The sequence below is a fragment of the Nelusetta ayraudi genome, unplaced genomic scaffold (genome assembly GCF_046127955.1).
Source record: "Nelusetta ayraudi isolate G7.1 ecotype Tasmania unplaced genomic scaffold, CSIRO-AGI_Nayr_v1 ptg000070l, whole genome shotgun sequence".
Lineage (NCBI taxonomy): Eukaryota > Metazoa > Chordata > Actinopteri > Tetraodontiformes > Monacanthidae > Nelusetta > Nelusetta ayraudi.
Window position 1 is genome coordinate 8,373,776 of NW_027466120.1, and position 141,587 is coordinate 8,515,362.

A 141,587-nucleotide genomic window follows, 5' to 3' on the forward strand; every position below is an offset into this window, starting at 1 on the left:
TGATGTGTAATTAGCTTCGGCCAAATATCAAGTGCCATTAAATTAGATGTATGTGTCCTTCAGGTCTGCAGTAATCCAGCCGAGGGGTGAGTGGCTGATTGTTTTTACTCTTCTTCACTCTGTTTTCTTTAATTTGACTTCACATTCTTTGTGAGACGATCCCCACCTTCACCGATATACTACGCCATCTGTTTGCTCACCATCGACACCTTGGCTTCTGTGGCCGTGTAATTGCCACTGTTGTGCAAACATGTATTGAGTGCAAATATCAATTTGTCGCTCAAAGATACCGTTTAGACAAATTCACTCAAATCAATCCATTTAATTTCCAAGTGTAATATTTGGTTTGATTTATGATTTTTATTTTGTTAAAAGCTTAACATACTATCCATTAATACATTAATAACAGTGAATAATCACGGTAATATGAAAGTAATTAGGTTTTTCTATATACACACATAGCCAGTGTGGACAATCCAGCGTGCCTGACGTGTGAAAGTGCATTTCGTAATTAGGGTGAACGCTCACATTCTCAAATAAACCACTGAAGAAGAAGGTGGACGAGGTATCCAGATTTGGGTGCGCAGGCCACCGTAGTTCACTGGCAAGCTCCGGAGAGGGAGGGAGAGTGAAAGACGCTGCTGTCTAAAAATGTAACCACGTGATGACACTGTTTCTTCTCAATATCTCTAAATATTACACACGTAACCTTTAAGTCAATCAAATCTGACATGAAAAGCTATCTGGCTTAGTCTTGACACTGAGTGCAGATTTATTAGGATCACCAATGTCTTGGAGTTTTTCCTCGATCCTAACAGATCACATGGAACCAAGAAAAACACGATTATTATTTTCATTGATTAAGTCATAAGTGACACACCTCCCACTGTCTTGGAGAGAACTGTACAGTGTGGAATGATGTGATGAAGATCTACCCCATGTGCTCACTCGGTCTCTCTCTGCAGCCAACTGGAATCCACCTCACGTTCTTGAATTTTTCTAGTCTCTGCGTCTCACGTCAAGTAAATGACGATACAACCTCCCCCGCCTGATCTCAGTAGTCGTCGTGAACGATGCCCGTCTGTAAAAAGATTGAACAGAAACGGCAAAGCACGATTATGGGAACAACAATGCTCAATGCAAAAATTAAAATAATACAAGAATCAGCCATTCAAGTCAATCCACAAACAGCTTTGAGGCGACACAGTGACAATGGACCTTACCACAACCAAAAAAGAAAAAAAGGAAGAGAAAAACCCCACACTGGGCCTCAAGGATGAATTGAAGCTGCAAATAATTAGTGTGGAGCAAAACCTAGAAAATAAAAAATTAAATGAGAAAACAACATTTTTGAACACTAGCTGCGTTTCCATGACAGTTTTTTGCAAAATAAAAAGCGATATTTCCAAAATTTTACAATTGCGATTTGCAGGAGTTTCCATTGAATGGTGTGAAGCACATAAACCACAATTCCTGTCTAATCCCGTACCGCGAGATCCCACTTTAAAGAGGATGGAGGTACAAAATATTTGACAAAACATTTTAGAGAAGCTATTTGAAGTGAACTGGTCACGTGACCCTGCACGTCACATCCGATGCTGAGCCACCGTAGTTCACTGGCGAGCTGGGGAGAGGGAGGGTGAAAGGGTGAGCGCTGCAATCTAAAATGCAATCATGATATCTTCTCTTTGCACTTGCATCTTTGCAGTTAAAGTCCCTCAGAACTTAATGTGACATTTGAAAGGATGTAAAATTTGTCCTCCACAGTTGACACATCCCCTGAGGTCCTAATGAGCAGCTGTGATGCCGGAATAGCCGATGGTCTTCATGTGGTGCACTGCATGTACACTGTGTGACTCCACCTACTAACTCTCCATCTGCCTTTTTTCCCCCTTTAGAACCAAGTTTGTTCGATCAAAGTGAAAAATCCAGAAGCCAGGTCCATGATGAGTCTGGGAGCTTGATATCTTTCCTCCATGTGTCCCAGTGACAAGGAGTTACCGGACCAGTTTACTGGCCCTCTGTTCCCACCAGCGCTCTCACACCCGCCCCGATCTCTCACTATCCCAGTGTGTTTTTCTCTGTTGAGCGCATATTTCAGGCATAAGATGCTTTTCATGGGTTACTAAGCAACAACAACAACAGCAGCAGCAGCAGTGCAGGAACCACAAGCGGGAAAGAAAGTCACTGTCATTGTTAATTATGGATGCAATGCGGACAAAGTCGTCTGGTAACACTGAAGATTGTGTGTTTTGCCAACTTCCTCTTCCTCCTCTGTGATTGAGAACTATGTGGACCTCAGGTTAGAGCAGAAAGAGGCTGATGAAAGGCTGTTCAAATGTACGTTTCACGGTTGGTGTCCACTGTCCAATGGCTGCGAGCTCATCACATCGGTCATTATCATCATCTCATCTCATTAGAGGGAGTGACGAGAAAACACACATTCATCACCCCAGAGCCTGCAGGGGGATGCTGGGGTGGGGGCGGGGCTGAAGTAACAGGTGCTGCGAGGACGCAGGGCGACGCACAGTGACAGGCAGAGAGAGAGCGAGAGAGAGAGAGAGAGAGAGGGAGAGAGAGAGAGAGAGAGAGATGAGTACTTGGGTTTAAATAGAGCAGCTAATTAAGAGGCTGCGTCTGATTGGTGGTGCTGCAGAGCTGAGCGTGTCATGCGGATCTCAGCCCAGCTCCAGCCTGCAGACTCATTTGTGATCAGGTGATGGCGCTGAGTGACAACACACCCTCCCCATCCCCCAAACACGAGGTGAGTCATTTTAACAGCTTTTTTTTTTGTGAGCCATCAAATAAGTAATTAGACTCCACCGTTTAGCAACACAGACCCTGAAAATGTAGAATTTCTTTAATTCCAAGTGTGAGAAAAATCAAGTGAATTCTCTCAGAAAGAAGCCGAGGAGTTTGACAAGGAGAGCACGAGGAACAGAAGGGGGGGGGGGGGATTCTGCGGAGCGTACCAGTCGGTGAAACGTGAACTGTGATGTGTGTGTGAGAAGGGGAGGATCCTCTCACTCTTAAAGCCGGTCCGAAGCCGAGCTGCGGGTGAGAGGCACTGAGGAGGGGACACACACACTTGGGCTCTCACACCCATACACTCACACAGACAAACTCACTGACAATCTGTAACAATTGGCCTTTGTGCACACACTCACACGCACAGACAAACACACAACAACAGTCGCTGAACCTCGTTGTGACAGCTCAAGTGCAACAATTCCTCTCGTGCACTGAGAACATTGAGGATCATCTGCCAGGATTGTGCCAGGACTCAGCTTCCCAACATGCATCAGTGGAGCATCTCCAAGCCTCAGGGGGTCTGCGCTCAGCAGGGGGGCTCACCCCAAAGGACTACCCAGGATCAGAGCCCCAGGTGGGGGAGAGGGCTGCGACTCCCCTGCCTCTCCCTGCCAGCAGGAGCTCGTCTGTGGGCTTGGCTCCTACTGGGGTTGCTGACACTGGTTCCTGGAGCCTGGAGCTTCCTGAGCGAGGAGCAGGAGGAGCTCCTGGTGGAGCTCCACAACCACTACAGAGGACAGGTTTCACCCAGCGCCTCAGCCATGCTTCCTTTGGTAAGACGCCACCTTTTCAATCCCTGCGTGTCGACTAGACTCGACCACTTACTGTGAACTGCTGAATCCAGAAACACTGCATTGCATTTAGTAATAATTCATGTGAAAAGTTGACATTTTTTTTTCCTTGGTGGACAAAACCCAAGCCTCCATTCTTAAGATTCCTCATAACTAATGTAACTTATGTGACACCAAAACAATGTAGAAAACACATATTTGAGGGAACAACTCAACCAAAGTCACATCCCATATTAACTTTAGACAACATTGCAGGTTGTTTGAGTGCTTGTCCAAATGTGGGCTTGAATGCCTGCGTCCCATTGAGGCTGTCACAAGTAGTTACTGTGGCATGTTGTTTCAACAGAAATTGTTCATAATACACAAATACACAGTTGCCCATTCTTTATACCGATCTACATTTTTTTTTATTTGACATATAATTATTATACTCTAAATATAAGGGGGAAGTTATGACCTGTAGTGCAGGCAGCCAACAGTAATCACTGCATTACGAGAGAAAAGCACTGTAATTATTCCTGTTTATTACTCGTCAGTGTGTAGTCAACAGCCAATGGAGAGATAAAAAAAAAAGAAAAGACGAGTATACGCAGATTAAAAGAAAGCTTCTCGTTTACCAAACATATAACATCCACCACACAATTGGGATGTAGAGTCCAATACTGCTGCATTACACAACAAGTCTGTTCTTTTAGCAACGGGATACCTTGTAAACTATCATATCGGGAATGTTATTTTGTTCGGCAAGACAATAAACAGCTTTGGTGGATGTTGTAACAATGATTTTGGACAATATCTTTTCAAAACGGCCAAAGAAGCTAAAATGTTCTGGTTTTAAGTATCATTCTTTCACAATGCACAGACCTTCCCGACAGCGAATCAGTCGTGATTGTGAGGACAGAATAAGTTCATCCACAGGAACGCTCATTGTACTCAGACACTGTAGGAATCAGCTGATCCAATTTCCTACAATTTGGAGCGCCTGTGAATCAGTCATTGAGTTGCATGGCAGGAGGATGGTGTGTTCACTCGAAATCCTTGCAACACACAGTGGGACTACCATGGGATTTGGAAATGAGAAATATGTGGGCAGCATTTTACAATCCAGTACTCATATAGATTTAAAAAAAAAAAAAAAAAAAAAGTTGTAGCTAACATATTTGAAAGGTTGAGATGGTTATGAAACACGAATGTTGTCACAGACTCTAGTTGAAGGTCAAGAAATGTAATCACTGCTGGTTCTGTTGTCTTAGTCTGGGTCTTGTTTTGTCAGAATGCCTTTCAGCACAATAGCACAACAGATACTGCTCTTTTCTTCCAACACGCCCAAGCTTAGAGCTGCAGTGCTCCCTGTCCTGCGATCTGCCACCTATGAACACTGTAATTACCTTTGGATCGAATTGTTCACCAAAATCAAATCTGTTGCAGAAGAGAACACAGCGATGAGATGTCAAAAGGGTTTCACAAAATTTAAAAGCCAAGCCACTGACGTGCTGTGAGGGCATTTTGCCTTTATTTTGAAGATGTTTTGTCAATGTGCAGTCAATAGGAAGAACAAGAAGGAATAGAAAGAATAAAACACTGCATAAAAAACACAATTGTGTGGTTTGTACTGAATTCAATCATAACATAATTAAAACCTTTCACAGACAGGGGTTCTCGTCGGTCCAATCAAAATATTTCTGAAAATAAATCTCAGTGTGTTTTTGAAGCTGTTCTTAGAGACTTCCCAAATCAATTCTGTCTCCAGCTGTGGGTTGTGTTTATATCTCTCACTGTTTATTCTGAGATGAGATTTCATCCTTATAGGTTGTTGAATGTATCAGGGGGAAGTGGGATGGCAGGTTGGGGTTTGTTAACTCTTTCTCTATATCACTTCTTTCTGTTCTTGACCAATTTTAGGAAAAGCCGTGGTGCTCTGAGCCATCTGCCTTTTAGTTCTTTGGTCTTTATTTAATCATCCTGGTCAGTAAAGACTTTCAGTTGGTGTTCTCCCATTTGCTGAGTTAAAATTCCTGGGTTGAAGTTCACTCAACCTGAACTTAACATGGCAACTGATGTCATTCCAGTCCAAATCAGGGTATTTTCATCCCTACTTTTGGTTGATTCCATAGCCAATCAGCTTTATGTACATATTTAAAAAAAAAAAAAAAAAAAGGGAAAGGCTGAAGAAGATGTCATGGGAGCTGCTAAGGAGGTTGACACTGCAGTTGCGTTTGCAACCAACAGGAAATCTCAAGCTCTAATGAACAGACCCTGGCTAAACTTGCAGTAACAAATCAGGATGGTCTGCTTGCATGTGAAAGACTTCACTTCCACTCAGTTCCCTTCAGATTTTGCCTCCCTTTTTAAAACATGAATCTCTCCACCAGATGGATGCGTCAGATAAATCTGAAGGATTTAGGAAATGTCCAAGTACGACTGAGTGCCAAGTTACTGCTGACTCTGTTTACACTGAAGTCATTTCAAGCACTTCACGACCTCCCGGCTGTGAAATATCACAATGGTGAAGAAATTTGACTCAAGTGATACTAAACAGAATTGTAAATTGTGGGTGAATGAATGAAGGTAGTTCCTCTGGGGATTACAAAGCTATAGAAATTGTGTCATGTTGTCAGTGTTGCTAGAATAACAGAGAGAGGAGACACGCAATGTAACTCTCTGGGCGTAAAATGCCAAGAGTGTTCTGTTAATCGCAAGGCCGAATACAGCCTGAGAACAGTTTGTGAGTCTGATTAAGGTGAGCTGAAGGTCAGATTCAATCTCTGTCGGAGCTGCGGGCAGGTTCAGACTGCCTGCTTGTTTTGGTTTGGTCACTAGAGCAGAGAGAAGCTCTGGCTGCTTTAACTCTTTAGAGAGATGATGAGATAATAATGAAACCTTCTACATTGTCGAGCATTTTTTTTTCCCCCCACACATTCATTATGACAAATTTGCCTATTGCCAAAATCCCCATAGTGATATGAGTAGCTACATTCCCTTGAATCATCGGCGCTTGTTGTTTTGAGATCAGGGGGGTAGAAACAGTGCAGGTCTCCCTTCCTTGAAACTCACCAGATACACAACCCAACAACTCCCCCCGAAACGCTCTTATGGACAAGTTGTGACCTGCACATCCACCGTGCTGGGAAAACTCCGTTCCTGAGTAAATCACTTGGCAGAGTGATACAGTCAGACTGTGCCATAGTTACTTTGCTCAAATAAATCAGGTTTTAATGAAGAAATGATCGCCGCCACAAAGTCCATCAGGATCAAACGTTGGTTTCTTCTCAACAAACGTATTGTTTCGATGACGATGATGGTAGAAGAGCTGGTTTGTCTGGGATAAAGCTCCAGCAATGCATTTGGCCTTGGAAACAACTGTGTAGTACTGTTACAGTATTATTATTTCAAAGCAGGGTGAATGTGCAGGTCAGGTTTGATCAGTTTGCGTATAAGATGTAAAAATGCACATCAGTTACATTTTTGATTTCTAATCATTTTTAATTGGATATCAATATAACATGGATTACGGCAAATGATACAATACCCTGTTTTTGGTCATTATTTAACATATTTTTTACATTAATGTTTGCTTTGGTGACAGTGAATCTCCAGGGTTCTGCATGATATAACATTTTGTTAATAACATATCCATTAAAGTAACATTCAGGGATCGCCACAGTGTAGATAGTTGTATGCGTACACACAGTTAAAGGCTGCAGAAATGAAGAACAAATTCCAAGCTGGCTTCCAGTAACAAATGGGTGCCCCCACCCCCACCTCCACCCCACACCCCGTGACGGAATAGTGCAGTGGGGAAATCTCCCACAGACAGAAAAGGGAGTTGACCGTCAGTGTTGAGCAACAGGGAGGATAGCTATTTGGAAAGAAGTGAGAGATGAAGAACAGAGTGTTTGAGGGGAAGAAAATGAAAATAAAAAAAGTTAATGAACGTGCACCCCAGGAATGTGACTGTAGACGATATGGAAAAGAAAGAATGTGGAACACGCTGGATGTAAAAACTGCCACTTTACACATCTCAACTTTCAGTCTTAACATCTAAACGCTTTCACGAACGTCAAATAACTACGTATTGTACTCGCTAGTTCGTTATGATTTTTGCGTATGCTTGGCCAGACTCATGCTCCAGCTCACGGCTAGCAGTACTTCTAGCCTCGCAAATACAAACAATTTGCGTGATGATAAGTCATGCAAAGCTAAACATGCGTACATCCATGTATGTGCTGCAAAGAGTTCTTAAAATAAAACTAGAGTATCCGGGACGCAATCTGATCTCTTTAACCGTCTAACGATGTGCAGTGACAAACGGAGCGGAGCAGCAGTCTCCTCACCAGCAGGAGGCTCTGCACTGTTGGGGTACCCAGTGTTGTTGGGCTCTCTTCCGCCTGACTTCCTGTTCACTTGTGGCCAGGCTCTCAAAGCAAATGCCTGGCTTTTGCCAAATAATTATTAAAATGCGTCCCATCCACTGGCCGCACACAGAGATTGAAAGTGTCAGAAACTGCGATGAGGCACAGGTACATTTTGATATATTTTAATTGATCATTTCGCGTAAATTGACACTGTCTTCTATGCAAATATGCGGGGATTAGAAACAGCTGCTGAAGCATTAAGACCTTCCAGTGACTTCCACTCGTAGTTTGACAGACATAAATTAAGCCTGTAAAAACCAGGTGGTGTTTCTGGCTCGGTCGGGGCTGCCTCTCCCCTCGCCGCAGAGCTTATGAGGTGTGAATGGTATTGAAATATATTGGATCATCTGATGAGCCAGCACACACACACACACACACACACACAGGAACAAATTGCACTCTGACGGTGGCACTTCTGTCCAACATAAGACTGACACACCTTGAGTGCCTTCCAATTCTGAAGGCAGTCATAGTAACACGGAGGCATCATAATGCCAGGCGCGCACAGGAGCATGTATATTGGAGCAGAGTTTCCCTTGAAGAAATCAGAGACGTGTGAATTATTTCAAGGTTAAAGAGTTAAACCCAAACCGCCTTCTTCCACTAGGGGCATCCTAAGACATTCCCAGGTCGTTCCCAGGACCCGCCCACATGGAGAGTCATTTAATAATGATTTCTTTGCTACTTAATTCTCTCTATATATCGCTCATATAGTTTTTGTGCATATTCACGATGTAGGGGAAAGTAGAGAATAAAAAGAAACAACAATCTTTTGACTAGTAGTGTACACAATGGATTTGAGTTACATAAAAAATACAGTGTTCACAGTTATTTGCTTGATGAGAAACAAGCAATAGTCAAGGAAAAAAATTGTCATTATACAATGCTGACAGTAAAACAGCCTAAGCAATCATCACATATTCAGTTTTTGATCATTTCAGCCAACAATGAATCTCCTGTATGCGTTTGATCAGTGTGTGTCAGCGGTGGCAATGAGAATGTGAATGCAACTCTGTGAGATAACAAGACATTTTTATCAGAACAAGAGTATCGCTGTGTAAAGCGTGCCTTTATTTGTCCCAGGCGACACACAGCACAAACAATAGTCAGTGGCCTCCTTCACATTCCTCTTTGTCTCCCGGCTCTCTCAACATCTGGTCTATGTTAGGGGGTATGTTCTCTCACACACACACACACACACACACACACACACACACACACACACACACAGTGAGTGAGAGAGAGAGAGAGAAGGAGGGGTTGGGTGGGGGGGGGTTATTAAACCTTGAGGCAGGTGGAAAATTGTATCCCCACTTTGTGCATTCGTACTTTATGACACAAATTCTTCACAGCTGAACTTACTCACTTAGTTTTTGATAACTTGTGTGTATTGTTGATCACATTCTCACTGTAACTACAGCAGCTCATTCTGCTGCCCACATTTGCCAAAATGCTGTTGTGCTGAGTCATTTTCTTTGGTCAGCAATGATTTCTCTCTTCTTACTCAAGCTGTTGACCCGACACCAAATCCAAACTCTTCTCGGCTTCCAGCGAAACCAAAGATGAACCGACTGAAAGCGCAAGAGCCGAGTCAGCAAAGCCAAGAGCAACCAGGCAGCAAACTGTACACATCAAAAATTAAAGCAGATAAAATTAAAAAAAAAACAAAAAACATGTGCATAAAACAATATGTTGAATAAGAGCAAAAGATAAATTTTCCACTGAGGTTTTTTATGAGAGTTTTTTTCTAGACACTGTTGTCGTTCTGCTTGCTGAACTGGACCTCTAGACCTGCTCAGCATGTGAAGTGTCCTGATAACTTGTCATGATATAGTGCTGAACTGAACCCAACTGAACTGACCATCCCACCAACACTGGCACTATAACGGAGGAATTGGTCAAGTCCTCCATCCCTGTTTTAGTCTCTACATTGAAAACCGCTGGGCGAGCTAGAAGACACCCACACCAGCGTCGCACAGCGGCTCGGCTCAGAGACGCCACGCTGTCGCTTTTTGCTTTCTCCTTCCCCAAAATAAAGAAAGAAAGAAAGAAAGAACCTCCCTTGCATGCGGCTTGCAGACGATGATTTCCTGCCGTTGAGCAGAAGTCTCGGCCCGACATGTGTTGTTCATAAATTCAAATCTTTATTTTCCCGTTTCTGTTGCTTAATACAATCAATCCATCACCACGCATTGCAAATATAATCTTCAAAAAGTAATATAGAGTGAATGTAACACTTCACTGGCAGAGCAGAATTCTGCTCTAAAGTCATATTCATTGTTAGCTGTGCAACCATACTAATGTATGAATGGATGGATGGATGGATGGATGGATGGATGGATGGATGGATGGATTTATTATCATTTCTGCTTTTGAGCTCCTTTGATGACAGTTTCAGTTATTTCTACATATATTAAAACACGTAAACATACATAATTGTTTGAAGTGACCCACGGGGAAACATATCTGGTCATTTCCAAAAGGCACATTACACATTATTACCAACAATGATATATGACGTTTTGTTTGATTGTTTCTCTTGCTGCTGGTTACATGCGGTTCAAGTTGCTTTGCGTCTTGTTGTTTCTATTTTGTATAATTTATTGTTTGTCTAATGAGAAGCTCCTCATCATTAATGTCTCAATGTCCAAAAGAAAATGCTAAGCTTATTCCCTTGTAATTGTTTACATCCATATGAAAAAGACTTAAATTTCCAAGGCACTGTGTGTGGAAACGTCTTTGACCATGATTTAGACTAAAAATAAATCATGTTTAAAGTCATTCATGAAATCTATCATCTTATATCCACTAATTGCCGAAATGAAGATACATCTTTATGATCTAATTGTTTCACTTAAAGTGTTCATCCTGTCTACTGAGCTGAATCTGATTGAAACTTTTTTTTTTGTAGCACCTTTGTCTACGGGTTTATTTTAATCAGAACTTTGCCACTGTCTTTGAACCTTTCCTGCAGAAATGGGACTCTAGTCTGAAAGTGGTAGCCGAGGGCTATGCTGCCAAGTGCGTGTGGAACCACAACCCAGACCTGGAGGACACTGGAGAGAATCTGTTTGTTAGCACAGGCACCATGGACCTCCGTGAGGGCATGGAGAAGTGGTTCCTGGGTGAGTGCAGAGTCGGAATGGACGGTCAGAATCTAAACGAGTTGCTTTAGTCGTCAAGGTGTTTGTTGAGTGAACAAGTCAACTGTGACAAGGATGCATTAAAGTCATACTTTCCTGCTTGGAGCCAAACACCACTGGCACCAATCATCACAGACGCTGGGTTTACGTGAAGCCAAACATTTCAATTGCAATTGGTTTGTATATCAGAACTCAATTAAAAGGCTCCATATAGACAACTGACTTTGAAAAAGCAGGCCCATTCTAAATGCATTTTCATTGAGACCTTTTCCCCAAAGCGTCTTCAAAGCAAATTGCCACATGTACAGCAGGGAGCGTTTTGCGCCCAATTCATTTTTGATCTGCAGAACCTTTACCAAGGTGTTTAAAAGGCTTCAAGCCAACGAATAGAAATGAAAAACAAAGTTTAAAAAAAATGATATCCTTATTTTTCTTGCTGATATCGTTTGTGCTCTCATATGAGTTCCTTGGCTGTTATCTCTCGTAAATCTTAACTTTGTGACACAAATCTGGCCACCTTAATAACCACCTACATCTGTCGGGAGGGTCGGTGGGGTCGAGGGGGTGGGGGGGTGCTCTAATAGCAACTGGAATCGATCTGGGAAATGTAAAGCTTTTTCAGTATGAAATTTAAATAAATATTGGGTTTCGACTTCAGGTTTGTGAATTGTTTAAAATTTTTGTAAATGTACTTTTAAGGTTTCACTACCGCTCGTATGATAGGGAGAGTAAAACCATGTAACATGCTGGTCCCACTGGTTCCCACAGAACACCTGGACTATGACTTCCAGAACAACAGCTGTGATGAGGAGAAGATGTGTGGCCACTACACACAGGTTGGACACACAGACACATTGTCTGCACGTACATCTTCCTCTTGCTTGTCATTCAACTGTGTGTGTTTGTGCGCTGCAGATGGTGTGGGCTGACACACACAGAGTGGGCTGTGCCGTCCATCTGTGTAACAACATGGAGGGCCTGAGCTGGGAGAAGGCCTCCTTCCTGGTCTGCAACTATTACCCAGCGTCAGTATTACAGCAGCACCACTGCTGCATTCCCACCGTAACCACTTCATCTGCTGCCTTCATCCTAAACAGCAGAGTAGCTGACACTGCAAGCTTATGCACTGCCCCCTAATGGACAGTCTGCTTACTGTTAAGTTGAGGGTTTCTGAGTTAGTGCTGTATTCTGAGATTGATGTCACACAGTCGGGTTGCAAATGTCCCATTTCTCGCTGTGTCCTCAGAGGGAACTACGAAGGGGAGAGGCCGTATGTTGAAGGTGACTGGTGCTCCAGGTGTCCGGAAAAAATGCAGAAATGTGAAAACAATCTCTGTGGTACGATTCACTCACAGCACTCTGCTCTTCTCAGCCAGTAAGCAGCGAGCAAGTCTTTCAAGGTTTTCTGTCTGTCTGTTCTTTCTAGTTGATGAAACTGAGGATGAGGACAACGACGCAGGCGATTCCTCAGAAGATTGGACAGACATTTATCCTTCAGCACCTTATGAAGAAATGTCCCAGCCTGCGGACGTCACTAATGAGGAAAGAGGAGATGTTCCTCCTCCAGCCACGACTGACTCACTTGTCCAACCAGTCGCCACCACTGACCCAGCCACCACGACCAGCAGCGCGGCCAGTACGACCACCACGACCACCGCTGCCTCCGCAGCCTCCACGGTGCGGGTGCCTAAAGTCAACGTACCACCGGCCACATCTAAACCAGCCGCGTGGACCCCACACGTCCACTCGACCGTGAAACAGGAGGAGGCAACGAAAATCATGGAAGAGCAAGAGGAGAAAGTGAAGAGAACCACTCGGCCAGTGGGGCAGGAAGTGAAAACAGAACAAGGGCCGGGCAAACACCCCAGTGTTCCGCAGAGTTGTGGCTCAACGTTGGTACCGTCTCTGCTGTTTGCCTGCGTGAGCGGAATCTTCTCGCTGAGGCTGTAAGGAAGCAGGACCACAGGAAGAAAAGACTGACTGCACTTTTTCTGTTGCTGCAACAACCACCCCCCCCCCCCCACCCTCGCACAGTCTTCTTAATATCGGCGTTACCATTACCTGCTTTAACTTTGTCCAAAGAAATTCTGTGTCTACGTATTTATAATTGTGAGAGCAAAACCTTTGGATCTCCTGCATCTCCAAACCTGGGATGATTTAATAGTTTGCTGAGTCCGTCGAGTCAAGTTCATCAAATCACACAAATTGATTACAGACCAAATGAACGGCAATGAGTGACACGACAGGTTTGGTGGGGGTTTGCACAGAGCTGTGAAAACCTGATCATTAGCCTGTATCATTTCATCTGAAGCAGTTGATTAAGTCTGAGTCAGTCTTTTTGCATCAGGTGCTCTACACACCAAAAGGGTTTTATCTTAAAAGGTTTTCATCTCTCCTGCTGAGCTCCTGCTTCCCTACAATAGTGGCAAAGCATTTTAACCGGATGTTGCTTTATAGAAAATGATTTTTGCACTCTACGAAGAAGAGAGAATTCTCCCAGAGTGTAAATCATGATGATGAAACATCCTGGTCACACTATGTGTCGTCCTCCAGAGCAGATATGGCCCGTTTCCACATATGAGACCGTGAATGACTTAGTGGTGGCTCCCTGTGGTGCTGAAATGACTGCAGACTGAGAGAGAGCACTTTAAATTCTGGCAGGTGACAGGTTAATGGGGAAAGTGGCCATTTGTAATTCAGTCAACGTGCTAATATGTAGCCATAGAGAGCTTTAAGAGAAAAAAAATGAAGCCACTAATAGATGTCACTAGCCCTGCTATGAAAGCCAAGACCACGCAGCTCCCGGGTCGCAAGAAGGTTAAATATCTGTCGTGTTTTAAACAGCTCTTGGAGAATATCAAGAGTTCCTTCTGGATGAACCGAGCTCAAACTAAGATCATACTTGTCCACCTGCAGGTCTCGGTATGTAACCCCGTTGGTTTCCATCTGGCTTTGCTGTTTTGTGCATTCATGTCTGGCCAGCTCTTCTGCCAACGCTGTTCTGCACAGCTGAGTTTTGTGCCGTACCTGGAGTGATTTCTCAAAGTGGGAGTCGCTCATCTTCTCTGCATTCAGATCCACTGTGTCACTCTCAACCTCCAACCCCAAAGATTTTTTTTTCCCCAAGCTGTTAGTAAACACCTTTATCCTCATTGATTCACTTTACAAAGTGTCCCATGTTCCCTTCAAACTGTATTTGCATAATGTTCACCTCAGAGCGACAAGGTTCTGTTATAACAGAGAGTCCCATAATAAACCAATAGTATTAATTCTGATGTTTTATTTATTTTCAAAATGCCATTACAATGCCTTATTTGCTGCCCCCCAGAAAAGTTTCTTGTGATCTGAGAATCATCTCAAACACACAGTCAACTAACCTCAACCAAACTCACGCAGGAGTTTCGTGACTTGAAGAGCTCAAGGTGCTGGCAAACAAACAGAAGTGTCGCACGGAAAACCACCGATCAGGAGACAAAATCAAAGGACCTTTTATCTGAGTGAGTCCTTTTGGTCTTTAGTAAATGCAGGAGAAATTATACATGACTAAGATGACGACCCTGCTATTTTCTGGTGATGCGGTGATTATGGACATATTTAGAGTATTTTATGTAATCTCAACTTGAAATTGGAAGGAGCTTATTGGTCTGTTTTTCCTGAAATAAAAAACCCAAGAAATTTCCACTAGTTTCTAAAAATAAAATAAAATAATGGAATCCATTTCTTTGAATGTTTGTATATATGACAAAGCACAATACGGTAGTACAGTTGGTCCGCAACGTCACCCCCCTGCATAATGTTTGCATGTTGGCCCCTCCAGCATCCTCTCAAATATCCACAGACATGGACACGAGGCCAACTGGGAACTCTAAACAGGAGTGGGTGTGAGTGCAAACGGTGGTTTGTCTTTTATGTGGTCCTTTGATAAACTGCTGACTTGTCCAGGACGAAGCAGCACCTTCACCCAGTGACAGCTGGGACTGGCTGCAACACCCTCCGCGAGTCAGAGTGCCGGAGAAGCAGTGATGGAAAACACTGCTTTTCCTCTGCAAAGTTCACTTTCATTGTCTCCTTTCACTCTTTCGTCAACATTTCTGTAGTGTTTTAATGTCAATAGAAAAGATAGATGCAAATGTACAAAAATGTACATAAATAACGTGAATATACATGAATAAAATGACATTTCCACCATGTAACTTTTTTTTCCTGCACATCTTCTTTGCCGTCTGTGATTTCTTTTTTAGGTCACCTTGCACCATTGTTCTGCTTTTGTCTCAACTAAAGGAAGCCGATCTCTCTCTTTAAATTTATGTCAGGCAAGAAGTGCAAGATTCCAGACTTGGTATTGATATAAATCCATTTGCATTACAAGTTAGTGTCGGTCTGCTAACAGGACACAGGAAGTGGGGAATCAAGGAAGTGACATCACACAAGAAGGAAGAGGAGAGTTTGGAAATCAGAGACACTTGAGCTGGGAGGGACCTTCAAACAAAGAAGAACCAAGGCGCTGAAGCAAGAGTGACAGAAAGTGAGACAAGGAGAGGAAGGACAAGGTTAGGATTTAAAGATAAGGAGGAAGAGGACTGAGCTCCATGGACCAACCAGACCTGTTTGGAAAACCCTTCTCGGACCAAACGCCACTCTGCCTCAGCTAAGTCCCTTCACCTCCTCACCCCCCCCCCCCTCCACACACACACACACACACACACACACACACACACACACTCTTCCACCAAAGCATCGGTTTCTGGAACTATCAGAGGAATGAAAGCAAAGAATGGGAGACAAACACTTTCAGTTGCATCCGTTTGTTTTTAATGCAGAGGGGTTTTTTTTCTGACAAAAAATGTGCTTAACTTTACAGTGATACATTTTGATTAATGACTGCCCTCTCCCTTGGAAAGGTCAACAACTGAGAGTTTCCAACCTGCCTTTGATTAACTGAGCTTCTCAGGGGGCGTAACCCACCTGGCAAATCTGACCAATCGGCTGCGTTGGTTACATCTCCTACTATTAAGCTCCTTGCATTCCACTAAACTGCCATAACCATGATGGCTTAAAAAAAAAAAAAAATTCTGGTTATTGGCAGCAGTCAGGGAGAGAAATGAGGGATGGATGAGTGAGATTCACAGAGGACAGAATGAACCTGAATGGATGCTGGAAGTGATGTTGCACTCAGCCACTCAGAGGCTCCTCCCTGCCCTCCTCAGAGCATCCCAGCTTTGTGATTGGCTCTCAGAGGAGGAGCTACAGAGAGAGAGAGAGAGAGAGAGAGAGCGAGAGAGAGAGAGAGGGGATGAGAAGCCAAAATAAGACAGAGGAGAACAGCTCCACTCATCACTCCTTCGCCGCCCTCTCTCTCTCTCTCTCTCTCTCTCTCTCTCTCTCTCGTCTCTCTCTCGTCTCTCTCTCCCTCTCCCATCTCTCTCTCTGCCTCACTCTGCCACTGTGGCTGCACGAGGACGACCAGCGGTTTGACACAATGGACCTGCTGGCCACCGACTGCCGTGTGCAGCGCGGCATCATGGGAGCTGGAGTCTGCGCCACAGCGCAGGAGTGCAGCTGATCAGCAAGCAGGGGATTGTGGGTCATCAGAGTTGAGAGATGTGAGCTGGTGGGCGGACGAGCCTCATCAAACTGTTCCGCTCTCCTCCTCCTTCTCTCTCTCTCTCTCTCTCTCGCTTTCTCTCGGCCTCGATCTTCCTCTCCTCCGGTCTGGGAAGTTGTTTTTTTTCTGATCCCTGCGTCTTCGTTTCCCCTCATCGTCCTCCCGGTTCTGTTTTTCCTGAGATCCATTCACCTCCGTCTCCCTGCCGGAGGAAGAGGCGGAGGAGGGGGGGGAGGAGGAGGAGGAGGAGGAGGAGGAGGAGTAGTCAGGATGGGTTGTCGTCTGACTCGGACGAAGGTGAGTGACCTGCAGGTGTGTTTTAGGGCAGCTGAATGAGGGGGGAGGGGTGGGTAGGGGTGTTGAGGGGGGGGGGCAGAGGAAGAGGGGTGATGTTGTCTACAGGAAATGACCTCATCTTTAGATAAACAGACGCGCTCACACCAACAAACGCATGAGATTCCGTAACGCACATCACTGGTTAACAGGCAGAGTCGGAGACGCTCTGTAGGACACAGGCTTTTAGGCTGGGTGTGTGTCTGTGTGTGTGTGTGTGTGTGTGTGTGTGTGTGTTGGGGAGGAGGGGGGGGGGGGTTGCAATACAAAAGCACAAACAGTCCACAGGTCGTATTTCTGGCCTCTGTACGTCTCGTAGTTTGTCATTTTGCTTGTCTCCTGATTCTAAGTCGTACGATGTTTGACTGGGCTCAGTTCACTCCAATACAAGAAGTGATCAGCCTGCACAAGCTGTGCCGATTTTTTTTTTTGGGGGGGGTCTTTATGACCTTCAGCTTCCACAGTGAGACCAGTTGAATAGTCACGTCCCCGTCTTTGCGATGTTTATGAGATGGTGTCTGTGAAATAGCACGAGTGAAAATGAAGCCGTTGGGTTTTTAGTTGTCACATAATTCAGCAATGTTAACCTGAAGCGCTGGAACACCACAGCAGATTTGAAACACACTTTGACAATGCGTGGCTCAGAGTGCTGCTGTTTGAATCGGTTGTCATTGAGCAAAGGCACAGTCCACCTCAGGATGACACGGTTAAACATGACGGCCTTTTCTGACCAGAGCAGCGAAGCAAACTGGATGGGTTCTTGTTGTCAGGCCACTGTGCGATTCTGAAGACAAAAAGAAAACATTCACTTGTTTGTCACCAAAGAGACCAAATCGGCGAATTGTCGTAGTGAATTGTCTCATTTGACTGCAATCACTTGCTGCGGATACCAGGAAACAAATTAGGACACTCAGTTCCACCACTTGTGACTCTACTTTGGACTTTTCACATCTAATTTAACACCAAGCTAATTTAAATTTTGTATTAAGACCTCGGTCAGACGGGCTTCCTTTAAAAATGGCGGCTCAGGATGGCAGCTGACTAGCAGCAAGACCCTTGTTGTATGTGTATATATATATATATATATATATATATATATATATATATATATATATATATATATATATATATATATATATATATATATATATATATACATATATAGGTACTACCCAGAAAATTAGAATATCCTGAAAAGGTTGTTATATTGCTGCAATTCAACTTAAAAGGTGAATTTGGCATCTTATATAAAGGAATATGCAGGTGTTTTGGATTACTTGCCTGATTAGAATTTGACTCTTTGAAGCTACAAAACTGAAGCTTTTCACAGTATTCTAATTCTCTGAGTTTGTGGGTTTGTGGTTTTAATAAGCTGAAAATCTTCAGCAGCAAAGTTACAACAGGGAACTGCTTGAGATGTCAATTTGCGTGGAATGGCTCAATAAAATGTGTTGGTTTCATCTTTTATGTTAAATTGCCAAAATAAAACAACTTTTACTTGATATTCTAATTTTTCGGGTGGTACCTGTATATAGGTAGGAAAATGAAATTACTTTTAATTCACTGTGTATGCACTTTTATGAATGCACTTATGGGCAGTGTGTTAAGCTTTCACCAATATAAAAATCAGAAATCAAGCTAAATTTTACACACTGCGCCTTAAAGTAATGTAAAGCAAATATCTGCTGAGTCTGAAAGGTTGACAAGGTGAGGTTGGCAAATTAACTTCATTCTGTGTATTTGAACTTAATTTGTATAGCATCACATCATAAGAAAGTTATTATTGATTTATTTGTTTTAATAGCGCAGGTCTGGACTGAGCTCTTACAAACCTCATTTATTTCCACTGACAACGAGCACTGAGGTGACTGTAACAAGTAAAGAAAATAAGAGTTCCTTTTAAAGGACGAAAACGTCGTGCAGATCCAGGCCCCCCGAATTTGCTCGGTGTAAAGAAAACCAAAATGTTCACGACGAGACCTCAGTGCTTGCTTCCGTCAACAGCTCTGGCACTCTGAGATTTTCTTGGAAAATTTGTTTGACTCCTCTTTTCATTTGCGCCTGCTCGCCGCAGCGTAAAAGGCAAAGCTCAGAAAGCGCTGCTTCGCTTCGTTGGTGTCAAACGCTGTCGCTGCGCCTCTTTCTTCTCTCTTGTTATTTTTCTCAGCAGCGTCTCATCGCCCTCACCCCCCCCACCCCTCACCCCCCCGACTGAACTCGCCGACTATCACGAGGCCGCGGCACAACGGCCCGATGCATGCACGCTCTTACAGATACAGAGCCGAGGCAGCCCCTGCAATGACCACAGGAGCAGGACAAATGTTTTCTGGTGCGTGCACATCGCTGAACGCACGATTCTTTCCAGTGGGCCCGTCCGAGGTTTTATCGTCAAACACGCGAACGGCGTGGCGCACGTAGGCAGAACATTCTGCGTGGCAGAGTCGAGCGCAGCAGCAGACACTCTGACAGGCCCGAGACGGAGATCATAACTGGAGCTGACTGCCGCTCGTGCCTGGACGCAAACATACAGGACATCCAATACTCTGTACGTAACAATCTCCATTCACCACATTACCCCAAGACAGACGGCTGGATCGGCCTGGACAGACACAAATCCGCCAAATCAGCTCCTCAAACAGTCCGCCCCACTGCTGCAGCGGCCTGGATGGAATCTGCCCACTGACCCAAAGGGGAGTTAGTCTTGCAATCAACAAATCAGACCCTGTTCTATCTTTCCTTCATATCGTAGTGGTATCTTTTTGACTCATCAGTCTGATGTTCAGCCAAACTGTAGTATCGTCTAAAAAAGAAGAAGGGAAAACAACCCCGTGCTGTTGCAACATCTGAGGTTTTCACAAGGATTTCCCATTGTGTCAACTCGCGGTGTGTTTAAATATTTGACTCCTTTCTTTTTTTATACTTTTAATCCCAGCACTGAGACATAGAGGCTTCTTGGAAATTCTAATTGTGGAGTTAGATTCTATCTCACAGTATCCTGTCACTTCTTGACAATGATGGTTTGCATCCTTCTGAAAAGACGTTTCAAGCGCAAAATCAATACTTCCATTGTAGTGAGTTGAAATGAAGAGCACAATGAAAAAATGAAAAATCTAAATTGTTCCTCGTTTTCTCATGACTCCTAGAATAAAACAGCCACTGGGTTTATTTATTTATTAACAAAAGCCAGAATTATGCCCTGCAATGTTTCATTTTGTAAAACACAAAAGAGATTGTGACTCATCCTGCACTTCACCCACATCACCCATCACTTTTCTCCCTACTTTGCTGCAGAATACTGCTGAATGTGCCCACCTCAACAGTGACAGGAAGAAGTTCCACTTTTAAACAAGAGCTCCAGCAACATGAATTCAACTCAACCGTCAGTTATTTTTAAAGAAGGAAAATGAGTACTTACTAAATACTGTATTGTATTGTATGTAACTGCCCCGTAAACGTGCCAGATTTAGCTTTACGGGTGGATTTTAGTACAGACAATGTCTGGAAGGTTGATAAATGATGGAAAACATGCAAGCACATGAAATACATATAACACTGCAAAAAAAAACAAATACATTACATTAGACACAAAGCAAAGACCAAAGGCACACATTGTTCTATGTTCTATATAAATTGTGAGCTATAGGCAGGTTTTGGCAGTATAACTATATTAATATATACCTGTATATTATATTGCTGTTGGAAATTCATCCCATGAAGTTGTTAAACAGTGATACGATGTCACAATGTTCTTCGGGGTTCTTTGCTTCAACTCAAGGAGTTGAAATCAAGTGGACACTCTCAGCTGATGCAGTGAACACAAAAACACTCTGTTTATTCTGCGAAATGAAAACTGCAAATTTGGTTTGGAATTGAGCTCCGTTTTATTATTAAGTATCCGTCTGACTTCTTCACTCCGAGATATTCCCGTCAGCTGACCCCGCTCAAAACTTCTGCCGAGTTTGCCGCTGTAAATTAATTTTGCACTGTCTGATACTGTCCAATTTGTGCTGAGAGAGAGAGCAGTGTCACAATTTGTTGTTGTGCACTTCAGCGAGACGCTGCTTCATAAGAAAATGTGAGAGAAAGGGAGAGGGAGAGGGGGAGAATGAGATGGAGAGATCAGTCTGCATTACTGTCAAAGTGCAGTGAAGCGCAACACACTTCTCCAGGGTACAGCACATCACTCTGATTTCTCTGTCTCACTCAGTCAGCCTGTGTGTGTGTGTGTGTGGGGGGGTGGTGGCCTTGGGCACTGGTAGTGTACAGTCTCCAGTACTGGTCGGGGGCTCTGAGAGCCCTGCTGCCGCTGAACACTGACCTACATGTGAGGAGCAAGTGTCTTTAACCTGAACAGAGCCACGCTATTCTAATTCAGTCATTGCTCAGCAGCAAAGAGAAATGACAGGATGTTCCTTCGTGCCGTCTATTCTCTGCACACCTCCGTGCCTCTATGACACACTGCCACACGTGATCTTGACATATTTTGAGGCTCACTGACGCAAACGTGCAGTCAATGGCATTCCGGTCGTCGGTGTATTTGACAGGGTTCTTGTTGCGTGTTTGAATCTAAATATAAAATGTATTGACGTTTAAGAAAAAAAAAGTCATTTCTATTGACTTCCTTATCTCAGCAGCAACACACAGCACTCTGGGGTAACCACATCTCAGTCTGTCTTCAGCTTCAGTGGTGCTTGAAGTTTGTTGATCTGACGTGACTTGACTTAAATTAACAAGCCCAGGATGATGATGATGATGATTATTATTATCGTTGATAATAACAATAATAATAATAATAATAACAATAATAATAATAATAATAACAACAACAATTTTAAGATAAAACAAAATAAAGGTTTTGCTGATAAATGTTTTTTTTTTATTCCTACCATATCAAACAGTGTACAGACAGTAGGTTTTAAAAAGTGCAAAAATGAAGCTTAACTTCTTCTATAACTTCAATAACAGTCCTTGTTAAGTCTGTTATGTTTAGGTACCATGCAGTTCTCCGTCTTACTCGGTCCAGACTATTTGAGAGACTGCAAGATGCAACCATGCCTCTGTGATTCTGATTTTCTCCCCAGAGTTTTAGATTAGACAGGTACTTAGACTGATACAGTAACACCATTGAATTTGGCACTCTATTGTGTACTTCCAAGTACTGCTCTTGTTGTCACGTCTTGAAGGCAGTCGACGTGAATTAAGAAATCTCAGTGAGAAACGGTGTTGGTACCTCTGGTACCTCCTCTTTATTCACTGTATCCATAACAGCTCGATCAATCGTTGTTTTTATTTAAAGAATGTGACTCACACGTTCCATTATGCAACACACCTAAACTTTGAAACAAAAGCAGTATCTGACCTTGTGTTGGAGGCTCAACACCCACTTTACCACAGTTTATTTATTCTCCCTCCTGTCAAGACTGCAGAGAACATCAGCAAGTTTTTTCTTTTCATTCTAAAACCAATAAACGGTCATTTTATGCCGTCCTTCTGTTCAACATATGGCCTCCCTCTGATTTGTCTCGTGTCCCCACTAATAAGGCCAAACCCCGAGAGCATTCTCATCACCATCACCGGGAGGAGGTGCACTTTGTGGATGAGTATGGTCAGCCAATCACCATGCAGGCGGAGGGGAAGAAGGGCCGGGGCCACAGGAGACGGCGGTCCCGCTGCGCCGCCGAGTGCAGCGGCCCGATGGAGCGGCAATGGGAGGCACTGAGGGCCATGATGGAGGGAGATGGAGGCCAAGCAGACGGCTACAGCGCCGGGTGAGTCAAATGGAAAACATTGTGACAGAAGACAAGACCTGGTTGAGGGGACGAGAGGCGGAGAGAGAGCGATGTGACTCTCGTACAGGAAACTCTTCTCATAAAACATGACCTGCCTCCCCTACACAGGCCCTACTATGGTCACATGACTCCAGAGCTGTACGCGCCTGGCAGACACATGTTGATGTCTCCAGATGTCTACCCACCTAACGGCTACTTGCCCAGAGCGTCCAATGACCAGCACCCCAATAATAACTACCTGCCCAGCGTCTCCTACAGCCTGGACCATCTGGACAGACTGGACTACCAGGTGACTTCCAGCAATGCATTCTGCAAAGAACGAATCACAACTAATGTTCTTCTTCTTATTGCTGTTTATGTTTGTTTTATTATTTATTTGATTTGACAGATTTTCATGTTTATTTTTCATGTGTATCTTCTCCAGGGTCCAGAAATGTTGTCCTACCAACCCAATTCTGAGAGCTGTCTGATTGGCTGCTACAATATGGAGGAAACAAAGAATTTTCACAGACAGCAGGTCTTTGTTTTGACGTTTTTTGTTGGGCTTTATTTTGTGTGACCATACAAAGATTTAGTCCAGGGTGTAACCCTGCCGTCCCCCCATGACAGTTGGGAGAGGCTCCAACAGATCCCTGCAACCCTGAGTGCAGGAGGAAGCGGGTATAGAGGACGGATCGGTGGATCGGTGGATTGGTGGATGGATGTACAAAGAGTCTGGATTTGTTTAACAATGGTCTTCATTTCTTTCTCCAGTCCACCTGTCATCCCCCTTGGCAGTCCGACCGGGTGCTGGGGTACTTCCCCCTCAGCGAGCTGGACAGCGGGTTGGGCTGCGGCCCCGACAGCCCCCACCACCAGGTGCCCTTCTCCGAGGCCGAGACGGACGCCATGTCGTCGCTGCCAGGCTACACCCCGTCCTCCCAGGGCTCGTCCTCGTCCTCAGAGTCCCTGATCTCTTCAGAGCCCAGTGACTCGGGCTTCCACAGCGTCAGCACCGGAGAGCACAGGCGACTGCACAAGATTCACGCAAACGGTTCCCACCGACCGACTCACCACCTGCGGCCGGGCCACTCTCCTCGAGAGCAGAGAGGCCGCTGGGATCTGGAGTCCATTCCGGAGACCACGCCAATGACACACTGCAGAGCTCCGCAGCCGTCCCACTGCACTGTGGGTAACAGCACAACCACCACAGTTCACTTTCACAGAGCAGAGAGGAGTCCCACCCTGTCGCGCCACTGCTCACCACCGTCTCCTTCTGCTGGTGAGTACAAGCCTCTATGAAGGATTGTCTTTTGATCCAGGAATGCGGTCGTCCGGTATTTTTAAGATCAATAATTCTGATAGTCCTGTACATTGAATAATTGTATTTTCTACTTCGCAATTTTCAGCTTTATTTTAGTTAAACGTGTTGAAAATTTACGGTCAAATCCAGCCTCATGAATGGCTTGCTGCCGTGTTCTGTCTACTTAATGACACACAGTTCACAGTCTGTCTCTGATATTCCCAGCTTGTTACAAACACAGTGCGTTCTAAGATGACACGATCATTTTCTGAAAATCTAATTTGAAAGCTTAAAACCTTCCACAAGTGTGATGCTATTTGTGAAAAACAAACCGCACAAAAATGTGCCTAGAAAAAGGCAAGGGGGAGATGAAGGTTGAGCAATGAAGCACAAACCGGATTCATCCAAGATTATTGTATTTCTGAGAGATCAGTCGGTTTCCTCCTGATTGTGCACAGCTTTAGCGATTTAGCACTGCAAAAATAACGAATGATTCATTCATTTTTTTATGATTTTTTTTTTATTTTTACAATAGTGAGTACAACTCTCATCCAAAACCGGTGGTTCTTTTTAGGAACGGTCCTGGCGTGTTGGAAGATGCTGCGTTGCATTTTGAACCTGACACACTGCTTTCCATTAACAGGGTGTCGTACTGAACCCTGCCAGCGGAGAGCCCTGTGGTTGGAGCAGCAACACGGGAGAGGCGGGACCAGCGAGGCTCCTGGGCGGAGCCAAACCATAACAGATCTGAGCGAAGGGCAGCGGCGCCGCAGGGCCAGTCACCCCAACATGACGGAGCCCAACAGCCTGGGACACCGAGTCCAAGACGCCCAGACAGGCGCATCAAACAACTCACTGGGGCCAAGGAGTCGCGCCAGCTATCCCAGTAACTACCACCCCAGTAGTCACCTCAGCATAGACAGACCCGGTGCGGGCAACAATCAGAGGCCACTCAGAAACTACCCGGTTCCAAACCGCAGCAGAGACGAAGACTTTCTGCCCAAAAGTCCCGGATCAGGTTCCAGCGGAGCGTCGGACTGGCGCGGCATTCAAACCCTGGGGAGTCGCACCAGCAGCACCAAAAGTTCGTTCGGGCCCCTGTACAACACGCTGGGGGCACCGCAGCGAAGCCCCCACTCTCCACCCTCCCCCCGTTCCAAGCTATCCAACCAGAAGTCGGTGAGGAACCAGCTGCTGCGAGCTCGAGCGTACCGGCTGGCCAGGGAGCGCAGCGAGGTCACCACCGACGAGGAGGTGCGGGGGGACGGCGAGCGAGGCGGCGAGGTGGACGGCGACGACGGCAGGCTGGCGGGCCGCTACTGGAGCAGGACGGAGAGGCGGCGCCACCTGGCCCTGTCGCGGCAGCACCGGGAGAGGAGGGGCGGCGGTGGCGAGGAGCAGGCCGGCGGAATGCACGGCTCGCTGTCGTCCCAGACGGTGCTGGAGCTCAGCCACATGAAGCAGAACCGGCTGAGGAACAGCAAGCTGCTGGACGACTGGACCACCGTGGAGGAGCTGCTCACTCACGGGACGCGCGTGGAGAGCGACAGTCAGCTGTGTCCCAGCCCTCTTCTCTCCGTCACCACTGTTTGAGGGGGACGGGCGGCCGTCTTGAACTGTTGGCTGATTGGACTCCTCAGTCCAGATGCACTCAAGGTTTGAGCAGAATTCACACACGTCAGTGGGAAACGGAGAAATCTGATGTCTATGGATTCCATACGGATTGTGACATTGATCACAGAGGTACACCATCATCCCCAGTGTATTCAGTCCACTTGCACTTCACGAGGAGAGGCTTCATCTGGACACCTTGATGTCGTTTTGTTTGTCGCCAGGTGTCCAAACTATCTGTCCTCTGATATTTATTTCTTGCTCAGATCAGTATTTTATCAGCCAAATTACCAATACCGTTCAGTTTCTAATGTATTTGTCTACTGTTTTGTACTGTTTTGGCAGAGTTTTGGCTTGATGTCTCTTAAAACGGGCCAACATAGCAGCTTAGAATTAGACAAGAAAGCAAAAATTCAATTTGATATTTCAGTAAATATTCAGTGAGACGTTGACTTGAATTTGGTTTGCTGTGTTAGTGTCACCGTAAGACAATACAGAGGAAATGCAATACGTGACAACCTGAGGGTTCGCTAAATAATAAACATACAAAAAAAGGTTATGATGTTGATAATATATGTGATATATGACAATAAAATATGTGCAATAAAGGAGGGACAATAACCTCAGCTTAGAGAGCGTTTGGAAATGGACTTTTGGACAAAAAATAAATACAGTGGAAGAGAGGGATTCTGGAACCAACCGTAAATTGATAATTCCATCAATATTGCCTATTTTGATTCTCGCTGCCTTTCTTTCAAACAGGATCTTGTCTTCAGATGAGCAGTTTCTGTACAAGATTATAATACAGAAGCTAAAAATATACTCAATCACAGTTCTGGATCTGGTTTGACATCACTAAATACGTTACCCTCAGTTGAAAACTGAACACAAGTTATGAAAATACTGTATATATCAAAATATATCAAAAAGAAATCCAAACCAACTACAAAAAATATTTTTTATATAGATTTTAACCATAAGAAGCCCATTCAAGCTGTGCTTAGCTCTACACTCTGTACCACTAACAGTGCTGCAGTATGAACCACTTCACACACCAGACTGTCTGTGACTAGTCTGGAATATCACACCGTTGGTGTGGTGCCTTGAGGTTTCTCCATCTCCTTTTTCAGTCTTATTTGTTTCTATCGCTATCGCTGTGCCATTAAACTACCAGCTCGACCGTCTGTCCAGGCAGAGTTTTGATGCTCTGCTCGACAGCGGTTCCTTTTCAAGGAGTTCTGCACCTTTAAGACTGTTGAGAGAATATCCAGCAACACCCTCCCGTCCTTTTGCTGGTTTCTCACAGTTGAACTTTTAATCTTCTTGCACTCACACAATCACTCAAGACACAGGAACACACGTGTGTGTGTCACACAGTGATGCATTGCATGCATTGCAGGCCCCGCATTGACTGATGGATCTGCTGACTAGATCAAAGTGTCACATCAGAAATCAAGGTACTCTGGGTTTTTGCTGTTGTTTTCTTTGAAGGAACACTTTGCCTTGTTCGCCTCCTTGCTGACAGATTGATTACATGGTCACATTCTTGCTAGGAAAAATAATTTATTTCCTTCCATCTTTTGCAATTGAATTCAGTGAAGATTTGGAAGCTGCAGCTTAGACAACTAAAACAATTCTGGTTTTTTTTTGTTTTGTTTTTTTTAGCAGAATCCTATGGATAAATAAAGCTGACTGGCCATAAAACTACTACTTAGTATGATTTGGTAACCACACCACAAAGTGAACTAACATAAGTTACAACCTGGTAAGCATTGAGCAACCGTGCAAGGCTGCTTGGCCAATGTGGCGAAAGCTGCATGAGCTTTTCCCTTGACACCTCCAATCATTCCAACATTACAGTACAGTAACAAGTCACACTAAAGACTGCATGCTCCTCATGCAGCACATCCATGACTCATTGCTTTGGACGGCCTAATTATAACCAGTGAAAATGAATCCCTGCTCGCATCCCCCAAAAAAGTTCAAAAATCAGTTCATACCAATTGTGAGTTGTGTAGCTCAATGTGTTGCTTGCTGAAAGATGTGACTGAGAACTGCCACACTACGCGAGGTGTTGGAACAAAATGTCAAGTGGCTCTGAAATTCTTTCTGCTATAGAACGCTGGTATATGACGCTGGCTGGAGTACAAACGGCAACATTGCAAAACTGGGTGGGCTCATTGGAAATTAATGTCATCATCCGTGTTTCTTCCAATGTGCCAGGCCATCCTGAAGTTCTTCTCCCCTCCAAACTCATTTAAGCCCATAACACACACTGTACTAATTTATGGAATGCATCGCCCACAGTGTTTTGCAGTTAAAGGTGTATTTTTGCGCTTGTTAGTGGATTATATTTTTCCTTTGGCCAAGGGCAGGAACGCCATTTTTATGTTTAATTTCAGATTAAATGCTTACGGGACCCAACCATGGCTGTACCGTTAAAAATAAAAGTGTTACAGATCCTGTAATCAAACTCTCAGCAAGGACATACCTCGTATCTCAAAATGTTCAGCTATTCTTTGTGCAGAGGAATTTTGCTTAGATTTAAAGTAAATATGCGTCAGTATCTGGATGACTCGACTTATCTGCAAAATTCCCATCAGGTTGATACATCATGCATATGTGAAATGTCTGTACTGTAAAACTGTGTTGTAACCTGAACATGTTCAAAGCAAATTTCACCTTGTGCACAACTGATATTAATCATGTGGTCTGTCTCCAGAGAAGTTATCCAGTTAAGAAACGACCTCATCTTGCCAGTGTGTTTACACCTTTCCCCATTGTGATCGGATCTCCATCCTGCAGTTGCCTGTGATCGTTTGTAGCTCAGCTGGTTGCTGTTCACGTGCAGCAGCAGGTGTAACATTGGAGACGTGCATTCTATTCAATGGGAGTGGCACATCTGTCACTCGTCGGGAGCTGCAGGAAAAGAAGTTGTAACATGCAACATCTAACGTTGGGTGCATGGCTTGAATGATGACGCATGGATGAAGCCATTCTGACTTATTGTGCTTGTTAAACTTGAAGCCGGGATGTAAGTTAACAGCATGCCACCTCATGTTTCATGCACAATAGTATGTTACGCAGATTGTGTTAACACCTTCTTTAGGTCCAAGTGGGGTTGACCAGGCCTGATGCATTTTAATCTAAAGGTCTTTCCAACACATTGACAAAATGCCATCACATGCTCGTTTCTTTACCTGCATAACTCGATGGAGATACAGATTTCATTTCAATACCAGGTGTAGTTCAAACAGAACAATGTATTTTAGTCATATTCCTTATTCTACTGAGATGATAATGCAACTGAATCCTAAATGCCAGGGCATAAAGCTGGACTAGTCACTTGAACAAATTATATTTTATCTTTTTTATAACCCGTGTGTGCAAGAAGAGTATATCAAGTATCGCGTCTTAGTAGTGTATAGCCAAAGAAGATGTGTACCTTTTGTGGTCTGTGGACAATCTATTTCACTGTATCATTTAAAAGTATATTTTATTATCACAATTGTTTCTTTCGCTGGTTTGTTTTTAACAAAATGACACCTGGATTCTGCCCAATCAACCGTCTGCTTGATTTGCTTCATCATTGCTCAAACCAAGCATGCAAACTCCTGATAGCAGATAACATTGTGTCGTGTAAGTGTGAAAAGTTTTCATATTTAGCCTTTATTTTTGCTAACTATTTAAAAAAAAAAAAGACAAAAAAAATCGTCAGTAGCCGAATTTGAGTGATGTGAAAATTGACATAATTTCCTTTGTTTCTTCTGTGTCTCTCAAGCCAAAGGTCTATGTGTTCTTGCACACCGTCACACACACACACACACACACACACACACACACACACACACACACACACACAAGCACACATCATTTATTTTGTTGTCAATGGGTTCTTTTCCTTTAGTACTTCAAAATGTGGCATCAAGCCAGCAGCTTCATGCACTGAACCTCCACTCTCTCACTGTCCTGTTTTGGGATGTCATGTCATGGGTAAAACAGGAGTGTGAGGACGGTAGAACCCAAATGAGTTGCAAACACGTAACCATGTATTTCTAAAAAAAAAAAAAAAAAAAATTAAAAAAATCAAAATACCCGAAGCGCTTAATCTGGTATCCAAGCTTTGTGGTCTTTCAGGGCTGTGTGCAATAATTCGAGGTCTATTTGACAAACACTGGCCTGCAGTCTGTTGTTGTTCAACTGCGACGACGTCTTGTGCTCAGGTTTGCATTTGTGTGTTGTCAAGCGTGTGGGATGAACTTCTAATGACATAAGAAAGGGCGTGTGACCAATTTGCTGAAACGTGTGCTCGTGTTTCCTTTTGCGTTGCCATGCAGCCTGTGAACTCATAGTTGCAGAGACGTTTTTTGTATAATGTCCATAAAGCTGTTACCTCTGAGTCACATCCATGCCAGTAAACTGTGAAAATTCAAATATCATTGGTCCAGGGTGTAACTTTTTATTTGCTTTTATTAGCGTTACACTTGCCCAAAGGGGCAATAAACCATTTCTATTATTCCATTCTTATCAGCCCTTTGTATTCCTTTGTTTACAAAGACGGTGCATGTTAGTGCACGTGGAAAAGCTGCTCTACTACCATTGCAAAGAGCAACTTCAGAGAACAGATGCAAGCAACGTGGAATGTGTTCCAAACCCATGTGGATGTTGAGTGAACGAGCTGGACATGCTAAATCTGCAGGGTTACCAGAACTCTGTTACCATGCTGTGTTTCCAAGATGAGCACCATCAGTGAGGACCTGCATCCGACACAGAACTAAAAATTTCCAAGTGGTTTCAGTTGGTTTCCTTTTTGTTTTTTTCCAGCCCTTGTGGGTCCCAGTAATAGTAATCAAGGCAGGAGTATGTTTGTACCATTCTTAATGCTGCCATTGGGTTCCAGTACAAGAAAGAAAATGTATCAAAATACATGAATTCAAACATTTCCTACATTAACGTTCTACTTCTCTGCCATTCAAGACCCGAAACCCAGAATCAATTCTACAGCGTTTGTATTGAGCCTATAGAAGCGCAGTAATGTCTCGTTTATTTAAACATTGTAAACATTTTCACAATGAAAATTCACAAGTGCGTATGTGTATATATGCTACATGTGATACAGTCGATACATTGTTGATAATAATGACATGTACAGCCCAGGTGGCTCCAGTCATGGCGGATACAGTGACTCCTGCTGAGCCATTTCCTCCTCACACTCGGTTTCTACAGCAACTCATCCTATGGCATCTCAGCCTGGTTGCCATGGTGATGTCTTCCAGCAGATGATGTGGCAGCATCAGACACAACTGGACCGGCGCTGACACATGCAGGTATGCTTGCAGCTTATTCTGCAGATTAAATGTGATACGTGATGGTCTGAACGGAACAACACTGCAACCAAATGAACTCATTCAACTAATATGATGGGAGACAAAGGTTAGGCGTGATGTCAGAAGCCAGTGTGTCTTCCAGGGAATGAGTTTTAATGGTCGCTTTGTTATTTATTTGTTTTTTTTTTCACGTCCTTTCTGAAAAATTCCATACATATTTCAAACTGGAATGGGGATCGTGCGAAATTTAGAACAGACCGAAATAATTACTGAATAAAAACATTCAGACGCTGCTTGAACTCCACGCAGCCTCTGCCGACGGTGAACTGCGACATCACCCAAATTCTGCCCTCTGCTGGTCAGAACGTAAAATTACAACTAGTGCGCTAGACTCACCAAGATCACTCCTGTCCGGTTTACTCAGTCTTACAGTATTTTACATAATCATGCATTATTATTTCATAGCATAATGAATGCGCAGGTCACAGCCTGTTCATGACGGGATTTTGGAGACGAGGGAGTTTTGAGGGAGGAAGACCTGCAACATTCACCGCACCTCAGAGGGAATGTACTCTCATGACTACTACTACAGTTTTCCAAAGTGGTTGAACTTTCCATTTAGCAAAATCCCTATTGGAGCGGTGACTTCAAAGACTGACAGAGAATTTCAATTTAAAAGACAAGAGGTCAAATGTGAAAAATGATCTGGGACACACAGTGAAACCCAAGGAAGCAGCAATATTTAATAGATGACATCATGTCAACACACATCAAACTGACCACAGCATTGACCACTCTATTCATCATCCCTGTAAATTCAGCAACAGTAACATGGAGGTTTTCCAGCATTCATCCTTACAAATATATAATGTAAAAAATATCATTCATATCTTATCATATACAAAATATGCATATGCATGTTATTTTATACCAAAAACAAACAAAACAAAAGGATAAAACCAGCTTTATGTATATGAAGATATAGAGTTGCATACATCAGATATAAAGTGAGTGTGATTTAAGTATGTAATTCATAGTAATACCTGTTCCCTTTATAGTGGAGTGCCCTTTCAAAACATGAGCCTGTGTCAATGCGCTGTTTATATCCCCGCTATTGTGAAAATACTGTATTGAAATTCATTGTGCGTGCATACGTGTGCATGTGGTTCTAGCAATTCCCTTCCTGCTCCTCCAGGTTGTATTTCACAAGAAACTCTTTGATCGTTGGCCGATCGTCAAGCTCCGCCCCCCTCTCTTCCAGGAGCTGCATGAGCTCCTCCCACTGCCGCTTGTCTTTTCCGGTTTGCCACGACAACCGAACAATTGCCTGCAACAATGGGAACAGGATGGGGTGTGACTTGGCCAAGTGCTGCTCTAACGCACCCCCTCCCTCGGGACCCGAACTGGGCTTCTGCTCTGGGCTGGCGAGAGACTCGGCAGGGACGAGAACACGCAGCGCGTGGTCACAGTGGTCCCTGGCATCCTCCAGCTGATCCACTTCCTGGAAACAGATCAGCAGTCCCACCAGTGTGAAAAACCAGTGGGAAGAGGCTCCGGGTCGGGCTTGAGCCTCGGCGTCACAGTAACTTGTCCAACCCAGTTTGTTTTGTAGTCTCTTGGCATTGAGGAGTGGACCCAAGGCATCCTGGTAGCGTTCCACCCTGAATGACAAGAAGTACATCATATAAAATCAATTATATAATAGCTACACGCTCCCCTCCCGTCTTTCTGATCCGTCTGATCCTGCGCTCACTCTGTCTGTTCCCTCTACAACAGGTGTGGCTGCACAGTAATCAAAGTACCTGACGAGCAGCTGTCCTGCCTGCAGGTCAGCAAGGTAGAAAAAGTGCCTGACGCACAGCGCCTTCTGCAGGACCGACAGTGAACACAGGTGGTAAAGATACTGTTCAAACGCTCGACTCCTCTTGGCGATTGTCTCCGCCGTGAAGTTCCTGCGGAGCTTCTTCCCTGCACACACGACAACAGGAAGTGGACAGGCTGTTAACCAAGTGACAAATGGCAAGTATCCAAAAATAACACAACAACAACAACAACAACAACAACAAAGAAACAAAAAGGTAAGTTGTGTTTTGTGTCAAATATATATTTGTCTCAGCATATCTACCGTATGTAATATTACATAGCTAATACAAATATCTACGTAATATTAATATTGTCACATGTTCCAGAGAGTCCAAGTTTTCTAGTCTCTAATAAATATAAGTGTCACGTTTCCTCTGGTTGGAAAGAGCATTCTGACATCTGTTGCAATCCAGTCTGCTAAGGAAGCCACTCAGGTATCTGAGAAACTCAAAACATTTACTATTAATATCACTCCCTTATCAATTAGATAAGGGAGGAATTACAGCATCAGGAGGACTGATTAGTTGTTTGCTACGCTATGATCACTGTAAACAGGCAACTGTGATCCAAACACACAAGAGCTTTGCATTAAACTGTATTCAGTCGCAGGATATCTTGCTCCGTGTTGTGCAGCCATAATAAGACCAAAACAACATATTTAAATAACAAATGGATGCTACAGTCGTTTCAATGGCGGCTTTTTCGCAAAATAAAAGCAATGTAAAAGCTTTTAGCCATAGGTTTTTCCAAGTTCAGCTGTTTCCATGAACAGTTTTCTTATTGCCATATTTAGGTTTGGCGCAATTCTAGGAGTAATGGAAACGCAGCTACTGCCCCCCCCCCCCCACCGCCGCCGCACCCCTCATCAGGAAGAGTAGCAGCCATGGAAAAACAACAACTCTGGGGCTTTTCTGTCACTCACGTGGGAAACAGACTCGCTCCATCAGGGCTCCGTGATCGCGGCAAAGAGTGGCGTGGAGCCTCCGGAAGTCTGAGTAGCGGCGAGTGATGATGGCTGGAGTCTTGTCACTGCCACCAGCCTGAATCACGTGGATGGTGTAAAGCTGCAGAGACAGAAGAGGGGGAGGGGGGAGGGGGATTCACGAAATTGAACATTTTCACTTCAAACGGCGCTGCAAATGAAATCTAGCGGAGAAGAACGGCCGCAGTGGCGACCTCGTTGCATTCAGGCTTCCACACAGTCACAGAGGCTGCTTGAACTCACCACATACTTTGAGGAACCGTCCTGCACCACACTGGCATCAGTCACCTCAAACAGCAAGCTGTCGGTCAGCCTCCTGCCAGTGGGTGAGGTGCTCGCCCCACTGACTCCAGACAGGCGCCTCCAACTGTCCTGAAAGTGCCGAGTCAGCAGGGACGAGGGGCCAACTGGAGACACGCCCACTGGACTGGTGTCTGCAGCGGACGGAAACACAAGCTAATTTAGAGGCACAACAGCGGCCTGCGGTGTATTGTGAATGACGAGTGGCTGCATTTTTCAAATGATTTGCACAGCAAATGCTCGGCTCAGTTGAAGCTGGCTGCCGACGGGGGGGGCGACGACACTCGCCTGTGCTGCTCAGTCCCTCCTCCATCGACTCTCCCAGGAAGTCAGAGTCGCTGTCCGGGCCAGACCTGTCGCCCTCCCCTCCATCATCCGTCCCTCCTTCTCTGCTGTCGAAGCACAGCGTGCCTCCGAGCCGGTCCGTCACACATTCCTCTTCCTCCTCCAGCTCTGCCTCACGGCCGCAGTCTTCCTCCTCTCGGCTCTCTACTTCTTCCTGCTGCAGCTCTGCCTCATGGCCGTCTTTAAAGAAGGAGCGTTTGAGGCGATGGAGCAGGCGAGATGCCATGAAGGCGCCTGGCCACGGCGTTGGGTTGGGGGAGGGGGGCGAGGGGATGCTGAATAAATGACATAAACCAGAAGGCACATGAATTTTGAATATATTTGAAGCACAATAGCAGTCACATAGTCACATATGCCTGTTTAAAAGCAAAACCCTGCTATCTTTACACCTCGATGGCTATCGAATGGCCCGAGCCCGAAAGAAAACCAGGAAAAACTACCGGCCAGTGACAAAGAGTCACTGAAGCCGTTTATTGTAGCGTAATGACAGCGAGACAATCTCTGATCCTGATGATCCTTCGCACAAACAAACCAACACATTCTAAGTGGGGAGCTTACAATAGAAAGAGCCAGAATGCATAACCATTAAGAGGATTGAGCAAGCGGTTCGAACTCGGCAAGTTGACCTACTTCATGTTTTGCTGATCTCCAAGTGCAGAGGAGAATCTGTGCAAACTGCAGCGAGTATTTGAGAAATGGGACAACAGCGAGCAAACAGCAGCATCAAGTGAGCGTAAGCGCAGAAGAGTCACATGCAAATCCAATGTTCCTTTGGCAACCTAGTAATAAACTGCTTCACATTGAACTTTCAGCCCAGTTGTGTGAACTATCACCAATCACGTTTCCTCGCTCGAGAGCCGTGTTAATGACCTACTAACTTTCCGGGAAGCGTGTTTCTCCACACGGTCTGACAGAAATTTGCATAGGTTTTAAATAAAAAGGGGGGGGGGGGGAAGAGACTCGCGCTACTGTTGATGGGGGGGTAAGAAAAATCACACGTCAGCAAGCAATTTGTGTTGCATCTCCCAGGCAACAGTGAGGGCAGACACATCAATGTGTTGCATTCTTAAAAAACACACTCCACATGAACCCGCTTTAATGGCCAACGCGTGTTAGTGGACCTTCTAATGTTCACATTCTGACCTCCTGCTGTCAACTCCAGGCGGACGACATCCACCCTGGGGGAAACTACTGAGCCTGGCCGACACCGCTGAATTATCAGCAACAGTAACCGCAAATGTGCGTTGACAATCTCAAGTCTCAACGCAGTATAAATAAAGTTACGGTCAAACTACTTACAGTTCCATTTCCGATTGGTGACGCTAGCGGCTAAACCGCTAGCTCACGTGAAAAGTAAGTTAGCAGACAGGCTAACTAACGGCGGTAGTTTACGGTCAACTGTGTGACCCTCAGGGGGAACTCACAGCGGATGCGGAGTTGACTCGACTCGACTCGCCTCTGTCACTCCATGTCAGCGGGGGAAGAAAAGTCCGAGTCCTGGCAAGAAGACCCCCTCCCCCGCCCGGATGCCTGGTCGGCTATATCCCGATCCCGAAAACTGTTCCCTGCTTCAACTGATGGGGGAGACAGCTCGCGGTTCGCTTCATGTCCCGGTGACCATGTAAGGAAGCGCAGTGCTCCGCAGTGGACACACCGAGGCGCTCGCTCAAAGCGATACAACCGCGATTGATGATCTAGAAGTTTGGACACACCCTATGAACTTAATGTCTTTTCTTTCATTCTCATGACTTTTGACAAGGCAGTTTCTCAGTGAAGGCATCCAAAACCGTTTTATATTTAAATTTAAATGCATGTTTAGAGGTATCTAACGCGTTTTTCTTTGCTGCATAATTACGTGTATGTTGCTCATGTATTTGATGTTTCCAGTATTTATCTGCTTGAATGTGTTCAGTGTGATAAATCGGGTAAATAGAATAAATAGAATCGGTTTTTTTTTTTTTTCACTTTCATAGGTGTGAAAATGATTGCTCACATTCTCAATGGCAAGACAGGCTAAAAGGCAGAGTTCACTTCTATTGAATGCATTGTCACTCCTGTTTACAATTAGGAGGAGTAGAGAGTAAGAGAAATTGATATGGAAAAGACGTCTTATTTGGAACATTTAATGGCGTTTGTATGACAAGAACACTTGAACATGGTTAGAAAGCCATTCTTGTTTGTTTTGTGTGTCAACTGATGGGCTAAAGTTAAAAAATAAAATAAATAAATAAAATAAAATAAAATAAAAAGTGGTGATGTTCTGTGGAACTAACTTCCCCCCTTCAGTCTGAAATGCTGGCCTCAATAGCCAGCAGTCTACTTCTCATGCTCAACCTCCAAGCTATTGACGATGTCCAAACAGACCACCTCCTTCCACACCTTGAATGTAGCTTAACAAAGGGGTGTGTCTAGATGTTTAAGCGAGGTCATGAGAATGTCGGAGTCTCCACCCCGCGTTGCAACAGGAAGCCGGAAGCAGCGCCACCCCGACGCATTCGACCCTGCGCTCACCTGAACAGGTAAGGTGCGAGGCAGCACGGCGGCATTAGAATCCGCTGTCGGTCTGCTTTTTGTGTGTCCTGCTGCCGCTGCTGAGTGTTAAGCGAGTGAATGAAAGTGGAGTAGAGGTTATTGTTTTGTTATTTTGGTGACATTTCAAACTTTTATTGCAGCGCGTTCACAGTCAGATGTTCAATATCTGTGGGTGTGCAGTGGAGATCAAACGTAGCTTTTGAGTGCAGTGCAATTGTGCTGAGACTAGATCGATGTTGGTCGTTTTGATTGAGTTGATTGGTTGTAATGGATGACATAAGGAGGGCACAGTCTGGTCTTCTTGTTATTATTATTCTTCACAGCACAACAGTCCTGTGTGTTAGTCAGACTGTAGAGACTCAACTGGTTTACACGAGCTGCTTGCCTGGGAGGGGCTTAGGAGACTCGTACACACCCCTGGGCAACTGGCTGGCTGTCAGTATCTGTGTTTGTTTTAGAAACTTAACGTGTAACTGATTTGTATTTCGTCAGCGTGGACATTTTATCGTTGCAACTCCCAGCTAAAGCTGTCATTTAATCAAGTTACTCAGCAGGGCGTCTTCAGGAGCTTTCCTTGCCACAGCTGTTTTATTTCACATCGAAAAACAAAGTTGAAGATAAGGCGGGTCAGTGCTTTGCGTAGACTTCCCCATCACTTGGTTAGTCATTGTGGTTTTGCAGCTGTATTTCACTGATTAACATAAGGCCATGGCTGTCAGTCTTCCTGACGAGGAGAAGCTGCGCTGTGTCGAAAAGAGCCGTGACTTTAGTCGGATTTAAACGGCTGGTAATAAGGTTTACAATCTAAACCGATAATTACAGGCACTTCAGAAAATGTAATTCCCACCAACAAATTATGGAGCAGAATAATGGCCCATTTGGCTGCGTGTGCAAGGGTGACACACTTCTGGCTGGAATAATTGGATTAATATATGTTAACACGGGCTCTTTTTTTCTGGGTGGCATCGTTTGATTCAGGTGAAGATGTGAAAGTGTGTGTGAGTTTTCCCACTGGCCAGCTGAGGAAGGTATTGTGTCGGGCTCCTTTTAACTGGATATACTTGTATCCCATGTCAAGGTTTTTTTTATCCTAATATTTTCGAAGCCGAATTTGCATACAAATTTTATTTTATTTTTTTTTAAAGTACAAGGCTCTGTTGTTGAGTAATCAGTGCCGATTCCTGCTGCTGCTGGTCTAAAATGTTTGTGGTTTTGCCGATTTTTGTTTTGGTTACAAATGTGTGACATCCATGTTTCGCTCTGAATTGGTGTGTCAGACCTTTTTTTTTTCTTCTTATGTTGCTGACAGAAAGAGCCAGGCGGCAACAGAAAACAGGTTCAGTCTGTCAGGGCAAGCTCACACATGTCCCTCAGACCAGTCAAACCAGTTGAAGTGTGCGACATCTACTCTTTGAAACCCTCAATCTGAGATCCATATTTAAGTTAAATGATGTCACAACACAACATTGATCGTCTAAAAGGTTCATATTTTAGAAGAAAAGTGACCTATTCCTGCAGGACAATTAAGAGGGCATAAAGCAGCACAGTACACACAGTAAATAAGAACAGGAGACTGGCAAAGCAAAATGACTGTGTGGGAAAATGGGAATTCACATCAACAACCCCGCTCTTATCTAAGGGACAATCGCAGACAACAATGACATCCTGTTGTTTTTTTATTTGTACATTTCAAGGTGTTTACCCTACAACTGGATGAAGTCTTATTGTAATGCCTAAATAAGTAGAGACGGTTCAAACTGGTGCGGAAGTCTCATGTGGCCAGTTATTTTCTGGTCAAACTTAATTTTCCCTGCCAGTTTTCCTTTCATGGTGCATCCCTAAAAGGATTTGAGTACTTAAAGTTACGGAGGGAGCGTTTCGGTTTGCTGTATAACATTGAGAAAAAGCTGTAAAAACAGTTAATTCCAATAAATGGTACACAATTTTTATTTATTTATTTATTTATTTATTTTTTGTTGTATTTTTGTCTTTTTTTTCCCCCAATTTCAATACAACTTGCCAGAGCCCAAAGTGTCACTTATGTTTGTGTTGTTTGTGGCAGGTTCTCTCTACACGCTGTCAAACATCTGGCTGCAAGTGAATGCAGCGTTTGTCAACTTGTTGAATGTTGTTTTGCTGGTTTGTACTGCAAAGTTGCAGGTGGTCCACAGAGCTGACAGGGATCGACGCTGTCGTTCTGGCTGTTTTTGATTTGAAACGGCCATAAATAAATAAATGTTTGGAGGTTTAGTTGCACATGATTGTGTTTGTGGGCAAACTGGATCCATCCGGACGGTTCATACCAACGACTAACTTTCCACGTTGGACTCTGGTGTGGACATTTGGGAACGGCTCAAATATCAAACTAGACCGTACTGACAAGCGCCTGACTTATTCATTTCTGTCTGTGGTTAAAGGTGTGTCCATTCTTTGTTCTTCAGACCGACCATGAGGTGGCACTCCCCTCATCTCCCTCTCCTCCTCCTCATCCTCTCTGCTCTTGAAGCTGTGATGGCTTCAGGGTTCAAGATCTGTGCGTACAATGTGCAAAAACTGGACTCAAAGAAGGCTTCAAATTTCAGAGTGGCACACACTCTGACAAGGGTAAGACTGCACACACTCATTCTTCCTCTGTCTCACACACACACAGACACACACACTGTGAGCTAAATGTATTATTGCACCTTGCAGGTTCGTTTCCTTTTCTTGGATGGTTCTCAGATTCTATCTAATGTTTGGTGTCGCTGCCTCTGCAGGTTGTGTCACGATGTGACATCACGCTGTTGCAGGAGGTGATGGACGATGGAGCAGTCAAAAAACTGTTGACATCTCTCAACAGGTACAGGTACAGCCATAACAATAACTTACAGTAGTGCTCCGTTCTATACCCATCCTGCACCCAGGGTTTGCTGAAGTCTCTCCCAGCTGTCTTACTTTGGAATGATGTTGTACAGAGTTTCTGGGCCTCGGTTGACATTGTAGTCCCAGAGGTGATAGGTGACAGGATTATGTGGGACATGTAAAGAACACAAGTTGACATTAGTCACAATATGCTGACCGAACTCGGTCACAAAATGTGTTTCATTAAAAATAACTCTCTTTCTAGCAGCACATCTGCGTTGGTGGAAACAAATTCAACACCAAATGTTTCAGTTCCACATTTTCACTCTCAGCTGCAGGCTGATTCCAAGAATTCACTTGTAGCAGAAGTTGAGGCCTCCTAGTGGCTTGGCCAACATTTTCAGACTGTTGGATCTGCTTCCAGCTACAAGTTGTTGCACTTCCTGACCGTGCAGCACAACATGTGCATTACTAGAAAAGAATCCGGTGTTTGTTGTGTGTCACTGTGTTGAACTGCTTCTGTCCCCGGCACAACAGCAAGACATGTCTGCTTGAATATATCTGAACGCCCGAACCATTGGTCTCTTAAAAAATAGCCTGTAGTTGTAATTGCAGTGTTGTTGGCCATATCATTTCTTTTCATGCGGTCATCATTACCTGTATGTTTCTGCCTCCTACAGGAAAACTGACAGGTACAGTGGATTTTGTCAGCGCCGTCTAATCATAATCAATGATCCCAATCAATTGCATTTCCCCTCTTTACTAATTCCACTGCCCATGATCATGGGCCAATGAGCGGTAAAGAAGCCAGCTGACTTCTCACCAAGTCTGTTTCAGCAGATCTGCCCAGAAAAAAAACAACAACAACAACAAAAACCCTGCCGTTTAAATCCCACATCCAACATGATCAGTTTCTACTTTCCATGCCAGACTGGAAGGAAGGATGTCAGGTCCTGCCTGGCATAAAGTGTTTGAACGCTTCATCTGCATTTCCAATCTGAACCTCCAGACTGGCTGACGTGATTAATTTAGAGTTCATGGCATGCACAGTAACTCTAGATAAGTTTTCGAGTTGTGGTGTTGGTTGCGTCCCTGGTTCCCAGCGACCACACATCAATGCACAAAGTAGTGCACACAAGTAGTTAACGAAAATGAATAATGACTGTTATGTTTTGTTTTCTTTTATAGATTCTCAGTAGCGCCGCAAGCCAGTTCCTTGCTGAGAGTCGGCACATTTGCATAGATAAATTCATGTACTAAAATGAAACTCCTTCACTTTGGAGAAAGTTGCATCGTGATGGAGCAGCTGTAAAGCCTGACAAAAGAGGAGCACAACTCGACTTTTAAGGATTTACAGTACTGTGTGTGCAGTTCTCCAGTCTTACTGCATATCAGGTCAAATTTCACCAGAGTGAGATGCAGAAATATCATGACAAATTTTCAAAAGGGATCGAAGACCTTAGCACAAAACTAGAAATGTTTGTTGTAATGAAATATTTGATTTGATGTGGGTTTTTTTTTGTTTAAATATAGCACCAAGCCTAGAAATAAATGACGGCATAAAATAAAATTACAGGTGTAAGTAATGAATGTAAATCCATGTTGATGCAAACAGAAGTAAAATTCTAAACTCAGGTTCAGATCAGAAGGCAGCGGCTCTCTTTCTGCCCTCTTTTTGTCTCTCTGGGATTTGATGGGTGTCAATCTGTTGCACATTCTTTGAATCTGTGTCGGGCACATTGCCTTTTAATGCTTTTCTCATTCTTTTCTGCCAACATTACATCTGTCTGACCTGCTTTAATTTGACTACTAAACTTTACATGATTCTGCAAGCATTTGTGTATTGCTTGATCCGGGTGGCTCGCATGTGATGATCTGTGGGAGGCCGTTGATTTGTTGGGAAAAATAATTTTATATCTATAAGCTCTTACAAAATTGAATGTGTGGAGTGATCATCGATCGTGCAGGCTTTGGTTGGATGGATTGAATTGTTTGTGTGGGGAGCTGAAGAGAAGCTGCCCTCTGATGAACTTATCCTTTATCTCAAGACACTGAATGTGTCTCTCTTCACTGTGCGTTCAAGAAGCTGCTGTAATTGCAGCCCAAATGACCTCATGTTTCTGTGCACTTGTTTGTCACCCTTAAATTATCACTATAAATAGAAACAAATCAGAACCAAAAAGATGAAGGCATGATTTATTTTTGAAGAAAAACTCTTTAATTTCTATAAATGAACGAATGAAAATGAATTAAATATCATTTGTTTTGAGCTCCGCCAAAGTCTAAATAAAGTGTGTGCTCTTTTTGTGTTCAGGTATGACGAATACACGTACAAGTCTGTGTCCAGTAAAGCTCTGGGAAACGCTGACAACAAGCAGCACTATGTCTTCATTTACAAGTAAGGCAGCTCACAGTCACTGTTGCAGACTCTGCCATGTCAACAAGAGTTTTCGCCTTTCAGGTGTTTTACACTGTTTTTTTCCCCTCCTGGTATCTCTTTGCTGGAATCGAGTTCACTTCTCAAACAGCGCCCTCTTGTGTTGTTTCTGTTTCCAGGGTGGAGATGGTGAATGTGACTGGTCAGTATCAGTACCAGAAGGCAAATTCTTTTGTCAGGGAGCCATTTGCTGTTCAGTTTGAAAGCCATAAAACAGGTCAGGTCACAGGACAAGACTTCACTCACTCACTCACTCACTCTCTCATCCCATCAGGACGTCAACATCCATTAGAAATGACTTGAGTTTTTGTTGATCTGCCTATTCCTCCTTCTCCCTGCCATGCAGCTATTAAAAAGTTTGTCCTGGTGGCTTTGCACACTGAGCCTCGGCAGGCCGTCCAGGAGCTCGATCGACTCCACGACGTCTTTGACGAAGTCGTTAGAAAGTGGAAGAGCATGGTGAGGTTTTACGGCAACGCAATAAATGACGTGATCAGCTGATTTTCTCATACAAGCTCCGTTGCCTTCGCCTCTATTTGACCTGTGATGTAGACTCTTGCTGCTGAGAGATGGTGACCAGTCTTGTGTCCTCTGCGTAGAATGTGATGTTCCTCGGAGATTTTCATGCCGGCTGTGCCTATTTGACTCGAGCTGACAAGAAAAAGGTCAGACTGTTCACCAGCTCAAAGTTCTTCTGGCTGATCGGAGACAAAGTGGACACCACCGTCTCTGACGAGACCAGCTGTGCTTATGACAGGTGTGTGAAGGGGCTGCAGGGGCAGAGATGTGGTGTAGAGCAGTGGTTCTCCTCTGGTGGGGTCGCACGACCTTTTCCTTTTATCCCATCATGAGGCCGGGACCAGCATTTATTCCACAGCACTCAAACTTACTCCAGATAAATAAAATAAAAAAACACTAGCCCAGTTTCTATCTAATAATGTCTAGTAAATAAATGATTGGAATTCATCCATTCATCCATTTTCAACAACTGCTTCTTCCTGAACTCAGCGTAGTGGGGATTATTGAAATTATTGAATAGAAATGTGTGTGCTGCAAAATAAATTCCCAACATTTTCTCTATAAGTATTACATAATTAAAATACCTTTAAAAAATAATTTGTGGATATTGGGTTACCGAACAGTATTTTTTAAAATTGATTTATTTGTATTCTTTTTTTTCTATGTTTGTCAGGATCGTGGTCCATGGGAAATCCTTCCTGAAGGCCATCGCTCCATACTCTGCCCAAGTCTACAACGTCAACACAGAGCTCAGACTCACCAAGAGCAGGGTCTGTCACATTGTTTGTGTCTGTATCTCAAAGATTGTTCTTACTTGGGTTTGACTACAAATTCTGCTCATTTTGTCCACCAGGTGCTGGAAATCAGTGACCACCTGCCTGTCCAGGTAACATTAAAGAACGCTGCTCAGCTCCTTCAGGCCACGCCCCTCATCACCCTGATCAGCATCTGTGTGATCATCTGCTCCTTCTTGCCTGCTCTCTGATTGTTTGGTTGAGTCTTTAGATGTCAGTGCCAATAATGGAGAATATACATGTTTTGATTAGCACCTCCACCATAATATTTGAACTTACCTTAAAGAAATGTGTTTATAAATGAGTGACATTAATATAATTTGGAGAAAAAAAATGTTTTGTATGTTACACAATGTGCCACTCAAATATTGTTCACTATAAATGTCGACCCAGCATTTTATGTAAAATTGTGTGGAAATAACACATTTTTAGTGGCTGATAGTGAATATTTGGCTGTGCTGTATATTAAAAATTACCCTTTTTAAAATATTCCTTTGTGTTAATAATAACAGAGTATGATATCTCTGGAGATCTTATATTTCGCCAAATCATGAAGGGAATTAAGTTACATTTATTGATCGGAATTCTAAAAATGTTTAGATATGAAAATGCCTCATAGCCCTGTCCCAATGGAACTCTCAGTGTGGGTCATTATCATTATCATCAAGTGTGTGTTTTTTAAAGTGTTTGTTTATTCACCTACTATTTGTGTTGGTTTTTTAAATGAATTTCAATAAATGTTATTTTTTGCTATGACCTTTGAGATTTTTTTTTTTTTTTAACACATAACTCACACACTGTGTCCGTAATGTCAAGCTCTACAAATGTGTATGTAGTGTATCAGCTGGCTTACACTTTTTTTTTTTTTTTTTATAGATAAATCACCTAATTCAATCCACTATTGCGATTTATCCTCCTCGGACTTGAGTTCTTTCCTCCCCTCCACCTGTCGGCGTTACCGTGCAACAAATTTACCCCCTCCTCCCTCCGCCCCCGAAAAAGGAAAAGAATACGAAGATCGTTTAGTTTCAACAAGGGTTTTTACTCGTCAAGAAAAGCGAGAACAGAAAGAACAGCGAGGGTGGCCGTAATCTTCGATATTTCTATGCGTCTGTGCCTAAAGGCAGCATTCGATTTTGGAATAGCGTTGACAGTTATTTGCGACATAGCGAATAGGGATAGTCAAAACATATGAAGCTAACAAAACGTAAAGGTTCAACCCAGAAGCTGGCGACAACTGTACCCACGGACAACCAATTTACGTGGGAGAACTTTACCGTCGTGGGATTCTGAAACGGAGTGAGTGCTCCTGTCTGTGCCTTGCGTTTAACTCACTTCTTTATGAAACGTGGCCTTAGCTGGATTCCGGTTGCGCTGTGCTCTCTGAATGAAAACCACACGGCGGCTTCAGCCACAACCATTATCTATCTCCCTGTCTCCTTCTGTCGTGTTAGCACGGTTCCCGGTCCAGCGCCTCTCTAAAGCATCATGGCAGAGGCAGAGCAAGCCCCGGCCTCGACCCCGGAGACCGGCGCTATCTATGACGCCCTGAACACCTCGGCCTCGAACGGAACGGCAAAGTTCGTGGCCACCCCGGAGGGCACCGCGCTGGCATACGGAAGCCTGGTGCTCATGGCCCTGCTGCCAATCTTCTTCGGAGCCTTGCGGTCCGTCACCTGCTCCAAGTCCAAGGTAAGGTTGACGTTGAGCGGCTCCACCGCTTGCTCTGCTCGGCTAGCTGGTGGCGCTAGCGGCGCTCCACTGAAGCAGGGAACCCGCACAGATTGGGCGATTTATTTTTGGGACAGCCGCTTACTGAATGGGGTTGTTGTGATGAAGTACGTCACCTCACGATTGTCTGAATAGGGAAAGTAAATTAAGTCTCAGTTTATGGCACACATGTACTGGTCAAGGCCTAAATATGGCCTGCAAACGTCGAAAAGTCGGTTGAAAAATTGTACAATGCGGATGCTGGTGGCCCACTGTCACCAAATGGCCCTGCCGTAAACAATCACATGCCCCTCTCCCCACCCCCCTCCCCTTCTGTGCTCATATATGATGTGTACAAGTCGAGGTTGATTGCTCTTTGGGACTTTTTTTTTTTTTTTTTTTTGGACATGCGCAGCTTGTCCCCCCTGCATCAGCGATGACGACTCCCACCTATGTACGTGAAACTCTGGGATTGCATAAGCATCTATACAGCGCAGCTGCTGGGGTGTCGCTGGTTTTCCTTGTGGGCAGTGAACTCTGCGCACCTTGTTCCCCTCTGATGTGTGTGTGTATGTGGTTATCGCAGGTCTATTGGGTTATAGGTTATTCCTCCCTTTTGTCCAGCCTTGGCGGCCTGCTGCTGATTTAAAGTGGCCGGTGCATCTGCAACAGCGGTGACTGTGGGGAAGTCGTGTGTTTTTCATGTGTGACCGTGTCTTCGCTTTGCATGCTGCTCCTGTTTTCTCCCTCAAGCTGAGAGTGTTGGGACTTTCTCACACTCTTTTTTACAAACACACACACACTCTCATCCTATACCCTGAGTAACTCTTATTTCTTGCTTCTTCTTTTTTTTTTTGTTTGTCTCCTCTCGCCAGCCATCTTGAGCTGAGCCAAGTCACACAATGATTCATTTCTGCTCCAGAACCTCTGCTGTCATGATGCGTTTCCTGCCTGGACTGATATGATGATGGCTGCCCTTCTCTCCTGTCTGATCCCTCTCTCCCTGTCTTGTTTGTCTGTGCACACCTTCTTTGTCCCTTCATCCTGTCCGTCTGTCCGTAGGAGCTCGGAGAAAATGATTTCGACTCTGGCTACAGAGTGAGTATGGAGTGTTTGCTTCCTGTTTCAACACCGCTGTAACCCTGTGTTCTCTGTGAGGAATGCCTAACAATGATATAGGAGTCCAGTTGTCAGATGCTGCTGTTTGGACGACAGGTGTGTCTCAGAAGTCAAAATGTTGTAGGAGATTTGCTGTTACAAAGTCAGAAAGCAAAAATGTTCAGTCTGCTATAATAATGGCTTAAATGCTGCGTGTCTTGGAGTCTGCAGCACTCAGCTCGTCTGTATTGTTGGGTTTGGTGTCTGTCATCACCCTCCAAGGTTCAGGTCGGGCACAGTAAAACCAGTTAGTAAGAGTTTGGTCCTGTTGGGAACTGCAGAGTCCCACTGGGGAAAAAACTGAATCAGCTTCTCCACGAGGTTTCTCCTGCAGATTTAAGCTGATTGAAGTTCTCCAAGATCTCCCGAGTTAATGGCCGTCTCGACTCTGGAGTCAATCAAACACAGTTGAGCAACACCTACAGAGGACATTACACCACATACTGTACCAGCAGCGCTGTGGAAACACTGGGCTTGACGCGGCTTGGATTCTGCATCTCTCCGCTCTGCCTCCAGACTCTGGGACGCACATTTCCAAACGTAATGGTGAAAGGTTACTTTGCATCAGAAAGCAAAACTGGGCTGGCGTGTGTGTGCCCAGTCAGTCCAGCCTGTTGAAGCTCCCTCAGGTTCCCCGAGCCCTTTGTCACACTGACCGTCTGTCTGTGCTGCAGCGCCCTGAATGATCTTTGCCTGAAGGCTGTGGACATCCCATCGCTTTTGCACCTTTTCGTTACCCCCCCCGATTGAAATTTCATTCATATATTGTCAAACATCTTCACCAATGAGCTTCTGTGTCTTGCCCTGATCATGTAGTATCTTCTTGAACAGCCGCGAGTCGGCAGCGTTTCCCCGGGTTTACGATGAGAACTGAATTGTCTTTTGCCTTAGAACTTCAGCGGTGCGTTCAAATGGCTGACTGGATACGAGATATTTAAAATTTCTCATTTGGTGCAATCCATAGTCATTCATATCAGCCAGAAGGCTGTTGTTTGGTTGTTGTTTTTTATTTATTTGTTCTTTATTATTTTAAGCTTCGGAACAAAAAGAAACCTGTAAATTCAGAGCCTCACTGTGGAGGCTTCAAAGTTCATGGATTCAACCCGATGCCTTTGTGGGGACCGTGTTGCTTCTTGAGGCTTCAGGGAGCCTTGGTCTTCACATTCAGCCAGACTGGTGGACACTGAGGTAGTAGACGAGCAGACGTCTGTCAGCAGTAGATTGAACAGCGAGAGCCAGTGTGGTTCAGCAGCCCTCCTCTTCCTCTCCTCCTCGTGTCCTGGTTCTCCATGTCCCAGTTTGCTTCTGCTGGGAGTTACACCAAGAGAAGATGTAGATTGAATGTGGCCTTCAGGGACGGTGGTTCGTATGGTGCTGAAGAGACCGAGTGGCCTTCTGTTGGGGGGGGGGGGGGGGGGATCGTCTTGAATGTGTCAATGATTTAGAAATACCGGGCGAGTCGGTCAGATGCTGTCTTTGGACTCTGTGCAGAAAATTCTATCTGATGTGAAATGTTCAGGGTGGTGTGTGTGAGATGGTTTGTGTCCATTTCCCACAGATTGGCAAACAGCTGTCACTGTACAGTTCTGGCTCTTGGCTCACCAAAAAAAAGAACTAAATCATTTGTGCGTTGTTGTTGTTTTCTGTCAACGGTGGTAACAGCCGAGTGTGCGGCCAGGTTTCAACCTTCTTCAAGCAAGGCTGCCAAAAACGAGTTGCATTCACAAACCTTGCAAGTAGCTCTGGCTGCGTCTCCATTACCCATAGAATATGTCAGTAAAAAACTGGTCATGGAAGTCACGTGACCTGTTCACTTCAGGTGAATATGGCGCGTTATGATTGGACGGAGGAGGAGACGGAATATTTTTAAGTCAAGTAGAAAAATCTAACAAGCATTCTCGACAGCAAACAAACGGAAGCAAACAAGAGCAAAAGTGATTCTCGTCAAATCTCGTGGAGCGACTTTTACGAGAATTACGGCCTATGCGCTTCGCACCATTTCAATGGAAAAGTCTGCAAATCACAATTGTACTGTACATTGTCGAAATTTCAGAAATATCGCTTTTATTTTTTGCGAAAAGCTGTCATGGAAACGCAGCTGGAGTGAGTTATCTTCCAGAAGCTGAGAGTGCTCCTGGAGTGATTGTGTCTAAGCTGCTGGATTCTTACCTGCCAGGTGAATCCTCACTTTCATCCGTCACTGTCCTCTCTCTCTCTCTCTCTCTCTCTCTCTCTCTCTCTCTCTCTCTCCCTCCAGAACGGCTCGGACATGCCCGAGACCATCACGGGTCGTGACGCCGCCAGGTTTCCCATCATCGCCAGCTGCACTCTGTTTGGCCTCTACCTCTTCTTCAAGGTCTGTCTTTGCTTTTGCTTTTTTATCCCTGCAACCCTGGTGCAGAAGTCTCCCACGCAGCCTGTTGACTTTGTGTGCGCTTCCACGCAGGTGTTTTCCCAAGAGTACATCAACCTCCTGCTGTCTGTTTACTTTTTCGGCCTGGGAGTGCTGGCCCTGTCCCACACCATGAGGTAAAAAAAACGCAATATTACGCAGACGTAACGTCTTTTAAAAAGGAAGCGCGTGCTGGCAATCACATTGATATATTTTTTTTCTGCCTTCTCAGTCCTCTGATGTCCAGAATTTTTCCAGAGTCTTTCCCGAATAAACAGTTTCAGCTGCTGTTCACTCAAGGCACTGGGGAGTCCAAAGAAGGTGAGCCGTGCCTATAAAGGTCACTGAGCGAAGGGGTGGACGGTAAATCACACAATGTGAAGACATTTACCAACTTTTTCTGGTCTTTTGGTTGAATGTTGGTGCGATGCATTTTAATGACGGCGTGATGTGAACGCCTATTTCAAGTTATTTTGCTCAACGGGCAACTGTTGCTGAAATTATGATTCATGTCAAAAGTGGAGCAAATAGCTTCATAATATCATTGGGGAAAGTATTTTAGGTCAAATGCAGGGATTGTGACTGCCGCAATTCATTTAATAAGGTTCAACCAAATAAAGGAGAAAATTCTCTGAATTCCCGATGTATCACATCACATCTCAGGTGGACGATGTCTGTGGTTTTCAATAGAAACTAAACTGCATCCCCCCTCCCCCCACCACCACCACCACCCCAACGCTCCCCCGCCCTTAGAACGGTTCTCATATATATATATAAGAATGTATATAGAGCAAAAAGGGTCTTGCTGCTAGCTAGCTGTCATCTTGCATTGCTCCCACCTGACAGCGGCCCAAATACAAAATTCGCTGTCAGGCATCTTAAATACCGGGCTTCCTAAAAAATATTTTTACACACTGGACCTTGAAAAGGATCAACTTAAACCAGTGTTAAAATCACCAGTTCTGCGGTCTGTGTTTTGCAGTTTGTCTTGAATCCACTGTCTCTCTTGTCTTCCTGCAGAAATTGTCAACTATGAGTTTGACACCAAGAACCTGGTTTGTCTGGTCATTAGCACTTTTGTGGGAGTCTGGTACCTGCTCAAAAAGGTTAGTCTGACCATCATCTGTCCATCATGACCCCTCACTCCTGCCTATGAGGCGCATTTACCTCATTTTAATGAACTGGGAATGAAGCAGTTGACTGTTAGCAAAGACAGCTGTTGCTGTTACGCAGTAATACACAGTGTATTTTGAAGGCTTGGCTCTGCTGGTCTGTTGAACTCTGTACTGTCCTCTGAAGGCAGTGGAGAACTGAGTTGTTGTTTTGTGGCCCGGCAGCACTGGATAGCAAACAACTTGTTTGGGCTGGCCTTTGCCCTGAACGGAGTGGAACTGCTGCACCTGAACAACGTCAGTACCGGCTGCATCCTGCTGGGGGGGCTCTTCGTCTACGACGTTTTCTGGGTGAGTTGATGTGCATTTTGTAACCATGTTTCAATCACCTCACGTCAGATCACCATGCATGAAGACGTTGTTCTGTTGAACAGTAAATGTTGATAACATACAACAGCTTTTTACTCTCAACTCGTTTTTTCTCTGCCTTTAGAAAAAAAGCTTTTGCCACTCATGTGACACTTTTCCATTCAACAATTTTAGCACTACTCACCAGTTTAGCACTACTCACTAGTTTAGCACTACTCACCACTCCTGTTCTCTACTCTCTGAACTTGAAGAAATTATATTGATATTACTATCAAGCAATAAAATAGCTTTATTCCATCCATTTTTTCCCGCGTTTTAAGAGTAATTTCAATAAAGACTTAAACACCGTGTGGCTACAGAGACCCTGGTTTTGTTGCACCGCTTTTGTTAATTTCAGTTGACATTAAAGCACCATGTTTTCTAAATATCCCATGATAGATTTTTCCCACCTATGGTCACATTTTAGAACCATTGTGCCCGCCCCACAGTCAAAAGGTTTGCCCATCCCTGGTGTTGTACCATCTCAACGGGGTTTGTTTCGTCCTGCGCACTGGGCTGATAGTCATGTTTGTCGTCTACCTGACTGGAACCCCCCCCCCCCCCCCCCCAACTGTGGCTGTTGCCAGGTTTCAAAAATATTTCACATAGTCGCCTTCACGAAACATCCTGTGTCGTCTCTCCCTGTCCAATCAGCGGCCTGCACTCTGTCGACTACACGTTTTTTGTCTCGACTCACCGCAGTTGAGTAGGTACTAAAATAGTACCTGGTACAAGTACTACCACCCTAATGGAGAAACAGAGCAGAGTAGTAGCTGACAGAAAAGTACCGTCCAGTCTGATCGAACTCTTGTGCTCCTAATAACATCACAGCAACACAGACGCTTTGAAATTGAACAACTTTTCAAGAGTTCAGTGCATTGTGTGAGGGAAATAAGTACACAGACTTACAACGTGTGTGTGTGTGTGTGTGTGTGTGTGTGTGTGTGTGTGTGTGTGTGTGTGTGTGTGTGTGTGTGTGTGTGTGTGTGTGTGTGTGTCCAGGTGTTTGGAACCAACGTCATGGTGACCGTTGCCAAGTCTTTTGAAGCGCCAATCAAATGTGAGTCTTTGATGCGCGCGCACACACACACAACATCATCACATGCTAACTCACTCGTTTGAACAAAAGAAAATACGAGTATTCCGGATTAGCCCCTTAGCGGCACGAACCCCTCCAAAATAAAAGCCCAAATTAAACAAAAAATATATGACTAACAATCGCCAGCAGAGGGGGACAAAGTAACCCCTTTCAAAACCCTTTATCCGAACATGACAACGAGTCATCTAAGGCCCTGTTTGCACTTGGTCACTTACAACTATCAGTGACAAAATGAAGGTTTTTGGTAAAGACCGTCACCGCTGCACATGTGCTTTTCTCACTCTGTGGGATGTTGACGGATGTCCACTCTCTGTGTCAGTGGTGTTTCCTCAGGACTTGTTGGAAAAAGGACTGGGAGCCAGTAACTTTGCCATGCTGGGACTGGGTGACATCGTCATCCCAGGAATCTTCATCGCTCTGCTGCTGCGCTTCGACGTCAGGTAACGCACGGCGTCTCTACGCCATCTCTACATTTTTTCCAGGGTCCTATCTGCCTGAATTTTCTCCGACTGGCATGAGAAAGTAAGGCTTGTCTCGTCCTCCTCTCTTCACAGCCTGAAGAAAAACAGCAGGACATATTTCTACTCCAGTTTCCTGGCTTACATCTTCGGACTGGGACTTACGATCTTCGTCATGCACACCTTTAAACATGCACAGGTGAGGCTGCAGGTCGGCCGTGTCTCTGCACCCACAACAAGAAAACAGAAAACCATGAACTGTTTATTCACAAACAAAAGTAGAACAAATAACTCATCCAGAGCCAGATTGCACATATTTGAATTGTGACTAAAGACTCGCTATCACAGTAAATTACAGTACATATTAACACTGAGTGCATTATTGTTCCAAACACTTGTGCTGAAGGTAAAACGTTAGTAAATGATATTGTTAAATACTGTATGTGAAAGCAAAAATCCACCACAGCCAAAAAACCTTTAGCAAGTGTGATAAGCAACACAAGTGAACCAAAGAAACGACAAATTCTGGTTCATGTGAAAGAATAAAGTCAAGATGCACAGAAACTGTCAACTACTGTATGTCAACTAGTTGTCGCTCACTCTCATTGGTCTAAAGTTCCCATTAGGATTTGGAGAACCACCTGCTAAATGACTGCTCTGTCTGTCTGTCTGTCCACAGCCGGCTCTGCTCTACCTGGTGCCCGCCTGCGTTGGCTTCCCTGTCGTCGTAGCGCTGTTCAAGGGAGAGCTCACGGAGATGTTCAGGTGAGTAACCGGGGAAAGCACCCAGCACATCCCAGCGCTCTGGGAATTCATTCAGTCCCTCTCGACTTGAAGCAAATGTGTTTGTGTCCGGCGCACAGCTTTTTGAGGTCAAGAGTTTAAAATGGAATGACTCCCTCCAGTGGCAGAAAGGAGCACTTCTCCCAGGTTCTAACACTGAAACGGTGAAGGAGGAAAGCGGTTGGACAGGTGTGCCTCAGGTGTGATGCCAGCCAGGGTAGCAGTGGAACTGAGACATCAGGCTTGTGTGAAATCACTAACAGCTGATCTGTATGGAAGCATAGAAACTGCATCCTGGGTAGTTGGCTGGAGTCAACAGGTTTGTTTGGTGCTAATGTAAAACCCAGAGGTGGCGCTGACTATGCTGCACTCATGAAAAAAAAATGATGAGTATTTCCATTGCAGCAACATGGTTTCACTGAAAGGAAGTTTTCCTCACCACCGCTGATACGCTGACGATGGGACGACTCGTTACCTCGGAGACGCACGCATTCAATTATTTGCAGAGACAACCCCCCCCCCCCACAGACATTTTCCTTCCCTTCTTCCCTTCCACCGTCATCTCAACTGTTTACATTCACCCACCTTTCCTCAGCGTTGCCAGTTACTAGCCTCAGCGACTGGCAACCCCGTCTAAAGCAGTAAAACCGTCGGATAAATCAAATATATTGTCCCACAAAACGACACACGATAGAAATATTACTTGACAACACTGGTTGCGTGTTTCTCCCAGCACCTACTCGGCTCGGGGCGGGTCACTCCGCTCAGCCTCCCTCCTCGAGAGCTTGCCAGTAAACTACGGTGGCCTGCACACCCAAACCTGCGTACCTCGTCTACCTTCTTCTTCATTGGTTTATTGTCGTTCTTTGTTGGTTTCTTTGACAAGTATTGCTGCAAGTATAACCGCGCTGGCAGGAGGCTGGATTGTCCACACCAGGCTTCCTTAGAAAGATGGCAGATGACAGATGGCAGCTGACTGGGGGCAGGACCGTTGATCTATGAATATTCTTGTAATATGTACACTTCAGAACTGTTCTGTGGGTAGGAAATCCAAATGACTTGAATGAATGTATTGACGGCAGTATATTAAGCTTTCACCAGTTCTGAAAATCATAAATCCTTTACATTTTACCTTGCGAAAAAAAACTGTCATGGAAGCGCAGCTCGTGTTTTTCAAACCGCAGTACAACAAAACTGGACAACTGGGGCGTCTGCACATCGACGTACTGTCAACTCCACCTTTCCCTCTCAGTGCCACTGGCACATTCCATCCACGTCTTCTCGCCTTTCCTCCCTTCTCTTCTCCTCCCTTCCTCTTATGTCACTCCGGCTGCAGCTCGTGACTCACACTTAAACTTACGTCTTTCTCTCCCCCCTCCTCTTCTTCTCCTCCTTCTTCTCCTCTCTGCGTTCCCCGTCATGCCTCTCTGTACTTTCCTTTTCTTCTCCTCTTCTTCCCTTCCCTTTCCTTCCTTCCTTCCGTCCTCCCTCCTTTCCCCTGAGTCCATAGCTATGAGTCGACAGAGGAATTCCTCCCCGGCTCTCCCAGACTCACTTCCTTCCCCACTGTCAGTGGCTCCCCCGCCAGCCTGGCCAGCTCCATGGACGCTGCGTCTAAAGCCACAGGCTCTTCTTCGCCCTGCAGCCGCCAACGCCACCGCCCCGTACACTCCGCCGCCCTCGTGTAGAAGCCCCGTCCCTCTCTCTCTCTCTCTCTCTCTCTCTCTCTCTCGTCCTGTCACGTCCCCCCCGGGCAGGTAATGGGTCACTGTCGCAGCTTCGTCCATCTGTCAAAGCGTAGAATGCTGCCGCCTCCCGACACTTTGTCTTTGAAAATGATCTTCAAGTTGGCGTCGCTTTTTTTCACAAAATGGAAAATCCATCCACACCCATTCCACAGTCAACACACGTTAAAATGGTTAAACTCATAATCAAGCAGCAAGTCAGTTAAAATTATTTGTAACAGTTTTGGATGCAGAGTTGAGTTCTCTACTCCGGTATTTTTCAACCCTTTTCTCCATTGAAAAAATCCCATTGCACACCACCAGCCAGAAATATTATATAATGACTTTTCAGCCTAATCATGACAATGTTGTCTCGCTCAGTGTCAAACCTGTCCAGCCTGTTGAGATGCACACAAGGCTGATATCCTGGGAGGAAAACAGGCTCACGTTCCTTTTAAAGCTCAGTCACTCCACAATGGAATTTCATTGTTATTGTTTTAGATGAATTAAGTGAAGCCTGACATTATCTAGCGGTACACTAGTGGTTGAAAAACACAGCTCTACTCGGCTTCTACTAGACTGGTAAAACATGTGCCGACCAGTTGCACATGTTTTTACACGGCCAGTCAAAAGTTTGGACTCCTGCTTCTGATTGAATGGTTTTTCTGCCATTTTCATGACTATTGATTGTCACTGAAGGCATCGAAACTATGAATGAACACATATGGAATATATGTATTAAACAAAAAAGTGTGAAATAACTCCAACAAGTTTTATATTTTATATGGTCTAGAATCATATAAAATATATACAGGTACTACCCAGAAAATTAGAATATCCTGAAGAGGTTGCTGTATTTCTGCAATTCAACTTAAAAGGTGAATGTGACATATTATATAAAGGAATAAAATGCAAATCAATATATTTCACGTTTTTATTTCTTTGGATTTTGCTGATCAGGTCTTGCAGCTTAAAAAAAAACCCTCAAATTTTATAATAATTTTCTGAGTTTGTGGGTTTGTGGTTTTAATAAGCTGAAAATCTTAATCAGCAAAGTTACAACAAGGAACTGCTTGAGATGTCAATTTGCGTGCAATGGCTCAATAGAATTAGTTGGTTTCATTTTTCATGCTAAATTTCCAAAATAAAACAACTTTTACTTGATATTCTCATTTTTCGGGTAGTACCTGTAGAACATCACATGTTTAGGAATTTAACTTTTATTTTATTTTGCCACATGAATCCACATACGTATCTTGCTCATAGATTTGATGTCTTCAGTTTGCATCTACAGTGGTAGAAAGTAGTAGAAATAGATGTGTCCAAACTGTTGACTGGTGGTGTGTATGACAATGTTGTGTGTATTTCATTATTAAGTACTCGGTGTCGCTATTGGCGAGTCCTGAATTGCAAGTACTCGTTGTGTAAAGAAGTTGGTATCACTGCATCCCTGCTGACCGTCATGCTGACCGTGCAGAACTGCTGGTGTTAATCTTCCATCGCAGGCATGCATTAGTGACCGTCCCTCCACTCTCCTCTCCTCTCCTCTCCTGCTCTCCCAGGTACGAGGAGGTCCAGCCAGAGGAGGAAGCTTCCAAAGACGACTCCACAGAAGCGGAGAAGAAGGACCAGTAGCGTCTGCCGCTTCCCGCCACTGCCTCCCTTCACTCGCCTGCTGTCCCCACATTTCACCCACGCCCCTCCCTCCCCCTCCCTACTCTGCCTCGGCCGTCTGTGCTCGTCATCGGGGGGGTCGGGGTGGGGGGGGGGCTCATGTCGCCAGCGTATTTGTCTCCGATAAGCACGGGAACGGCTGCTGCTGCTGCTGGTGGAGGTGGAGGTGGTGCGGCAGAAGAACCAGTGCCTCCCCGTGTTGCATCCTAAGCATGTGACAGGACCACGTGACCTTGCGTGTTGGTGAGCCTTGGGGCTCGTATCGACCGGGAAGGCCGTGGAAGTGTGTAAGCTGTCCATTAGCCAGGACTGTATCTGCAACTGTGTTTGCTTTCTCTCTCTTTTCACTTCCTGGTTTATTTGCTGCCATTCAGCTGCTCTCTCTCTCTCTCCCTCTCTCGCTCTCGCTCTCGCTCTCGCTCTCGCTCTCTCTCTCTCTCTCTCTCCAGTCCTCTGTTCTGTTTCGGTACGTTTCATTTGTTTGTGTCTGTGGTTTTTTTGGGGTTTTTTGTAGGACTTGTTTAAGGGCCAGAGCTTTAGGATGTATGCGTGCGGCTGTGTATGTATGTACGTATGTGTGTTTTGTGAATCGGGTCAATTAATTAATGAATTAACTCTTGCATGACGGCTGAATGTAATGTTGAGATGTGTAACCAACGGTATCAGTCAAAAAGCGGTTCTATACCAAGGGACCAAGTGCAGCTGGTTGCTGTCTCCTTGAGCAGTCCTAAAGTTCTGGCCTTTGGGATGGAAAAGGAATAAAGGGAGGTGGAGGCGGACTGGTCGCTGTCGTTGGCTGAAGATTTCCAGGCCTCTCTGTTCTCCCTCGTTATTGGTGGAAAAGGCTGTCAGTGGTCAGTTAGTCAGTCTTTTCACGCGGTAAATAGTGAGAATAGGTTGAGGCGTTGCTCTGGAATGACTTTCACCCAAGACTGATTTTGTCTTTTGGTAAACAAGACAAAATCTGACGCATCAACCACATCAAGGCGATGATGATCAACCTTTAACGCCTTGAAAAGACAATTAGACGCCATGAAGCCCAGACGGCAGTGTTACACAACTAATTTTGGAGAGCTTCCGTTTAGTATTTGCACAAAACGTATTAGAACTCGTTATGTTATGTGGACACATCTGAAACACAGATTATGTCTTGGCTCCTATTTAAGTCCTCAGTGGGATCCGTGGTTTTTCCATTTTGCTTTAAATCAGAGCTTCACATAGAGATAAATGAATAAAATCTCATAATTAAATAGTATTTTTGGCTTTCCAGGCAGAACTAGCCATCAGAAAACACAATAGTATAACTGGCAAGTCAGTGTGTTTTAAATTCACTCATGCGAGATTTCAAAATTCAACAGAATTAAAAGTTCACTTTAACCAAACATTTTCTTATTGTTCAGCAAATACAATGTTATTGTAATAAAGTCTAAACATCTCCAGAACAGCTCTCCTGACTGGACATCTTCAGCAGGGCATTATTGTGTTATTTTGATTTCATTGAGGAAGTGATGCAGTGTTTTTATGTAAAAAAACAAAACAAAACAAAAACAAAACAACAACAAAGGTACCACGCTTGTATAAAACTCATTCAAGTTCAGCAGCCCCTCATCAATTTCCATCACTATCTTGTACCTGAACTGTTTCTCTTTTGTTTCTTTCTCTCTTAATGTGCAGGAGGTCGATTCATGGCCTCCACTGTATTTTATTTGCAATAAAGTTTTGGTGTTTTGATCACCGTATAGATAATAAGCACATCCTGGATTCTGTGTCGTTCTTTGAGATTCAAATTTATCTAAATGCACTTACTGTCTTTGAATATCTCGCTCTCACATTTCACACTGTTCATGTCCACAAGTGTGAAATTCAGAATTCACATTTACCTATAAGCATATTTCACAGAATTCAAATTTTGCTTCCTAAAGTCGGCTGTGTATTCTTGGAAATGTCAATAAGGAAGTCATAAGTGATATTAAACATATTATAATATGTTTTTTGACGTATAATGAACACATGCTTTTTAATGTTACACTATAAACCCCACTTTTTGAGCGGGTTGAAAAATTACATTTCATATGTCATATCAAGGTTTCATCTTTACAACTTTCATCAACTGCGACTGCCAATATTATACATTCAATGTCAATTCTCAAATCCATTTGCTCTGTGAAATTATTTGATTCTATTTGATTCTACTTTTTGACCCTGCTCATGTGAGAGAGTAGATATTGGTTGAATTTAATTGAATACATTTTATTGATTCCTAAGGGGGGATTTGTGGTGTCACATCAGCAACAGATACAAATAAGACAGTAACAGTGTCTGTGTCACTGTTATGTGCCCAAAGCAGTAGCAAAAACAAGCTACAATAGATATAAAGATTAAAAAAAACAACAACTTTGTGCAATAAAAGTGATAGGGATTTTGTGTATGTGTGTGGGTTCCGTTTAATTTAATTCACACATTTTATTTTAGTTTTTTTTTAAATCAATGCTCTTATATTTAAGGGTTAAAGCAAAGTACTATCATGAATTCAGGCTTTTTTCCAGGATTCTCTACCGCTAAAGCTTCAAATCCCTGCTATGTCCACTCCAGCCCAGAAGGTGGCAGTAGCAGCAATATCAACCCATTTTACCAACGCAGAAGAAGTGAACAATTCCGCTTCCGGCTTAGTAGTACTACTGTGTGTTACACCGCAAACGCCGGACTTGTGTTCCCCGCTCCTTACCTCGGCTTCTTATGTTCAAGAATGGGTGAAGCCGACGTGTCGCCGAATCAGACCGACGAGAAGCCCCCTGAGTCGGCTTTGGTGAGCGGGGAAGACTCGGTGGTGTGGAGCCACGAGGTGGAGGTCTGTCTCTTTCACGCCATGATCGGACACAAACCCGTCGGTAAGAGACCTGCTCGACCAAAGCCCAGGATGGGTGGGTGGATGGAAAGAAAGAAAGAAAGAAAGAAAGAAAGAAAGAAGCAAGCTTCCCCCTGACAACCAAGCTGTCTCAGGTTCTCTTGGAGAAGACGCTTCGCTGTCTGTCCAGTGTGTGGTAGAGAGGGTGGTCTTGGTGGTACATGATGGAGAACAGTGTGTGGTCGAGATGGTGGTCCATGATGGAGACCAGTTTGGTTTGTTCGGCGTTCTCCTCTACTCCACCCCCTCAAAGGTCTCCACTCTGCAGCCAATGACAGGCAGCCTCCTTACCTGAATTTATCACAACTTAACTGAGCTAAAAGTATCACCCGATGATTTTACATCGTGTGATCCTGTACCCTGTAACACTATTATTCCACTGCAAACATTGTGTGTGTGTGTGTGTGTGTGTGTGTGTGTGTGTGTGTGTGTGTGTGTGTGTGTGTGTGTGTGTGTGCGCTTTTGCTCAGGAGTGAACCGTCACTTTCACATGATCTGCATCAGAGACAAGTTCAGTCAAAACATAGGTCGCCAGGTCTCCTCCTCGGTCATCTGGGACCACCTGGGGACCATGTACGACATGCAGGCCCTGGTAAGGACACCAAACACCAGCGCTATCTCTGATTTGTTCAGTGTGTGCGTTTCTGAGCCGCTTGGCTGTCTGCTTCGCAATGCAGCACGAGTCCGAGATCCTGCCGTTTCCAAACACGGAGAAGAGCTTCTCCCTGCCCGATGACATCATCCAGGAGGTCAAAGAAGGTGAGTTGGAAGACCTCTCTCTGGGAAACCTTCAGCCGGGTTGAACTCCTGAGATTTGGGTTAACAAGGGCGAAGGAAGGAGTTTTCAAAAGTTCTTCGAAAGTTGAAAAGAGCGGGCTGGATAGAGATGAACGTGCAGGGATGAGTCCATTTCTCTTGGAGATCAATAAAAAAGTATTCATCTATCTATCTATCATTAGTTGAGAAAAACAGCGCGTGACAATTGTGCATCCCATCAGTTTTTAGAATTACTGTTTGCCTCTGGTATGACGGAATGACGTCTATAAGTGTAGCTTCCTGTCTAACTCAACTCAACGCTACTTCCTGCCTCCGTCTCTCCCTGTGCTTCATACAAAATCAAATTCCTTCATAAAACGGTGCATGCGTGTAACTCACCATCAGCCTTGCTATCATGCTCAGTATTAAACCTGCATAATAACTTTGTAAAAAAAAAAAGAAAAAAAGAAAACATGCTGCATTATATATATTATATTTAAATTTACTCTGTTTTGACTCAAAAACAATGCCTCGCGTGTGAATGAAAGCAGTAAAGCAGCGTCAGGCCGTGCGCCTAACAATCGATCTCTCGGCACACCCCCGACTGTTGAATGTCAGATATGTCTTTGGTGAATGTACTGTTCACTTTACTGTTAACACTGTGTGTGTTTAGGGAAGCTGGGCTCAGAGGACGACTCAAAAGATGAATTCCGGATTGAGCGAGATCCTCCGGCAACTCACGAAGAAGGTACCGCCAGTCCCGGAGGACATCCTGTTTTCAAAACTCTAGTTTAGCAAAACATTATCTGAAAACATGCAGAGAAGAAGAGATGTATTTTCTTATTAATTGTCAGACCAGAGACGCACATTTGAATTTTTGTAATATTATAGCGACCACAAAGCTGAAAAGGTTGAGGCGTCGGAATGGAAATCCGATGGGGTTTCCACGCACAGGTTCGAATCCTGTTTGTGACAAAGTTTCCCCATTGTGCGATCAATCACGGTCTTCTGAAATACGTGCCGATAGCAAATGTATGTGTGTATATGACAATTTTGTGAAATTTGTGTTTGTACTGCAGTGAAACTAGCGGCCCCTGAGGACTGTTGTTCAAATAACAGAACATCTGTAGAAAAGAAAAATCTTAAGTAATTCTATAACGTGTAAACGACCCTGTCAAGTACTCAGTATTGGTATCAGTGAGTGCTGAAATGCAAGTGCTTGTCCTCCACTCGTTCTGTAAAAAAGTGGCATTGGTGAATCCACGATCACAACCCCTCAAACACTTCTCAGTCACGGTGGTGACGAGATCGTTCCGTCTGATTGTTTCTCTCTCTTTGGCTCCAGGCAGCAACTCTTCTGTGAAGACGTCCGAGAAGACGAGCGGCTCTCGAGACAAGGAGAGGGAGCGCGACAAGGAGAAGGGAGGAGCGGGCGAAGCCGGAGCGACGGGCGGAGGAGGAGGAGGAGGAGGAGGAGGAGGTGGAGGTGGTGGTGGAGCAACAGCAGGAGCAGGAGGAGCAGCAGCCGCGGGGAAGGAGGCAGAGAAAAGGAAAAGGAGTCGCACAGCGGACAAACTTTTGTCATCTTCCAATCCAGCGAGTCCAGGGGGAGCGAAGAGGAGACGCACCTGAGGAGGAGCACGAGGTGGAGGAAGAGAAGAAGAGACGGACGGACAGATGGAGAGGTGGTGTGCGTAGTGGAGGGACTGGGTGGACTGGTACGGACCGGTACCGACGAGTTGGCCCGATTCTTTCAAGAAGAACCTGCGAGTGTTGTGTCACAAGACCACGCAAGCTGCGAGTCCTCAGAAGACAACCTGGTCATGTGATCACAGGGGCAGGAAGTGAGCACAGCAGGAGGCCAGCGATCATCTTCAGTGTAGTTTTAGGAGCAGGATGGCGAAGGCCATTGTGTCTCTCTCTTTTTTTTTTTTAGGAGTACAAACCTTCATCGTGCTGTCACTTTTCTTTGTGTGAAACTTGTAGCCGTGTTGTTCGCCGCAGTGCAGCTGCGACAGTGTCAGTCAGTCAGTCAGTCAGAGGTGGCGCTTTGTTCACACACTGACAAGCGGTGCTGCCATCTGCTGGTCATGGGAGTGTTTTTTTTTTTAATCATTATTATTTATTTATTTTTCAATGAGTAGGTTTGTTCTTTTCGTGTTCTTGCTGTCAAATGTCAGCGTGTTGCAGGTGATTGACGGCGACTGACTGGTGAGACTGATCATTAAAGCGAGCTGACCGCAGCACAACTCAAGTGTCGCGTCTCCTTCCACTCGTGGAAAGTCGTCAGGTACACAAGCGCACTGCTGCCATACTAGAAAAAAAAGAAGAAAACCAACCCCGTAGGGGGGAAAGTTAAACGTTATGTCGTTTAACTTTCACGGTTTTACGTGATCATTTTACGTTACAACGTGAAACTATCACGTTATTCCGCGAAGGTTTTATGTTTGTACGTAATTTTGATCACGAAATAAAAATGACAGTTTGACGATATAGCGTAAAAACACTTTCGCATTTTAACGTGAGTACTATCACGTAAAAACATTTAACTTTCCAATGTTTGTTTGTTTTTGTTTTTTTCCTAGTGTGGCAGCAATGCGCTTCCGCAGCACGCTCGCTCACTGCCATTTGGTTTATGCCATGTAGACGTGTGTGTAGTTTTCCCTCAACGAATTAATTTGTAATTTCTTTTTTTTTTTTTTTTCATACTGATATTTTTTTTTTGTTCATTCATTTTTGGAATTATTATTTTTATGTTAATCATCTAAAACGTTTTGTCTTTTTTAATAATCAGAATGAAAAGAATGAAACAAGTGATTTTGTACAGGTTCACCGAAAAATGTATTGATTCTTGCACACAAGTAAAACAACAACAACAACAACAACAACAGTGGTGTCTGTGATTTGAAATGCAAAGGCAGCGCTTTACTTCTGCATCGACTGTAGTGTATGTTTATGGTCAGGGGGGGGCACTGTCCTGCTTTCCTCTCTCCATCCGTCGAGTGTGAAACGGAAATCATTTTATGGCAGATGGAAATATTACGAAAGGGACTTTTAGTCCCAAAGTTACCCTCAAGATGTTTCAGAAATGTGGCGTGTGTCGCGTAGAAACCTGATAATTCACGCTGTCAGCTTCTCCCATAGCCTTTTAAATGTTGATTTAAAGTTGCTATTGAAGGAAAGTTGATAGTGGTTGGTTGGTTAGTTAGTTAGTTTAGTTAGTTAGTGGGTCCTGATCCTTGAAGACAGAACAGAGGTTCATTCCTAAGAAGAAAAGAAGTCATCGACTTCCATTGTTGTTGTTTAAACTGGTTTGGAAAGGGGAGCTGATGGGAGGAAGAGGAGGAGGAAGAGGAAAGCTTAGCGGAATGAGTGTCAATCGAGGCTCCTAGAGCTTCAGAGAGCTTCAGAGAGCTGTCACTCTGACGGAGGGAAACAGAATGAATGAGTGTGAGAACGGACAACTGGACTTGTGCATGAATATTCATTGAAATACCCACCAAAAGTTCCCAGAGTGTGTGTGTGTGTGTGTGTGTGTGTGTGTGTGTGTGTGTGTGTGTGTGTGTGTGTGTGTGTGTGTGTGTGTGTGTGTGTGTGTGTGTGAGACCTCAGCATAAGCTAACAAGGACATTTGGATCACATGATCAAAACAGAATTCAAATTAAGAATAACAAACATTATTATTATTATTATTATTATTATTATTATTATTATTATTACTAGTAGTAGTAGTAGTAGTAGTAGTATTTCATTCTGAACTTTTAGACTTGCTATGAGAGAGAAATGAAAAATACATTCATGTGTAGCCAGCATGGCAAATTTCTCACTCTCCTCTTCTCACCTTTTTTTCCCTCTCAGATTCTCAGGCCACTTTTCTTGTCTTGTCTTATTGTCGCTGCACTGCGTGTGTGTGAATCTGTCTATGTGAGGGGTGGGCAAGCTTTTTGACTGGTGGGCCACCATGGGCTCCAGAATGTGACAGAGGAACCGGAGCAGCAGCAGCAGATGGATGGGGTGTTTTGGTGAGGAAGCGATCTATGATGGGATGTGTTGTAAACATGTTGCTTTAATGTCAGGTAAAATTGAACACGCTGCTAATCTGGAATGCATAAAGGGTTACGCAATAAAGATCTTTGTTGGCCAGCAGAGGGATTGTAAGCGTGCTGTGACTCTTAACTGTCCTAGGGTCAGTTTATTAACGTTAAAATGTTCATCACATGTTGTTCGGATGGTAGACATGCGTGGAAAAGCAACTCATGGATGAACGTGAGGCATTTCTTTCCGGCATCTTCTGATTCCTCTGAAGAGCAAAACACATTTATCAGTACTTCACCGTCCGCCACTTCATCTCATCCTCCTCACTTCTTCTTCTTCTCGTCCGACTCTTTTGCCCCCTTTCGACGAGTGAGCCAGCCTGCTAGCCTTCATCTGCCGCACGGACGGTCTGTCGCGCTCCTGCTGAATAGCTGACGGCGGCGAGCCTCTGACGCGGATGAACACGCCTGCAAACCAATCAAGGGGAGATCTGACAGAGACGGTGGCAGCTGGGAATTGAACCAAAATAGATGGTGGGAGGAGGAGAGGAGAGGAGTGCAGAGGAGGAGAGGAGAACCTGAGTGTGAGTTAAAGTGATGAATTATTCTCCTGGTCTGTGTGTGTTTCCTCTGGGACGCCCGCTAACTGAAGGCTTCAGTCAGTCAGCGGCCACAACATCAGCAGACACGCGGCTAAAAGGAATAAATGAATAAATAAATAAAAACACAAAAAATAACAATAAAACATCAGCGAAATGTTGATCAATGACTCACATCAGTGCCCTTGTACTCAGAATAACAACTCAAGAAACATGCTGTTCATATACACTATGTATGCACACTACCAGTCAAAAGTTTTGTACACATACTTCTGAGTTAAATGGTTTTTTCTTTCATTCTCAAGGCTATTCAACTTAACTAGTTTCAGAGAGTGACACTGAGCTCTGAAGTGCATTCTGTGTGATTTGCTAAACTGTGTTGGCAAACTGCTCCGTTGAGTTTGGACATTTAAGCTTTAAATAACCTCGACAACGGAGACCCAGGGACGATTTGAAAGGATCTCAATGGTTTTAAATCGTTTTTTTTTTTTTTTTTTTAAGCTTTTAATGGCTTCAAACTATTTATAATCTGTGCTGTTGGGTTGAACAAATTTTTGCGTAACTCAAACAGTGCTTACTCCAAAAGACGGGATCGTGTTAGTGCCACAAAATTCCACTTCAGTAATTCCCATCAGCTCTGATTTTGGCATCAGGAAAGCACGAAGCAGCAGGCTTGAATTACACTGCTACAAGAGTGAATAATACACCAATACAGCGCTGCGTGTTTCAGTTCAACCACATCAACAGTGTAAGGAAGTCGGAGCTGTTGACGTTGTGATGCTCTGCCCTGGAAGTCGCTCAACTTGTTGTTGACACACGACATTACACAACCCGTCACCGCTTCAGCTAATCAGCGGCGCGAAACAACACCAGTCGCCACAGAGATTCAGCCTCGCTGGATGTGACTGTGTCGGACGTCTGAGCGGAGCAGCTTCTCAGCGTCAGGACTGACTTCACCGTTGGCTCCTCGCTGGCTGATGTCATCCTGTCACTGCCTGACGGGATTCCTTCTTCAGGTGCTGTTTGTTTGTGCAACTGTGGGACCAGAAAACAAGAGCTGAGGCAGATATAGACATCTCTCTGTTTATTAACACACACACCCACATACACACATGCACACACACACACACACACACACACACACACACACACACACACACAGGCTCTGACACACAGTGCTCATTAGCCATGTATAGTGTGTGTGCCAGAAGTCATTTGTTTGTCTTTAAGCAGCTAAACTCCTTTTTATCCTGCTGATAATAGAAAGATTAGCATCTGAAAACCACAAAGAGCTTTTTAATCAAACCTCAGGCTCTCTCTCACACACACACACACTCACGCAGGGTCCCAGGCCTCCTGTTGTGTGGCGTACGATGACTACAAAGCAGACCAGGCGCCTTTGTGCATGTGTGTGCGAGTGTGAGAGAGAGAGAGAGGGAGAGAGGGAGAGAGAGAGAGAGAGAGAGAGTGTCCTGACTGCTAGATAATACCCCTGAGTCAAACAGCTGAGTGTGTGTGTGTGTGTGTGTGTGTGTGTGTGTGTGTGTGTGTGTGTGTGTGTGTGCGTGATGGGATGCGAATGAGTGAAGCGGCGTCAGAATCTTGAAGACTCAATCTGCTGCAGTTTTGACGCTGAACTTTGCATGAGTTCATTTCTGAATGTATCTGTTAATCCGCCGCCGCACCGTTGCCATCCTGAGAATTCCCAAACATGAACTTTCAAAACCTCTCAGCTCACTTCAAGCGGCACATGCTTTCACGCAGGTGTGTCCTGGGTGCAGTTGTGCTGTTTTCTTCTTCCTCTTCTTCTTCTTTTAAAACGTTGATCTTTCAGCTTTCAGTTCTGCAAACGGCCTTTGGACAAAGGAAACAAAGTGGTTTTGTAACGTGTGTTAACGTGATGGTGCCAAGTGCCAAAACCAACGTGTACACCTACTCATTCCAGTCTGCACTCACCTGTAGATAGGTATATAATGTAATATGTTTTTAATATAATAATAGATAATAAGAATATAATGCTGAGCAGCAGGAAAATAATGTGCAAAATGTTGCATTTTCTCTCTCTCTCTCTCCATATATATATATATATATATATATATATATATATGTGTGTGTGTGTGTGTGTGTGTGTGTGTGTGTGTGTGTGTGTGTGTGTATTATAGCATAAAGAAAATACATTTTTGTAATAATTCATTGACATTACTGCTGCAACTAAACTTTTTACTGCTATGATTTCAGTGCAATGAACACATTTCTCATCAAATCAACCCTAAATCCCTCTTGGTGGTGGAAAAGAAATCCAATATTGACGAGACAAAAGGAGGAAATATGAAACTTTTCACTTCAGTTGTTCTCTCTCCAAACAACATACAAAAACACAGCAAAAGTTTTATCTTCTGTTTAAAGGAAGCATCAGAAATGGGGCTGGCGTGATGACAGTGGCTGCATTGGAATCTGTAGAGGCAACTCTGAACATCAGAGGACGTTCATGTTTTTCCTCCTCTGTCTCAGAATGTAGCCGTAGCAGCTGCATCAGTCGCATCGTAGGAAAGCAAATGATGGTGGTTTTGAAGTGCAAAACACCATCAAGACATCACAAGGCAGACAAAAAGGAACGACTGCACATAATCAAGCAATATCCAGTTGGATATCATCATGTCTGTCATTTGGTTGAAGGCTGGAGGTTTTCATTGAAACTGCACGGCCTCAAGTATGATGCTGTTTACACTTCTGCAAATGTTCCAAAGCCAGTCGATAGTAATAAAAAAAAAAAAAAAATTTTGTATATTTGAATCTTTTTAGTGGCCTCTGCAAACCCCTGCAGTTTGCTGTTTGTGGCTAGAAAACTGTTTATTTCCATTTATTTCCAAGAGTTTTTGTTCATTCTAATGAAATGAAAACTCCTCCTGCAGAATCCTGTCGAGTTTTGTCACAGCGAGCAACCGATTGAAGCGCCGGGCTGGAGCAGAATCACCACTCGCGGAGCTCTTCTCGTCCAACCAAACTGCTGTTTTGCAATTTGTCTGATTTGAAATCCAACTTTCAGTCTCCTGATGTGGCTTTCGCTTCGCACGACGAGGCCACCAAAAGCGCAGAGTCAGTAAGTGGCCCACAGTGAACTCGCAGCTTTCACAGTGTCTTTGCTCAAGGATCAATCAGTGGTCATCAGTTACGCCTCCACTGCAGCTACGTCACGGCGATCGGCCGCTCCACCTGAACCAACACTCTGGTGAGTCGAGTAGAAAGAAGATTGCGCGCTTCTCAAGACGTTGCTCGATGGTTCCAACAGGAATGACGAGGATGGGGAGGGTTTTATTTTTTATTTTTCTTCCGGAAGAGGAAAAAGACCGAGCGACGCATCCTCGTCCCTGAGCGGTTCTGGTTCCGGCTGCGGAGACCCAGCGTCTCCTCCCTCGCTGCCTCCATCACTGAGGAGGTCAGAGTGCTAAAGCTGTCACAGCCGACTGAACTTTCATTCTTGGAAATATATGTGTGAGTCTGCCAGACAAAGTAGGACAAGACTAATAAAATCTGCACACACACACACACACACGGAGGCCTCTGTCTTTGTCTGTTCAGCTGGTAGACCAGACAAACTCTACAAGCCTTTGTATAATCCTGAACCGCATCAATGACTATTGGTGTCAGAGAAAACACACAGGCTGATGTGTGTGTGTGTGTGTGTGTGTGTGTGTGTGTGTGTGTGTGTGTGTGTTTCCAGACCTTTTAGACGGTAAACAGCTCATTCATTATTCAAAAGGAGCCCCCTCTTCAGCCTCCTCCTCCTCCTCTTCATCAGTCAGTCTCTTCCTGCGGCCGTCACAGCTCTTCAGAGCATCAGAGAAAAGCAGCAGCATCTTCTCGTATTGATCATCTCAGAAAAGGCCACGCAGGAAGTGCGCTGCGTCCTCATGCAACGCTTCCTGCCTGGGCGCCGCAGCTTTGTTCCCTCAGCCTCTCCTCTGGAGTGTTTCCCCCGCTTCACTCCGCCTCTTCTCTCTTTCACTCCGCACTAAATTGGATTTCCTGAGCCCTCCTTGCTGGTTTTGTTGCTGCTGAGTGTTGTTGATGTGTTTCCACCGACGTGGCGGTGGCAGTTTTGTTTCCAACCGGCTCTCCGCAAGGTCAAAAACGTTCAAACTCGAAAAGGTTTGTTTTTAGACAAAGCCATCTTTCATTTTTGTTGGAAGATTGAGATGAGAGGATTTGACCATGTAGAGCATCTTGATATTTATTTTTTGAAAAAATACAATGTATATTCTGAAAAAAAACAAAAAACCTTGTTTCTTCGATTCACAATTCTTACTGTCACAACAATTCACTTCTGTTAAATCTTACATAAAAGTTAATGAGCAAATTAAAATGTTTATCAAAACAGAACTTATTTATGAAAATGTAAATAAAAATGTAACTTTTTATGTTACTTTTTAAACTATTCATTAAAGACGGCTAAACAGATATAATTGGGAAAACTGTGTAGCCAGAGAAAGATAAAAGGGGAAACCCCTTCAGCACAGTGTAGTCACACCTTCATTATATCCAGCTGTCATTTTATTTCTAAAGCACTAAATCACACCCAGAGGCGTCTCAAAGCACTTTGCACAAATGGACATGGAGATATTGATGGGGATACAGAAACATAATAAACATAGATATTTTCAAACAGGAAAAAAAGCAAAAGTGCTGCCTCCTAAATAAGTCTTGGATCAAAGTGTTTGTTCTTTTTGGAATAAGACGAATATCACCGATCATCTGTCTTTCATTTTATGAAAAGAGAAACGTCTTAGTTTCAGTACAAACTGCTGCTTTTGGAAGGAGATTAAAAAGAAATAAAGCAACCAACTGGCTGAGTAGGCTACCTGCAACCCGCTAGAGGTATCAGGACCCTTTGTGACATCACAAAGTGCACACCATTCGTGTTGTCCATTGATTTAAGACTTTCGGTGACATGTAAGCGACCACGCATGCTGTGACTGCAAAGCTCATAAGAAAACCCCATCAACTCGTTTCCCCGCTGCGTCTCTCAAATTTGCTCCAATTAGCCTCATTAGCAGCTGCTGAAATGAGCTGATAATCCTCTTAAAGACAAACTGTGGCTGGTGAAGGCGGTCAAAGCCTGGATGGGGTTCCTTCACACCCGATTGAGTCATCCTGGTTGCCATGGTGACCCCTCCCCCAACCCCCCCACCGCCCTCCACCCCTCGGCTCCTTTTCAGCGCCGCACCAATCACAACGCTGTCGCCGCCAAAGTGATTGACGGGATGCGATGGTAACTTGTGGCAACAGAGCAGGGCTTGATGCATTTTGCAGGAGGGTGGTGGGGCGTGTGGGGGGGCGGGGGGGGGGGGGGGTAGAGGCGCGAGGGAGGTCGGGAGAGGGAGCAGAGGGGGTCGTTGGGGCGCGCTCAGTTCATGATCCTTTTGACTGCGAGCAAGAAGTGTCTAATTGTTCCGGACAGGAACTTTTTGCACGCGATTTGACTCATTCTCACGCCCATCAAGTCGCTGAAAGAAAAGAAATGCTGATGTGGGCGTCAGACACGGAGCAGTCGCTGCCTGAGACACCCAGTGGGCCCAACGAGCAGCTCAGTTTTCACGTCGCGGTGAGTGTCCCAACCACTCCTTCACGCTTGCTGTCAAAGACCAATGTGGCGATTGATTATGAAAGTGAACAACCTGATGGAACTCATTGGAATGCCAGGAAAGCATCCATCAAAATCAAAATGTTTGGGAGCTGTGCTAAACCACGGTTGTGTAGAGCTGCCGCAGACACTCAAAGCACCACCAGGCAAAGTTTGGACTCTCCTGATTCTTCTCTATCTTGACTGTTTCCTACACTGTAGATACACACTGAAGACAGCAAATATACAACCAAAAAGTGTTAAATTCCCAAATATGCTATGTTATGTATATTTCATATGAAGGTTGGCTATTCTAGATCATCTACGATATAAAACTTGCTTGAGTTATTTCGCACTTTTTTGTTTCACACATATTCCATAAGTGTTCATTCATAGTTTTGATGCCTTCAGTGACAATCTGCAATGTCAATAGTCAATAGAAAAACCCTTCAATCAAGCATGAGTCCAAACTTTTGACCGGTAGTGTAGTTTTTAAAGGGTTAGTCCAACATTTCTGTTGTTTGATGAGGAGGTACATTCCCTTTGATTGTCAATGGCTGTTGTTCTGAGTCGTGAGCTGAATGAAACAGAGGTGAACAGTGCAGGCCAACCTCCCCTCAAACTCATCAAATACACAACCCAACAATTCCAAAACACTCCTGTGGAACCCGATGTTACCGGAACATGCAGCACGTCACAAAGGTATGTTTAGTTAACCAAGCAAACAGTCAAAACTACTTTCTGGAGTTAATCAATGGGTGGAGTGACAAAGCTCACTCCTCAGTCAGGAGCTGTAGTTACTCAGTTGTTTTTTTTGTCACAAACTCCTCTTCGGTCTTTATGTCCAGAAATGGTCACGATCACAATCCACCACAAACAAGGTGTGTTTTTGAACTCACTCCGCCCACCATGGTGCGTCTGCAGTGTTGTTCCAGCGATGCATTTGCCTTGAAAACAACTCTGTCTCGTCATGTTTGGTTATTATTTTACAGCGTTGTAAATGTTCAGGTCACAACTCGTCCACCGGAGCGTTCTGGAGTGCGTGGTGCAAAGCCATGATGATTTCTTCACTGACCAAGACGAGTATAGGAAATAGGAAATAGTGCTGAGCATTAAAATGATGCATCCGTGCCAATGCACAGCATTAGTGAGCGCACTCAGACTGATACATTGTCGTTTGAACAGAGCTCCTTGCAAGATCGATGCTAACGAGGTGGAAGTTTGGACTGATTCACTGTCATCTCATGCATAATCCTGGTGCTCCGCTGTCCTGTATGAGCGGTCACTTTTAAAAACACGTGCTCTGCGGTTTGTCTCTGGCACCTTGCTGGGTCATTAACACAGTTTGATGCATTCATAAGCAAATATTGAGTTCCATTCGCCTGGTTGTTTGGAAACAGGGGAAGCAGTTTGAAGCTGCTCGTCGCTGCGTTACTCCTCCGAGCCTGTTGTGTTATCCTAATTGATTTTGTCCATCTGTGGTGTGTCAACAGTGCTGTGCACTCGGGGTCAGACGTTAGCACACGGCCCAAAGCACAACAGATGGAATCTGATGAATATTATTGATTTTCTCCCCAAGAGCTCCCTTTGCATTAGGAAAAATTCAAAAGCTCTTCCCACTCAGAGATGCTGTTTGTCATTTCCGACGTCATTGGAATGCCAGGAAAGCATCCATCAAAATCAAAATGTTTGGGAGCTGTGCTAAACCACGGTTGTGTAGAGCTGCCGCAGACACTCAAAGCACCACCAGGCAAAGTTTGGACTCTCCTGATTCTTCTCTATCTTGACTGCTTCCTACACTGTAGATACACACTGAAGACAGCAAATATACAACCAAAAAGTGTTAAATTCCCAAATATGCTATGTTATGTATATTTCATATGAAGGTTGGCTATTCGAGATCATCTACGATATAAAACTTGCTTGAGTTATTTTGCACTTTTTTGTTTCATACATATTCCATAAGTGTTCATTCATAGTTTTGATGCCTTCAGTGACAATCTGCAATGTCAATAATCAATAGAAAAACCCTTCAATCAAGCATGAGTCCATGTGATTTGTGTGTGTATGTGTGTGTGTGTGTGTGTGTGTGTGTGTGTGTGTGTGTGTGTGTGTGTGTGTGTACGCGTGCTGGCATGTGCGTGTGTGCACGCGTTCGTTTCACAGTAGATTAAGTTGATTGTTTCCTGTGTGTTAATCCCGTTCTGGTGGCTCAAGCAGCGAGTGCAGCTGATCGTTGGCTTCAGTCTGCAGGCAAAGACACAAGCAGGCTTTAGTTTGGACACAAACTTCTGATTGAATGGTTTTTCTTTCATTGTCATGGTAGATTGTCACTGAAGGCGTCGGAACTGTGAATGAACACATATGGAATATGCATTAAACAAACAAGTTTTATGTTTTAGATGATCTAGAATAGCCAACCTTCACATAGAATATATAGAAGATAACATATTTAGGTATTTAACATGTTTTTCTTCAACCACATTAATCCACATATCTTGGCCATATAGTTGAGGTCTTCAGTGTGTATCTACAGTGTAGAAAGTAGTCAAGATGAAGAAGAAACAGGTTGACTGGTGGGGTGTGTAACAACGAAATGAAGATGCCTGAACACTCACCGACTTACCAATGATATTTTCAGTATTTCCTCCTCATTAGACATGAAAAGGGTTTAGTGGGCCTGTTATCACGGTGTAATATGAGCACCAGGTGACTGAACTTCACATTCGATCCATGTTTTCAGCAGTGACTGGATGATTGTGACACTTGGAGCAACTGATGCGCTGCAGTTGAACTTGAAGATAAGCTTATTTTCTTATAAAACAAGATTTTTCTTTTGTTGAGGATTGTTTTAATAGTCTTCATATTCTACACAGTTAGAACATAATGGAAGATACTGGGCAGTAAGAACTTTGGAGGTCTTGGAGGAAGACCCTTCTGTTTCTGTGCAGGGCACCAACTGTTTTTTTTTTCTACACCCTCCTGTATTGTGACGTACAAGTCCTACGTTCCATTTGTAAAATTTAGTAAGGGGACTGAAATCCATTTTCTTTTACTTTGAAAACGTGTGTTTTTTCCCCCTCGTTGCTTTGGATGCATTTTAATACGGATGAAACCCCGATGTGAACTTTGCCCCGCTGCTCTCTCCTGCTCACTTCAGGGAGCGGGAGGAGCCGCATCCTGCTGCCACCAGACAACCTGAATGCGTGAGCACACATTGCTGCCCGCTTTATGCAGATCCAACGCAGGGGCTCATTAACATTCGAGCGAATGCTGCTGGAGCGCTGAACTCACACGAGTTCTCTGTGCAGCCTCTCAGAGGAGCTCTGGCTCAGGGGACCACGCAGTCCTGCCGACACAGCTCAGAACCCACTGCTGCTCCGCCGACGGTGGATCAGGAGAGTCTTTGGTATTTTAACAATACACTTTACAGTGTTTATTCTGTCTGAGTGTCGGAGTCGTGAAAGTGCACAATTCATATTAGTTTGAATGGACTGCAGCTCAGTCGCCCTTGAAGCTGATTTAGACACCAAAGGAAAACTAAGAGATGAGCGGCGTTGCTGAGAAGTGTAGTGGACTGATCAGTGGGTGGATTTCCTTTGGAAAGCTTCCACTGCAGCTTTATGTTAATCATTCGGAAGCAGAGAGGAAGCACCTGTGAATATCAGATCCAGTTGTGGGTGAGCCAGACATTGTCCCCGGCTGTCAATCACATGTGAGAAGGACAGAAACTGAGACTCTCGTCAACAGGAAAGCAGCTGGTGAGCAACTGTTTCTCCTTTGGTGGTAACCGGAGACGAACGCCAAGGCCGGTAAGAAGTGATGGAAGTGTGATCAGTGACGGAAGTGTGATCAGTGACACTAATCAGTATTGAAAGGGGGAAGAGAAGAAGAGGCAGCTCCTATAGTCAGCACCTGTGTAGGTTTTCTACTTATAGAATAAAGAAAGTGGCTGCTTTGACAAGCACCATTGAGACTATGCTGGAGTGGATGATCAAGTGTGATACTATGCATGTCCTCACACCCATTGAGTATACTCCAGGGAAACCTCTTTGGTCATTGTCCTCAGATACAAAAAAAAAAAATCTGAAGAGCAGAACTTAAGAGATCCAACAGGATGACGGCTGATAAAATCCCATTAGCTTGCAGTGAAGACGTCTCAGGGCAGCTCCAGACCACCATCATGCAGGACAGTTCTTCCCACTGAGAGCAGGCACTCAGCTGGTGAGACGTTAGAAGGTCAGGAGTCTGCAGCTCCAGCAGCAGGAGGGCCTACAGACAGACTTCACTGCACTTCAGCAAAGACAGAAGAATGAATTAGGAATGGCCGACAAAGAACAACAAGGGCTTTGATACAGAGGAGGAGATGATTGATCATGCATTTCAACTTTTTAATAATAAATAATGATAAATTATTTCTCCCGCGGTCGATTTTAGTTCACATTTACTCTCTTCACCTTTGAGTGAACAAACTCTGGGCCATTCACTGCATTCCCTGACAGTGCTGCTTTATCTGCTGCTTTTCCTCTCTTGCTCTCGCGTGCGGAGCAGCTCCAGGACAAACCCAGTTCTAATTTGGAGAATTCCTCTTTATCACCTGCCACCTTTTGAGAAATAAGGCAGGACGTCGATGACGCCAAAGGGTGTGTTTCCTCATTGTCCTGCACCAACCTGCATTTCCTTTCCCAGCTTTCGTTTACCTTGGATAAAAAAAAAAATCCACAGAGGAATGTACAGCCCAACCCAGCCGGGTGGGTGGCTGCTTGCACTCCTTTTCCATTCTCTTCATTTCATTTTGACGTGGTGCCGATCGTGTCTTTCTTTTGTGCTCCTTTTTCCCCGTCTCAACCTGTGGCGTTTGGAGTGAAGAAGGTGAGGAGGGTGGCTTTCTGTCACGTCATTTCAACACATGTAAATTCACACAAGGTGCTGAAGGTCACAGCACCGTATTTAAGAAAAAAACAACAACCAGGTTTTCTGTGGAAAATGCCTGTGTACGAGCGATGGTTTTTGTGCAGTGTGAAAACTCTGACCAAGATCTGTCTCCAACCATCCCAGTGACTCCATCTAGAAAATGTCACTTATTACGCACATGAGCCAGTTCAGCTTAACTGGCCAGCGTGGACCTAATTCGCCCGTAAGTCTTGTTGTGAAACTGAAGGTATATTTTAATTACGTGAAGTCTCGTTTCTCATTTTAAACATTGTTCATATTAGTCGGTAATGAAAAAGTGAAATTCTGTTTTAACTTCTGTTTTTGATTCTTTTAGCTTCACTTCATTTCAAACACTTGGGGCCAGATCCACCAAGGATCGCGGCAGTGAATGACCGTGTCCTTAGTAGCAACGTTGCAGCCGTGATCTCAGCCACTTTAGTGACGCATCCACACGAAGCTTTCTGCTGTAATGATGTGCAGGCGCAGAAGCTCAGAAATACGGCACCTGTGGAGTCAGAGGCACAAATTGCAGTCGGCTAACCTGACCACAATCTGTGCCCTGGATCAGTCGGATAGGAATATTTCATATAAGATATGAAAGTTTGGTTGATTGTGTGGCTTGAACTATGCTGGCAGCCTGAACCTTCAAACAATTTCCATTTCTCTCATTTCAAAAAGGGGAAACTCTGTTCCGACATACACGTTCCTGTGTGCTCCTGGCACTACAAGGCCTCCATCTGACTGACCTCTGGGATGGCGGGAAGGCCGTCAAGACGTGTTAGTCTTATGTTTGACACGGTTACCTCCACCTGAGTGCAATTTGGAGCTGTTTTCTGGTTGATCTGATCAAATAAGTGCAGGTTTCAGGTGTAAGTGGTGAAATTTTTTAATGTTTTATATACTGTATGTATATGTATATATATATATATATATATCTATATCTATATATATATATATATATATATATATTCATAGAAGAGAAGGTGTCATTTTGAGCCATTTTTGACCTTTTGGTGCACTCTATGGATAGGAGGGTTTTGTTTTTTTTCTCCTATTTGTTCGGGTCGTCTGTTGAAAAAACTGGTCAATCGCTTTGTGGATCTGGCCCTTGGTTCCTTGGTTCCTTGGTTCAGTCTTACCAAACTCCTCTGCTCACGTGTTGGAACCTTCTCATTAAGTGAAACAAGTGCTTGTGTTGACACCTCATTTTCATGCACAAGTAAATGGAGTGAAATCCCCCTTGTGGGTGTTGCAGTGCGGTGCCATGTGTATAGCATTTTGGCTGTTTGGAGTGTGTATGTGGGTGAGTCAGAGCTATTGATTAAAGTGCAGGCTCCCTGGCTGAAGTTATTAATATTTGAAGCTGACTTCTGATGGAGGCCTTTGAAGCCCAACAGTTTGAAGCACTCTGACACACAGTTCAAGGCTCAGCCAGGGCCAAAACACTGTGCAAAGCCCCTCAGTAAAATTCCACAAAATATGTGATATGCATCACGTACATTCTGATGTGACTGACACTTGTGAAATTGTGAATGAATCGGTAGAAAGGGTACAGCACGTCTTTACTGAACAGCAGCAGCTGCAGATTTAAAGACTGAGGCAAACAAATCTTGCCAGCTTTGTTAAAATCAACATGACAAATTCACAAGTTATGATAAATGAAAACTATGTATGGTCTGCATGTAACTGAAAAATAAAGAGTACCTGCCGGAGGTCAGAATTAGACAGACAGACAGACGGACGGACAGACAGACAGACAGACAGGCGGACAGACAGACAGACAGACAGACATGTTCTCCACAGCGACACAGGCTAATGCAGATAATCATGTTGCAGACAGGTGTTAGATAAACGGGTGTAAATGCAATCCTTAGGACAAAGGTCATCAGGATGACAGGGGGCACCGTCTCTTCAAAAGATTATTGGTGTGAGAGAAATTCTGGAACAATGAAGTCCGCGTGTGTTTCATTGGCTTTGGCTTCGATACTTACTGCTGCAAGGTTCGACCGCTGATGAAAGCATAATTGCGTCCGAATATCTCCCTCCATCTGTCTGGGCCGACTCCCTCCTCCTCTGGACTCCATATGTTGCTCATTATGTTGTTAGTGTCACGCTAACGACCAGTGAGAGAGATAAACAGAGCTATCGAGGCCGTGTGATTGGACAGTCGCAGTCCATTCCGCAGTGAAGCTGCTCCTTCCAGTAAAGCAGGCCGTCTCTTTGGTTTGGTCAAAAGCAAGCAAGTTTTCACACATCTGTCTGTACCTTTGCCACAGGTGAACATCACCTCATGGATGAATAAATCAATGGATGGATGCATGGCTGCATGGATGGATCATTTATTGATCTCTAGTTTGCGTTTCTAGCACCTTGACAAGGGAACTGGTGTAATAAAAGGCAAAGAGCTAAACTACTGTGTAAATAGAGATACAAGTACATTATGAAATAAAAATAGAAATGAAAATAACATTAAATAAAATCTGACGCTTCCTGGATGTATCTGCGTATATATATAATACACATTGCATTTGTGCATAATGAATGATAATCAATCTATCTATCTATCTATCTATCTGTCTGTCTGTCTGTCTGTCTGTCTGTCTGTCTGCCTATCTATCTATCTATCTATCTGTCTGTCTGTCTGTCTGTCTGTCTATCTATCTTTCTTTCTATCTATCTATCTATCTATCTATCTATCTATCTATCTATCTATCTGTCTGTCTGTCTGTCTGTCTGTCTGTCTGTCTGTCTGTCTATCTATCTATTTATCTGTCTATCTATCTATCTATCTATCTATCTATCTATCTATCTGTCTGTCTGTCTGTCTGTCTGTCTGTCTATCTATCTATCTATCTATCTGTCTGTCTGTCTGTCTGTCTGTCTGTCTGTCTGTCTATCTATCTATCTATCACAACATAGGCAAAGATAGTGAAGACCCTGTTATTGAACTGAAAACTGAAAAACACACACTGTTTCATCAACGCAAACACACAGACAGAAAAGATGAATTGGGATTTAGATTGAAGTTGTAATTTGTGAATGAATGATTTACAAATCTGAGTCGTTGTGGCTGCGTTTGGTGGACGACACAGAAAGAAGCTCTGGCTTTGTGGAATAAAAATCTTCCCGCCGCCGACCAGGTGAGTTTCACACAGTGTTACCGCTGCAACACACTCAGAGTCACAGTTGTGGAGGGAGCTCGAACTGAAAAGCCCGAGTTTCCCTCGTTTCTGAGGTAACATTCCCAGAGTTTCCACCTCGTGGAGCACACCCCCCCCCCCCCAGCCCCCACCCCACGCCCATCACCCCGTGCTGCTGATGCTGCTGCTGCTGCTGCTGAAATGGAGAGACGTGGTGGGAAGGAGGGTTTTCTTTCATGCACGTCTAAACTGGTCCCTTGGCACTGAGCAGTCTGACTCACATAGTCAACAAACCAAAACATGCAAACTCTCTCTCTCTTTCTCAAACACACACACACACACACACACACACACACACACACACACACACACACACACAAAGAGTCTGCAAATAAACCCCAGTCCAGTGTTGCATTCATTGTTTAATTATAGAAATGATATTCACATTTAATCCATTTAAGTGAGACTCTTTGACAATTTAATGCTATGATTTATGTTAACGAATTAACGACATTCTCACTGTCATCTATAGCACTGGATTGAGTTTGACTTGTAGTCAGTACGATAGGAAGGCTGGAAACATGGGGAAATATTACACCTGACACTGGCAAATAGGCATCAAGCACTTAGCTTTGATATAACCTGGGGAAACATGTTCCTGTTCTGGTTTAATGTGCTCTAAATTGTGAAGGAGGGTCACGGATTGTAAAAGAGCAGGAAAATGGCCATGACCTGTAGTTTGGAGCAGATTTTGGATGAGCAATGATTACCGGTAGTTCATTAGTTAGTTAGTCAGACGCTGAAGTACCATGAATGTTTTCCTACACCCTCGACAGTCACATGACATGTGTTTTTGGTGTGTGGCCAGGGTTAGTTGGGGTCACTTAGGATCTCTGACAGATGGATAATCCATAATCCCAATCCCTTCCACTAGATGAACCCAGGTCGTGTTTTTAATGTTGGGAGTCCAATGGATGCTTCCGAGTTACACAACTGGAAAGCCATCAGCAACACTTAACGCTGACAGGTGGTGTTCTGTGGAACAGCACCCACCCACCCACCACCACCACCACATTATCATCCGCCCACACAACACTCATCTCACCATCACATCCTCTGGTCCTCTTATGAAACTACTTGCGAGAAGGACACTCGCAGAGCGTGGGTTCTCTGCAACTGCTTCTCATCCCATAATGCTTAAAAGCTTATCACGATCATAAACATGAACTTCAGAAGCTAGTAGTTCATGTTTTTAGTAGAATATTCTAAAAAAGAAAAAAAAAAAAAAGGCTTCAAAAGCAAAAAGTCTTAGCCACATCCTCAAACTAATTTAATGGTAGTATTTGAATTTATAAGCCTTTAGAGTGGCACAGTGCATGGAAAATTAGCTGGAGCATATCATATATTTGAATTTATTAATGTGGCCACACACAATTACCATGACTGTCAGATACAAAGAAGTTTAAAAACTGGCTATTGATTTTTAGCCATTCTATACTCCTGGTTTCAGAGCTGGACCGGCCATGTGTGCATGTTACTGCATGTGAATCGCCACCTCCTCCTCGCCACTGGGGCTGTTGCCCCACCATTGTTATAAATAGGGACAAGCAACTGCCCGTTGTGGTGAAAACAAGCTGGTGGAGTGAAGCACGTTAGCATCGCAACCTTAGCATGTTAGCAAGAAGTGCTAACAAGAACAGAATAGAACACATTTCACTTACTGATAGAGAAATCCAGTAGGTTGCCAAGATGATGCTGACTTCGGCGGCCATCCACATAATAATAATAATGATAATAATAATAATAATAATAATAATAATAATAATAATGGCATGAATTTTTATCATGGTTTCCCACACGCTACTCAGAAGCTTCACTCTGAAACCATTATTCATTCACATTGGTGGTGTTAAACGTTATGATGTTCCTCAGGAGGTGCTTAATATCATTGAAAGATCAAACTGTGTTATAGGTTATAATATGCAATGTGTGTTATTGCAGATGGTCCTGAGCTGAATGAGCCGAATTATAATTTTCCTCAAAATATGATACTTGTAGGCCGCTAGGACGTCATCGTTTCCAACATGGAAAAACTAATGCTGGATATTTTAGAAGAAGCTGCCCCCCCCCCCCCTCGCCCCCCACCCACCCCAAAGACTTGGGTGCTGAAATTGAAGAGGTTGGAGGAATTGATGGAGCTCCACTAATTAGCTGTTACCATCAAAGGATGCCTTGCATCCACACAGGACACTGCAGGAGGAGCGTAAGATAAATCATTTGGATGTGATGACCTTCAGTGAGAACACATTAATCTTGCATATGAATTCTGAGCATGCCCAGCAATATCAGTGAACAGTGGGGGGGCATGCCCCTCCACTCACCCTGTGATCCCCCCCCAGATCGGTGAGCCCCTGCCTGCACGCCGAGGGTTTGCATAGAAATTCCTCTGCTTCAACATACGCCGACTGAGCTGATGGATCAATTTGAATGTATTTTGGTATGTGTGAGGTTCAGTGGCATGACAGCACGGTTTTCCTGTCTACTGTGATGCCAACAAATGAATGAAAACTAAATCAAATTTCATTCATTTGTGACATGCACATTGTTTTAACATCATTTAGAGAAAGCGTGACAAGAGCTGATGAGTGAGAAGTTAATCCGGACCTGGAGTCACTTTCTGGAGACCCGGTTCTGTATATTCCAAAGTTTGCTTTGAAATGACGAAATTCGTCAGCTGTATTTCGTGGACAGTTAGAAAGTTCGATACTTTACAAGATTGAATTCAGTTTGATGTTTTATTTCTGCTGCTGTCCGCATTATTTTCGCCCTGCCTTTGACACTGTCATGCAACTAACGTGTCTAAAACGTGGAGCCATTGAAACAAAATGCATTTAAAGGAGGACGAGCCGAAACAAAGCTGCTGCCAAACCCTTTGACTGCAAACCTGAACTCAGGTTAAAAAAAACACAAAGAGTCCCGTCAGACTGTGAGTGAGCCGCGGCTGAAATATGGAGCCACGTCACTCAAACCCAGATGTTGGTGGGATTAAGTGCGGGAATATTAGATGCTATTTATAACAAAAACCATAACAGCTGCAGACTAATCCACTCCAGCGCCACGTGCGCCCGTTTTTCACCTGCGATAGTGCATCATAATCATTTCCAATGGGGCCCAGCAGTCATAGCTTCAAAAGGAAAATGAAATGCAGCAATCAGAGCACTCCTCCTCTCCTCCCCCGAGCGCAGTTCATCCATTCACATATTAGTGGTGTGAGCAAATTCAGACGAATGTGCGACATTGGTGTGAGTGCTAGCGCTGGTTGCTATCGCGGGTGCTATTCTGGAGGTGGAGAAACTGGAGACATCTGTGAATCCGTCTCTGTTCGAGGTCATTTTTGTCCACCGTCGTACAGAATTTGACTGTGCGTCTCTCTATGTGTGTCCGTCTGTGTGTGTGTGTGTGTGTGTGTGTGTGTGTGTGTCCACGTGCGCATGCACATTTGATCTCTATCAGGTCGCTGACGAGCGGGAAGAGCTGATCAATACTGGCAGAGGTCATCTCGCTCCGGCGTCGCCTCCAGTTCTTGTTGACTTACATCATCTCCATCTATTTATTGAAAGTGCTTCGCTGCTTTAAACCTCTCGGCTCTTGTATGTTGCTTACTTATAGCACTAGAAGCCAACGCTGCCGTGGTCAACCTGCGTCTTCTTCGCTTTGTAACCGTCGTTAAACAGCCGTCGCAATGACCAGCACTCCGAGCGCACAACGCCAGGTTTGCTTCCATGACCCCTAGACTTGCACAAAACCTAAATATGGCAATAGAAAATTGGTCATGGAAACGTCTAAACTTCGAGAAACTTCTCAAATATGGCTAAAACGTTTATACGCTCCTCGGAGGTGGTTTTTCACATGACTAGTTCACTTCAAGAGAACTTGTGTGGTCCCACAAGAGGTGCAATGGCATCACACAACTCATTAAAGGCATCCCAGGTCATTCTGAAATTCTGAATCCACAATTCCTCTCTGAATTCCTCGGTGACGATCCTCTCCCAGAAATCTTCTTCGCGTTCGCTCCCATACATACGGACTTTGCCTTTCAACTCTCACCCGCTGCCTTTGTCCCCTGATGTTGACAGCAGCACCAGCAGTTAGTGACGACTGAAAAAGCTGCTCCAAAGCACTAAATGTTTTGTACCTCCATCCTCTTCAAAGCGGGATCTCGCGGGACAGTGTTTTCCGAGAATCACGGCTTGTCCTTCACACCATTCGGTGGAAATCGAAATTGTACTTTGCCGAAATTTTTAGAAATACCGCTTTTATTTTGGCGAGAAACTGTCTTGGAAACGCAGCTTACTGTTTGAGTGTTAGTCAGGCAGCTGACAAAACACGACTCCTTTTTGCTGTTGGCTCTTTGTTTTCAGCACTTTTGTTCTCCCACTGTAAAAACCCAGATGGTCTCCTCTCCTCAAAATAATGCGTACCAGCTTCTCCATTGTCAAGACGGCGACGCAATCGCGCGACAAAACCATGTCAGCCCTAAAGCAATTTTTCACTGGCAAGCTTTTTACATAATTTGCACTGCTGTTAAAACTGTGACACAGCCACTTCCCAGAAGAGCTATTTAAGGTCATTAGAGATTCCTCAGTTCAAATGCACCCTGCTTTCAAAACTGTGATATTGCACTGGCAGAACACTCGTCTTGGTAGCGTCGGGTCATTTTTCGCTGGGAGAGTGGAAAGTCTTGTCAACTGCTTGAATCCTTGAGGCCTGTGTGAGTCACAGCTGAAACCATTACAGCAGCTCCATCCTAAACCCCCACCCCCACCCCCACCCCACCCCACCCCCGCCCCACATCGCCACAGAGGGACAGTTGGGGCATTTTATTGCATGACAGAATCCAGACACACACAGCGCTGCTGCTGCACACACACACACACACACACACACACACACACACACACTAATGCAGAAATGTATGCAGGACATGCATGTGACACGTAATGAACAGTAATTTGCTGAAGCAGTAAGAAGATAGGCTTAACACAATTACCAGACATTCAGGCGTCTAGGGAATCAATCTGTGTTGAAGAGTGACATGGACAGTTAATAGTACACAAACACACCAAGAGTGAGAGAGAAGGACGAGGAGAGAGCAGATTTCTGCTTCATATGTTGTCACATATCTGAGTTTCTTTTCAGTTACTGTTTTATTGTCTTAGACATAATTCCAACCTTCCCCTTTATAATAATAATAATAATAATAATAATAATAATAAAGTGCTCAATGTTTTGTTTATGATTTTTCAAAGCTACATGTGAAATAGCCCCAGCAGGTCATGAAGGGAACTTCCTATTAGTCCGACCTCACATTAGTCCGACAAACTGCACATTGGTCCGACGTCCCATTGGGGTTCGGGTTAGCGGAGGTCGGACCAATGCCATGCTCCCGGTGATGAAGATGCTGAACCTAATGTCTGGGCACCTTTATACTTTACTGTAGATCAACAAGGGACACTTTACTTCATCCTCACTGTTAAACTTGGATCAAGGTCAGGATCAGGACAAGACAGTACGCTGCTATCTTATCCATCCGGCTGAGGAAAATGTTGCAAATTTAGTTTCAGAGGTGATTTGATTCTCTAGGAAGCACAGAAATGACATCAACACCGTGCAGTATCCAGCTGAACATTGGAATCATTTTGATTTTATTCATACAAAATGTAAACCTTGACCTGAACAAAGCATCTATGTTGTTTCTTGTGATTTTGTCTTGCGTGAGGGACGTTTCTGTGGCTCTCACAATGGAGACATTGTTCCTGCTCCATTAGACAGTGAAAAAGACTGAGTGGATTCTTCTGGTCAAAAAGCAGATTCATTCCTATGGTTATTAAAAGGGGTTTCTGGGAAATTTTCTCCTCGGAGCTCCAAATTCTTACTGCCGGGACTTGTTTTCTAAAAGGGCTTCCAGTCTGTTGGAGCAGGAAATGTTGTAAATGCTTGTTCCGTCTTATTAGAAGCAGTGATAAATGAGCAAATCTAATTAGTTAATTCAAAAAAAAAACATGTCCTACATAATAAGTCACAGATGGAGGATAAATACATCTGCGCATCTGTGGACGCTTCTTATGAAATTATACTTAAATCCCTTTTTAGTGTAACGATCCGAAGAGAATGCTTTCAGTCTGTCCAATAATTGTGCATCCTGAAGGCAAAGATGAGTGGAAACAATAGATGCGTGTTTGCTTCTCATGAAATCCCTCTTTGTTTGTGTAGCAGATGCTTTAACCAGCTGTTGTTTGAAAGGCAGAAAGTAAACATATCCTCGAAATACCTGCGTGAGGAGCGATTAGCGCAGGCCAGTTGTTGCTGGTTGCCAGTTCCTTTGCTTTTTACACGTTAAATGCAATAAAAGTTTTGGAATAATCTTTTATTGCACTGCAATGTAATATTGCCACTTTTTTTGCCACCGTCACAGTCACAGGGTTCTGGTGTCTCCACGCTGGACAACACGTGATCAGTTCCTCGCAGGGCCACATGGAGACAATCAACCAGTCGCACTCACGCCTGTACGCCAATTTGCAGTTAGCCTAATAGCCACAAGAGGGGATCATGCAAAATGGTGAGACGCAGCATGGAATGGCCTCCAATCAGATTCAAACCCACAACCTTTACCTGTGAGGCGACAGTGCAAATGACTGCACCGCGAGTATCAGTCTCACCTTGAATCAAGTTCTCAAAGAGTGCAAAAGATTTGTGTGCGTGTGTGTGTGTGTGTGTGTGTGTGTGTGTGTGTGTGTGTGTGTGTGCACATATGGCACTTGTCATGGGGTTCATCAGCAGCTGATACCACCTGTCACTCAAGTATGTCATTGGGACACCACTGCTACTTGAGGCAAAGGCAAAAAGACGAGGTGATGGATGCTTCCTGTCAGCCCTCTGACCCCCTCCTGTGAAGAAGAAAGTAATACAAAGTGTGTGTGTGTGTGTGTGTGTGTGTGTGTGTGTGGAGAGAGGGTAGGATCGGTGAAGGAGGACAAGGAGGAGGAGTAAGAAGATATAGGGAACAACAGAGATAAAGAGATGGTGAGCGGGGGGAATTATATAAGCAAGAGATTATGTAGGAGGTGAAGAGGAACGTTTCCAGAAGAAAGGAGAAACTGGGAAGTGGAGCAAGGAGAAGCACAGGCCGAGAAGCAAAGGGGTAACTGGAAGAGGAGTTTACAAGGCAGAGATACACCAGGGGCCATCAGAGAGAGCGTTTGTGAACTGGGGGCTAATTAATCACAGCCATAAAATTCTTACAGCACACGTTAAAACGGCTTGGTTGCCAGGGAGACCACCTCTTCTCCTCAGCGCAGTGCTCCCAGGCCCTCAGGGATGGACATCTTTGACCACAGAAACACACACACTTTCCTGTTTTAGCATTGTTCCAGTTGCTTGGAAACAGCTGATCTTGAACCAGATGATTGACAGGGTCCTTCTGTGGGACAGCAAAGTTAAACGACAAGAAAGAAGAAGAAATACATTTTAACCGTCTATCATTGCCATCCATCTTCTCCTTGTTCATCTACCCATCCACCATCCATCCTTCATCCACACAACATTTATTACCCATCCTCTAGCAGTGATTTATCCCTTCATTATTCATCGTTCTTTCATCTATCCATCATCCATCTATCCAACACCCATCTCACTGATCCATCAGACTGAGAATCTTACCCACTGGATGGAATATTTTCAAAATCGTTGTTATTTTGCCATATCTATCTTCATGTCTGGAAAAGTAAAATCATATCTGGAGTATTATTAGAATAATATTTGTCACGTTCCAAGTAGAACCAAGACATGTTTTCACTACAATGCTTTGAATTGCCACCTAAAAAATTTGCATAATTTCAAGAATTTTCAGTCGGGCAGCTGTTTTCACATGCTGTCTGTGTTGGCTGATGTCCCGGAATGCAGTGTTTTCACTGGATTGGTAGCAATGCAAGACCAGGCAAAACAGGAACTGATGAAAATGTTGAAATTTTGAAAGATTTTGTTGGCACCATGGAGGTTGGTCTTCTTTCAATGCTGCAGTTCATGTTTACGTGTTAAAAGTATTGATTTTCTGTTGATTTTTCTGCTTAAAAAAACAACAAAAACAAAACAAAACACAAGAAATGCAAAAAGTGACAACACACATCATCATCATCACACTGAATTTAAATCACTTCTTACTTACCCACTAATGTACTTATGTCTGCATACATGGGAGATTGACAGGTGGTTTGGGGGAGTGGCATGGAGGCAAAACTTGTCCATTGTGATGAAGAGTGAGCTGAGCCTGAAGACAACGCTCTTGATTTACTGGTCAGTCTATCATACAATTCTAAGCTTTGGATCCTGACTGAAAGAATTAGGTTGCAATTGCAATTACTGGCCACTAAAATCAGCTTCCTTTGCTGGATGGCCACGGTGTCCATTAGCAAAAGGATGAGAAGCTTGGTCGTCCAGGAAGACCTCAGAGTAGAGCCAGCTGAGATGGCTTGGGCAACTGGTTAGGATGCCTCACTGTGTTCCTTTTAAAGTGGTGCCCCAGTACTGTATGTCAACCAGGCCTCTCTTGTTTTCTCTAAATATTTTATTGGGTGCTGCTACAGGTTCTAACTCCGCTTTGAATGTCAAATCCAGCATTTGCCTGTCTGATGAGTCAGCCGCTGGTATTTCCTCTATTTCACTGCCGCTGATTTATTCGACTCACTCTGCCGTTGCAGCTGTCGACACACAGCAATAGAGGTTGTAGCTGCTGCTAAAATGGCAGCAGGTGTTGCGTGTCACAAGCTGTCGTCCTGAAATCTGTCCAAAGATCCATTCATCCATTATTTATCAGTGATCTGCACAGACATGATAGCCTTACACCAGTCCCTGATGGCACAAAGCAAGACACATCTATCTATCTATCTATCTATCTATCTATCTATCTATCTATCTATCTATCTATCTGTACATATATATATGTATATATATGTATCTCTATATATAGATACATATATATATATATATATATATATATATATATATATATATATAAGAATTATTGGAGATGAAGATGAGAGGGATGATTTTAGAAAAGTTTGCTCAGCATTCCTCGATCCACATTAGTTTGAGGAAAGTCATTCAAAAAGAACCAGCCCAGTGAAAGTCGTCATAATAGCTAAGGAAAACTTTGACAGAAGTTTCCATCTATCTACCACATAGCAGATAAACCGCTGTCTGAGCCCTGGGTGGGCAGAAACTGGAGCCTTGCACTGCCACAGAGTGAAGGCGGGGTACATCCTGGGCCAGGTCATCGCTTTATAAGAGGGCCATTACACAGAGAGGCAAAGCAAACACGCACACTAACATTCACGCCTATAGACACTTATGACTTTCCAGTTCAGCTCACTTTGGATAGTATGATAAAGACGCAGTAACCAGAGAGAATCCACACTGGTACAGTTAGAATACATACCACACAGAAGGGCCTGGGTTGTAATTTACCGCAGCACTTTCTTGCTGTGAAGTAAAAGATTATGATAACCACCAACAAAGTTAGCATAAATTAGAGATGGACGTCAAAGACAGTCTGGCTGCTTTTTTAAGATTTTAGAAACATCAAATAAAACATCTCAACTGCTTTAAATCAAAATATCTGTCTGCCAAACTCTTGGTCCCTCCATCCAACCATTAACTGCTATTTAACTTTTCTTTTGTTGAGTTAATGACCCTCTCCCCCTCGTTTCCCATGTATTCTCAGGCGTGTGTGTGTGTGTGTGTGTGTGTGTGTGTGTGTGTGTGTGTGTGTGTGTGTGTGTGTGGTCTGACTGAAGGCCATTTTGTGTCAGGGTCTCTAAAGAGAGGAGGCCAAATTGAAAGAAAGGCAGTGAGTGAGCCAAGACGGATAGCAAGAGAGGGAGGAAGAAACAGAGAGAGAGAGCGACTTGTTGGAGGTTGAGGAAAGGGTCAGACTCATTTGCAGCTCATTGAGTAGAAACAAGCTTCCTGTGATGGATGGCTTGGGGGAGTGTGGGGTGAAATAGGGTGTTGTCGTTGTGTGCAGCTGTCCAGATTCTTTCCACACGGATTACACAGTGATGGTTTTTTTTTACTTCCAACCTGCCTGAGGATTTGAGCTGGTTGCGTGTGATTATATTTAAGTTTGGAGATAATATCATGTCACGTTACTTTTCTCAAAATTGGTCTGTATGGAGTAACTCCTGCCTTTGTATAAAAAAACTGTGAAGGGTTGGAATATTTCAAATGCAGATAATTGTTTTAATTCTCATACAAAAAATAATTTCATACAGAATCTCTACTGTTAGATATCTTTTTTCTATATCTATCTATTTTACATCCATCCTCTATATTTAAATGTTTGACTTTTGCAAATGCCTCATGTATGTTATTGTTGGAGACAGAGAGAGAGAGAGAGAGTATGAAAAAAAATTAAGACGTGGTGTTTTGGGTTGGTGGAGATCAGCTCATGATCTCATTGGTCCTCTGAGGGTGATGTCACGATGATGTCGGGGTTTAGCGCTTCAAGTTTGCTGACATCATTTCCTTCAAGAACCAAAGTAAATGTAATTTAAATGAAACAGAATTGCTATGGTGCGTGTACAGTATATGTGTGTGTCCTTGTTCAGACAAACTACTAATCACACTCTCACACACACACACACACACACCTAGGGATCAAACCTGTGGTGGTTCTACTGTGTCACACTGTAAACACCCATTATTGTCACTATTATTTTATTATTATCTCTGCTAAATATTTTGAAAACCATATCTTAATCATGAGACAGTCTGTGTTCTGGGGCACTAAGAGCCCTGCAATATAGACGGAAAGGAACTCTACAATGTCACTGCAGTAAACATTCCAAACATTTATACAAGCTCATTCCTCCACATGATGATGTCAGAGTCGTTTGGGGAGTTTAAAATCAACACATGGCAAACAAACACACACAAAAATAAAAGCAATCTGGTGAAAATAACATTGCAATGCAATCTGTAAACTGGTAGATTTGGATGGCTTTTAATGCAAACAGTCTTGTACTTGCTATGGCATCATCAACAGAATCATTACAACAACAATACAGGTCTGAGAGAGGTAGTCCTAGACAACAACTGGGCTGGTTCTTGGGAGTTGAAGGTTGTCTTCAGTTCAAGACCAAGATGACCTTCAGGTCTGAGAACCTTCACAGACATGTAGCAACAATACTAGGTACTTTGATAACAGTATGAGATTGTATACGTGGAGGTTTCAGACTTTTGCCGTTATGATTCTTGCCGAGTAGTAAACATCAGTTCAGTGTATGTCCATTTTTAAATGACACTAAATGAAACTAGACACCCCTTTTGCAGTTTCTTATATTAGTCGGCCGTCCACAATGTTTCTGCTGCAACACAAACTGCACAATGCTCATCTGGTACAGCTGATCACGAACACAGTGGACTGAAGCCGACAACAGAGTCTGCAGTGCAGTTAAAGTCTGGACTGCAGGCCCATTTGTCTCCGAGTCGATGGTATTGACAGCTTGGGGGGCCGCTGGGAGCTTAAAAAGAAAATCGACACACCATAGTAAATAGGATTAATGCCTACATTGTGTTTTCCAACTGAAATGCTGAAAAATTGGACCAGAACCTGCTTGCTGTCTTTTCTGGTGTTGTTTACATTTGGCTTATGCTTGCATTTTGGACAATTCTGCTGATAATAGCGCATTATAGTTGTGGCCTCTCCACCTATCTTAGCTTGTGAATCAGTAATACTGAGACATTTATAAAAAATACTAAATCAGCAACGACAACAACACATGGACGTGGATAGTAAATAGTAACATACATGACAAAATCCTGTCAAGCACCTGTTGATGTGCTGTTATACCAAGCCTGCACTTTGGCATGTGAGAAGCTTAAAACTACAGCACAATCTTCCGTCACCAACTTGGATTATCCGGGTGAACGTCGTGAATCTGGGTGCACTTTGTGAGTGTGAATTCCACAACATGGCACCATGGCACGGCCCTCCTGAACTCTGGACTTGCTTGGATGAGTAACAAACAGCAGGAGCTCACTGAAGCGCTTCAGCAGTTTGTATTTCTGCTCGGTTCTTCAAACCACTCCTTTGTTTTCTTTTCTACTGCGTGTAAAGAATTTAAGAATGAAAGTAAGACATGAACATGTTTGAGATGTGGGGTGAGTGCAAGAAGGCGTTACATCCCAATTTGCTTTGACTGAATTTGAGTTGACGTTGTCTGCCCTTCCGCGAGGCCACAGGCAGACTGTAGTGGAAACTCAGCGCCGTTCCTCTGCACCCCCTCCGTTTGCTCCATGAACAGCCAGAAGCCGTGCCAGCAGCTCCTCCTCCTTTTCGTTGGCCCTCCCCCTCTGTTTCTCTCATCGTGTCGCCCCTTCCCTCCAGCTCAGCTTCTCTTGCTTCTCATTACTCGCATGTCCAAAAGTCTGCTGTCAGACAGACATAATAGGCTTTGTTGTACGCTGCTCTCTCCCTGCACTTGTGTTTTTTTTTTTTTTGTGAGGACCGTAAAATCTTTGTGTATGTTAACTAACAGACGAGACAAGATAGTTTTTCATTTTGCCCACGTCACATTAGCGTCTCTCATTTAGGGCAAAGGAATTCTAATGCACTGGGCCTATACTGCTGGCAGCTACAACAGAAAGTTGCAGAAGTGTTGTCTATTCCTGAAAACTACAAAACTAAATATAAACCTTCTATATTTATAAATGTTATACTTGGATTTGATTGTGTCATGTATTAATTGTAATATATTCTCTTGTACAAATGTATGAATTGTTGTTGTAAACCATATTGTCTCACCAGTGTCTTTCCAAATTGGGAAAACAACACACACACACACACACACACACACACACACACACACACACACACACACTAGTGAACATCCAGGGGAAGGACATTAAGATGGTGACATCATAAAGGTACAACACACTGGACTGGACTCAACACATCACAGCCCTTCACAACATCATAAACAGGGACGGAGCTAGCCATCTGCTCAGGAGACTGAGGAGGACAGCAGCTGATAGGAGGAGGCTGGACAAACCGATCAAGAAGTCCACCCTTTGGACTCTGTGGAGGTGGAGAGCGAGGGCAGGGTGGAGGCTCCCTGAGGAGCAACATCTCCCATCCCTTCCACCACACTCTTGCATGGCTGAGGAGCTCCATCAGCCACAGGATGCTCCACCCAAAGTGTGTGAAGGAGAAGTGTCACAGGTCCTTCCTTCCTGCAGAATCCAGAACAAACGCTGCTCCCAGTCAACGGCTGCACCCGACTCGATAAAAGTACACGCAGGCACGAGGACCTATGCATACATGGCAGTTATTTACATTGTTTATAGTCCAGTATACATTCATTCATTCATTTTCCATACTCGCTTAGTCCCGAGCTCAGGGTCACGGGGGTCTGCTGGAGCCTATCCCAGCTGTCATAGGGCGAAGGCAGGGTGACACCCTGGACAAGTCGCCAGTTCATCGCAGGGTAGTCTAGTATGGTGTATTCTAAAGGAAATAGTTCAACACAGTCCTAGAAATGTTGATAGAAGCATGTGTCATGTATTGCTCTGTAGTACTGTACTGCTTGGTTGGTCTGTAACTGTCTTGAACTATATTCACAACAGTTTATTAATTATTGATATATTGTGAATTGTGAGTTGAAGACGAGATAACAGATAGTGAATACATCGCAAAGTTGTGTAGCGCACGCTCTGCCTTCAACGTTACTCAGATTTTACTCTGCAAAGTAACAAAACTTCCTGTCGACGTTCATCATTACACTCTAGTGCTGGTCTGTGGTGTGTGTCAGAGTTGGCGTGCGAACTGCTGCGTCCGTTCGAGCTCCCCCATTGGCTCACCATACCTAAGTCCCGCCCTCTTTTAATCATCTGTCAATCAAGGGGGGGGGAGAGAGAGAGAGAGAGAGAGAGAGAGAGAGCGAGCGGGTTAGAGCCGGGTAGAGAATGACAGAGGGAGGGAGAAAGAGGAGGGAAAGAGTGAAAGTGGAGACTCGGGCCAGCCCCGGCAGCCAGAGGCAGAGCAGCAGCAACAGATGGCTGGAGCGGCTACGGCGGCGTCTCGCCACCGACAAGCAACCCCTGGCAGCTGCTAGAGAGGGAGTGTCAGAAAGTCACTGCGGGAGAGGCGGGGGGGAAAGAGCGAGAAAGACCACTTCTTCTGCTTCTTCTTCTGCTTCTCCGAGTTCTTCTTCTTCTTCGTCTGCTGCTGCTGCTGCTTCTTCTTCGTCTTCCTCCGAGTCCGCAGACAGGTCGGGGTTTGTCTGCGCCGAGGAGACATGGAAGTGTGAGCGCAAGTTTGTGTAGCGGAGTGAGGAGGTGGAGGTGGAACAGGTTTTTTTTTTTTTTTTTTTATGGAGGAGATGAGCGTGTGAGCCGAGCCGAGCCGAGCCGAGCCGAACTGAACCGTAACGAGCCGCTCTTCCTTCTTTTCCTCCTCCCCCTTCTTGCTCGGGGGGTCAGAGAGGAGAACACCTGCTGAGGGCGACGGCGGGGCTGGCAGCGGGAGCAGTGCCCGGCAGCAGGACCCGGCAGCCGGCGGCTAAGAGGACGGAGGTACCGTGTCTCAACTCTTTGGCTCGAAACTTCGCTGTGTTTGTCAGGCTGCCTGCGGTCAGAGCCGCTAGCCGGAGCAGCCCGCTGCGCGCGCGCACGCGCGTGTGTGTCTGGGTTTTCGTGGCCATATTGCACACTTGTCAGTGTGTGTTTGCGTGCCGCCGCACTTTACTGACAGCGACAGTAAAGTGCGGCGTTATGTTTTATCTACAGGTCGTTTCCAGCGGTGTAGCTTAGTTTATGGTAGAACCCCCTCTGCCCCCCCAAACACACACACACACACACACACACACACACACACACACACACACACACACACACACACACACACACATCTGTCACATCTACACATCTGTCCGGCCGCAGTCACCTCAAAACAACAGCAAAACATAAAGTTTCACCAAACAAGTGCACAAGTGGCGCAAACACAAGTAAATTCCCTAAAGAGGCACTGAAGCAGTGGCTGACTCTCAAATTAAAAGTTATTATTATTTTTTTTTTTTCAGAAGCACAATACTTTTATTAGTCCCCAGGGAATTTCTGTTCGTAACAGTGCTCCATTCAACCTCAAGACTGTACACAGTGCAAATAGAAATAGAAGCATGCAAAATAAAAAAGATAAGACAGGAAAAGGCTATGTACACAACTTTAAAAAAAAAAGTGCAATCAAATGTGATTGCACTATTTTTTATTTTTTATTTTTTTGTGACAAAGAACATGCTGATACTTATCTTTGCACATTTTGTTAGTGGTTGTATGGTAATTCGGAACATTTTCTAGTGGTTATACGGCGTATAGCTGCGTATAGCTGCGTATCGCTGCCTGACAAGTCGTTTAACTTCGGGAACTTGGGAGGTTCGCTGAGGTGAGAGAGAGAATGAAGGGAAGCCGCTCCACCCTGTTATTTTACCACCACTTACTTGTTATAGTCACACACCCTCTCCCCCGCCAGTGCCACCAGTGTACCAAAACCGCCAATAAAAAGTCTAACAACCTGAGGGACCCCATGGAAGCAGCTGCATGGTCATGAACTTGTACAAGTGCAGCTAGAAAAGTTGATGGTTCGCTCACCCCCTGGTGTGCGACGGGAGTTAAGATACATTGTTGAGAAGACTAAAATAAAACTTCCTCTTGTCAAGGTTTCACATTCTGCTTATTTTCAAGACTTTCTTTCCCAATTCCATTCTACATTGAAACAGGTTTGCACAAGACCTTATCCAAACATTCCAGAAAACAGCATGTTTAGCCCACTGTACACAGCAGCCTCTTGGAAAAAGGCTCAGTCGTAGCTTCCTGAAGCTGGTGCGTTGGTCGACATTCCGTTATGCTGCCCATTGCTGATAATGTCCGTTCCAAATGTTTCACACAGGACATAAAAAGCAGCAGTGGTGAGGTGGTCTCAGAGGGAGGAGCAAGTAACTCAGCTGTCTCAGTATCTGTGCCCTTTGTGACATCACAAAGGGCTCACTTACATGACTATATGCCTATTATTATTATTTTTACAAGGTAAAGAATATAGTGCTTCTTAATAAAACAGGATAGTCACATAATATTATTCGAAATCCGTGAGACATTAGTCTGTCTGGTCAATGTTTATCATCAGCTTCACTCATTTTCTTGTTTGCCCAAAATGTGAAACTAATATCACTTGTTTATATTCATCATCATCATCATCATCATCATCATCATCATCATTTCATTAACATAATTAAATATCACCTTCATAGTTATGTTTTCTATTAAAACATTGTTATAATATTGTTTTTGTAAAGACCAAATCATTCTATTTGGATAACTATTAAAAATATTTCTAAACATGCATGTCCCATTTTGCGACTGATGATATTAAATAATGTACTGTCCTTCTCTAGATTACTTAATGTATGAGTTATAAATTATCTGGGTGTTTTTTTTTTTTGTAAATTGGGATAATTTTATTTTGTTTTGCACTAAAGTCTATTGTTTCCTTTAGTTCTCCATTAGTAGAACATCAATGTTGGCATTTCAACAAGATGACGAAAACGTTAGCATCCCCAACAGGATTATGCCAGTGTGAGGCAGTCGGTCTTCCTCAGTGTATTCACATAATCTTCCGTCTTCCTCTCTCACGCGCTAATTTTCTATCGAACATCATAAACTCAATCCAAGCCATTTAACAGTGTAAGGTTGCCGGTACTCCATTGAACTGGCTAATATATGGATATAATAATAATATATCCATATAATAATATAATGGATAGTACAAAATTATTTTTTAATGCACATTGATACTTTGGACCATGCAGTAAAAAACAAACAATATTCCAAATAAGACACGTTTCAGTCCTTGATCAAAAGCAAAACACTAAAATATGTCTACTGCATTTGCGAAAAGCTTGAGACCTTACACCTGCTTATCAGACCACAAATAAGAAGACTCTGGGCTAATTTCCAGTAAGAAGGAAACCCACATGTTGCTTTATCGCTAAGTCAGCAACAGAATGAAGGAGAACTACATGTGTACGTTTGAGCAGTTATATAAGAGAATTATTGTAGAAGCAAGTCATGTAACCTCAAGATGCTCACATAATTGGTGTGTGTTCTTATGAAGAGCAGTCTGCTTGTGTCTGTCCTTTGGCCTCACTAGACAACTAATAAGGATGGTGGTGCTCTGTAAAGTGTGCAGGGTGGATGCATGGACTACTGCTAAAGTCCATACTTTGTTCAATCTGGGAAAGAAAACTGCTGCCACCACAGATTGTGTGCTTGTGTGTTTTTCCTGAAGCTCGCTGCCTTCATGTTGTCCCCTGACCTCTCATACTGCTGTTCCATGTTTTTATATTTCCACTCTTGTCAAACTGTCTTTTCGTATTTCATCAGACTCAGTCAGCTGGTTGGTCACACGTGACTGTAACTCCACATGAGCTCAGATTATTATATGAGCAGAATGCTTCACATTCCTGCTTTACTCAGGGGGGCTTTAGCCCTGTACACATGTGCAATTCATGATAACAAATACATAGATACAGTAAGTCTGTGTGAAACAAATTCGTTTTGAACTGCATAGTTCAAATTTTTTTTGTTGTCGAGTGCTTCCCATTAATTGTCTATGTTGTGGCAACATGCCACAGTCTCTAAAGACCCCTGCTGCCCTGCAGGCACATTTGTTCTGGAGCACTTTTGCTTCCACTACAGACATCTTCACATCCCAACGTGGATGAAGTGAAGTGTATGATGAGAATGTCGGTTGTAGTACGCACATTATTGGAGCGCAAACAAAGTGGTTACGCTTTGCTTGTGCCTCATAAATCACCTCGTGAATCTACTACTTTTTAATTGTCCTTCTCACTTTGTTTCAGTTGGTGGGAGGTCGGGGGTTTTCTTTTCTTTTTCAAATTAAGCCCCCGACAGCTTAGATTGGTGCTTGTACGCCTCATGCCTGTATGTAATGCAGCCCCTCCCCCACCCAGCCCGCTTTAACAGAATTGATGAAATTGGTAATCGTTATGGACTGCTGCATTGGAGCGATTGACCTTCACAGAAAAGGAGAGGCTGAACAAGGTTTCCATTTGAATGAATGTAAAACGGCAATAAAAAAAAAAAAAAGCACTCTATACCTTCTGTGGGTGGACAAAGAGTCAGGGTAAGACTGTTTACCACCAAGACATTTAAATTACAGATATTGAATTTGAATGTCTGGTGAATGCTGTGATGGAGCCAGCAGTCTGGATTTACCCTCAGCCGTAGTGGAGCTCAAAGTCAAAGTCCAGTCAAGGGAGGAATGACTCAAAGCAGCTGAAATAAAACTGTTTTTTTGATTGTTAGGATATTAAAATGAGTGTAGTGAGGCCGTGCTGTAGGTGTATTACTTATCTATCTTTGAATATTCAGCTTAGCTTCATTCATGCCAGTAATGCTGAATTTCTGGGTGCAACTAAGGACCTTGGCTGTGTACTGCTTTTGTCATTAGTGTATGTTTTTATGAAAAGGACACAAAGCCCAAACCCACCCATAATCAAAAAGTGAAAATGTCCTGAAGGTGATTATACAGGAAAGAGACTCTGATTTTATTTTGAAATAACCAGGAGTATCCATGCATACTGCAAACTTGAGCTGTGTCAGATAAAGTGGTACATGGGCTTCCTCTGCTTTGTGCTTTGTTTGTACATAAGCAATGTCACTCCGCTGATTGTGCCCTGGTAACCGGAACATGACTTATACCACTAACCCACCATCCATGTCTTTTCCCCACAGGAAAACTGAGGCAAAAACAATGTTCCACATGGCAGTTGCACCAATGAGAAGTTTCAAGAGTGACTATGCCCTTGGGACTAACTCAATTCAAATCAATATCAATCAAATTGATATAAGAGCATAGATTTGTTGAATCTGCCATCCCACTACACTGATTGACATCTGATTACTGTGACTGATTCTCGTGTTAAGATTCATGCACAAGAAACCAGTTTGAGATGGATGAGGAGTGCCCCATCAGAAAATGGGCATGGTGTGAAAAAAAAATCCAGTGGTCAAAGTGGTCAACAATGTTATTTGGGTTGGCTGAGGGAGACCATTGGCCAACCACAAGCAGCCTGAATTGTCCACACAAGGCAGGATGGGCCCATGCTACGCTCCTATGCTACTTCCCAGTTTTTGACTCTACCATCTCAGTGGTGCAGCAGAAATAATTTGATCAGTCAACATCTATGCCGTATTCTGTCGGCCACAGACAGAATTTGCATGTTTCAACAATTTGGGGGAAAAAAATGTCTGCAAAATTTCATTCTGTGCATCTCCAATTGCTATTCTTGATGGTGAATCCACTCAGCTACATTTTGTGTGGGAAGACCACTTATCCCAGATTGAAATAGGACTCTTTCTGATAAATAACACTTTAAGCCATCTCAATTCTTTTAATACCAATTTATTTTCTTTCTTTTTTTTTAGTTGATTGCATCAAAAGAGGCAGTCAGATATATCAATAAAGGCGCAGAGATCAGGTCCTAATTGGATAGCATTCAAAGGTCTTCTGTGACGTTGACAGCCCCTGTGCGTATTCTCTTTTAATGGCTCTAAAACCAGATAGAAATCAAGAATCCTTGAGAGAAATTGGAGGTAAGATTTTGCTCTTCTTATTGGTTCAAGTTTGAGAGAAGGCCTTTTAAGAAGAGGTTTACTTGCACTGATCTATATCTTTATAAGACTGTGGCACGTTATCTGGTAGCAGAGGGTAATTTTAAATATGCGGAGGAAAAGTATAAAACTAGGGTCTGGAATTCATATACTTGGTTTAAAAATGAGACTGGGGTTATTTGTTCGAGGTTATTTGGGGAAAGACTTTGATTAGTGTCTGCCAAAGACAGATCAGTTGCAGAAATTGGTGGAAAGTCATCGATACTGTCTCTAACAAGGTAAAATGTGATCATTGATAAAGGAATTGCATATTACTGTCAAGAGGGAAAAGAGTAAATGAAAATGTAGATTTGGCTCGAAGAAAAGGAGCATGCAAATGTTTTGGCCCAGAGGCAGAAGTCCAAACATTAGTCCGAAGTTGCTAAGAAACCTGTTGTTGGTTTTAACTGGTGTGCCCTTGTTGAAGTTTTGTCCCTCCCACGTATTGTCTGAGCCCTGAGTGCCACTCAGATGTTGCTGCTGCAAAGTTTGAGTTTTCAGTAGTTTTGTTTTTCAGTTAACTGGCTTTGCATATAATTGTAGTACTATAGGAGCAATGTTCCTCTAAGATTTTCAACAAAGTTATTAATGACTCTATTGATGAGTGTTATTAATGGGTCTGATTTAATCCGCTGCAGTAATTTAGTTCCATCAGGAATCATGGTGTCTCCTTTTAATCACAATCCAGGAAAACTTCTTCCTCTGACTTATTTTTCCTTGTGCACTATGTGAGTCTCAGCATGCGGGATATGTTACGTGTGTTATATTTTAGGCTTATCCACCTCTGATGTGGACTGTCAATCCAGTTTGTGTATTTGTTGTGGAGGTGTTTGAAAACAAGATATTTTGGTGTTGATGCTGTCAGTGAATGTTTTCCAGAGTTCGAAAGCAGAGGCGTTGAATAAATCTGCACATAGCACGAAGGCATTCAACTCAACTACAACACAGTCTCTAGCAGAGGTTCTCCTGAGGTCAGTGTGTGTGTGTGTGTGTGTGCGTGTGCGTGAGTGTGTGTGCGTGAGTGTGTGTGTGTGTCAGAGAGAGTCATTAAGAGAGTCGGCAGACAGACAGTTGTGAGAATTTCCAGATGAAGGTCACACAATTGTGTCCAGTGGGACAAGTGTTGGTGGTCGAGGTGACTGCAGGCTGACACCACACTAATTATACCGGGGTTACTGTCAGCGCTGTGCCCCACAGCACAGTCAAGCACACCTGCTGCACAGGCATCGCATGTAACTGTGAATCCCATCTTCAGTTATCGTTTGTGTCAAACTGTCAGCGATCAGCTTCGTGATCAATAAGGATAAGATTATCTTGCGGCAGGATGGAAGCGGGTGAAGTCTGACCTTTAGATAGGAAATAGTGCAGTTTGAATTAAAAACAAGCCCTGTCATTTTAGCTTGTGCTGCGCTAGTACTGCAGTGCCAGCTACCTCAGACTACCAATGTGGCGTAGATTCATGATTTCCCTGTATTATTTTGGAAGTCATTCTTATTGTTTAGTTGTGTACATCATGTTGAATCCTTGTGAGGGCACAATTTTTAGATAAATGTTTGAATAAGCAAGGGAACCAGTCTTTGGGTGGACCTCACTAAACCTTATCAGACCTAACTAACTTAACTAACCCAAATAACTTAACTCATTAATGACCATCGGTTCCATGATTTCCTTTTCATGAGGACATTGCACACCAGTAAATATTAGATTAGATGGGGCACTATTTCAGTTTAAAATAAAGCGTGCTTGACAAGCAGGGGGTATTTAAGGTTTTGTGTCTCTAGCAGCAAAGATATTCAAAATTGAGTGTGTGTTTTGATTGATAACTGGCACAGACTGCCATCGTCATTATTCCGACGGATTTGCGAGCCAGCCAGCCTGCAATAATTATCACAAATAATTAGGCACTCCAGAAATACAAAGAGACCAACACTTAAGTAGTGTTAAAAAACCAACAGACAAACAAACCCAAAAATCAGTCTTGATTTAAATGTAAAAGTCAGAGACAAAACTGGAAAGAGGACAGGATGAGACATTGTTGGTTATTGAATTAGTTGCATTCAAACTGTATTTAGTGCACACTACACGTCCTCTGCCTGTCCCTCAGGTCTAACCTCATGCCCATCTGAAAAAGCATATCTGATTCATTTCGCACTCAATAATTTACCCCAATTAGGCTTGCTACTAGTTAATTAAGCTCACGCTTGCTACTATACGGGGACCTTGAGTGTTTAGAAAGGCGGCAATAAAAATGAATAATAATAATAATAATAATAATAATAATAATAATAGTAATAATAATGATAATAATAACAATGATAAAGATAAAGATAAGAAAGTGAGGAAAGGCAGCAACAAGTTCCAGTACCCCTTCTCCACCAAGCTGGTTCCAGTGCTTGTTCAGAGTCAGACTAAGCAGCGGTTCTTGAAGAGGAAAACAAAGTGAGGAGGAATAGTCAGCAAAATCGGTTTGTAAGAGAAAATGGCAAAAGAAATTAAACAAAAACAGTGTGTGGAATGGGACAAGTGAAAAGATACAAGATGCAGCGACAAGGGTTTTTTTTTTTTTTTTTAGAAGTGGTGAACATAGCGGGGAAGATGAAGTGAAGGAGAGACGGAAAGCAGAAAAGGAGTATGTCAAAGAAAGAAAATAAACTGGAGACGACAAGAGAAAGAAACAAGCAGGGGACGGGGGAGGAACAAACAATGGTTGAGAGGCTTCTCAGTGAAGCATGAAATAAGAACTGGAGCATTTCAGGAAAATAAACACACACATAGACACACACAAGCGTGTGTGCACGCACACAAATCCAATTCCAAAATATATATAATATTTAAGACAAAAAGTCAGCACAAACAAAAAAAATGCTTCAAAAACCTATATATATATTAAAAAAAAAAAAATCATTGACACTTGGCAACAAATATTGGCAGCTTTTTTTTTCTTTTTTTTTTCCCCCAGAAGCCATTCCTCAGTCTGTAAACTCAAGGACATGGAGTCCTTGTTATCAGTACCAAATTGGGGCAGATCAGCAACTTGTTATTGCCAACATTACTACCACACCCAGACACTTTGAAACACTCAGATTAAGTGTGTTTGGTATGACGCTAAACAAAGCAGAAGCACAGTGATGAATGCACCAGAAATGGGATCAGCAAGAATGCACGAAACAGGGAATTCAATAAAAGGAGCGACCTTAGGATCAGACGTGGTGTGAGAGGAGAGAAACATGAGGCTGGGCCAGAGAATGAAACCGGTGTGATGCTAGAGGAGTCAATAATAATTTAAAAGATAAATGGGACCAGAAATTAAATGGCACACGCTTTAAGTGGAAACATGAATAGAGTGTATCAATCAGATTTTATTTATATGGCACCTTCCAACAGCCAAACGGTGCACAGGGTGCTTTCCAGAGTAAAACTAATAAAAGCAATTACTAATACAAAAACAGTTAAAAGACAGCAAAACAGTGAAGGTGGCAAAAAAAATAATGGCAACCCAAATGCATAAGAACTAGCAATTCAATAACAGTGAAGCACATGCAGCTTTTGAGGCACAAAGGGAGACAGATACTGCAAGCAAACAGAAGTGCTACGACTGTCAGCCTAAATTTAACCTGGAGATTTCACATCCGCTGGCAAAACAAGTTGGCTGTGACGGTGCTGTTTAGGGGGCACTTCTAAATATTATAGTCATTATTCCAAAGTGACTCCATCATGTAGTTGCTGTTTATTTTTTGCCGTTTCTTTTTAATGTTTAGTTGTCAGTTTGATGAGACGACGTGTCTAAACAGTGGAGCCAGTTTCATGATGGCCTGAAGACCACAAGAGCTGCCATAGACCAAATTCAAGTCCCTGACTGGCTGAGCTTGTGTGGTCTTTACTTCCCTTTCAGACCCACACACACACACACACACACACACACACACTCAGCCCACCAGCCCACCTAATTCTAGCATCGCCTCCCTTGTGTGTCTTGCTCTTTCTTTTCCTCTGACAGACTTTCTCTCTCTCTCTCTCGCACTCTCTCTCTCTCTCTCTCTCTCTCTCTCTCTCTCTCTCTCTCTCGCTTGCTCACAGCCGCGCGCACATTGACGTGGAGACACACACAAACAAGTGCGCACATGCGCACGCAAACACACAACACAACACAACACAGCCACACAAGCCGGTCACCCGGTGGGAATTGGCAGCTTGAAAATGAGGGAGAGAAGGCAAAAAGTCATTACTCCTCTCACTCAATTTGTTTGGTGTGTGTGTGTGTGTGTGTGTGTGTGTGTGTGTGTGTGTGTGTGTGTGTGTGCGTGTTCGTAATCCCGCCATCAGTATGCTGGTCAGGCTTTGTAACCGAGGGAAGAAAATTGGAGAGAGAGAGAGAGAGAGAGAGAGGTGGGAGGAGGGGTGGAGGAGGAGGAGGGGTGAGGTTCCAACATGGACTTCTTTTGATTACAGATGGTAAATGTGCCTTCAGTCACCTCCTCCTCCACCTCCTCCTCCTCCACCTCCTCCTCGCTCTCTCCCTCGCCCTCCTCGTCTCTCGAGGGATTTGCGATAGACGTGAGAAGAATGTCTGAGCACGGCGTCAATTTTCTTTTCTTGGGGTGTGGGGGGGTTAGATTTACGTTTGTATCACTTTACTCTGCTTGCTCATCAGGACCGCACTCTGCTTCTGGTGGCCTTTCATGACGATGATCTGGCCTTGCCTCCATATTTGCATTTGCTGACGACGCAGTGAAATAAGCTTTCACACTTAATTGATCTTTTTTTTTCTTTTTCTGTGAGCCCTCGGTTGGTCCACGTTATCTAATCACATGACTTAAAAAGTTATGTGATTATAGTGCACCACTTATCAGAAGCTGCGTTTCCATGACAGTTTTTCGCAAAATAAAAGCAATATTTCTAAAATTTCGACAAGCACAATCGTGATTTGCAGGTGTTTCCATTGAATGGTGTGAAGTGCCTTTTCTGCGGCCTTTCTCTCCTCTTTGTCCTCAGTTCCTGCTCAGTTCCTGCTCAGTTCCTGTGTTCTATAAATGTTGGTTGTTATTGTAATTGATTTTTTTCCCTTACATAACAGAAGAGAACAAATACACAATGTTGCGACACTAACCTGAAAACAGTGCTCTGATTGTCTCTTTCCTCCTCTGCAGGACTGAAGCAGCAGCAGCAGCAGCAGCAGCAGCAGTGACGGCGGCAGGCTCAGATCGCCCTCCAGGTATCGGCCCTTTTATTGCACGTTCCTTGCAACTGCAATCACTGTTAAACGTTTCAATTCAGCCCCGAGAATCTCATTCATTAAATGCGTGTGTTTGCAAGAGAGCGAGCGTGTGACCCTGGAACTCTCTCACATTCCTGATTAATGATGCCATTTGGACTCAAACAATGAGAACACACACTGCAGCTGAGTTATGACTACGGTCACACGTATGAAAGTGGTGCATTCAAGGACCTCAAAGGAGCAATCGTTGAACTCCTTCAGCCATTTGTTTCATACAGGATGTGAGTAACAGTAACACCTGTCCGTGTGAAGGAGGACAGTTCCTGTACTGTCTTCATTTGCTTGACTTCAAGCCTCACAAGATGCAACTTTCATTCACTAAAACACCGCAGACGCAGCTGCAGTAAATTGCTTTTACGAGACGGACGACGACGAGGTCTTTATTTATTATTGCCGGCTGCAGCTAAAGAGAGATTAGTGTGAAAGCTGCAGCGTTGTCATCACAGTTGTATATTCTCACTTCAAGCGAAGAGGACTTTTGATGAAGTTGGTCCTTCACGCGCGTGCCTATTGTGGTTGTTGGTTCCTTTTACTTCCTGTACGCATGCGTCTCTTGCAAACACTCAGCTAATTAAAAATGTGCAACTCTGTCCTCCTTCATCAGCGTTAGAGCCTCGTGTCTTTATTGATTCAACACATAAACATCAAAGTCGCAGCTGCTATCAACTATATATGCATATATACTATATGTGCATGTGTGCGTGTTTGTGTGTGTGTGTGTGTGTGTGTTGTACAGTGGTCATCTCCCAGCAGAGCTCTCCTGCTCTCCATCAGTCTATTTCTGTCCATGAGTGGGCAGGATGGATGGACTGCCCGGAGGGATGAAGAGGGGGATGAAGAGAGAAGGAAGTGTGTGTGCGTGTGTGTGTGTGTGTGTGTGTGATGCACTTCCCTCCTCTGCTGTCACTCTCTGGGGCTCTCTGTATGGAATCTGTTTTGTTTACAGCCGGTAATAAATTAATTGGAGCTGACTTCAGCAGAGAGAATGACACAGTGAGACAGGCGGGGAGCATGGCCGTAATGAAGGAAGCGTCGAGGAGACGGCTCAGAGGGGGCAGAGGTGGCTGAGATGCGGACTGGGCTTGAGACGTCCATCTATTTCCTGACTTCGGAGGGCAAAGAAGTGCACTAGGTTGCGCTGTGACAAATTGTTTGAGGCTGCACACCTGTACTTGTAGACCAGAGGTGGGCAAACTTTTTGACTGGTGGACCATAATGGGTCTACAAATCTAGGGGCCTACAAATACATATGAAGGATGTGTAGAAAACACATCATGTAGCTTTAATGTCATTTGAAAGTGAACAACAGCAAAATTACCACAAAATATTCCTTTGGCTCTTTACTGAAGTGACTCTTATAAGACTGAAAAGATGGAGGAACTACAGCTGTTTTATGACTTACTTACAATTAATATCATTTCTTGAACCCTCAGAGGTCGCGGTGACTCTATGCAAAGAGACACATTTGCCTTGTCAAGCAGGATTTGGCTTCAACTCCTGTGCAACACTGTTGGCATTTTCTCACAACTCAGACACATTTAGGTAAAGTTCAATCTGTCAAGCCAGAATTTAACATTTGTGTCAAACTTGCAAGAGTCGCTGGCAAACTATGAGAATTTCAATTGACTTTCTTTGGTGTACAGGCAAAGGACCTGCACTTGGACACAGTTTACGTCCACTCTATTTATGTTAGTGTTGCCGCGCAAACACAGTTGTGTTATATACACTGTTGGTTGGACAAAGCAAGACTTTAAATAAAAGAAACCTCTGTGTGACATTATGGTTAGAGTTGTTGCGAACTCAGTGGTCACTTGGAAACACTGGGTGTTCTTGCCATATTCTTTTGCCGTGTGACTAAAGGCCTTATCAGGAAATGATTCCTGCTACATCTACGAAGCTTCTCTTACAGTTGGAAACTGTAATAAAATAGTTCTTGTGGCTAAGCAGTTTGAAATCAGCTGTTTTTTTTTTTTTTTTGTTGCCATATCAAGATGTACTATGTGACGCTGTAGTGTAAGAACATCAGTTGGCATTAGTCTCTGCTGCAGGGTTTGTACTGTCAACAATGATAAATGTCGGCCGTGCAGCTGCGAGACCTCCGGTCCTTCCAGCTTCCAACTGTTCCTCTAAATTAAAAGAGTGGTTCAGAAGTTTCGTGGACTCGCTACTTTTATTATCAGGATTGAGGGAAATCAGCTTTGTTTTATTGTGATTTATTCTCCAACAGCCCATGAAGAGAACATGTGACTAAGCAGTGAGAAAGGCGTCCATTGTCAGGTTTTTTTCACAGATGGGAGGACTTGTCCATGTTGCAGTGAAAGGGACAGCGGAGGATAAAGACTGTCAATTTGCAAGATTCGGCAGAAAGACTCGACAGTGGAAGAGCTGAGGTTAGCCGATGTGCTGGATAAAGGAGGCCTCATCAAAGCCAGTGGTTTAGGCGGAACAATCAAACAGATTTTTGCTTCTCAGGCGGAAACGTAGAGACGTGCTGAGGACGCTCTGCCTCATGACGGCCCTGCTTCCACTTTGCTGCTGGTATTCTGATATGTAGCACTGGCTCGACCCTGAGCGACTCCTGTTATCAACTCTGGCGGGATAGTGTTGGGTTCAGGGTTTCAGCATGAAAAATAAGCATACTAATGTCACCAACAAGCACTCGGTGGCGCTCAAATACACAGGAGGCCAACGTCTAAAACTTGGACAAAGTCACAGGCCAACATTTATACTTATTGAAAACATTTTCCTCCAGATAAGACAGTGAACTTCTTTAATATGGATCCAAACAAGCTTTCCTTCAACCTGAATATGGAACAAGCAAAGCTTAACACAATACAACGAGAAGATCTTGGCATTCGCTGAGCTTGTCCCTTAACTGCCCGATTAAATCCCTGACAGACCTTTTTGCTGTTGATTTTGGACCAGTGTTCTGATCAACACTGACCCCAACCCCAACCCTAACCCTAACCCTGACCCTGACCCCAACCTCTTGATGATGATAAAGCCAATCATGAACTCATCATTGCCGTGTATTGTACGGTCCCAGCCATTTGTCCGCTGTACCGGATTTTAGTTTTTTTTTGCAGTGCTGCTACACACACACACACCACACACACACCACACACACAGAGCTCTCCAGTGTATTGTCCGGTCAGTGGTTTGCCAGGTGTAGGTGTGGTGTCCCCATTACTAATTAGTTGTTTGCAAAACCTCCCTCCTCTGTGGAAGGACAAACTTTGTCCCCCCCAGTGGCACAGCATGTATCCCCCTCCCCAACCCCCACCCATCCCTGCCCCCAAGGAGAACTGGTAGATTCACTCACACACAGCACAGCAGAGGTCACCTGCTTCTGTGGCCAAACACGTTGCAGTGTGGAGCTGTGGAGGTCGACACAAAGCAGCCGGTGGTCTCCAAGACCCAGTGGTTGGATGAAATGTTGACTTTGAGTTTCACCTCTCTTTCTGCAATGGGAAGGAAGTTGGGAGGTGGGTAGGGGGGCGTTACAATGGTCCAAGAGCACCATTGCAGTCACCAAAAGAAAAGCATGCTTCAACTGTGCCGGTTTGAAAGGGCTTCCACTCAAACTGCCATCAGCTTGGTGCAAGTCAGACGCGTAGTGAGAATTAATGATTGAATGAATGAATGAATACCATAAGTTTCCATATTTGATGCTGAACATTTATAAATCATCGGTTCAATCATAATGCCATGTGAAAGCCCTCGGAAGCCCTCATTTTACTGCAGACCTTCTTTGGAGGACTAAAGTGTCAGTCTCCCGATGGGTATTTTTGACCTCCAACATAAAATGATTAAACATTTCTTTAATTAAAAGACAATTATGTGATGTAATTCAGTACATGATACCTGAGTCTGTGCACAGGACAGAAAAAAGGTTGAGTGGCAGATATCTACTTTGTAAAACCCAAGGAGAGCTGAAAAGCTGTTCTTCTGCAGCATTCTGCCGTCAGTGTATAAACACAAGTTCACGCACTCGCACACACACACGCACTCACACACACACACGCACGCACGCGGTGCCGTGGTTGACTGTAGAGAACGACGCCACTGCGGAGAATTTCCATTCCACGTCGAACCTCCCCAGCTTCCTGCCATCGTTTGTGATTTACTCCTCCATTAGTCCACCTACGGAGGTGTGTGTGTGTGTGTGTGTGTGTGTGTGTGTGTGTGTTACAGGATGAGTTGCGTTCACTCCCCTCGTTTTCCCTGCAGATTATCAGCCAACGGTACAAACCTGAATGCGTTTTTGTTTCCCTTTGCGTGACCACAAGTCATGTCGGCGCGCAAACATTTGCAGGAGGTCTGTAAGCCTCAGGTGCCCCGCAGACGTTTGAACTCCGTCTTGTTTGTGTGTCGTGAAAACACTGGCGTGGCCTCAGGCTGCAGATTTAAAACAGGAGGAAGCGGCAGCATCACTGACTGCTTCCTGTCAGCCGAGCGCTCATATCCTGCTGCGGTGCAGGGCGGCACGGCAAAAAATGTTAAAAATGCCAGAATCACTTTTCTGTTTTCTGCAAAAGGAATGCCCCCCCACCCCCCCAACAACTAATAATATACCACACATTATTAGGTCAAGGTCAAGGTTGCTTAATTGTCAATCCTGTTGTCAATGAACCCCAGAATTACACGAAACCTACATATGGCAAAAAAAAAAAAAACTGGTGATGAAAACAGCTCAACTTGGAAAAAGCTCTCAAATATGAAAAGGTTCTGTTGCTTTCATGAGGTGGTTTTTCACACGTATCCATATAGAATTATGTTTCGCAAAAGTGTCATGGAAACAATTATTTTTTTTTTTTTGCATTTACACATCAGCGGACGTGACGTACGGGGTCACGTGACCAGTTCACTGACCAGTCAACAAAGTCATCAAAGAGAAAAATAGAACAACCATTCTGCACAGCAAACAAATAAAAACAAATAAAGCGCAATTAGTAAAAGCTCTTACGATCTTGCGGGACCAGATTTGACCAGAATTACGGCTCATGCACTTCACGCCATTCAATGCAAACACCAGCAAATGGCAGTTGTGCTCTGTCAAAATTTTAGAAATTTCACTTTCATTTTGCGGGAAAAAAAAAAAAAAACTGTCATGGAAACGCAGCGAGTTACAGAGCATTGAAATTGTTCCTCAAAATATAAAACTACTTCAGAGTAGTGCAAATAAAGAATGAGTGCAAAGGCTACAAAAGTGTGTGCAGAACTGGAAGAGCGCGGTTGTGAAATACAAAAGACGTATGCAAAAGAAAAAGAATACAAGGCGCAGCATAAATTGGCAGATGCAGTCTTGAGGTGTGTGATGCGACACATAAAGTGCACGTTACGCTCCTCTGAATTATTATTATTCTAAAGATGGATCCCAGAGCAACCTCTATAATAAGTCTATTTCCATACGCCGCAGTAAATATTCTGTGGCTCAGTCGTGACTGCACCGCTCTTCTCTGCCAGTTGGACTAATTACCCCTCGTTTAACCTGCGTGTGTTATCCGCAGCGCCCCCTGGAGCCCATCAGAGTCCTGCTGCGAGGTCACAAAGGTAGAAACACTGGGCGCACTGTTGCTGCACGCGCTGTCGTCCGCGGCAGCCTGTTTGCATGTGTGGCGCGTCTGGCGGCAGGCAGAGCCGAGGGGGTGAAAAGGTCAAATAGCATGTGGCAGCTAACCGGCTAGCTTATTAGTTCAGCCTGGTGCTGCTGGCAGTGAGGCTGTCTGCAGGAGGCAGGCGCGCACACACACGCGCGCACACACACACACACACACACACACACACACACACACACACACACACACAGTGACAGCCTTGCAGTCTCTCTCAGTGGGTCTTGTTTGTGAGACGCCGGTCAGAACTCCTTGGACGCTCGCCCGTTCTTGCTCTTTTTTTAGTTCCTCTTTCTCCTTATCTGATTTCTTCTCTTCTTTCTTTTCCTTCTTCTTCTTCCTCCCGTTTTGCTCTCTTCCTCGCCCTCGCTCTCTCGCTTCTCTCCTTGCCTTTAACTAATTTCCCTCAGTTTCTTTTTCTCTTCTTCTACGTTTTCAGTCCTCTCCTCTCCTTCTTTTCATTCCCTGTATTTTTTTTTAGTTCAAGTGTGTCTTTATTCTTCGTCATATGTCGTTACCATAGTCACAGTCGTCAAAAAGGGAGAAAAATACATTGTTTTACCTCCTAATCAATTGTACGACCTCTTTCTCCATCAACTATGTGGATTTAAATATGAAAGCTCTTTTGTGATGCGTCTGAAAGGAGCGTGCACGCGCACACTCGCGCACACACTCGTGCACACACTCACGCACGCGTTGCAGCAGCCACCACGGAAAATACAAAGCAGTTACACACCTTTTATTTTTGTGTGTCTCATGTAGCATTGTCATGTAACTGGCCTTACTTTGCCGCCAACACATCTTTGGATTGTCAAAATGCCGTGGCGCTTTTCATGAAACGTACTCGCTAATCAAAAAGAAGCGGCTTGATTTTTAATAAGCAGAGCGAATTTGCAATGTGGGGACGTTGCTTTTCTGCTGCCCAATCCTTTTGCGTGTGGACTGATGTCTTTAGCCGAGTTAAAGTTGTGGCTGTTTAAGAACGGCGAGTAGCAGGGTGCTTGTTTTGCCTTGTGATTCTATCATTCAGGTTTCAAATGTGACCCGTGGACTCAGTAACCTCCGTCCGATGTGTTTCCAACCGGCAAAAAAGGTTTTTGCATCCTGGAACTTTTCACGCATCAGAAATATTAGCGTGAAATTTTTGAGGTTAGCTGCATCAGACAGTCAGGTACATGTGTGTGTGTGTGTGTGTGTGTGTGTGTGTATGCGTGTGTACAGCACCTCATTTTCCACTTGCATTTTACTTTATTTTTTTATCAACAACAGGTCTGATCTTCAACCTCACTAAATGAGCTTAATTCTGAGAAAAAAATAAGTAAAAAATTGTTCACTTAGACGCATTAAAAATGCGACGATGTGGCCGAACGCTGCTCGACTCCGCCGGCCGTTGTGGTTTTGCACCGCAGACGCCTTTGATAAGTACATCAGCGTGCTGAAGTGGAGAGAGATGTTCAATTACCTTTGATGGCGTGCTCCTCATCAATAAAGCAGCCAAGGAGGGTCGAAGCGATGAGAAGCATCGCTCTGCTGTGTCTGTACAGCTACATTACCAATAAATGATTCAGACACTGACTTCACGTCTTTAAAAAAAAAAAAAAACTCCTGCACAGCTCTGCCTCGTCCACAAAATGAACCACAGCTGGCTGATACGATTGGATTAATGTCAAACAACGCTCCTCAGTTTGTGTTAACAAGGTTGAATTCACTGGATCCACTGTGTGCGTTCACGTCACAGGTTCTTACTAAATGCTTTCGGAGCTTTGCTTTACTTTACTTACTGTTGGAGTTTGATGGCAGAATTTTACAGTGAACAACCAAGTTGTGATCATTGTCTTTGCAGTAGTAGGTGCATGCTTGACCATTTTAACAGGAAGGGAAGTTTTTCAGTTGACTCGGCAAATATTTGAAGTCGGTAACCAATGGGATCCAATGGCCAAATTTGTGACGTTATAAAGAAATCTTGTGGCCTGAGTGGAAAATAAAAATGTAAATGTCTATATATTTTTTTGCACTATCCTTTACCTGGCTTTTTTTTTATTATTATTATTGAGAAGATGTGAAAACCTTAGAAAATGGGGCTCCAAATGAACGTTGCAATATGCTTTGTCACCATTAGAGGCCGCTAAATCCAATACACTGCACCTTTAGTGTACATGTGTAGCAACATTTTCATAGTATTTAGTCTGAAGTTTAAGGGCCTTTTCTCTCCACTGAGATCATTTTAATTAGTTGTTGATGCCAAATCCTCACTTTCATTTCTTTGTGAGAATATAAACCCAAGATGCCAAAGTTTGTGACGTCGACATCTTGTGGTTTTGACTTGTTGGAAACGTTTAACATCAAAGTAGTAGAAGCTTCAGCAAATACAATGCTGTCAAAACAACTGAAGATAACAGGACAGTCACTAAAGCTGCGTGCAGTTTATAACAGAAGGAGAAGTGTGCTCATATTGCCAACAACTTTCCTCTTGTGCGTTAGCGGTTTTTTGGTTGAAAGATTCCTGCCTTGATTTTGTCATCATATTGAAATGCTTTGTTTTCAAGACATTTTCCAATTTCGAAAAAAAAATACAAAGTAGACACTTACGAAAGAGTGAGTCACTAAAATCACTCCTCACCCATCAGCTGTTCCATCCCCTCCTTCCAGCACTAACGCTCTCATTCATGCTCCAACTTCTGCTTTCCCGTCGTTCGCGTCATCAAGTCGGTGCCTGCGGGGAGTTCATCTTCTTTTTTTTCTTCTTTTTTTTTTACTCAGTTACTTTGGGGGTTTTCTCTCGTTGCAAAAAAATTTAAAGCGGAGGGAGATGGAAATGGAGAGACAAAAGAGAGAGCTGGAGCCAGAAAGAGGGAGAGAGAAAGGTGGGAGGGAATGAGAGAGAGAGAGGGAGAGAGAGAGAGAGAGAGAGATGGAAAAAGGCGATAGGACGAAGGAAACGGAGGAGGGAAGAACAGGAGAGCTTAAAAAGATAAGCGGAGGGAGAGAGGGAGAAGGACGGAGGAGCAGCAGCAGCAGCAGCAGCAGCAGCAGCAGCAGCAGCAGCAGCAGCAGCCGCGGTGCCAGTCGTGCGGCCAGGCAGCCAGCAGCAGCGAGAGCCGCCACAGGGATTATTACCATGGGTGACAGCAACCAGCAGGACCTGAAGCAGCAAGGCGGCAGTGTCATGAAGGGGCAGTGAGAAGGGGAGCGAGGGAGCGAGGGAGCGGGACGGGTGACTAAGAGAGCCGCAGACAAAGAAGAATGAAAGAGGGAAGAAATGAGAGGTTGACGCGAGAGGAAGCGAAAGAGGAAGAGGAAGGAAGAGGAGTGTGAGCCAGCCGGGCTTCACTCGTCTCCAGCGGAGGAGCTGACGGACTCTCTGCCTGGACCCGTCCGGCACCTCGCAGCGCCGCTGACGCTCACTTGCTCACTCTGTCTCTCTGGGATTGTTGGCTTTTCTCCCTCCTGCACGTCAGGTGAGACTCGGTGGTCGTCGTCCACAAGGTAGAAAGTGTTTGGCTGGTTGAGCTTCAACACTCTCAGCTTTCTGCTCAGTCTTTATTAGAAATGCTCCTCTGTGTGTGTGTGTGTGTGTGTGTGTGTGTGTGTGTGTGTGTGTGTGCGTGCGTGTGTGTATATGTGTGTGGAGTTTACAGTCATATTTCATATTGTGATTGAATGTTTTTGGGTCTGGGCAAACTTTTTGACCGGTGGGGTCACAATGGTTTCTCAAATTTGACTGAGGGACCAGAGCAGCAGCAGCAGCAGCAGCAGCAGCAGCAGCAGCAGCAGATGGGTGGAGTGTTTTTGGTGAGCCGCCTCATAGGAGAAAATAATACATCATGGGAACACGTGTCAAACCAGTGTCTTTGAAGCCCCACAGTGATTTTAGCTCTTCATTGAAATGACTCTTGGAAAGATGGATGACTTATTGACTGTATTAGTAGAACATCTTCAAGTTCGACTGGCCGGGTTAAAAAGCTCAACGGGCCACATATGGGCCCCCGGGCCGTAGTTTGCCCTGGCCTGTTCTTAAAAGTGACACACTCTATATGTGTCACACCACACACTGACGCGACAGGATATCAGCTGTTAGCAGCCGTGCAGTGCAGATTGTTTGCTTTGCACCTCACAATCAGTTTGATGTTGTTGCACATCAGGGTCTCTTGGTTGAACTGCTTGCACTGTGTTGATGATCTGATCTGCTTCCTTGTGTGTGTGTGTGTGTGTGTGTGTTTGTGTGTGCTGCTCAGAACCTTCTGTTTAGAAAAACGAAGATGAGCTCGCTGTTCTTCTTCTTTTTTTTTTGGTTTGGTTGCCCTCGCAGGTCACATGATCAGCCCGGCTCAGTGTCGGCATGTCAGCACAGGAAGTCGAAACTGCCTGCTGAATTAATGCATACATGTGTCTTACAGACAGGAGGCTGTCCAAAGTTATCAATATGATGATATATTGATTGTCACAGTATTGGTAAAAAAAAAAATAAAAATAAATATCTAATCAAATAATCAGCATATGTGAAGTAAAGAGTGACTGTAGTGACTGTAGTCATTGTTCTCTATTGTAGTCTATCTGTGATTCAATAGAATCCAATGCATACATTGTCGTATCATAAAGCAGTGATAGACAGTCATTTGTGTACAATTTGTGTGCTGTCTTTTGCATCATTGCATTGTGTTTTACCTCAAGGCAATTTGTCAAACATTGAAAACAGACAGGAATCTGTCGTCCGCTGTCACGCTGCTCCCACGCTGGCCATTGTTCTTCCTTAGCTGTGCGTTGGAATGTGGTTGTGTCTGAGATCCACGGAACCATGGGAGCAGCTGTGCAGGCTGCGCTGTAGCCGTGCCATGACTGGGATCTGTTTGGTCAGTGTTGTTGTTGTTGTTGTTGTTGTTGTGTCTAGAAAGATATGTTCTCCGGTGTTTCGGTGTTGTTATGGAGCAGAATGCACCGCAATATGCTAACGATGCTCTGGTTAAAAACCGTCTGGGTGCTGTGCTCTGATTGGTGCGTGCAGTGCAGGTCATTGACAGCAGGATCGCTTTGTCTGTGTTTTAAAGCATTTTTGCTGTTTTTCCTCTCTGTGTGTGTTTGTGTAGCTTTGGATATTATTTTCATTTCTGTCAAACAATAATTTTCACGTTCTCATCGTCACTGTCATTGGTTTTGTCAATGGTAATTTATCATTTCGCCATCTTCATAAAATAAGACCTCTTGTTGTGCTGTTCAAATTTCCAAACAACCATTTTATCAGATTTTTAAGAAATTATTATTGAATTATTGAATTACGTAAATGTTTATATGGACCCTTATAAAAAAAATTGACAAAAAAAAAAAAAAACTTGTCTTGGAAGGTAAAGGAAAAGAGAAGAGAAAAAGGTAAAGGAAATACCTGCGCTCAAGCCTCCCTGGGTTCTTTATGGGATGCTGCTGTGCGCCTACCTATACATTTTTCATTCATCCAATCACGTGGCAACAACTTGTTACATGAAGGCCAGGCCAAGATGCCCTGCTAAAGGTCAAACCAGGCATTAGAACAACGTGATGTACAACGGGGTTTAAGTAAACTTGAGTGTGTTGTGTGTGTGCTGAAATGTTGTGTGTGTTTTTTTTTTTCCTCCATTTTTTTCACCAAAACCTCTGAGCTTTCTTGCACCCTGCTGAGTGTCCGAGGCTCTGGGCCGGCAAGCGTTTCCGTCAACGCATCTCCATCACTTCGGTCGCGTCGGCTTCGGCTTGATATTACAAAGAAACAAGGAAAAAGAACAGCTTTTTACAGAGAACGAGACAAAGTATTTCAGTGATCCTAATGATTGGAGCTGATATATCGCACAGCCAGCTGTGCTATTGAGCTGATCTTGTTACCACAGCAACCACTGCAGTTTCCCCCTTTTTTTAATTTTCTTTTTATTTCTGTACTGGACAGGAAGCAGGAAGCTGACCAGGGACCTCCTGAGAGCGTGTGTGTGTGTGGGGGGGCGGCATTTAGCATAGCGGCTGCTTTCCATACATCATGAATATGGAGCAGCAGCCCGGCATTAACACCGTTATTGACATTCAACACATTTCATATGGAGTCAGATGCATCTGCGCGAGGGCCGCCCATCTGCTCATGAATATTAAAGATGTGTTTGTGTGTGTGTGTGTGTGTGTGTGTGTGTGTGTGTGTGTGTGTGTGTGTGTGTGTGTGTGTGTGTTGGGGGGTGGGGGCCGAGATGGAGAGATGGAGACAGACGGAAGGAGAGAGCGAGGGACATGAGGGGTTGGTGGAGGGTGGAGGTAGGGGGGGGGGGTGGGAGGGGGGGGGGTGATGGACGTAGAATTGAAGATCCCAGAGGTGTTCACAGTTCAGGAGAGCATGACTGCACATCTCGGCACTCATCACACAGCCTGATGCATGACGTGAGCGCCAGTCTCAAACTGCCTGGCCTGCTGCTTAACGCAACGTGACAGCTTGATTCTGGCTGCCATTTCCTCATTTCCCTCCGCAACCAGGGTTGGTGTGCCCCCCCCCCCCCCCCCCCCTCCACCCCCAAACACCTGATTCACCTGCTGAGACGCCAGCGGCCATCAGCTGAACACGAGCGTTCACAGAACTTTATGGTTCTGGCTTTTCGACTCGCAGGCGAGACGATGGCCTCCTTTAGACACAGGTGTGGGAAAACTACAGCCCGGGGCCCACATGCAGCCTGTCAAGCTTTGTAATCCGGGTCTGCCAAACTTGAAGAAATTATATTAATAGTTAGTAAGTCATGAAATAGCTTTATTAATATTTTTTTTCATTCTTTCATTGTTTTAAAAGTCATTTCACTGAAGAGCTCAAAACACATTAAAGTATGTTTCATACATACATATATCCTAGGATATATTTTGCTCAAACAATAATACATTTATTTGGTATATATATATATATGTATGTACACATATATAGGTGTGAACAGTTGTTTGAGCAGAAGGGAGCGTGTGGTGCAACTCCAGTTTTCTTCCTTCTCTCTGCTGTGTTCCCCACAGCTGCAGTTGTTGTTGCCATATCTCTCCTGTCTTAGGACAAGCATGCATCTTTTAATGTGCTCATGTTGTCTGTTTGTGCTATACTTAGAGATGAAGCGTCCTTTAATCTGCTCAGCCAACCCTTGTTGTGTCAGCTTGGCTTGCTTTAAAATGTGAACGTTTGGAAGTGGAGCTTTCGTCACCGCCGCCGCCGCTGTTTCTGCTGCTGGAGGCAACGTCGGTGCTTCCCACCGCCTTCCCAGCATTCACGCCACAAACACGTTGCAGGAACTGTGGCTGTTGTACTTGACCAGATAGAAGAATTAAAGCAGAACAGAATCAATAGGTAGTTCCAGTTCCTTACTGGCTTGAAACGATGACACACCAGTGAAATGGAAGCGCTTCACCGTGTTCCTCTCCTTGTCCCTCCCTACTTCCCCTACAGTTTCACTTGGTGTTCCATTCCACTCTCACCTGTACATATACACTGTCAATGCAATGACTCTGCCAGTCTTATCAAGTTTTGTTTCTTAACATTAATATTTCACACACACATAAAACTCAAGGCCATCTTTGCTTTGTGAGATGATTTGGTTCAGATGATGTGCTGCTGTTGTTTACCGCCGCAGACTCGCAGCAAAGATCTGATGTGTCGCTGCGCTGACGGGAAGCGCGCCAACAAGCAATCGGCAGCGCTGCACGAGCAGAGCAGCAGCCGACTCTGGGACTGGAAAATGAAAGAAAATAATCAGATGTCGAGGCAGCCATATTTTTTTTTCCCCTCCCCCAGCACCTTTATGACATTGTATTATGAAATGACCTTTTGTGACCTCAGTGAGGACCATTTCTGGTAAAAAAAAAAAAAAAGGAAAAAAAAGATGGGGACCGACAGTCAGTCCCAGATTGTACACATTGTCAGAAATCACCCACAAAACGCTAACAAAGAGCCATGTTACCGTCTCTCAGTAGCGTGCAGCCCTGTACTGCAGTGTTCCAGCTGCACCACAGCTGCTTGAGAATTATTCAAACTTATTTTGTACCAGATAGAAACATCCCTCCTGTCTGTCATTTTAAATTAGATTTTTCTACACTTGGAAACATTCAGAAATTAGTAAAAAGCCTCAATGATCAAAAATACCTTTTTTTTCCTTTTTGCAGAACGTCCACAGTGTTGCAATCCTACGTCATCCATTCTTCTCTACAGCTGAGCTTTCTTTGTTGACTTGGTTTGTTTTCCACAGGCTAGAGGCGTCTCGAGCAGCTGATTGGTTGACCTTTGGGGAGATCAGGGGTCCGAGGCCATGGCGGGCCGACTCCTCCATCTCCTGATCGTCTTAGCGACGCTGTGCTACAGCCACGTTTCCACCGGCCAGCGGCTGAAGCCCCGCCTTCAGAGGGACCGCCGCAACATCCGGCCAAACATCATCCTGATCCTGACTGATGATCAGGACCAGGAGCTCGGTGAGTCAAACACACGCTCACACCGTTGTTGTAGCGTTGTTGAAGCGACTCATAAAGGTCACAGCTGCACACTCGACAAGGTGGAGCATGGTCTTGGTGACCAGGTTCTAAAGTCAGGTCTTTACATCCAGAAACATGCATGCTGGTTTTCTTGCAGGATGAGGTTGATGTTTCCCCCCCTTGTACGAGTCAGTGTAGCTGGTTGCTCCAGGTTAGATGCTGTTCCTATCTTCTATTCAGATGCTGCGTCCATCCTATCCCGGCTTTATCACTACCCCTGAAGATGTCAAATTGGTCGTTGCGTTCATAAACCTCTTTTGGTGTTTTTTTGCCTGACATACAGCATAGAGAGGAAGCCTTTGTGGTGTGAAAAGGGCTTTATTTACCAATGATGACTCGGCCTTGACAGGTTGAAACTGAGACGGCAGCATTGCATCATGCAAATCTTTTATCTTTTGACTTAGAAATTTACTTTACAAGCTGCAAAATAAGACATTTTTTTTCAATAAAGTTTTTTAAACTTAAACTTTATGGTTTTGATTGAGCAAAAAAACTACATTCACTATTTGCTATTTCATACTGATGCCAGTGAGTCTTATTAGGTCATCTGATTCTTATAATACATATTACGGCAACACCCTTTTATCTACTGTACTAAGTCACAAAGCTCTGTCGCAGGTTCAATGCAGGCGATGAACAAGACTCGCCGCATCATGGAGGAGGGCGGGACTTCCTTCTCCAACGCCTTCGTCACCACGCCCATGTGTTGCCCATCCCGCTCTAGTATGCTGACTGGAAAGTAAGAAGTCTTTGTCTCTACTTGCTAAAACGTGATGCTGGGACTCGGATGACGAGACAAAACTCATTTCAGCCTCTGCATTTTGTGAACCAGGTACGTCCACAATCACAACACCTACACCAACAACGAGAACTGCTCCTCTCCGTCGTGGCAGCGGCAGCACGAGCCGCGCACCTTTGGCGTCTACCTGAACAGTACTGGCTACAGGACAGGTATTGGCACACCTGCACATACACACACAGTCATGCACGCTCACACAAGCACACAGAGGATGATATTAGAGTGTTGCCAGCGGGAAGCTCAACAGCAGACCTGAAAGTGTAGCGCTTTGACTGTCAGGTTGACTCAGAGGATGAAGGTCGCGGTAGCTGTAGCGTCGAACAAAAGATGCTTGTTAGTGTTTACAACAGCACACATGGATGGACAGATAAAGCACGACGGTGAATTCTTCAAGTTGCAGCGGTGACGTGTGGATGTTGAAGGAATCCTCGTGGACACCGACTTGATTGCATAGAAACAGGTTTATTACAAAGAAGTCAGGAATCAAACGGGCGTCTAGAAAGCCCAGGGAGGTTGCGTGTCCAGATGGGCAGAAGCTCTCACAATCTCTCAGAGGATAGTTAGAACGTCACCTCCTTATACCCACAGGTCTCGTCATCAGGCACACACCAAGGAAGGAGGACAAAGAGACAATTGTAACACAGGAGGTGCAAGGATGGGAAAGTGACTGGCCAGACTTAGAATGTATGTTGTCTGAACAGTCCTCCCAGGGAGTGGAGATGCAACCTTCCAAGGGCAGGTCGCCTAAATACTGCGCCTAAAGCTGCGCTAACAAGGGGTGTGTTGGTCTTATCAGGCAAGAGGCCTGCAGGAGTAGGGCCAAAGCTTCAGACACCACAGTACACAGTAGAAAACGTCACATTGAATGTGATGTTTTTGTTTATTAATATTGCATTCTGCTAGAAGCGTGCCCTTCTCTGTGTTTCAACATCAGGTTGGTGTGGTCAGAAGTACTAGGTGATGGCGTCTGTCTCTCTTTTGGTTTTAATAAGACAGAGAACACAGCAAGGCCCCCGGGATATTAAAAAAAAAAAAAAAGCAAAACTATTTTAAAGACTCACAGAAGCTTTTAAACGTCCGAAATATTCACAAAACAGGCACTTTGTCCCTACGTGCAGTTAGCGCTCATGTTACAGTCACTTTTCCTACAGTGTGTGGCTTCACATGTTGAGTCGGCCTGTCTGACCCCCCCCCCGCTCCCCCCCCCCACGCCCCCCACCCCTCCAGCTTTCTTCGGGAAGTATCTGAACGAGTACAACGGAAGCTACGTCCCTGCTGGCTGGAGGGAGTGGCTGGGCTTGGTGAAGAACAGCCGCTTCTACAACTACACACTCAGCCGCAACGGTGTCAGAGAGAAGCACGGAGCCGAGTACCCACAGGCAGGAGCACGAAACACACACACACACACACACACACACACACACACACACACGCACGCACACAGAAATTAAACTCAGAAGTTTCCTGAGTTGATTGAAACTGGTTTCAGTGGTTTTTGTGCTTGAATGTGGCGTTTTTGTTTAAAATCTTATCAGTGTGTAGTGAGTCATTTTCTGTTTCTGTTTTATTGCTGCATTGAAACAGCACTCGTCCTAATACGCCGTGTCAATGCGCAAGGTGGATGTAATGCAGTATGCAATGTCGAGGCTATATAATGTGCAGCTAAGACACCAGTCAGTCCCAGAAAGAGAAGTTCAGCTTAAGCAGAGTAACATATGTAGTGACGGCATGACGATAAAGGCTTTAACATCTGGTCTGAGCTGGGTTGGGTCCTTCTTGAAGAGCTGGCTTCAGACTGACATTGCACGCTCTGACAAGGAAGCACACAGCCCATCTCACAAAGGAGCAGCACAGACTTTCACCTCCATAATTTGCTCCAAAAAATCTTTGAGTGACGTTTGTTATGTTGTATGTTTTTAAGACTGTGTGTGTGTGTGTGTGTGTGTGTGTGTGTGTGTGTGTGTGTGTGTGTGTGTGTGTGTGTGTGTGTGAAACAGGACTACCTGACCGACCTGATCACCGCCGAGTCGATGCGCTATTTCCGCTCCTCGAAGCGTATCTACCCTCACCGGCCGGTGCTGATGGTGCTGAGCCACGCTGCCCCACATGGACCGGAGGACTCGGCGCCGCAGTACAGCACCGCCTTCCCCAACGCATCGCAGCACATGTAGGCGCTCACACTCACTCACTTCCACTCCCACTACACCCACTGTGTCCAGTCCAGCGTCGCCACTCCACAAAGTCCCACCTTGTGAAGCTGGTTGGGACTTTCCGAGCTGCAGAATCACTTGGTGATCACAGCAGCATCTTGTTGGCTCATACAGTTGCTTTTTTTTTTTTTTTTTTTTTTTTTTTTCTTTTTACATATTTTGAACCATTTTTATTTTACAACCTAAGGCACACCAGCAACCAAAATATTATAAATTGATCCTTTTCAGCCTAATAACGACAATATAGTCTCTGAATCTATTGACAGTCAGTCAGTGTGGAACCTGGGCCTGCTGACATGATATCCTGGCAGGAAACAGACTCACATTTAAAGCACAGTCGCTCCATAATGGAATGTTATAATTTTTTTTTCAAAGACCAGTTAAGTAAAATTGGACAGTTTTTCATGCCACACCTGACATGAACTCATTGTACACTGGTGCTAGAGGTGCGTCCTTTGCTAACAGTGGCATAGTGACAGGAGGGACAGTCAGCTTAGATGGAAAGACAAACTTAAAGACTCCATGTCATGCGGAAATGCAGTGAACCAGCGACTCATTTCAGTGTTTTGTCTCTCGCGCTGTCATTGACCTTGAAATTTTCCCAACATGAGTCATCAAGTCTCACCTTTTCTTCTTTTGTCTGCTACATTTTTTCAGACGATGTGCGCAGAAACACACTGTTCTCGAAATAAGCTCTCTGTAGTGTCACCAAGGTCGCCGATACCTCCCCAAGGTTAGAGTTGCAGCGCTGCCTGGATATTTCTGTCTGACTCTGACTGACTCAGAGGACCTTCCCATGCACACTCTGTATCCAACTGGTTCTCTTTCTTTTGTACATCAGAGAACCTAAACTGAGACGGCTCAGTTTCAAGCTTAACACACTGAGGTCGAGTCCCGCAAATGTTACTGTGGATACATCTTGTTTACCACAGTTACTCTCGTGCGGTGTTCAGGTGTTGTCGCGTAAAATCTCCAAGTCCAAGCACCAAACGGGAAAGAGAACAGGATTTTATTTATTTTTTTATTTTTTTATCTTTTCACTTGAAGCTGGGCAGATCCAGTCCAGCTCGAACACAATTCCAACCTCGAAGGCAGAGTGAGTCACAGTTCAAATGGACACTGTGCTCTTTTTCTGAGCTCATTGACAAGACCCCCAGCCATGTATTCATTCCCGCCACTGAGTGCCCTTTGTGACTTCTTTGGTTTAGCGGGAGGCTGTGAGCCAAATGTGCTGTTGCCCAGATATCCATGGAGCTTTGCAATGATTCAAGGCTGCCCTATGAGAGGCTATTTTTTTAAGGGTAATGGCCAAATTCCATATAAAAAAATAAGGGTCTGAAAATGTGTTTAATAGGACTGGCCAGTCAGTGGTGGAAACCAAGATTGCGGCGGAGAGATTGCTCTCTTCTGGACTCTTCTCTGCTGTCAGGCCAAGATTCCATCCCTTCCAAAGCTCACGGCTTTTCATTGACACAGTCCACTAGAACATTGAGGAAGCTGAGATGATGAGAGTAACATGGTGGACCCCAAAACATGACAGTTTGCTTTATTTTTTATTTTATTTTCAGTCTTATTCTAAATTATGACAGGATTTGATTTTAAAAGACAGATAAACTTCTCATGGTGGAGACCAGGATTCGAACCCTGGTCTCCCACACCAGAGTCAGCAGTCTGACCCACTGAGCCAACCTTCCCCGGTTTCTCAGAATGAAGGAATGAGAGTCCAGAGTCCAGTGGCCAAGCAAGTTTAAAAAGAAGGAGGGGGGGCTAGCTTGCTAGCTAGCTCCACTTACCTGTTGATCTCAGTTGAAGGAAATTCCAAATGCTCTGAAGATTGAAATGCTCGGAAATTCGACGAACGAACGAACGCAACGCAAGTTTTGGTTGTTTTGTTGGTTTTTGGTTTGTATTGAGTTTTGTTTGGTTTGAGTTTGTTTAGGTTTGGTCACACGCACGCACACAGACACACTCAAGTGTTGTACCTCTGGTCCACGCTGGGTTTCGATCCTGTGACCTCCGTATTGGGAGTCAGCGTTGCTCCCCACAAGACCGTCTTCAGCGCTGACAACACAAGAGCTGTAAAGGCCTCAGTGCTTCACCAGACACACACACACACTGACAAACATGGAGCAGATCCACTGACACACAACAAAGGACAATAAGTAACCAAAACAAAAGATTCTAAAACTCATTTCCTCCTAAGTTATGAATGGTAGAACAAATGAAGAATTTTCAATTATTTTTTATTTATTTATTATTATTATACAGCCAATATAAAATATAGGTGACAGTATAATATAATGACATAGTATATGATCATGTGTTTATCATAAGCAGAGTTGGCATGGAGGCTGGCTGGCACTTATTGACTTCCACAGTCATCAGGCTAACAAGGTGTTTAGCTCGGTAGGTTAAGCCTCTGCCTGTGGTGTAGAAGATGTGGGTTCAAATCCCACCAAGTGACTTTTTTTTTTTACAGTTAGGGCTTAGCTTTATACTGAGGGAATGTGATAACTGTGAAAAGACATTTTGGGCTGATTAAAGTATTTTTATGATTTTTGTTTTTTGTACTTTTCTTTTTTTGTGAAAAAAAAACCAACATACTATAGTAATTTTGTTTTTACGATTTTTGGAAATGTTGATGAATGACCTGAAAGCTATCAGAGAACAGCTAAATAAATCACCAGGAGATACCAAATCCAACAGCTGACAGATAGCTCAGTTGTTAAGACAAGTGACTGTGAAACCCAAGGTTGGTGATTCAAGTCTCACCATGGGCAGAGATCCATTTTAAAGTTCAGTGGCTCAAAAATGGATAAGGATAAATGTGCCAGCAGATGTCAGTCAAGAGTCAGCAGATAGCTCAGGCTGTAAAAGTGCTGTCTCATAATTCCCATGGTTGCAGGTTTGAGTCCAACAACAGGTAAATGTGAGGGAATATCAGTAACATTGTTTGTGGTTTGCCTTTTTCTATGTTTTATTAGTTAGTTGCTTAACAGGAAATGGTAAATGCACCTTAAGAGCCAAAGCGCATAGAACAGAGTACAGACTAGAGATGCTGAAGTGTTTGGGGTCCCTCAGGGCAGAGAACTTGGCCTCTTTATCGAATCCTGTTCGAGTTCCGAATAACAAACATCACCTTCTCACCGCTCTCTGAGGGGGCACTCTGTTGCCATGTTTCACTTTTCAACCACCTTGTCTGATGCTAAAGTAACAAAGGACTGAAGTTCTCCTGGCAGTTCCTTCATTAGCAATCAAGAAACCCCACAAACATTTTTAAAGTTTGAACTATCTGCTTGTTATTCGAGTTGAGCTTCTCACGCAGCGATTGAGACCAAATAACCTCACCCTCCCACCTTGGGACACAAACATATTAATCATTTAGCAAATACAAACACACTCTCCTGAAACTGAGTAGAAGTTCTCCATGCCAGACTGACTGATGGCTTCCATACTACTACTGCTGCTGCTGCTGCTGCTGCTGCTGCTGCTGCTGTCGATGGGATGTTTGGCTCAGAGTGAAGCAGATGTTTTCAGCTGTCCGGTCGAGAGGAATCAGAGTCGACTGCGGCGGCGTGTCTCAGGTTATTTCTGTCGCAACGCTGGAGATCAATTATGTAGCTGCGGAGGAGAGACGGAGGAGCGAGGAGTAAATGAGTCTGATGGCTGATGGAAGTCATTCATTATCCACACAGAACCACTGTACACTGTCGGAACGTCCTCTGCAGCCAGCGCAGCACCACAAGAGCGTGTGTGTTTGTGTGTTATTAATGAACAGGAGCATCCGCAGTCATTACTCCACACACACACACACACACACACACACACACACACACAGCTTGATGCGTGGACTCCCTCCAAACACGTCAGTTCAGTGATCCTCACGCTGTACTTGCAGCACTCTGCTGCATTTTAGCTCACTTTTTAAATGACTTCATATTTTCCATGAGCAGAACATTATGGTGTATAAATCACGCCTTTGCTGGAGTGAAAGCGCCTTTTCTTTCACAATTTTTATGAGTGACAGCAAATTTGGATTCTCCCCCCTGCTAGTATGTTGTGTCTAATTTAGTGGTGCATTCAACATATGAAGTTGCATCTCCCAAGTGTCAGTTATTTCATTTTTTTTAAGACACATTAGTGACCTCTGCTGGCCGAAATTGGCACATGTTGCACAAATCAACTGTTTGATTTCTTTAAAAAAAAAAAAACATAATTTAATTTAGATAAATAATACATTTTATATTATATTTTTATGCTGTCAGACAGTTGTAATGTCATTTTATTCGCTCCACAACAGCTCAATGCTTTGTTTTACCACTAAGACTGCATGAAAAGAAATGAAACAACAAATCAATCTTTTTTTCTTTCTCATGTGTCCTCAGCACTCCGAGCTATAACTACGCACCAAACCTGGACAAGCACTGGATCATGCGCTACACAGGCCCAATGAAGCCCATCCACATGGAGTTCACCAATATGCTGCAAAGGAAACGACTGCAGACGCTGCTGTCTGTGGACGACAGCGTGGAGAAGGTGATTCGGAGCGACTGCCGTGCGTCTGAGGAGTGGACCTGTGCACTCACACAGGTGTTTCTTTTCACCTCAGATCTACAACATGCTGGTTGAGACGGGCGAGCTGGAAAACACCTACATCATCTACACCTCCGATCACGGCTACCACATCGGACAGTTTGGACTCGTCAAAGGTATAAAAAAAATAGGGGAAGACTGTGAGTGCTGCAGAGCCAATGCTCTGTCTTCTCATCCTGAGACGCATTCAAGTTACAAATGACGTTATAGCTTCTGGAGATGTCCACCGAGTCATTCTTCTGCATCAGGGCAAAATGAAAACCTTGAAAATACTGTGTGGGAACATTTCTTTCAAGATAATGGACATTCTTCCTGGTACAAGCGATCTTGGCTGATGTGTGGTTCTTGACACGAAGCAAAGAGTGTTTTTATAAAGTTAATCCACAGCAAGAATATTTCGATTTAATAGGCACAGAATTCATTCCAGATGTTTTCTTTAATTGACAGTTATAAACAAGCAGTGAAGTTGTCATTCGATCCATCAGTCTACTTCCTGTTGCCGCCCAATTTCGGCACGGCATCACTTCAACATGTGGCGCTTTTAGCCTCGTATTTGGCTGCTCTGCTTATAAAAATAGTGTTGCATTGGCACTGTTAAGTGTGATCCTGGGCGATGACTGCAAAACAAGCATACCATGCCGTGTAGCAAACTGCAGCTGTGCATGTTTGTGTGCCTAAGCAAGAGAGAAACGGACACGTCCAACAACAACAACAACAACAACAACAAAAAGGCTCCAGTAAAATTTAGCCGCACAGTTCAGGAGGGTCGAGAGTCGAACGCTGCGTCAGGATTCACTGATGTTCAAAAGATCTTCTGCCAGTTCACTGCAAAAGCAAGGCTACACTTAGTCTTGTCAGCTAATGGGTAGTAAGTGATGGGTGAATAAGCATCTGTTATTCGTCTGAAAAAATAAAATGGACATGGCTTTTATCTGCAAGATTTAATGTATCGTGTGGATCCTGAAAAAAAAAAAAAAAAAAACTAGTTCTGGTAATGAAATCAGGGCTGCAAAAGGGGTTGTCTCCCCCGGTCCTGCTGGGATACGTTGTCTACTTCAGTGCTTCTCAGCTGGTGGACTCTCAGGACCCACAGATTTTTCCCTATAATGAAGTCCCAAATTAATTACACACACACGCACGAAAAAAAACGCTTGTCCACTTTCATCATCATGTCATGTCTAGTTGATCAATTCTTAAAATTATTTAATTTTAATCTGTGTTCTGCAAAATAAATGCCCAACATTTTCTCTATAAATATATGTATTTTAAAATCCCTTTAAAAAAACAAAAAAACAAAGTGTGTGTGTGTGTGTGAGTGTGTGTGTGTGAGTGCGTGTGTGTGTGTGTGTGTGAGTGCGTGATGTATTTTGGTTTGCGGGTGGAAGTTGAGAAGTGGTTGCGAGCTGCTCGATCCATCAGCGTCTTTTGACTTTGTGCTTAACGAGTCCCTCGTCGACTTCTCGCTTGCAGCCTTGCGAAAACATCGACGTGGTGAAAATGACGGGGGGGGGGGTCTGGGGAGTCGAGGAAGCTCTCAGAGGGGCGGAAAAGCATCCAAACTGTCTGACTTGATAACAAACTGACGGCGCAGCAGCGTCTTCAGCCTGGTGGTCGCACGCTGAGAGGGAAATGCCGGCAGTGTGTCCACTCATGTAGCACAACGTTAAATATCGTCGATCGCAATGAGCGCTCTCCTCTCTGATGGCATCTTTTTCTTCCCAAACACTGTGTTTCGCTTGCCACTGACTTGAAGGTGTTATTGAAGGTGCAAAACAGCGCCCTCTTGTGCAGGGGTTGAACATTGGGAGGTTTACTGCGTCCAGACGCTAGTAATAACTCGGCGGCAATAAAACTGATTGGTGTTTTTTATAATACAGTTTATGTTGTTGACACTGACACCCATTCAGGGCCTAACTAATGATTGTTATATGTATATCAGACAAGTAGACGTTGAACGGACAAGAATAATTTCACAACTTTTCCCGCTCAACACTAGAGGGAGCTCTGCTTGGGCGCTGCTGCTTTAGGCCGACCTTGACAACTGAATGGGGTCGTGTTGTAACTTCTTCTCGCCTTCGAAGGGTCTTCAACGGGTTTGTAGGACAGAGACTGATGCACAGTGTGTGTGTCTGTGTGTCTGTGTGTGTGTGTGTGTGTCTGTGTGTCCGCAGGCAAATCCATGCCGTACGAGTTTGACATCAGAGTCCCGTTCTTCATCAGAGGACCCAACGTGGAGCAGGGCACCATGTAAACACTCACACTGACACACACTGACACACACTGACGGTGTTTAGTGTTTATGGCTATTATTGCCAAGTGATTAAAGACCTGTCTGTCTGTCTGTCTGTCTGTCTGTCTGTCTGTCAGTAACCCACACATGGTTCTCAACATCGATCTGGCTCCAACCATCCTGGACATCGCAGGCCTCGACACCCCCCCAGACATGGATGGGAAGTCCATACTGAGTGTGCTGGACACTGACAAACCAGCCAACAGGTGCAGTGCGCGCGCGCACACACACACACACACACACACACACACACACACACACACACACACACACACACACACACACACTCAAATCCTAATCAAGGGGGGGGGGGGAATGTATACACATATACATGCAAGTTCTTCTTTTCCTGACGTGTGTATAAATTATTTCTGACTGACTCTTTATATGTGCATGTGTGTGTATATGTATTTACGATATATATATATATATATGTATTTGGAAATAATGACAATGCAAGAGGTCAGAGGGCAAAAACATAAAGTTTGTAAATCAGCTCCCGCCCAGAAATCTTCTATCTTTACGTGCACAGGCAGCAGTTGACAAAGAGCCATCTGCTCCTCCAGTGACATCTCGAATAATTACTGCACCAGGCAACAGGCAGGCGAGGGAGTTTCCCATGCGGTTAATCAATGCAATTGCACAAGCACTTGAATGCATCCTAAGCGCTTGGCCCAAAGATAAAAATGCCTCAACATCTGATGACTCGTGAGCTACTTCTGAAGGTGACTGTGCACGGCAGCTTCGCTCGGTGGTGCTCGGCCTCCTGGGAAAGCAGCAAATCCTCTGCAGCGCGACGGAAAAAGTCTTGCAGTGGTTTACACTGCCGGGAGAAAAGCAAATATTCTTCCTCAGAACTTACAAACATCCCCCAAATGTGAAGCAGATGGAGCGGCTCGTTTAATGAGGGCAGGGCCCAGTGTGTTGTGAATATGATATGAATGTGTGTAATTTTCTGGGTTCAAACGGAGGTGAACCCACTGAACCAACCAGAGCTTGTTTTTGCTTGCTTCTTTCTTTTTCTTTTTCATCTCACTTCAGTTTAACTGTGGGAAATGGCCTCAGCCCGGCACGCTGAGCAGCCGCAACACATTTTGTCCCACCCATCTGAAGAAAAAAATAAAGCACAGTGAGCATTGGTCGAGCCTAACTGTGTGTGTTTTTCTCTTTCAGATTTCAGGTTAACAAGAAGCCCAAGTTGTGGAGGGACTCCTTCCTCGTGGAGAGAGGGTGAGAGCTTTTTCTATTCTTTCCTTTTTTGGTACCACTTTATAATAACTAAACACACATTAGTGTGTTTTAGCTTGTAAAGTTTTGCTCCTACATGAATTCACACAAGTTCAATTTCAAAACAGAGTGACTCGCGAGTTTTGATACATTTTGTAAGCGGCACATCTTTTCTTTGTTTATCGATTGTGCATTAAATTAATGCTTTACAAAAGGCTAGAAATTCTATCCCGTCATTCATATACAGATACTACCCGGAAAATTAGAATATCAAGTAAAAGTTGTTTTATTTTGGAAATTTAACATAAAAGATGAAACCAACAAATTTTATTGAGCCATTCCACGCAAATTGACATCTCAAGCAGTTCCTTGTTGTAACTTTGCTGATTAAGATTTTCATAAAGATTTGACTTTATGTAACATTCTAATTTTCTGAATTTTTGAATTTGAGTTTTTTTTTTAAGCTGCAAGACCTGATCAGCAAAATCCAAAGAAATAAAAACTTGAAATATATTGACTTGCATATTATTCCTTTATATAATATGTCACATTCACCTTTTAAGTTGAATTGCAGAAATACTACAACCTTTTCAGGATATTCAAATTTTCGGGTAGTACTGTATTTCTGCTACCATTAATTGGACACAGAAAAGACTAAGTGCTGCTTATTTTTCAAAAAGCTTAGCTTAGTTTGTGGCTTTGTCGACTCGAGGGGGCAAAACATACAAAAAAAGCCTCCATTGCTCGGCTTTCACCGTGTTGTGCTGCCTGCTTGCAGTTATTAGTCTGAGTCACTGTGTTTCCAGGGGAGCGGAGGTTGTGGTGGTGGTGGTGGTGGTGGTGGTGGTCATCTGTCATGCTGTATCTACTGTGTGGTGGCTCGTGCTGAAGCCCTGAAGCACCACAACCTTCTTTCATTAGGCTCTACTCGCTGTATATAATTACTACATTGTTTTTGTTTTGTGACTGGACATTATGTGTGTCCTGCAACCTGGAATGTATGTTAGAGACGCACGGGAGATGGAATTTGCCCTGTCTCAAGTGTAGAATTATGTTTAGGTTTAATACATACATATTGTGCCCAATACATATTCCTTATCGCTACTGCTGGTTGAGCTTTTTGTCCTCTGGACATCAATACAGTATGAGACCAATCCCGCACTCCTTCCAACACAACCCAACACTTACAAGACCTGCAAATGAGACCCGCCATGACGAGAATAACAGCCTCAATCAATCAAATGTCAACTGTTTGGTCCGTCATCAGGAAACTGCTGCACCAGCGAGTTGAGGGAAAGGAAGTGTCGCAAGAGGAAAACTTCCTGCCCAAACACCAGCGAGTCAAAGACCTCTGCCAGAGAGCCGAGTACCAGACGCCCTGCCAGCAGATTGGACAGGTAACCCAGACCTCACATAGACCTCTGGTCCACCCCAACACCGGTAATATATCACTTCCAGTGCGTAGGAATAATGTGAATTCCAATATATATGTGGTGTATTATGGGCGACGCAGCAAGAAGGTGCTGGGTTCTGTCCAGGTTCTCCAGCTTCCTCCCACTGTCCAAAGACATTTATGTGAGGTGAATGGAAAACTCTAAATTGTCCAAAGGTGTGTGTGTGTGTGTGTGTGCACAAATGGTTGTTTGCCACTTGTCCAGGGTGTCACCCTGCCTTCACCCTATGCCAGCTGGGAGAGGCTCCAGCAGATCCCGGCGACCCTGAGCTCTAGAAGAAGTGGGTTTCAAAAATGGAGGGACGGATGATTTATTATTATTTATTCATTTAGACATATTAAAACTCCTAATCGCTGATTAATTACAAGTGACAAATTGTGGCCAAGCTTTTTGTTCTCCTCAGACGTGTTTTGGCAGAGTAGATGCCCTCAGTGAGCAGCTCTTATTCATGATTATTGCTGAGCGCTGGAAAAAGTGAGACGGCGCCCGCTGTAATAAAGAGGCATGAAATGAAACGGGACAAAGACTCGTGTAGGAGGGACGAAAGCCTGATGTCATCTCCCCCCGGCCAGACAGACACAATAACAGCAGTAATTACAAGTAGGGAAGAGCAACAATGGCAGCAAGAGCGCTGGCGAATCAAAGACGTGAAGCGAATCCAAATGGAGAAGCAGAAAGTTCTCTCCTGGGCTTTCAGAGATCAGTGTGTGTGTGTGTGTGTGTGTGTGTGTGTGTGTGTGTGTGTGTGTGTGTGTGTTTGTGTAATCATGCTTGTTTGAGCTTAATTACACTTGTCAAAAAATCCCTCCAGCCAGTTGATTGGTCTCTTAGCAACAGTGTCTGCTCCGCCGCTGGGTTGCAGTGATAAACAGCCTGTGGAAAGAGTGCGTATGCAGACAAGATTTAACCGTCCGGGCGTTTGTCACCGGTTCAGAACAGGGCTGCGAGGTTACCGCTCTTTATTGGAACAGATGAGGTTTGACGGTACACTAGTGGCTCCAGGCCACGGTGATACCCAGATGATTTCTGACTGGCTAAACTCACTGCGACCACATGAACCTGAGTGTTCATTTAATCTTGCAAAGCTGTCTTCACCTGTGTCTTTTGAGGTGTTGGGACGTGGAGCTCACGCACACTGAGGCTGAAAAGTTTGGCGTCACTGACTCATTTCTGCATTGAACTCCATGATATTTGTCGTCCTTTTGGGGGAAAAACCATGCGTGTACGATGAGAACTGGATACCGACTGGCATTATGGCTGTGTAGGGGCCGTCAGTCGTCACACGGTGGCCACTGCGCTGCTGCATGACTTGCGTGTCTGTGTGCAGAAGTGGCAGTGTGTGGAGGACGCCTCGGGAAAACTTCGACTCTTCAAATGTAAGAGCGACGGTGTGAAGACCTTGCAGCGCGGCGTGAGCAGTCGGCTGCGTCCCCTCAGCATCAAGTCTCAGCTCTACCGCCAGCAGGCGGACGGCTGCAACTGCGCCCTCAGCGACCCTCTGCCGCCCAGCTTCAGGCCCTCTGTGATGAGACCCTTCAACAGGAAGCCGTTTTTCTCCAAAAAGAGTAAGTGTCACACGCCGGTTCCACGCTGAGCTCCGGCAGTTAAAGGTTAAGGTGTAATATTAACATAGATTTTGAAGAAGAAACAGCGACACCAAGTGGTTATATTTTAGATTGGAGTGCTCACTCTCTCACGCTCCCTCTCTTGAGCTTGCCGGGCAACTGCGGTGGCCTCCGCACACAAACCTGGATACCTCGTCAACCTTCTTCTTTGTTGGTTTATTTGAGGATGTGAGTGTTCAGCCTTCATGCAAAACGTGCTGCCAGGCAGCTGGATTGTCCACACCAGGCTTCCTTAGAAATATGGCAGTGCAAGATGGCAGCTAACTGGGAGCAAAGCCCTTCAGTTGTTCAGTTAAGTTGTACTCGTTCCCTGGCGTAAAGCCACTGAGGGTCTTGACTGGTGTGTGTAGAGTTTCCTTTATTTAATCAAGCTCCCCACCACACCGTGAACGCCGTAGTCCTTCCTTTGGAACGCCAGCAAAATAAACAACAATAAACCAGCAGCAACAGGTATTGTTCACCTGCTGGCTGCCTTGAAAGCTGTGAACTACGGAGCTAGCAGGACAAACTTCAGCGGTGCGGGTGAGTAGTTTCCAGTCAGGTCACTCCAAAAAACAAACAAAAAAAACAAAAAAAAAACCCTATACACAATTTGAGACGTTCCAGATGTAACAAAATAAATTACAAACATTATGCCCATAAACCATTCCCTCTTATTATTGATTTAAAATAAACTTCAACACAAATCTTGTCCTAATCTGTGCGGTCCTTTGAAATACATTCTCACATATAAATTAGAACCGTATTCTATGTGTTGGAAACCCAGGAGACCAAATTATTGCTATTTTTTGACTGTGATTATACACTTTTATTCTATATATTAATAGGCAGTGTATTAAGCTTTTACCAATATAATTGTATATCAGGTAAAATATGACACACTGGACCTTTAAAAAGCCTGTCTGTCCGTGCATCTTGACTTTGCTCACGACAAAAGGTCGCTGCTGCTGCTGCTGCTGCTGCTGCTGCTGCTGCTGCTGCTGCTATGTGAGGGACAGAAAGTGTGTCTGGCATGGGAAGAGGTTCCATCTGCAGCCTTGTCACAGCAACAAGTGCGGCTCAGGGGAACCTTCCTTCCAAAACCTGGATAAATGCGAGGCCTGTGTCAGGAGGGGCAGCCGACGTTACAAACACGCGACGTGCCAAACTAAACGTGCAAGTAAATTCCCTATGTCGATCCCTGAAGGATTTGCTTTTGCTTGCTTTTCTACCTGGAGTAAGTTGCCAATTGCTCTCAAAGACTCCAAATAAAACCTGTAGAAAAATGTTTAGATTTTATTTCTAAGGCTGAGGCTTCGAGTTCTTCCAGGAAAGGATATTTAAATTAAAAGTGTTAACGATACTGTTACGTGACCACGTGCAATATTCAGCTTGAACGTAACTGCATAATACACAATGAACTTTGCCAAGGACTTGAGAAACCGTAGCTGTCTTTAAAACACTTCCTTTGTGTGATCATGTGTGTTTCTGCTCAGAGTTCAAGGCCCTGAAGAGTTACTCCAGGAACCGCTACAGTCGCTCCCTCTCTGCGTCAAACGCTTTCCCCGGCAACCACAGCGCAGTGGACGCAGCTCAGTGGCCCCAGCAGGTGCAGGACGACTCTGAGGACGAGTTCAGTGGGATGGAGGAAGCTCCCGTCCGTCTGCCCAACTCTCGCAAAGTCACACACAGGTGAGACGTAGACGTCGTATTAGTGCAAAGAAAAATAGAAACGGGCAGCTGTGAATGTGGAGTACGTGGACACTCGCAGTCAAAAGTCTGGACACACCTTCTAATGTCATTTATTTATTTTTTTTATCTTCACAACTTTCCACACTGCAGATATACACTGAAGACATGAGATATAGGAACAAGATATATGTCATTATGCAGCAAAAAACATGTTAAATAACTCTAGACATGCTTTTTATGAAAGGTGGCTGTTTTGAAGAATTTCAGTATAAAACGTGTTTGAGTTGTTTGACACTTTCATTGTTTCCTACATAATTCCATGTGCGTTCATACGTAGTTTTGATGCCTTCAGTGAGAAACTGCTACGTCGGCAGCCATGAGAATGAAAGAAACGACATTCAATTCCTCGGGTGCCCAAACTTTTGACTGCTACTGTTTGTATCGTGTGTCTTGTATTGAACATGTGCTCCGTGTTGATGCGTTGCGGTTGTTGTGCAGATGCTCCATTCTGTCTAATGCCACAGTCAAGTGTGACACTGGACTTTATGAGTCCCTGCAGGCGTGGAAGGACCACAAGCTGCACATCGACCATGAGGTAACGCGCAACGCACACAGCAGCAACTCCCCTTGTGACTCACCTGACAAGTAAAAGATTCTCTGTGTGTTTTGCATGGGGAAAAAAAACAAAACAGATTGAGACGCTGCAGACGAAAATAAAGAACTTGAAAGAGGTCAAAGTTCACCTGAAGAAGGCCCGCCCCTTGGAATGTGACTGTAACAAATACCTGTGAGTAGCAGCTTTAGCCTCGGGTGCGAACCAAGCAGCAGGGCTCCCTTCGATATGTTGTTCTTAGTCGTGTGAAACCAGGATGTACTCGGCAGCCCATTTTAGAGGAAAAGATTTGATGGAAACTAAGAAGGATCGCACATGAGGGAGACAATTAGCCCCATGCTAGCTAGCGTTTCCATGACAGTTTTTCGCAAAATAAAAGCGATATTTTTTTTTCAAAATTTCAGCAAAGTACAATTGTGACTTGCAGGTGTTTCCATTGAATGGTGTGAAGCACATAAACCGTAGGTCAGATCTCGTCCTGCGAGACCCCACTGTGAGGAGGATGGAGGGACATTTTGCCATAAATCTGCATCCCCATGTTGTTTGCTGTCAACTGGTTGTTATATTTTTATATTTGATTACTTTAAAAAAAAAAAAAAAAAAAAAAAAAAAAATCCGTCCCCTCCTCCATCCAAACATAACGCGCCATTTTCACTGATCAGTGAACTGGTCACGTGACCCCGAAGGTCACGCCCGAAAAAAGTGTTTCCATGACACTTTCCATGACATGTCCTCTATATGGGTACGTTTGAAAAGCACCTCATGAGAACGTCCAAATCTTTTAGCCGTATTTGAGAGGTTTTTCCGAGTTGAGTCGTTTCCTGTTGTGCTATTTAAGTTTTCTGCAATTCACGGGGTCATGGAAACGTAGCTACTGTTTGTTGCATTCCCTTGTGTCCTTTGTTGTGCCTGAAATGTGAAAAAAAGAAATGTCGGTATATCAAAAAAAAAACTTTTTTCTGTTAGATAAAAAAAATAAAAATTACACCGCTAATCTGAAACTAGCCGATTGGAAAATATCACAAAAACAGACAAAATTAAATTGCAAGGTCATTAAAAGCTGTTGTAAATGCTTTTTGGTCATTCACTACTCCCACTAATAGAGTCTCACATGATGTTCATGTTTCAGGTTGAAGTCCAAGCTAAGGAGCAAGCTGAGGTACAGAGGAGGTAACCTTCACCCCTTCAGGTGAGCTGTGCTTTTTGAAGTTGTGAACTGAACGGCGCTTTATCAGTGTGTCCGTGTGGAGACGTCAGCAACACGAGTCACATTAGAGTAACGACTGCCACAAAGCAGTCCCGTTGGTCCGTTGCTCGGTAGCCTGTGTTTGCTCTGGCATGAAGAGTTTTGCGTGTGCGTGTGCGTGTGTCTAGGAAAGGCGTCGCACGCGACAAGAAAGCCTGGATCCTCAAAGAGCAGAAGAGAAGGAAGAAGATGAGGAAGATGATTAAGAGGATCAGAAACAACGACACGTGTTCCATGCCCGGCCTCACATGTTTCACACATGACAACCAGCACTGGCATACTGCACCCTACTGGACATGTATGGCAAACACACTCAGCCTTTTTATACTCAGATTGAAGGGGTCCTGTTATGCTGTTTGCAGAGTTAATATATACACTTTGATGCTCGACTTCCATCCGGAAACTAAATATAACTCCTAGTTGGAGCTGTACAGGCTTTGCAACACAGTTATTTCTCCCGAGTGATTGGCCGGCTACTCACTGCCAGCACTAACTGACTGGCTGGAAGGACGGCTTCCGGTTTTCCATTTCCTTTTCTTTCTTAACACAGAAAAAGCCAGAACATCAAAAAAAATTGGCAATCAATCAATCAGTCAGTTTATTTGTCTCAATTTAAAAAGGTGCAATGAGCAGCATTAGAGACAAACATCAGCCAACATGAAACATTTGCAAAGTGAATTTTAACTTTTCACACTTGGTGTGTTGGGACGCAAAAAGACCCGTGAATGATCTGGAGAGGTCTTAATCGGACCCTTTCACCCTGGCACGGTGGTCAGCACCGTCCCCTCAGCGTCTTGACACTCGTGCTTGTGTTGCAGTGGGTTCGTTCTGCGCCTGCACCAGCGCCAACAACAACACTTACTGGTGTTTGAGGACAATCAACGAGACCCACAACTTCCTGTTCTGTGAGTTCGCCACCGGCTTCCTGGAGTACTTTGACCTCAGCACAGATCCCTATCAGGTAATGTTGGTGTGATTCTTTTTTTTTTTTTTTATACATTTGTGTTATTTGACTGCTGGGCCCAGCGCTCAGTCGCAAGAGCCGAGAAAAGCAACTTTTAAACAAACGCCGGTTGGGCTCCTGTCTTGTTTTAGAATCCTTCACAATCCTTGTGAGGCCCCTGGGAAGTGAATAGCTGGGAGCATCATGCATATATTTACATACACCAAGCTGGCTTTGACTCGCGCCTCCACACGCCACTCCAGCGCCCTCTTGTGATAGCGTCTCACTAGTGAACACTGAACGCCTTGCTGTTCTTTTTTTCACTGTGTGGGAGGCAGCAGCGGACTGAGAACAACTTAGTGGGCTTTGTTTTAAAACAAACATGATTGGAGTGATCATGGTGAACGGCACGAGGGTCACACGCTGCGAGGAGAATTAGAGAAGAAGAAGTCACGCAACTGAAGCGCAGCCGCAGCACAGACAATTTTACACACAATTTCTAGATCCCAAAGATGGTTCAGTGCCAGTGGCTTGTTGTCTGACAGCACTGCTGCTCATTTAGCAGCGCCGTTCACTTACTGCTGTCTCACCTCATCACTTGAACTACACTGGGAATTAAAACCAAGGGGGAGCCATTCTAATGACGACCTACACAGTCAGTCTTTAAGAAGTGTGTGTGTGTGTGTGTGTGTGTGTGTGTGTGTGTGTGTGTGTGTCTCCAGTTGATCAATGCTGTCAGCTCTTTAGATCGGATGGTTCTCAATCAGCTTCACGTTCAGCTGATGGAGCTCAGAGGCTGTCGAGGTCACAAGCAGTGCAACCCTCGCACCCGCTCACTGGATCAAGGTAGGATGTGCACACACACGCACACACACACACACCTTTTTGTATTTACGTTTATACTTCATATATATTATCTATTATTATGTTTATCAGTCTGCATTTTTAACATGATGACCTTTGATGAATAGTTGGTCTTAGTTATGATTATCTTGGGTTCTGTTCATACGCGATCGCTCGTGTCTTGGTGGATGATTCTGCCACGCAGGATTCACATTCATACTTTGGCATCTTTTGACAGAAACGGTTCTGTCCTCAACTTTCGCACACAAAGGCCTTGACTGGGTAAAAAAAAAAAACAACAACAAAGAGAAAACTGCAGCCAGGAGGGGGCAGCAGTGCTACACTGCTGACTCTCCTACCAACAACCCTCCTTCTGATCAGTGTCGAGATAAATTCAGCACTAACGGTATCAGGTTGTTTCATGCTCCGTGGTTGACTTTCAACGTACAACACTGAGGTTTTAGAGAGTGAAATGAACTCGACAAATTCATTCATCCAGGCTCTGAAAACGATTTGCATTTGGTTCAGCTGCATCCACAAACACTGCTACCCGGAATGAAAGCTGCTCACGTTAACCTCACTTGGAGTTGAAGCTCCTTCCAGAGGAACTGAAACAGGCTGTGAAGAAGCCTCACTTCAACTATTTTTATTGTTTCATTTGGTAAATACATTTAGAATCAACACTGGCCACAGCTGGTTTAAGAGTCGACCAGGAGCCAAAACATTTGTACGCTGTTATTTCTGCGCACCTCCATAAACTGTCATGGTCGTCCTGCTTCGTGTCCATGGAGTCTTGAATGTAGACTTTAAAGTTGTCCAAAGAGAACCACACAAACAGAGCAGCAGTCAGCAGCGTATTACAGGTTCATTAACCACGGCACTGTGTCGTTAACAGGAGAGCGGAGCCACAGCAGCTTTGATAACTACAGGTAAGTACACACACACACACACACACACACACACACACACTTCCACTCTCTAAGGCATCGGGTTTCCCTGCTCTGAATACTGCATGTATCCTGGTGGAGTTGAAGCTGAGGCTGCTGCTGCTGTTAGTGGGGAGGGAATGTGTGTGTGCATGTGTGTGCGTGTGTGTGTGTGTGTGTAATGCAGTGTATTTGTTGCATCAGGCTGTTTGAGAGGAGGAAATGGCCCAAAGTCAAGAAACCTCCGTCGTCTCGAACCCTGTGAGTTTTCCTCTTTGCCTTCCTGTGTGTCCATCACTCCTCTGGCTTCCTGCTCTCTGTCCTTGTCCTGCAACCATCTGTCCATCCTCCAGAACCCTCAAACCACCCTTTGCTGATTATATAGAACTGCACAAAACTTAAACATGGCGGGGGGAAAAACTGGTGATGCAAACAGCTCAACTTGGAAAAACCTCTCAAATATGGCTGAAAGGTTTTGGCGCCCTCGTGAGGTGCTTTTTCAGACGCGTCCATATGGACGTATGTCGCAAAAGTGTCGCGGAAACACTTTTTTCACATTTACACGTCAGCGGACGTAATGTACGGGATCACATGACCAGTTCACTGACCAGTGAAAATAGCGTGTTATGTTTGGACGGAGGATTTTTTTTTTTTGAACTAATCAAAGAGGAAAATTAGAAGAGCCAGCGACATGAAGTGGTTACATTTTAGATTGCAGCAAACTTTCATTCATTCTCCCTCTCTCTCGAGCTTGCCGGTGAGCTACGGTGGCCTTCACACACACACACACACCTGGATATCTCGTCCACCTCCTGCTTCATTGCACCTTCAGAACTGGTGACAAATTTCATAGAATGAAGAGAAAATGGCCAAATTTCAGGCACCGAATAACACTTAAATGGCCGTAGCAGCCACCAGGAAGCTCGTAGAGACATAGGACAAAAACCCACCTTTGTCCCATCATTTCACACTCTGACCTGCTTCAGCCATATCAAGACTGACAATCATCTTGTTCGTAGATCAAAAAAGGTCCACACTGTTTGCGTTGCACACACTGACCAATGTGTCTGATGTTCCTGCAGAGGTCCAATCTGGGACGGCTGGAAGGGTTGAAGTTGCTGCTTGGCTGCAGCAGGCTCCTGGCCCACCACCCCTCAGCAGCCTGGAGGAGCAGGACCACCACCACCCCTCAGCAGCCTGGAGGAGCAGGACCACCACCTCCATCACCACCACCACCATCACCACCACCAATACCACCACCCCTGAACAGCCTGGAGGAGGTGGCCCTGGTCCTCCACCAGCAGCAGCAGCAGCCAAACTATCAGCTTCTGACATTTCCTTGACATTGTTGCATCTCTTTGCTTCAAAGGAGGGAGAGTTTGTGTGGAGGAGCAGGGGGTGGAAGGGTGGAGGAGGAGGAGCAGAAGAGACGAGCATTGTGCCCCCTAGTGCAGCCTTCCAGGCACTGCACGTACCGCGAGCTCAAAGTTTGATGGCCAACTCTTCAATTGCATCAGTATTAAGTTGTTGTTGTTGTTGTTGTTGTTGTTGTTTAGACTGTCATGAAGAGAAGAAATGTTACTGTTTTAGTCAGTTCTGTTTTAAATGTGATGTAAAAGTGGAATATTGTTCCATAACTGTCCATTTTATTTTTTTCTGCTCATAACTGTAGAAAAAAATTGGTCATCAAACAAAGAACTCACAGGGTTTACGGAGAAAAGTCTTCCTCCTTCTACTCTTCCTCCTCCTCTTTGTCTCTCTTCCTTCTCCACCTATTCCTCCTCCTTGTTCTGCTCCTTCTACTCCTCCTGCTCCTCCTCCTCCTCAGGTGACCATGCGGCCATGTTCACCCAGTCGCCTCTTTAAGACGTTATTGGACCTGTTGATCACTGCTGGTGTCTTTTTCTTTTCTTATTTTTGGGCTCGTCCTTTGATCACCTTTGATGGCAGGGTCACACTTGTACTAACCTGATGTCTGACATCAGTGCCTGTAATGCACTGCAGCAGCCCCCAAGAGAAGGACCTGAAGGAAAGATTTATTTTCAGGCTTTTTGGTAGTTTTGCCGTGAGGACGTATTCTAAAAGCTTTCATGACTTGTTTTTTTCATTTCTCTTTTTTGGTCACCACTGCCCAATCAGAGTTGTTGATGAACTGTTAGTTGTGTTCACTTGATGCCCATTTTGTCTTTGCAGCAAAATCCTCGACTACATTTAACTTCTAAAGTGTCTAATATAGGTATAAGCAAGTACGTTAATGGAGTAACTTCTGACAAGGAACTGACTCATTCGATCTCTTGTTGGAAGAAAAAAAAAAACTTTTATTCAACCAACAGCAAACTAACAATATGTAGATGCTACAGTGGTCATGTGGTTATTACAGATCTGGCGACAGCAATAAGCAATCAGTCATCTTGGATGAAGAACTTTCTCCTCCGTCACCAAGAGGTTCTCCTCACTCGTCAACACGCTGGAGTTTCGACGCGGACTCGTCTGCAGGAAGTCACATGTGAACATGTCAGAAGTGTTCTGTTCATGCGTGGTTGTCAAAGTCCACGTCCTCTTCTGTCATCCACCTCTTTCAGTTGGGACTCAACATTAACTCCATGTTGTGTGTCACAGTGAGAGGCGACTGCACACGCCCTGGACATTGATTTGCTCCGTACTTCCTGTGTGAAAGCACTTGACCTCTGCAGCCTAGTTTCTCTTTTTTTTTTTGTAACCCCTTGGTTCCTTCGTTCTAAGGTGCTATTTACTGTCTTAAAACTATTGAGGAAAAAAACGAAAAACGGCCCTGGTATTGTTTGAATGTACCGTATTTGTAAATGTGTACATTTGTAAAGGTGTGTGTTGGAGACTTGGACGACTCTGGACCAGCTTGCTGTAAAAACGGTCTGAGCTGAATGGACTCACGCGCGCGCACTCACACACACACACACACACACACACACAGAAGGACAAACTCCTGAGCACTTTGATAGGAGGACGGAGAGTACATGTTAGACTGGAAGCGAGGCCACATGAAGCAGCCAATGAGCCGCGAGCTCCAGCAGCTAATCCTGATCTAACACACGTGTACAGTGGAGCTGGTGATTCTCTCAGTGGTCTTAGTTTGTGAATAAAGCGTGAAATGCCAAATGTTCAAAAGGCACGTGTGTCTCATTTCCATACCTAAATACACGTTTGACTTGACCTATGGGGATTCAAAGTGGCACATTGTAGATAGATTGAGGTGGGAAGTAACAAAGTACAATTACTTTACCTACATTTGTATGCAAATGTCTGTACTTTCTCCAAAGTACGTTGGAAAATAGGGTTAGCCTAACCCTTTTGTTTAGGAGGCAGCACTCGCGCTTTTTTTCCTGTCTTGATTATATATATGTTAATTATATTTATGTATCCTCATCAATATCTCCATGTCTCTTTAGTTTTGGATTTGTGACGCCTCTGGTTGTGATTTAGTGCTTTATAAATAAAATGACAGCTAGATATAATGAAGGCGTGACCACTCTGTACTAAAGGTTTTTCCTTTATCTTTTTCTAGCGATGCTGTTTCCCAAATTATATTTGTTAGCTGCCATGTGTATCAACACACACACACACACACACACACACACACACACACACACACACCTTAATCTAGTTGGTGGAGACTTACCACCAGGCCTACTGCTCGTCACCGCACTCAAACTTATCCTGCTGATCCTGATGGGCGATGGCATCGGCCATGGGGTGATGGTGGTGGTGGTGATGGT

At 44.3% G+C, this 141,587-nt stretch overlaps 7 protein-coding genes and 1 long non-coding RNA gene across 17 annotated transcripts; 6 read left to right on the plus strand and 2 right to left on the minus strand.

Annotated features, from left to right (window-relative positions):
- The first annotated feature begins 3,035 nt into the window (after positions 1–3,035).
- On the plus strand, positions 3,036–14,868 carry LOC142898830 (uncharacterized). The gene is made up of 6 exons (XM_076042067.1): positions 3,036–3,584; positions 10,992–11,142; positions 11,929–11,996; positions 12,076–12,185; positions 12,407–12,498; positions 12,587–14,868. The coding sequence occupies exons 1-6, from the start codon at positions 3,297–3,299 to the stop codon at positions 13,108–13,110; spliced, it is 1,233 nt and encodes a 410-aa protein (XP_075898182.1). The 5' UTR covers positions 3,036–3,296; the 3' UTR covers positions 13,111–14,868.
- Positions 14,869–16,585: 1,717 nt separating this feature from the next.
- Positions 16,586–26,407, plus strand: LOC142899004 (uncharacterized). Its single transcript, XM_076042373.1, has 6 exons — positions 16,586–17,062; positions 22,640–22,866; positions 22,996–23,176; positions 23,312–23,404; positions 23,641–24,148; positions 24,813–26,407. Exons 1-6 carry the CDS (start codon positions 17,036–17,038, stop codon positions 25,760–25,762), a joined length of 1,986 nt encoding a protein of 661 aa, XP_075898488.1. The 5' UTR covers positions 16,586–17,035; the 3' UTR covers positions 25,763–26,407.
- Positions 26,408–31,830: 5,423 nt separating this feature from the next.
- On the minus strand, positions 31,831–36,169 carry snx21 (sorting nexin family member 21). The gene is made up of 6 exons (XM_076042105.1): positions 36,022–36,169; positions 34,541–34,872; positions 34,196–34,386; positions 33,893–34,034; positions 32,910–33,075; positions 31,831–32,768 (listed from the first exon to the last, which is right to left on the minus strand). The coding sequence occupies exons 2-6, from the start codon at positions 34,821–34,823 to the stop codon at positions 32,276–32,278; spliced, it is 1,275 nt and encodes a 424-aa protein (XP_075898220.1). The 5' UTR covers positions 34,824–34,872; positions 36,022–36,169; the 3' UTR covers positions 31,831–32,275.
- Positions 36,170–36,968: 799 nt separating this feature from the next.
- LOC142898821 (deoxyribonuclease-1-like) lies at positions 36,969–44,476 on the plus strand. 5 transcript variants are annotated; one of them, XM_076042051.1, is made up of 10 exons: positions 36,969–37,116; positions 39,571–39,733; positions 39,886–39,974; positions 40,651–40,662; positions 42,285–42,368; positions 42,527–42,624; positions 42,754–42,866; positions 43,007–43,164; positions 43,600–43,696; positions 43,780–44,476. In XM_076042051.1, the coding sequence occupies exons 1-10, from the start codon at positions 37,010–37,012 to the stop codon at positions 43,909–43,911; spliced, it is 1,053 nt and encodes a 350-aa protein (XP_075898166.1). In that variant the 5' UTR covers positions 36,969–37,009; the 3' UTR covers positions 43,912–44,476. The 5 variants fall into 5 exon arrangements, with proteins under 5 accessions (XP_075898166.1, XP_075898167.1, XP_075898168.1 ...); XM_076042052.1 differs by having other exon boundaries at positions 39,886–39,968; XM_076042055.1 differs by lacking the exon at positions 36,969–37,116 and adding an exon at positions 37,631–37,755.
- Positions 44,477–45,033: 557 nt separating this feature from the next.
- Positions 45,034–56,679, plus strand: hm13 (histocompatibility (minor) 13). 3 transcript variants are annotated; one of them, XM_076041736.1, is made up of 12 exons: positions 45,034–45,412; positions 46,493–46,528; positions 48,846–48,944; positions 49,035–49,117; positions 49,213–49,301; positions 50,001–50,086; positions 50,318–50,443; positions 51,503–51,560; positions 51,919–52,039; positions 52,154–52,256; positions 52,737–52,822; positions 56,127–56,679. In XM_076041736.1, exons 1-12 carry the CDS (start codon positions 45,209–45,211, stop codon positions 56,197–56,199), a joined length of 1,164 nt encoding a protein of 387 aa, XP_075897851.1. In that variant the 5' UTR covers positions 45,034–45,208; the 3' UTR covers positions 56,200–56,679. The 3 variants fall into 3 exon arrangements, with proteins under 3 accessions (XP_075897851.1, XP_075897852.1, XP_075897853.1); XM_076041738.1 differs by lacking the exon at positions 45,034–45,412 and adding an exon at positions 45,852–45,884; XM_076041737.1 differs by lacking the exon at positions 46,493–46,528 and having other exon boundaries at positions 45,041–45,412.
- Positions 47,591–48,898, minus strand: LOC142898667 (uncharacterized). The gene is made up of 2 exons (XR_012928627.1): positions 48,758–48,898; positions 47,591–47,983 (listed from the first exon to the last, which is right to left on the minus strand). It is a non-coding gene; the product is annotated as an uncharacterized LOC142898667 (long non-coding RNA).
- A 2,205-nt stretch (positions 56,680–58,884) lies between the features above and the next one.
- mrgbp (MRG/MORF4L binding protein) lies at positions 58,885–62,233 on the plus strand. Its single transcript, XM_076042024.1, has 5 exons — positions 58,885–59,126; positions 59,614–59,735; positions 59,821–59,902; positions 60,573–60,647; positions 61,245–62,233. Exons 1-5 carry the CDS (start codon positions 58,985–58,987, stop codon positions 61,529–61,531), a joined length of 708 nt encoding a protein of 235 aa, XP_075898139.1. The 5' UTR covers positions 58,885–58,984; the 3' UTR covers positions 61,532–62,233.
- Positions 62,234–92,291: 30,058 nt separating this feature from the next.
- LOC142899002 (extracellular sulfatase Sulf-2-like) lies at positions 92,292–140,979 on the plus strand. 4 transcript variants are annotated; one of them, XM_076042369.1, is made up of 24 exons: positions 92,292–92,863; positions 103,165–103,221; positions 117,116–117,335; positions 118,014–118,134; positions 118,228–118,346; positions 119,422–119,573; positions 120,192–120,361; positions 124,790–124,940; positions 125,014–125,113; positions 127,169–127,244; positions 127,365–127,493; positions 128,461–128,517; positions 129,782–129,911; positions 131,296–131,533; positions 133,069–133,264; positions 133,763–133,859; positions 133,957–134,051; positions 135,007–135,066; positions 135,252–135,421; positions 135,942–136,084; positions 136,789–136,912; positions 137,805–137,838; positions 138,040–138,096; positions 138,918–140,979. In XM_076042369.1, exons 3-24 carry the CDS (start codon positions 117,176–117,178, stop codon positions 138,946–138,948), a joined length of 2,610 nt encoding a protein of 869 aa, XP_075898484.1. In that variant the 5' UTR covers positions 92,292–92,863; positions 103,165–103,221; positions 117,116–117,175; the 3' UTR covers positions 138,949–140,979. The 4 variants fall into 4 exon arrangements, with proteins under 4 accessions (XP_075898484.1, XP_075898485.1, XP_075898483.1 ...); XM_076042370.1 differs by having other exon boundaries at positions 103,168–103,221; XM_076042368.1 differs by having other exon boundaries at positions 92,292–92,858; positions 103,157–103,221.
- Positions 140,980–141,587: the final 608 nt, after the last annotated feature.

What these genes read in the sequence shown, in the direction of transcription:
- LOC142898830 (XM_076042067.1), top strand. Translation starts at nt 3,297, where the DNA reads ATGCATCAGTGGAGCATCTCCAAGCCTCAGGGGGTCTGCGCTCAGCAG. An exon ending in CCTCAGCCATGCTTCCTTTG is followed by an intron (nt 3,585 to 10,991) that starts GTAAGACGCCAC and finishes CCTTTCCTGCAG; the next exon opens with AAATGGGACTCTAGTCTGAA. An exon ending in ATGTGAAAACAATCTCTGTG is followed by an intron (nt 12,499 to 12,586) that starts GTACGATTCACT and finishes TGTTCTTTCTAG; the next exon opens with TTGATGAAACTGAGGATGAG.
- LOC142899004 (XM_076042373.1), top strand. Translation starts at nt 17,036, where the DNA reads ATGGGTTGTCGTCTGACTCGGACGAAG. An exon ending in GTCGTCTGACTCGGACGAAG is followed by an intron (nt 17,063 to 22,639) that starts GTGAGTGACCTG and finishes CCCACTAATAAG; the next exon opens with GCCAAACCCCGAGAGCATTC. An exon ending in ACCACCGTCTCCTTCTGCTG is followed by an intron (nt 24,149 to 24,812) that starts GTGAGTACAAGC and finishes TTCCATTAACAG; the next exon opens with GGTGTCGTACTGAACCCTGC.
- snx21 (XM_076042105.1), bottom strand. Translation starts at nt 34,823, where the DNA reads ATGGCATCTCGCCTGCTCCATCGCCTCAAACGCTCCTTCTTTAAAGAC. An exon ending in ACGGTTCCTCAAAGTATGTG is followed by an intron (nt 34,035 to 34,195) that starts GTGAGTTCAAGC and finishes CTGTCTCTGCAG; the next exon opens with CTTTACACCATCCACGTGAT. An exon ending in GCAGGACAGCTGCTCGTCAG is followed by an intron (nt 32,769 to 32,909) that starts GTACTTTGATTA and finishes CTTGTCATTCAG; the next exon opens with GGTGGAACGCTACCAGGATG.
- LOC142898821 (XM_076042051.1), top strand. Translation starts at nt 37,010, where the DNA reads ATGTTTAAGCGAGGTCATGAGAATGTCGGAGTCTCCACCCCGCGTTGC. An exon ending in ACCAGCTGTGCTTATGACAG is followed by an intron (nt 43,165 to 43,599) that starts GTGTGTGAAGGG and finishes TATGTTTGTCAG; the next exon opens with GATCGTGGTCCATGGGAAAT. An exon ending in TCAGACTCACCAAGAGCAGG is followed by an intron (nt 43,697 to 43,779) that starts GTCTGTCACATT and finishes TTTGTCCACCAG; the next exon opens with GTGCTGGAAATCAGTGACCA.
- hm13 (XM_076041736.1), top strand. Translation starts at nt 45,209, where the DNA reads ATGGCAGAGGCAGAGCAAGCCCCGGCCTCGACCCCGGAGACCGGCGCT. An exon ending in GCCCTGTCCCACACCATGAG is followed by an intron (nt 49,118 to 49,212) that starts GTAAAAAAAACG and finishes CTGCCTTCTCAG; the next exon opens with TCCTCTGATGTCCAGAATTT. An exon ending in CACTGGGGAGTCCAAAGAAG is followed by an intron (nt 49,302 to 50,000) that starts GTGAGCCGTGCC and finishes GTCTTCCTGCAG; the next exon opens with AAATTGTCAACTATGAGTTT.
- mrgbp (XM_076042024.1), top strand. Translation starts at nt 58,985, where the DNA reads ATGGGTGAAGCCGACGTGTCGCCGAATCAGACCGACGAGAAGCCCCCT. An exon ending in TGTACGACATGCAGGCCCTG is followed by an intron (nt 59,736 to 59,820) that starts GTAAGGACACCA and finishes TTCGCAATGCAG; the next exon opens with CACGAGTCCGAGATCCTGCC. An exon ending in CATCCAGGAGGTCAAAGAAG is followed by an intron (nt 59,903 to 60,572) that starts GTGAGTTGGAAG and finishes GTGTGTGTTTAG; the next exon opens with GGAAGCTGGGCTCAGAGGAC.
- LOC142899002 (XM_076042369.1), top strand. Translation starts at nt 117,176, where the DNA reads ATGGCGGGCCGACTCCTCCATCTCCTGATCGTCTTAGCGACGCTGTGC. An exon ending in GCCGTTTTTCTCCAAAAAGA is followed by an intron (nt 131,534 to 133,068) that starts GTAAGTGTCACA and finishes GTTTCTGCTCAG; the next exon opens with AGTTCAAGGCCCTGAAGAGT. An exon ending in CACCCGCTCACTGGATCAAG is followed by an intron (nt 136,913 to 137,804) that starts GTAGGATGTGCA and finishes TGTCGTTAACAG; the next exon opens with GAGAGCGGAGCCACAGCAGC.